This window comes from Notamacropus eugenii, chromosome 5 (assembly GCF_028372415.1).
Source record: "Notamacropus eugenii isolate mMacEug1 chromosome 5, mMacEug1.pri_v2, whole genome shotgun sequence".
NCBI lineage: Eukaryota > Metazoa > Chordata > Mammalia > Diprotodontia > Macropodidae > Notamacropus > Notamacropus eugenii.
Window position 1 is genome coordinate 308989776 of NC_092876.1, and position 121630 is coordinate 309111405.

A 121630-nucleotide genomic window follows, 5' to 3' on the forward strand; every position below is an offset into this window, starting at 1 on the left:
ATAAAAAAGAGATTTTTGTCCAACCAAGTGTGTCCCTGGGTGGTTGCATAATTATATCCAGTAACAATTCCTCCATATTGCTGTTCAGTTCAGAAAATCTTTTTCAGACCTCCGGAGCTGGTCAATACTCAACAATATTCATAAAACATTTATTAAGCACCTGCAATGTGCAAGGCACTGGGCTATAAACTGGGGATACAAATAAGAAAAAAAAGTCAGTCACTGCCCTGAAGGAGCTTACAATCTAATGGGTGGAGACGAGGCACAAAAGGAAGCTGGGAAAGGGCAGGATGGGGTGGCGACCAGATTGTTCATGGCCCAGGGTCATGATGTTCCTAGAGTTGAAACCAAGGAGAGCAGCTGATGGGAAATGATGACCTTCTTATTGGAGGAATCACCCAACCAACCTGATTGTCAGTCATCTTTCTGTTTGGAGCTTCATGTTTGGGTAAGAAATGATAGACAAGGTAGTGTAATATAATGGAGAGAGCCCTGGACTTGGACTCAGAAGACCTTGGCTCAAGTCCCATCTTGGCCTCTGACAGCCTTTCTGGGCCTCAGTTTCCTCATCTGTAAAATGAGGTACTTGGACTAGATAGTTTCTGAGATCCGTTCTACTCTCTATCTGTGATCCTGTGATCTCCAAGGTTCTTTCCAGCTCTAAATGAGTAAGTCTATGAGCTCATCTTTTAGAATCAGAGTTCATATAGTCTATATATGCCAAGACTTCATAGGCCTTACTTTACTTCTCTATGGTTTTTTGACAGATGTATACATCCAGCATGGCCTAGGAGTATTGGACCAAGAATCAGGAGGATCTGGGTTTGAATCATGCCTCAGATGCCAAGGGCTGTGCCCAGAGGCAGGCTGACTAAAACCTTTATCAGTCTTAGTTGCCTTATTTATAAAATGGACCTAGGAATACCTGTAAGCTCCTCCCTAAGAGGAGACTCAGATAAGATGATGTAAGTAGAGTACTCCACAAACTGTAAGGCCTATATAAATGTTAGTTATTACTTTCCTGGTATTCTGGACCTCATCTCTAACTTTTGTAATTGGTGTGTTATGTATCTGTAGCTAGATGATGTCACTGATAGAATAATGGACCTGGAGTCAGGTAGTCCTCGATTTAAATCCAGCTGCAGACATTACTAGCTATGCTATCATAAGCAAATCACTTAGCCACCATCTGCCTCAGTTTCCCTATCTGTAAAATGAGGATAATAATAGCACCTATGACCCAGATTATTGTGAGGATAAAATATTTGTAAAGCACATTGCAAACCTTCAAGGTGCTGTATAAATGTTAACTATTATTTCTGTAAGTCCTTACAATCCATGTCATTATTTAAGTAGTTCAACCAACATCAACTCTTTTTAAAGTAAATTTTTACTGACTTTATTTTTGCTTTTCACCTACATTTCTCTGTCTTTCTTTCTGCTTTCCTTGCCAGAGAACAATCCCTTATAATAAAGAAAAAAAAGAGGGAAAATCAGTTTAGCACCTATAGTCCCCTCACTTCTGTAAAGAAGGATGGAGGAGGAGGAGAGGTTCTTGCTTATATCTCCAAGTGTGGTTATCCTACTTTCACAGAATTCAGTTTTGTGTGGTTGTGATGATTCTTTCCATTTACATTGTTTTGGTCATTAAGAGTAATTAGTTTCATAATTTTATATATTTTATTACTGGCTGTGTAATTTATCTAATTTACCAGTTCCAAGATAAGGATATAAGAGGAGAGGGCTAAGATTGTTTGAACCAATAGCCTCAGTACACTCTGGGACTGTGCCAGCCTATTCCAGTCATGCCCTGAGGATTTGAATCCTTCATCTGACTCCTCATGACTGTTTTTTTTCTATTGCCTCTCCACAGGCTCCCCTCCTCATACTGAGCCCTGCCCCCACCCAACATCTTTTGGCTAGGTTATCTGGGGCTCCATGTCCCTCCCACTTCCCCCAAGCCTTAAGTAGGCAGCCATTCTTCCTTTTCTGAATAGACTTTTAACATCTTCTACATCCTCAACACTGAAAGCACAGGTCATGGCTTGTCCTGTACTACCAGCACTGGGATGCCAGCCAGGTGGCTCTAAGCTACATGGATGGGCTCTGTCCCTGGCTGCTTTCCCCCCTTGTCCTGTGGGTCACATGCTCACCGTCTCCTCTGATGTTTTCATCTATCATTCAGCTGGAAGAGTTTGCCTATCAGATTTTTCATTCTGGAGATGGGGGTGATGCTGAGGGGAAAGGAGAGAAAATGTGTTCTTCAGGTGGTCTTTGAGTTCATCACTCAATTCCCAATCAAGATTGTCTCTTTCCATCCCCAAGTGGCTTTCAAATGTTCAAGTATCGCTTGCCAAGGGATTAGTCGTGTAAGAGATAGCATCCCTAGTCCCAGGAATATATACAAATATTTCCCAGTTTTTCTTCTATTGCTGCTGCTGCCGCTGCTAACATTCACATAGTGCTTACTATATGCCAGGCGCTGTGCTAAGCACTTCATGATCATTATATCATTTGATCCTCACAACAATCCTGGGAGGTAGGTACTATGATAATCCAAATTTAACAGATGAGGAAACTGAGGCAAATAGAGGTTAAGTGACTTGCCCAAGGTCACATAGCTAGTAAGTGTCAGAGGCCAGATTGAACTCAGGTCTTCCTGACTCCAGGCCTGGCACTCTATCCATTTCAACACCCTGTAGACTCAAAAGTCCATTAGTGTCCCCCTTTCCCCCCTGCCCCAAGCAATGGGATACACTGTTCCATCAAAGGAACAACTGAATCCTCCGTGGTGATCCTAGGTTTGTGGATCACATAGGATATCCAGACTCATGAAACTATCAATCACATTCACAAATGCCCCACCCATGCCTTAGGTGACCCTGTCTGCCACCCCACCAGGCATTATCTTCTTAAATCAGAACCAAAAGGAGTTCAGAAAGCAGGCCATTCAGATAAGATATATCTGAGGAAATCTGATTTCCTTCCTCTCATCTTTGCTCTCCTTATGCTGGTATAATATGATGTGTGTGTGTGTGTGTGTGTGTGTGTATTTGGAAATGAGTTTATCACCTGTTGAAGGTGGAACTGACTCAAACTAGCACCGTGTTCATTCAGGTTTCACGTTGAAACAAAATGAAGTACTCACACACAGTTAAACAGTTAACAAGAGAGGGTTAATTTAGCCTTGACACAGTAAGAACATTCAACAAGAATACAATAGTATTTAGCTCAGGTAAATAGCAACCCCTCACATCCACGTGGAAATTCATCTCTTCAACAAGATAAGGTGTGAGTGCTTGAGTTCAGTCTTCAGATGTTGGCCAGGTCTTAAGGGGGCCGACTTTGGTTGGGTGGGTCTTTTCATGCCTTAGATGACCAAGGCAACCATTTCAATCTGGCCAGAGAATACTAGAAACCTGCCCCAAAGAGATACGCCTATAACCTTATTCCCGAATCTGTAGTATTGCCCTAGCCAGAGATGAGACCTGAAGTTCCAGCGGCAGCACAGGATTTGGGCAGGGAATGGCAGGTGTTTTTAGCTTAATCAGCATAATGTCATTGCTAAGGTTGAGAGAATTGTAGTTAGGATGGTTAGCTGTATCAATGAACTGCTCATTGCCTTCAAGGATGTCAATGTTGTCCCCTTCCAATGTCACCTAGATCCTTTTTTTTAATTATTTAACACATTCTTTGGTTCAGTTTAAGCTCCCTTGATCAAACCTCTCAAATCTGATTATGTAATCTATTCATCACAGTTCACACCTGCCTGGTAGTGAAACTATGGAGGGGCCCTAAAACCTATTGATATTCATTCTCTCTCTCTCTCTCTCTCTCTCTCTCTCTCTCTCTCTCTCTCTCTCTCTCTCTCTCTCTCTCTCTCTCTCCCTCCCCCTCCCTCCCCCTCCCTCCTTCCCTCCCTCTCTCCCTCCCTCTCTCTCCCTCCCTCCCCCTCCCTCCTTCCCTCCCTCTCTCCCTCCCTCTCTCTCCCTCCCTCCTTACCTCCCTCTCTCCCTCCCTCTCTCTCCCTCCCTCCTTACCTCCCTCTCTCCCTCCCTCTCTCTCTCCCTCCCTTCCTCCCTCCCCAAGGCTCAGTGTCTATGTAACATCTCAGCCCACTCCACAAGCTACTCTCTGTAGCTTCAGGCTTGTCCTGGCACTCATTGACATTCTCAATCCCTCACTTTCCCACTCTTTCCAAGCTCCTGAAATTAACACACCACTATTCTGTACCATGTTCCTGCTTACTTTCCTCATACTACTGCTGTCTCTCTCGGTCCACAAACATTAGCTCTCCATCGATGCCCTTTCCTTCACTCTCTCCTGGCCAATCTCTCTCCATTCTGACTATATCCTAGCCTTGAAGCAACTTTTTGAGGACTCTTACACAGTAGAGTCCCCACACAATCTTGGTGATACAGCTATTTCTCCTTTTTGGATGATCTCAAAACCTCCTACCAGTGTGATAATTAGGGAGGCAGTAAGAACTGAGACTTGCATGGTGCAATTCACTTGGCTCCAGGAGATTATCACCAATAGATTCCAGGAGATCCGGTAAAGTCACTTTACAGTAATAGTACCTAGCATTTATATCTCATTTTAAGGCTTGCAAAGCAAGCACTTTACAAATATCTCATTTTGTCCTGGCAATATTTCTGGGAGGTAAGTGCTATGATTATTCCTATTTTACATAAGGATACTTGAGGCTGAGAGAGCTTAAATACTCACCCAGGGCCACACACCTAGAAAGTAAATGTTGGAGACTGGATTTGAACTCAGGTATTCCCAACTCCAAGGTCACTATCCAGTATTCATTGTGCTATCTAACAGTCTTTATCTCTGTGGATCTTATCTTCGTCATTTGTAAAATAAAGGAGTTGAACTACCCATGATTTCTAAGGTCTTCATAACCAGATCTTGTGAATCCCCCAACCCCTTCCCAAAGTCTAGTGCTTATTCTCCTATACATCGCCTCTTGCTGCTATTCCAAGAAAGCCATACTCTCTTGGAGCTGGGACTTTGAAAGTTCTTAGAACTTAATCTACAAAAATAAGATAAGACAGTCTTTGCCAGGATTCTTCAGACCATAACAAACCTAGAGAGCATGAGCAGAGGCTCCCGCTTCAGGGGCCAAAGGTTTGCACTTTATTGACTTCTTCAAGCTAAACTAGGCTCTTTTACAAGACTTTCAGGAAGTTCCTGTGGTTCTGCACGCAAGGTTGAACAGATTCAAAGCCAACCCAAACAGTCATAGTAAAATGAGGTTACCTTTCCTCTTAGCTCTTCCTTTTGAAATCATCAAATCATCCTACTTCCTTATCATTCTAAAAAAATTAAACACTTTAAAAAATTGAATGATTTAACTACTCCCAGCAATACAATGATCCAAGATAATTACAAAAGACTCATAATGAAAAATTCTATTCACCTCAGGAGAAATCATGGTGAAGTCTGGATGCAGATTGAGGCATACTATTTCTCACTTCATCTTTCTTATTTGGGGGGGGGGGGGGGGTTGGTCTGTTTTCTTTCACAACATGACTAATATAGAAATATGTATATAACCTATGTCAAACTGTTTGCTTTCTCAATGAGGGAGATGAGGAGAGAGGGAGAGAATTTGGAATTTAAAAAAAAAATAATGTTGAAAATTTTTACATGTAATTGGAAAAAATAAATTATTTTTTTCAAATGAAGAGTGGAATGGTTTCAGAAAAACTTGGGAAGACTTAAATGAAGTGATGCAAGGTGAAATGAGCAGAACCAGGAGAACATTGTACACAGTAACAGCAATATCGTACCACGATCTACCTCAGCAACACAATGATACAAGACAATTTCAGAAGATACATGATGAAAAAATACTATTCACCGCTAGAGAAAGAATTGATGGAGTCTGAATACAGATTGAAGCATATTTTTTTCTTTATTATTTTTGGAGTTTGGGGTCTGTGCTTTCTTTTGCAACATGGCTAATATAGAAATGTTTTGCATGACTGCACATGTGTACTCTATTATATTGTCTCCTCAAGGCAAGAAATAAAAGGAGGGAGACAATTTAGAACTCAAAAAAATTTTCTAAATGACTGTTAACATTTTTGGTTCACATGTAATTGAGAAAAAAGAAAATAAAAGTCTATCTGAGAAAAAAAAAAAACAACTTTTCCTGAACCATCTGTGACAGAACCAACATTTCCTTGTTGTTGTGTTCGTCCGTTTTCGAAGAGGATCATGACACCAGAGAAATGATGACGTGACTTACACTTGACTTTGACTTGAGTGAGGGAGAGCTGTGCAAGGTCACCAGCCTCACTTATTTCTCCTGAGATATCTGGGTCCAGTGACCAGATATTCTTCAGAATTACTGGAGATGGCCCAGGATGCAATGGGAGACCTTGGCATAAAGTTTTACCTAAAAGATGATTGAGCTGCCCTTGAGACTTGATTGACCTGCTGTGCTAAAAAGTTCCAGCCTCTGGGAATCTAGATCCCTCAGAAATGGTGGGTTTCTGAAGCCCATTGAGTAAGGAGGTAGGGTGGGGGAGGCAGCAGTCCTAGAGGAGCTAAAAGTCACTGTATCCTTGTTGTGTTAGAGCAACATAAACATCCTTTTGTTAAAGATTCAATGATTTAAGGGTGCCTCGTTTGTCCTAACATCGAACTTGACCTGAGATGTGCTGGTGTTAAAGTCATGCCTCCTACACCATCCTGTCTCCTTATTTCTCCAAATGATATAATACCCTAAGCTAGATTGTGTTTCCAGATTCTTCTAAGGACTATGACAACATCTCATATTTATGTAGCACCTTCCTCACTATAACCATGTGAGACAGGTGGTAAAATATTCTTATCACAGATTTACAGATGAGGCAACTGAGGCTCAAAGAAATAAAATGACTTGCTTAAAATCACACTGTTACCAAGTAGGGGAATCAAATTCAAACTCATTTCTTCTGATTGGAAGGCCAGTATTCTTTCCACTTGCTGTGTCTATACCATTTCCAAATTCCTCTAAGGGAAAGTTAACAGACTATCTCATTTCCTTATTCCTCCAGAGGAAGCACTCAATGAAATATTTCTTTATTTCTTTTTTTAAGTTTTATTGACATCTTCATGTTCTTTACATCACAGCCATTCCTCAATATATTCTTCCCACCTACCAAACTTCGTAATATGCCCTCATAATATTAAAAACCAGCCAATACAGAAACTGTTTTTGTCTGCACCCGCCACATTTAATTTCTGTAGTCTCCTACTTTATTTTTAGCAAGAGAATGGAAATGTGAGTCATCGTTTGCTTTTTGAAATTGGTATCGGTAATTACCTTTAATCTGAGGTCAGCAGTGTTTTAGTGTTATTTTTATTTGCATTATTATAGTCATGGAATATGTTATCTGGACTTTTACTTCACTTTGTATCCATTTCCTATGAATGGGGGAGAGATAGCATCATGTAGCTCATAAGCTAAGGGGAGGGGGGGGGGCATTAATCCATACATAAAAATCCCTGAGGCCTGAAGATTGCCTTACTTTTAAAATGTGATATTATCTCTTTTATTGTATTCTTCTTTATATTGTTCTATTTTAGTCTGGTTCTGGCCAACCTAGGGAGTGTTAGGGGCCATGTGGGTAAGCGTTGGAGGCCACATGTAGCCCACAGGTTGTATGTTTCACAGCTCTGATGTGATGGATAAGGCACTGGATTTGAAGTAAGAAAGAACTGAGTTCAAATCTTGCCTGAAATACTAACTAGATGTATGACCCTAAGCAAGTCACTTTACCTCCACTGCTCAGTTTCCCTAATCTACAAAATGAGATTAGAATCAATGGCCTTTTTTCCTGCTGTAAATCTGTGATAGTGTAATCTTTGCATGTTTCTCTGGATTCTTCGTTTTCATCATTTCTTGCTAGGTAATAATATTTGATAACATGCAGATACCACTATTTGTTTAATTTGCCCAATGGGTAGGCACTGACTTTGTTTCGAAGTTGTTGGGGGTTTTTTGCTACCACAAAAATGGCTACTCTAGTAGACCTTTCTTTTTGTTTTTTTACTTCATTGTGGTACATTCCCAATAATGGACCCATTTGGTTAAGGGCTTAATATAGGTGATTTCTCAGGCCTGTAAGAAACTAAGAAAGTAACTTTGTCAAATGTCATCGGTCATCATTAGAAATAATTGAAGATGGTCATGATTCAGTATATAGATCAGATGATCTACATAGAATATAGGATTAGAGAACCTATCACAAAAAGGTGACTTAAATGTTAGTTACCTACTATTTATATCATTATGCACAAACTAAATATACAATATCATTTTCTTTGTAATATTATCTTCTCCTTACAGCAGAACATAATCATTTTCATCTGATCTCCCTAAATTTTGCATCCAAAAATTACTTTTTAACCATGATATATTATTAATATTAGAAGAGGTTAGTTATTTTTCTTACACAATTCCAGTTTTTTAAAAAATCATACCAATTCACAGCTCCACCAAAAGTCTACTACAGTTCACATGGAAGAATGCTCCAAATTACTACTATTAATGAAAGAAATACAAATCAAAACAATTCTGAATCTCCATTTGACATCCAGCAAATTGGAAAAGAGACAAAAGATGGGAATAATCAGTGTTGGATGGGTTATGGAAAGACAGGAACACTAAATACACAGTTGGTGGAATGATGGATTGGTCCAAACATTCTAAAAAGCAATTTGAAATTATTCTTAGAAAGTGACTAAAATGTTTATACCCTTGACGGAGAGATGCCAGTGCTAGAAATGTATCCGAAAGAGGTAAAAAATAGGAATGTTCCAAATACAATAAAATATTTATAGCAGCACTTTTTCTAATAACAAGTAAATAGGAAAAAAAATCAATGCTCATTAATTACAAAATGGCTAAGCAAATAGGTATATAAATGTAATGGAACATTTCTGTACCTGAAAAAATAATAAATATAAAAATAGAGGGAAGTACAGGAAAATTTTAGTTCTAATGCAGAGTAAATAGAAGTAGGAAAATCACACATACATCATAACTAGAAAGGCAAGTGAAAAGAACAAAAATATAAGTGAAAACGAACATCATCTAACTGTAATAACCAGGCTTAGACTTGAAGAAGAAATGAGAAAAATTATCCCCCACGTTTCATTTGAGAGATGGGAGACTATATGTGTAGAACATTACAAATGATGTCTGACTCCACTGATATGTTGGTTAATTTTGCCGAACTGCTTTTTTCCCTTTCTTCTTTATTATTAATTATATAGAATAGCTTTCTGGGAAGAGAAAGGGAGGGATATGTGGAGGTAATATAAAAACACAGGTAATATAAAGATGATATGAGGTAATATAAAAATAAAAACAAAATAAAAATTTTTAAAGAGTTCATTGGTGCGCCTTTCTTTTCATAGCCCCTCCAAACATTGACTATTTTCATAATTTACAATCTGCCAATTTGAAGAGTTTAAATGAAATCTCAGTTTAAAATACATTCATCATATTAGTTGAGGCATTTTTTCATATGGGTTAGGACAGTCTAAATTTTTTAAATTCACATTTATCTCTTTAATAAAAATAATAGCCAAGCCATCCTACTTTCCTATCCTCCTAATGAGGGGAAATCAATTTATCAATTATTCTACTTCCTTATCTTTTTCACCTTAAGCACTGTCAAACCAGCAGCTTGACTTCTTTGGCTAGAAATTGACACATATGTGATGCCAAGGTTTGGTTCTAGCTCCTGGAGACCATAACCAGGAGCAGTAAATGAAGGCGGGGTTGGGGGGCAGGGGGGGCGGGGAGGAGGGAAAGAGGGAGAGAGAGATTCAGTAATTGATGGATATATGGTTGCCACAGTAACTTTGACCAAGTCCTCTGATAAGGGGATAATACCAATATCAGAAGATTCACATAAAAGTCAAAAAGATAGCTCCTTCCTTGCCACCAGCTCAACCAAAAGCACAAAGAACGCTAGATTTGGAGATAGAGAAACTGGGTTAAAATCCTGTGTCAGACATTTATTATCCAGCCCTGGACAAGACACTTAAACTTTCTTGGCCTTAGTTCTTCACCTACATAACAAAAGGGATGGGCAAGAAGGTACCTTAAGTTACCTTCCAGTTCTAAATCTATGATCCTACGAAAGCACAGTGATCTGGGAAATATAACAGGAGTATTTTTAACGTTGGGGGTGGGAAGAGAGACACCTTAGTTGGAAGGTGCAGGAAGATACATGTGTGTGTGTATGCATACAGAAAAACATTAGTGTCACTCTGGGCACGTTGCCCTACCTCACCAGACTTAAGTTTTCTAATTCATAAAATAAAGGAATTGGACTAAATGATCTTTGAATTCCCCTTCAACTCTAGATTTTATGATGTGAGGGCAATTAATTTTCCTTTATTTTTTGAGTCATTTTCAGAGAAACCTCTCTTCTCCATTTCACACCAAGACTACTGAGCTTATTTTATCTTTAATTTATGTTGAATGTAATTACTACATGCATCAAGTTTGGTAGGCTGCATAATAGTTTTTTTAGTTCCCAACTATGTTCATAATTAATTATTCTAATGATTTAGATCAATAAGGACTATCAATAAGGACTCTAATGAGTCATTATTATGAGTCATTCATTCATAGTTCATAATTAAGAGGGTTTTTTTGTTCCCAACTGGGTTCAAACAGCTGAAGAATTCCAGGTTAGTGAGGAGTTAGTTTACATATGTATTAATGCTTATATTCACAAAGAATTCTTTCATACAGAGAGCCAACCTCCTCCCTACTAAAAAACAGTGATGACCAAACCCCCCATTGTTGGTACAATGGGAGATGGAGGGGTGGATGGCACACATGGGGAATGATCAGATTGTCTATAAAACCTATTGGTTCTGAAATGGAAGAAGGGAAAGGGCTGAAGAAAGCACAAACAGCTCTATGGTGACCAAAGAGGCAGATTCTTAGATCCAACCTGTCTTTGCAATAGCCACTCCACCCAAAACAGCCTCAATTATGCGCCGCCCCTTTCATTTTATTACTCTGCCTGAAGTTCCACTGATTAAAGGCTCATAGGTTTAACATGCTTCCTCTTTTAAAAATGCAAATACCTTTATGCGATCAATATGCCTCAAAGGGGTTACTCAACCATGTGTATTTTCACTGTTGCTAAATCATAGAACAAACTTCTTCATTTACCTGAAAATTCAGATTTAAGGAGGTATCTCACCTTAGTGACAATGCATTCAATCAGTCTGCTATTTTGAGTTCCAATAGATCAATTAATCAACAATAACCTCTAATCTAATATCTGATATCAACTTTTCTGGGAAAACAAAGACTTTAAGTCCAAAGTTGGAGGGGAAAAAAGGTAGGACACTTTAAAGTTGGGAGGTAGGAAATTACGCACTAGGAACATTTTTGATTAGGAGGGCAGGTTATGGAGAGGGCAGAACCAGATCAATGGGTACCTGGGGGCCTGTAGAAAGGGGATTCAAATGTGGGTGAAGAGTGAAGGAAACGAAGCTGAAGGGTGCTAAATATAAATTTTCTTTCAAAATTTTGCCAGGAATCAATCCAATGACCAGGAAAGAGACAGGAGAATAATCTTCTTTTTCTTGTTCTACTACAGGGCTCACCACTTCCAGGATGCATCACGGTTTAGAATTTTGTAACATTTTAGGTTAAAGAAACATTTGTGAGCTGGCTTGGGAACCAAAGCACCAATTATAACATTATTTCTATAGGAAAAGGTATTTTGAGTTCCAATAGATCGATTAATCAACAAGCATCTGTTCACTATTTCCTATGTGCCAGGCATTGTGCTAGATTCTAGGGATACTAAGAAAAAAGGGGAATGGTCCCTACCAAGTAGGATCTTAGAGCTGGGAAAGGATAGAGAAGACAGGCACTGACATCTAGGGGGGTCAGGAAGGCTTCATGCACATGTGATGCTTGAGTCTTGAAAGAAACCAAAGATCTATAAATCAGTGGTAAGGACAGAATATATTCCTGGTATACAGGACAGACTGCCCAAAGGCACCAGTAGGCAGCGATGGAGGGTCATATGTGAAGAACAGTAAGATCACTTTGGCAGAATTATAAAGGAGAGAAAGAGGAGTAATGTATGTACAATGTGGTTGGAAGGGTAGGTTGGGTCTAGAGGAATTTATGTTTGATCTTGAAGGAAGAGACATTTGATTTTGAGGACAATCACTCTGGTAGCTGTGTGGAAGATAAACATGAGTAGGAAGAGGCCTGAAACAAGGAGACCAATCACAAGTCAGGGGGAGCAGTGAGAAAGGCCTAAACTAGAGTAGCAGCTATAGGAGTAGAGAGAAGGGAATAGATACAAGAGATGTGATGTGGAAGTAGAAATGTCAAGATTTGGCAAATGATTGCATATGTGGGGTGAAAAAGGGTGAGAAGTCAGGATTGGTGGTATTTTAAAAAACAGGGAAGTTTAGAGGGGAATGGGGGGTGGGGAGATAATGAGTTCAGTTTTGGACCTATCAGGTTTGAGATGCCTATTAGGCATAGTTTGAAATTCATGATAGATACAGATGTGCTTCAGGAGTTCAGAAGAGAGAGTAGGGAAATAGATAGATAGATAGATAGATAGATAGATAGATAGATAGATAGATAGATAGATAGATAGATAGACAGATAGATAGATAGATAGATAGACAGACAGATATAGTTATATCTATCTGCATATGTATATATCTATCTACAGCTATCTATCTATATCTCTATACATATATACATATATGTATACATATATGTACATAAATATAACGTGTGTGTATATATATACATATATATGAAGAAAGAGAGAGATTTGGGAGTCATCTATATAGAGAAAATAACTAAATTTATGGGGGTTGTTGAAGTTACCAGACAAAAAACTATAGAAAGAAAGTAGAAGAGGACCCAGGAGAAAGCTGATCTAGCCAAGGTGATTGAGAAGGAATCACTCAGGTACAATAGGAAAACCAAAAACAATATAAGAAAAATTCAGAATGTATTACAAATATGAAGAGTGAATCTTTTGGTAGAGAAGGTTTCTGAGTGATTCCAAGAAGAATCTATACGTGGCCATAGGAAACAAGGACCATTTGGACTCCTTTCTAGGACCAGTATGTCAAACTCAGCTGACTGAAGCTGACCTAGTCTAGGTTCCCAAGTCAATGAATTGCCTGGGACTGACCAGACATAGTCACTCCCAGGCTCTAATTATTTTGTAAATCTCCCAAACTCTCTCCTCCTGAGATTCTCCAGCTTCTTCTATAAACTTTCACTTGTTATATAAAGCTGTGAGAAATCTCTAACATCTCCCACCTGCAGTTTGGCCATTCCCCCACCTTAGTACCCTATATAAACCCGGTTTCTAGTTCCCTCCTCTGGTACCCTAGCACTTGCTGTAGGGCATCCTGAATTGCAGCTCGATTAAAGACCTCAGTTTTGCTATACTGCCTGTTTTGTCTTGAATTCAGGTTGCGAAGTATATTCAGGGTATGAGTCGTTGATATAGAGAGTGGCTCTACAGAGGAAAAATTAAGGGAAATTTATTATATATGAAATAGGAGCTCAAGAGAGCACAGCATAAAAGGCAGACGGCTAGAATGGAAAACTACAGGGGTAGAGTTCTTGTGAACAGAAATGAAAGAATGAGAGAATCAGTTAATCAATCAGTCAACATTTATTAAATGTCTCTTATTTTTTAAAATAAATTTATCATTTATTTTTAACATTCTTTTTTTTTTTATTTGAGTTCCAAATTCTCTCCCTCTCTCTAGTCCCTCTCCCACCCCTTGAGAAGGCAAGCAACATGGTATCAATTACACATGTGAAATCATGCATAATGTATTTCCATATTAGCTATGTCACCAAAAAAAAAAAAACTCAAGAAAAATAAAGGTGAAAAAATTATACTTCAGTCTGCACTCAGAAGTCATCAATTCTTTCTCTGAAGGTGGAAAGCATTTTTCATTTTGAGTCCTTTCAAACTGAATTGGATCAATGCACTGATCAGGGTAGCTACATCTTTCATTGCTGATAATTATAATATTGTTTACAATAATTTGATAATAAATTGATAATTACAAAATTGTTAGTATGTACAATGTTCTCCTGGTTCTGCTCATTAAATACTTCTTGTGTGCCAAATGCTGCATACCTACACACAATAAATTTATGCATAATACATGTATACCATGTGCATAGCGTATCATATACCTACACATGTACAAATATACATGTGTATGTTTATAGACATATGTATAGGTACTGTGAGGGTGTTGTGTGAAATACAGACACATGATATTTTATATCCATACACATACATCTATATATGTTTATAAATAACCAAACACCATATATTGACTAAAGAGGTGGCCTCAGAGTCAGGAAGACTTGACTGGTTCAGGTCCTGCCCCAAACAAATGCTGGTTATATGACCCTGGCCACGTCACTTAACCTCTTATTGATGCCCCAAGGCAAATGTCTAATACTCTTAAGTTGTGGAAAAGATTGTGCTCTCAACTGAGAGGGCAAGTTTCTCATCAGGAAATCTCTACATTAATAAAATCACAGATCTAATCACTTTACAATTATTAGCTCATTAGATCCTCACAACAACCCGGGAGGTGGGTACTACTACTATTCCCTCCATTTCACAGTTAAGGATATTGAGGCAGACAGAGATTAAGTGATTTGCCCAGGGTCACATAGCTAGTATCTGAGACTGGATTTGAACTCAGCGCTTTCTATCTACTTCACCACCTGGCAGCTTAAGATAAATAAATGGATAGATGGTTGATAGATAACAAAGAGACATGCATAGAGACAGAGAGAGACAGATCCAACAAACTCTGATTATTTTTATTGGCCTTGTAATAGGGAATATATTGATTAGGAAACCAACTCCTCTCACTAATACGGATCAGCAAGCCTTAGTCTTTGGGAGCTTACTAGAATATTACAAAAGTTAAGTGACTTGTCTTTGGTCACATAGCCAATATGTGTCATGGGCAAGACTCAGTGCCAGGTCTTCTTGTCCCCAAGGCCAGCTTTTTATTTATTTGCCCATACTGCTTTCTCTGCAAATCATTTTGACAGTAAGAAAGTCTTTAAGGGATAACGTGGCTGAAAAATTCAACATCCTAAAGCCAATTTGATTCTGAGTCTCTCTGAAAATTGGACCTGTTTCCACATTGACTGTCACTAGGCTATAGTGAAAGCCTGCCCAGTTTGATAGACCCTGACAGAGTTAGAGGCAGCTGATGGCACAGTGGATATAGTGCTAGGCTTGGAGGAAGACCTGTGTTCAAATTTGACCTCAGATACTATCTGTGTGACCCTGGGCAAGTCACTTGTTTGCTTCAAATTCCTCAACTATAAAATAGGGATAATAATAGCACCTACCTCCCAGAGTTGTTGTGAAAATTAAATAGGATAACATTTGTAAAGCACTTAGCACAGTGTCTACCACGTAATAGGTGTTTAATAAATGCCTATTTCTTTCCTCTTCCCTGTTTCCCTTTTACACCATTACCATAGCCTTTGAGAACTCCAGAACTGATCTCCTAGTCTGACAAGAAGATATCTGAATAAGGTCTTAGCAGAGGATAATAAACATAATAGTATGGGATCATGGATAGAGCCAGCCTCTAAGTGAGGAAGACCTATACTTAAGCCTTTATTTCTGACACATACTAGTCATATGACCTTGCAAGTCAAAATTCCACCCTGCACTGGTAGAGAAAGTTTCTCATCTGAGGATCCCAACACCAATGAAATGACAAGTCTAGTTTTCTTAAATACATGCATGTGTGTGTGCATGTGTACATATACATACTATATATGTTGCATGATATATACATGCACAGAGACCTGCATGTGTGTATAGCTACTGTGGGGAGTATTTGTGAGATATAGAAACATGTGTACATTACATATTTACATGTATTTTTATATATACATATAGTATATGTATACATACACACACATAAGTGTGCACACATGTGTGTGTGTATATGTGCATTTTGCAGAGAATCTGCATTGGTAAGATCTTTTAACTGGAAGTTCCCTACAGCAGTGAAATTATTAGTTCATACTCCCTCATCCCTTCTGTCCACAATGTTTATGTGTGTATACACACAAATACACATATACACACATATTTGTGTAGACATACACAACTGTGTGTTGTGCTGTATACATTTTATATTTTTATACACACACACTGCAGAGGGAGGGAATAAATCTACCAGTGCAAACTGGCAGGTTGTCCGCAATTTATAATCTTAGAGAGTTGCCTAGGGCACTGAGAGGCACAGTAATTCGTCAATACAAGATGGAGGTTGTACTTAAACATAGGTCTTCCTAATTTCTATCCACTAGGCTGGTGATCTACAAACTTTTTAAACCACGAACCTTTATCATTTAATAATTTTTGAGGATTCACACCTAGAATACGCAAATTGAAATCACATATAAATTACAATGCATATACACATATGTACATACATATACACATCTATGCACATGTATACTCACACATGCCTATATGTGTATCCATATCACAACACATGTTTATGTATACATGTGTATATCTGCATACATATGTGTGTGTGCATATACATATGTATATCATATAAATTACCATCTCTTTTCCTTCCTCTTGGTGTTGTAAGCCTCTAGATGAGGAGAGACCTTGAGTCTTCCCCACTCAAGGCTGCCAAGTTGCCATGAATACAACCCTTCATTCTTTGCCTCTTTGCATTTGATCTTTCCTATCTTAGATGAAGGAAATTGGGAATGTCTATGGTCTTGTGATATTAAAGGGGACTCAGTCACCAGAAGTCTGGGAATTGGTGTCCATGCCTTAATTTGCTGCAAGTCTAACAGGGAAGAACAAAGACCCAAGCAACTTGCTGGACTCAGTAATACCAGAATGCAGATTCATCCATGCCACATTTGTAAGGGAACCTGCATAGCAGAAGGGGAGCCTCGAGGCAGACTGTTGCATTAGTCCAGATGAGAGGTAGTTTGAACAATGATGCTACCTTTTTGAGTACGGTGAAGGAAACCCATAAGAGATGTGGAAGCAAAACTGATATGATTTGACAACTAACTGGAAAGAGAATGTGAGGAATCAAAGATGGCACTAAGACTTAAAAAATTCGAGTGAGTAGAAGGACAGTGATGGCCTCTTCGGTAACAGAGAAGGTTGGAAAAGGAGTGGGTTTGGAGAGGATCTGTAATAACATCTTTGTTCCAGATCACAACAAATCCTGAGTATCCTGTGCAACTTGCTCTGTTCTGCATACAATTAAACAGGGAAGGTAGGACTCTTATTCACCTGTAGCTTACCCTAAACCCAGTGCCCACTTCCTGATCTGGTCTGGAAGCAGGAATTAGAGGCGGAATTTTGCCAATGACATCTGCACAGCTGCTATGGGTAGTAAATAGTTTGGGTTATAACAGACCCATGGAGCCAGCACCTGGCTTGGCATAAGAGAAGTTGAGAAGCATGGGTGTGGATGTGTTGGCCTCATCACTGACTCTCACAGTGAGAGTGGGATGAAACCTGTCTTCCCACTTTTTAAATTGGTTGATGACACAACTACCCCAGCCCCTATTTTGGAGACCATTACAGTAGGCCACATTTATCCTCATGCATACATATAATCATGTGTGCATACACACATATGTATTTGAACACATACATATACATATATTCAGGTAAATGTTTAACAAAGGCAGCACTAGGTGGCACAATGGATAGAGTGCCAGGCCTGAAGAGCTTCCTGAGTTCAAATCTGGCCTCAGATACTTAGTAGCTGTGTAACCTGGGGGAATCACTGAACTCTGTTTGCCTCAATTTCCTCATCTGTAAAATGATCTGGAGAAAGAAATGGCAAGCTACTCCAGCATCTTTGCCAAGAAAACCCCAAAGGAGGTCACAAAGAATCAGACCCAATGGAAATGGCTGAACAGCAACATATGTTTAACAACCAGCTCTCCAAAGAAAGTTTATGAAGGATACTGTTTTAAGTTTAATTTGCATTATTAGCATTTTCTCCATCACTTAAGTCTAGACAATTACCAAAACAATAAATCAAGACTTGCAGTGTTTGCCAATTTCCAAGGTATAAATGCTCACATTAAAAATTTAACAGTCAGCTCATGAGCCCCTTTGAGGGGACTCCAACACACTTATGCATATAATACACCTATTTATCTCATCTAAGATAGAGAATGCCTATTAAATTTATAGTGTAAAAGGAATGGTTATCCCTTCTACATCATGACTTTCCCTATTGTGATTTCAATATACTGTGGGTAGGCATAAGTAATTGGGTATTTTGGGGGAGTTTTGCAGAAGCCACAGAGTACACAGAAAAAGTTTAGAATCAGAGATGCACAAAATAAATGTATTGTACTGTATAATATCAACATATTTTATCAATAATTTAGACTTCTCTGGTATGAGGGGAGGGCCAAAAATTTTTACACAGATTTCCAGGCCTCTAACCACTGTAATGTGGAAGGGAAAATAGTACTATTAATCATAATGTATACATTGCTATTCTGTGTGAGTATATGTGTGTTAGATGATTAAGGGTAGTAGGTGTAGATGAACAAATGGTTGGACTAACAGATGCCTAAAGTATAGAGTGGTAGAAGAAGAGTGGAGTAGTACCCTCTCCCTGACCCTACTGACCCATTCCTATCCAGTCCCAACAAATTCAATTCAATACAACACATTTATTAAGTGTATATCCTTTATTGGGTATTCCCCAAGGCTCTGTTCTCAGCCATTTTCCCTTCTCTGTCTACCATTTCTTGGTCACGTCACCAGCTCCCCTGGGTTCTAATTATCAGATGATTCACAGATCTGTACATTTAGTCCCAGGCTCTCCCTCTCCCTTCAACTTAGGTCCAACTATCTATTGGAATCACTTAAACTCTGTCTGCTTCAGTTTACTCAAATTTAAAATGGAAACAGTAATATCATTTCCTTTACAGAGTCATTGTGATGATCCAAAGAAATAATATTTGCAAAGTGCTTAGCACATAGTAAGTGCTTAATAAATGCTTGTTTCCTTCCAATCACCTAATGGATACAGTAAACTGGATGTCTGAGACAACTGAGAAGCATTTATTAAGTGATGCCTAAATACTAGACTCTGTGCTCAGTGCTGGGAATACAAAGAAAGATAAAGACAAAAATACAAAAAAGGTAAAAAAAAAAAAAAAAAGGCTTCCTACCTTCAGGGAGCTCATATTCTAATGGGGGAGACAATATGTAAATAATATGTAAATATACATGGTACATGACAGGTAATCTCAGAGAGAACTGTATTAGCAGTTGGAAAACCAAAAAAGGCCTTCTGCAGAAGGTGGGATCTGAGCTGAAATTTGAAGGAAGCCAAGTGAAGCTAAAGTGAAGGTGAAAGAGCTAAGCATCCCAGGGGTAGAGATGGAGGATTACCTTTAAGGAACAGTAAGTAATCGAGCAAGGCTAGATCACTGAGGGAAGTAAAGTATAAGAAAGGTAGGAAGGGCCAGGTTATGAAGAATTTTATTTTATGTAAGTAAATAGGGTTAAGTGACTTGCTCAGGATCACACACACAGCTTGTGTCTGAGGCTGGATTTAAACTCAGGTCCTTTGAGTCATGTCCTGTGCTCTATCTACTACTACTCCACCTAGCTGCCCCCTATGAAAAGTTTTAAATGACAAAAAAAGGATTCAGTATTTGATCCTACCGGTCAAACAAACCCTAGAATCTGAAATAGTTTTAGAAAGGAATTTATTAGGTCAGAGGGAGGAAGAGAGGGTTTTGAGGGAAAGAGAATCAGTTCTGTTTTGGATATGTTGGATTTGAGATGCCTATGAGATAATTCAAAATGCATAAAAGGCAGTTGGACAGCACTAGGTGGTAAAATAGATAGAGCATTGGCCCTGGAGTCATAAGGACCTGAGTTCAAATCCAGTCTCAGAGACATATTAGCTGCATGCCCTTGGGCAAGTCACTTAACCCCAATTGCCTCAACGACAAAAAAAAAACAAAAAACTGATGACAGACTGGAACTTGGAAAACGAGTCAAATATATAGATCTTGGGAATCACCTTTATGGGGATAATAAATAGAATCTATTGAACAGTAGATAATTGTGATAACACTAGATTACAAATGTTTTGCACAAACAAAACCAATGCAGCCAAGATCAGAAGAAAAGCAGAAAACTAGGGGGAATTTTTTTTAGCAAGTTTCTCTGATAAATGCCTCATCTCTCAAATACTGAGTCAAATATATGAGTCATTCTTCAATTGATAAATGGTCAAGGGATATGAACAGACAGTTTTTAGATAAAGAAATCACAACTATCTATAGTCATATGAAAAATGCTCTCAGTGACTATTGATTAGAGAAGTGTACATTAAAACAACTCTGAGGTACCACATCACACTCATCAAATTGGCTAATATGACAGAAAAGGAAAATGACAAATGTTGGAGGGGATATGGGAAAATTGGGACACTAGTGCACCGTTGGAGTTATGAACTGATCCATCCATTCTGGAAAGCAATTTGGAAGTATGCACAAAGGGCTATAAAACTGTGCATACACTTTGGCCCAACAATACAGCTACTACATCTGTATCCCAAAGAGATTTTTTTTAAAAAGGAAAAGGACCTATATGTAAAAAACCTGTTTATAGCAGCTCTTTTTGTGGTGGTAAAGAATTTGACATTGAGAGGACATTCATCAATTGGGGAATGGCTGAACAAGCTGTGGTATATACTGTGATAGAATACTATTGTGCTATAAGAAATGATGAGCAGGATGATCTCAGAAAAATCTGGAAAGACTTATATGAACTGATGCAAAGTGAAGTGAACAGAACTAGGAGAACACAGTACACAGTAATAGCAATATTGTAAGATGATCAACTATGAAGGACTTATCTATCCTCGGCAATACTATGATCCAAGATAATTCTGAAGGACTTACGATGTAAAATGCTGTCTATCTCCAGAGAAAGTACTAATGGAATTTGAATGCAGATTGAAGTATACTTTTTTTACTTTTCTTTTCTTGGGGATTTTTGTCTGTTTTCTTTCAAAATGTAACTAATATTAGAAATATGTTTTTCATGATTGCACATATATAAATGATATTAAATTACTTGCCTTTTAATGAGAGGCTTTGGGAAGGAGGGTGGGAAAAAATTTGGAAGGCAAAATTGTTTTACAAAAGAAAGTTCAAAATGTTTTCATATATAATAAGGAAAAATAAAATACTAACATTTAAAAAAATAAATCTTATTGGCAATAAATAAATAAAAGGATGAAGGTAGTAAATAAATAGAATTCACAGAAGCAAATGAAAATACCAAATGAGATAGTAAAAGTAAAAAAGAGAAGAAGGCCCAGGTAAGAGCCTTGGGGGATACCTACAGTGAGTAAGTTTGACAAGGATGAAGATCCAGCAAAAGAGTCTGAGGAGTGCTCTGACAGGAAGGAGAACCATGAGAAAGCAATGTCAAAAAGGTAGAGAAAGGAGAGAGTATCCAGGAGGAGAGCATGATCAGCAATGTCAAACACTGCTGAGATCATGAAGGATTAGGACCACAAATAATGGTCTCATTTGAGATGACTCATAATTTTGGAGAGAACAATTTCAGTTAAATGATGAGTTTGGAAGCCAGATTTCAGAGAGTTTAGAAAAAGAGAGAGAAAAAAAAACAATGTCATCTGAGAGGGGGTTGAGAGGTTCAGGGACACCTAGAGAATTGAAGAAAAGGAGAGGGTCATCTGGAATGAATTCACAGATTCAAGGATTTTTTAAGTCAAGTTGGCTGTTGTTTTATCCTTCATTTTTGAAGAGGACCATGACATCAGGGAAATGATGACATGACTTGCAGTTGACTTCTATTTGAGTGAGGGAGGACTGTTCAAGGTCACCAGCCTCACTTTCTTCTCTAGAGTCATCTGGATCCAGTGACCAGATATTCACCAGGATGACTAGAGGTGACCCACAATGCAATGGGAGACCCCGGTCCTTTTAGGCTAAGACCTTTTAAGGTACTCACAAATCAAGGTGGAAGGGGAAGACCCTCAGGGTTGTTGTTCCAAAGAGAAACAGTTACCATTGACATTAATTCTAAGCCAGGAGGGCCCAAAATACAATCATTAAGTGGAGCTTGGGCAGGGACCTATTATGGTCCAATGTATGGGTTTCAGAGGAAGGAAGGAAGGAAGGAAGGAAGGAAGGAAGGAAGGAAGGAAGGAAGGAAGGAAGGAAGGAAGGAAGGAAGGAAGGAAGGAAGGAAGGAAGGAAAGGAAGGAAGGAAGAAGACTAGGTGGTAAAGGTTTATTGTGATGCAAACATAGCAGGCAGAGCTCCTTAAAGAACTTACAACCTAACACGAATGATGCTCAAGCTTATATAAGAAAAGTAGTGGATTATCTGGCACATACGCTAATTAGGTGAAGACTTACAACCTTGGTCACAGATGTCACTCACTACTGGAAACCAGAGGAAGGGGTATCTCAGGGGTGTAATTTTGGTCTGTTAAGTCTGTAGAAAGATAGCTTTGAGAGATGATGTCTATAGCTTGACCTCTGGATTGAATATGATAATTCTGGGAATCAATACAGGATAATTCTGTGGTTATAAGAGAGTCCTGTTTTTACAAGAGAATTTCTTCAGAGGTCAACTTGTTCTTGTGATGGGAAAAGGTAGTTTGTCTTACTGGAGCCCACTCATGAGTTATTACTAGGCATAGTGTCCTTGGGCTAAAGAGAAGACTGTCAGGGATAGTGTTTTGAAGCCAGGGAGAAATGTGATTTTTAAAACTGGGGTCCAAGCACAGGCACCCAAACAACCCATCAGAAGACCTGAGTATGTAGTCAGATTTTTGAAGGAGTTGAGAAGAGGAAAAGAGGCATAGGATGACAGTTAGCAAGGATGATGGGATGGGTTAGTGGAGATATGGCTGTGTTTGTAGGCAGCAGAGGAGCCAGTGAGTAGGGACTAAAGAAAGGAAAGAGGACAGAGATGGTGGAAGGTGGTGAGAGGCATTCTGTTGGAAAAAAAGAGAGAGGATAAGATTTAGGATATGTAGAGGGGTTGGCCTTGACAAGGTGAAGAACCCTCTTTTCAGCTAAAACCAGAGTGAAGGATTTAGTAGTGGGGGAAACTGTCTGAAGGGATGAAATGAAGAACATAGCCCATAAAGAGAGGAGGGCCTAGGAAACAGCTGATGGAGACATCTCAGACTCAGCCCATCTAAAACAGAACACATTATCTTCCATGAAGAAACAAGTTCTCTTCCAAACTTTTTCTGTTTCTGTAAAAGGCACCACAAGTCAACCAGGCTTGCAAACCCTGTGTAATCTTTGATTCTTCCCTCTCCAAACATGCTTCTACCTGCACATCTCAAATATCCATCCCTTTTTCACTATTTACACCAACCCTACCCTAGTTCTGGCTGTCCCTACTTCCTGCTTGGCCTAGTGGCTTCTAATGGCTCTCTCTGCTTCAAATCCCTCCCCACTGCAGTCCATTCTCCACACAGCAGCCAAAATGATTTTCCTTAATCTGACCATATCAGGCTCCTACTCACTAAATGCTAGCTGGAGGCTCTCTAGGGTTGAATATAATGTAAATAATAAATATAGTCATGTTTTAGTTCCAAATCTCTTTACAACTGGCCCAGACCTATCTTTCAAGTTTCACTGTACATCACTTACCCTGGAGCACTCTTTGATCCTGACAAACTTGTCTTTCCTTCCCCTTCCCACTCTGCCTTTCATTCCCCATGCCTAGAATTCATCACCTCTTCCTCACTGAATCCTTCTTTTCCTTCAAGAGGCAGGTCAAGCTTATGTCACCTTGGACACAAGGCCTTTCCAGATTTCTCCTAACTTCTATTGTCCTCAGCTCCCTAACTATCTTGTACTTATCCTGGAGATACTGTCTGTTTCCATTAAAATGTAACTCCTAGGGAATAGGGAGTTTCTGATACAGTAGGTGCTTAATAAATACTAGTTCATTGATAGATATTACGTGCAAAGAATTGGGTTAAATTTACTTTCACAGCCTGCAAAGAATGAAAAACAAACATTGTAATTTAAAAAAAGACTCAAGAGGAAAAACAGAATTTAGTTTAGAGAATTTAGCTTTTTAAGTTTTGGAGAACACATTGAATTCTCTTTCCCATCAGTCCTCATTAAGGCTTCCTCAAAAGCTGAACCATGGCCACACCCTCGGCTGAGTTATCAGAAGCCAACTCAAACTGGCAGAATCTGGCTCATTCACTCAGATCATTTTTGCAACTCACAGCAGAAATGTCACCTTGTGACCCCAGTGACCAAGGGAAATAATGAGAAAGAAAAGCCTGGGGTTAGGAGAGAGAAAACGGTGTCCAGAAGAGGTATAGTAAACAAGTGCCTCTTGGCAATCCCCCAAGCAAGACTACATGGCAGAAAGATTCAGGTAGAAAGGAAGTAAGAGTTTCTGACGGCAAGAGAAAAGAAGACAGAAGGGGAAATAAAATTGGCAAGAAATTGAGAAAGAGGTAGAAGTGGGGGAAGGTGGAGGCAGTTGGAGGAAAGGCAAGTCAATGATTGGCTCTGTGGATTTGGCACTGAAAGAGGCAGGTATTGGGGCTGGTGCAGCTGCTTTTACTCGAAAGACACAAGGTAAGATATAAAGGAGGTAAGTAGAACAAGGCACCAGTTATTCACCCAAACACCAAGCTGATTGAGAACAGCCCTTACCAACAATCTATAAATTCTTATATCCCTCCTGTACCTCCAGTATGTGGCTTACCACAACTGGATTGGTGTGCCACAGTTTCCAGGCCTCTGGTGTCTATGTATGTTTTGTATTCTATTTATCCTGAGCTGCCTGAAACTATTTCCCCCATAAGACTATAACCCACACCAATGCAAGGCCATCTCATATTATGAATCCCTTTGGGGCTGGGGCTGTCATGTTTTATCTGTAGTACTCATAGCACCTATTACAGTCATAGGCGCTCCATAGATATTTGTTGGTATTTTGTGAGGTCTGTAATAAATGATGAACTAATTTGAAAATGTTTCTTCTATTAGAGCAAGAGTTCCTCAAAGAAAGTGATGGTGTCCTTCTCCATCAGAATGTAAGATCTTTGAAAAAATCATGATTTCTTCTCCACTACCACCTGCATTCTGGCCCAAAACTGGGATTTAGAGAATCAGGAATGCTCAACCCTGTAAGATATAAGCCCCTTGAGGACATGGACTGTTTTTTCATCTTTCAAATCCCAGTGCCTATACACAGCATATACCTACTACACAGTAGGTATTTGAGAAATGCTTGTTGAATAATGAAACCTACTATTCAGACTGCTTAACACCTTTCCTAAGGTTCACAAACCACAGCCTACACAAAGTAGACATTATGTTCCCTAGGGCAGCAGGTAATATATACAACTTTAAGTTTTTCCCGGCCCTTCCCTCACAAGAACCCTGGGAGGTTAGCAGCCAGGAGAGTTATTGTCCCTTTTTGTAGGGGGTGGGGAGAGGCTTGAATGAAGTGGCTGGCTTAGGGACACAAAACTGGTGTCAGAACCAGAATTTAATCCAGATGCAGTGTCTCTTTCTATCATACTACCAGGGTGAATGATACCCACAAGAAAAGTCCCCAGTCCACCTTTCTAGCAATGGTTGCATGCTCTCTAGCAGCAATATAGGCAGAGAATGGAAATGTTTTTACTTCACCAAGAAGTGAGCGTGGGGGAATCTAGAAGCCTGGCTAACAATACCCCCAGAATAATCCAGAGTGAGTGTTACCATCCCTCCCCCAGGGTACCCTGAGTTCACAGAGAAGCACACTGGCACAGAAAAGATAGATAAATAAGATAGATATATAAAAGTTATTCTGATTAGATTTGGACCTGTTTGGGGCGCTTAAGTCACCAAAGGCCCTGGGAGTGGAATTTCTTCCTAGCTCCCAAAGAAAGCTAAGGAAGTAGTGACTATAGGATGGAGTTTTGGGGTTTTTGTTTTTCAATGAGAGACAGAGACAAAAAAGGCACACAGAGGAATGAGTGGGAGACTTCAAGAGCTGAGTTGGAAATAATCAGCAGCCAAGGGGCAGCAGAGGAAAGAGAAAGGGGGAAAACAAAAGAAAAAGAAAGCTGTTCGGACAAAGAAGGAAGAATTCTGAGAGGGCCGTTGGCCTTACAGGCATCACAAAACCAAAGATTCAAGCTCAAGTTGCCCTTGTACCCATTATTCAAGGACAGAGGGAGGTTCTAAGAAAAGGTCTGTGCTTTCCCAATTGCCCTTTCCCATACCTGTCTAACAACAAAAATCAACAAGCAGTACACTCTGTTCACTTCTTTATCCAGACTGGCAACCTGAATTTTGCTTGAATCATAAAGACACCAGGGGTTAGCTGGAGATAAACAAAATAAATTAAGGCAGAGAGCCAAGCCTCTGCCTAAATGTTAGGAATTTTCCTAACTGGAACCTTTGGTGTGTATGTATATGATTGTGCCTGTATGCCTAACTTTTTCATTTAACATACTTCCTAAGACGGCAGAGTAAGTTACCAGGTGGACCTGAAGGGTATGATCTAAGTGCTGTAGTGTGGGACAGTTGATTAAATCTCCTGAGATAAAGAGGGAATGGAGAATGGTGGCATCTATATCCCATCAAAAAGGCAGGGGGAAGGGAGAAGGGAGAAGGTGGGCAGACAGAGAGACTGAGGACAGTCAGACACACACCCATGGACACATAGAGAAAATCACAGACATACATGGAGACAGACACACAGAATTTATTTATTGCATTATGCTAATTGCAAGGATGCAAATATCAGCAAGAAAGACATCCCTGTCCTCAAGGAATTTACATTATAATGGCGGAAGATAACCTGTTAAGGGGGCAGGTGGATAGAGCAGTGGGCTTGAAATCAGGAAGACTCATCTTCATGAGTTGAAATCATGGTCTAGCTGTGCAGCCCTGGGCAAGTCACTTAACTCTGCTTTTGTTTCCTCATCTGTAAAATGGCCTGAAGAAGGAAATGGCAAACCACAATGACAAGGTTGGGGATTGCTGGGATCCCAAAATATAAGGGTAGAAGGACAAGTCCTCAAACTTTCTTCCCTTCAGGAGACAAATTCTATTATAATGCCAATAGAAGGGGGCAGGGTTCCTAGTGAACCTGTTGAGGTCAGGGAACCATATGTTGAAGTTTGGGGTGTTTGGGACCCCAAAATACAGACACACCAGGTCCTGCCCAAATGAATTTGACTCAAGCTTTCTTTTAGCCAAAGAAAAAGTTTATTAAAGATCTGCCATATAATAATGAAAGGCTTATGGCCTCAGGTAAAAGTCAGATGAGGTGCGAAGATTCGAGGAGAGTCCAAGGGGGTTCCCAGAGTCTGTACCCCATTAAACGTGCAATTTAATGGCAGTGAGATTGTTGTTTATATACAAAAGGGACAGAGATTAAGCATTGTTTAATATAGTAAGTGGTCTGGGGTGAGCCAGGCACAACAGTGAAAGGAATATCAAGTAGGCTAATTAGAGGATCTAAGTGAGATTGAGGAGTGGTAGGTACAAGTAAGAAGTGGACCAGGGATCTGGGCTGCTGGAATGTGTGGGAAAATTCGGGACGTGAGTTGTTCTAGAGATATGGTCCTTTCCTACAAAGGGGTCCAGGTCCCAAAACCCCATCAATTCTAGTATCTTTGCCAAGAATAGCCCAGATGGGGGTCACAAGGAGCCCAACTACTCAAAGACAAACCATTAAAGAGGGATAGAAAGAAGGCTGGAAGAGAAAGCTGAGAGGTGGGGTGCAGGCATGGTTAGAGTAAGGTGAGCCAAGAGCTCACCTATCTTTCTGACAGGGTACAAGCCCAAGCCTAGACCTTTACTTCTTACCCCAAAAGAATGAGTCTCATTTGTCCATAGGCCCTGGAAAATCCCACCTTGAACTCTCCTTGAATCTTCCCACTTGATTTGGCTTTTCATGCCTAAAACTGTTACCTTTAACCTATCCTAGCCCTCCACTGTCTATTACCTCTGCGTACTTCCCCCTCTTTGATCCCATCGCAATCCAATTTTCTTGGTTCCTGGTGTCTGACCTCTAGTCACCCCAGTTTACAGACCACTCCCAGCAAGCCCCTCTTTGGACCCTTCCAGTTACTACTTGACCACCCCCAGATCCCTCCCTCTCCGGTCTTTCTGTATATAAGATCCGTCTTGCCTCCATGAAGAAGCTCAGATTCAATCAAGCTCGGATTCAATCTGGCCTGTTTGTACAAGAGTTACAAATGCTCAGATTCCTTAAGAGTCTACCCAATATAGCAGATCTTAAATAAACTTTCTCTTTGGCTGAAAGAAGGTTTGAGTCATGCATGTCAGCATGCCAGCATGTCAGTATGTTGGGGTCTGGAGCACCCCTAAACCTCAACATTTCCACTGAGTCTCAAAACTTACTTGGGATCATCAGTGGTTCTCCCTACTTCCTCACTCAAACATAACAAAGTCCTTTCTACCTCTGCCATATCTTTTGACAACCTGTACCTCTCTCTCAGTCTGTCTTTACTCTATCCCCTACAATACTTAGCCAGAGTAATCGATGCACCACTCTGATCTTGTCACTTTTACATTCAAAGCTCCAGTGTGAATCCCCATTGCCTATCAAATCCTGATAGCTGAATCCTAGGGCCCCTTAAAATGTTTAACCTTATATTAATACCATTTCTCTTTACATTTCCCTTTGGAGCCAGACAGGATTACCCTCTGTCCCTCCTTTTTATCTTCCATTCTCTTGTTTCTTTTTTACCTTTGTCACACAATCTTCCACCCTTGGAATGGTCTGCTTCCTCCACCTTCCTATATTTATCTGTTGATATGTCTCCAGTCATTCCAGGCCCAACTCATATGCTACCTCTGACCCCTGCCCCTCAGCCAAAGATGAAAATGACCTTTCATCTCAAATTCCTCACAGCACTTTGCCTGGACACCTCATTTGCTCTTCCTCCTTTTCTTCTAACAAAGTTATCTGTATTCTTGTATTTTGGAATTAGATCCTGGATCGCAGAGATTGTATCCTGTCTTTGTATCCCAGCACCTACCACACAGTAACTGCTTAAACAGACTGAATGGGACTGACCTTTTAAAGAAGCACTCTCCTATCTACTGTATTTTATCTCCAATGCAAATTCGTGAAGGACATTAAGGGTTATTTTTCTCTTCGCTACCCACCCCGCCTCCAACTACAACACCCCCTTTCAAGAAAGAGAACACTAAAGCAGGGAGAAGTGAAATTACTTGCTCAAGGTCACCGGTACGTGACATCAACCATCGGCTGCGCTGGCCCAGCCTCACTCGCCCCAGAGCCTTCTCCCCCGGTTCCCCACCGGTCCCCCTCGCAGCTCCAGCTCCCCCCTTCTTAGCCCGAGGATGCACTTCCCCCAAAACTCCTCGACCTCAGTGCGCCTTCCCCCACATCTCTCGGGACTCCTCTGGACCGCACTAGCTGACTCAGCGTAAGGGGAGCAGCCTAGGGTAGCCCGGGGCGGGGCGGTGCAACCAGCCTGGGGTTAATTGCTCTGTTTTTAACCACCTCCCCTCCCCCTTGCCCCTTCGCTCCCCAGTCTTGGCCCGCCCCCTTCTCACCCGATGTGCAGTTGCCACTGGTCAGCCAGCAGCTGGAGGCATTTCGGCCTGTGCGGAGGAGTCGAGGCTGCTTCGTCCATCAGCTGAGTTCGCTCTCCTGCTGGCGGCATGACGGCCATCGTGATTCAGGTATGCGGGAGGGGACCCCGAGGAGGGAGATGCCCCGAGAAACTTCGGCCCGGGCCCTGGATGTCTCCTGCTGGGCAGCCCATGCGAGCTCTGGCTTGGAAAGTCTTCTGTGCGCTCCGGGATCGCGGAGGCTGGCCAGAGAGGCGAGCTCTCCTTCACCCCCGCCACCCTGTAGCAGACGAATTTGGCTTGTCCCGGTCCCCGAGTTGGCCTGGAGAGACTTCCTCCGCTGGCTTTAGCTGGAGACAGCCCGGACTGCCCCGGCTTGCAGTATCTACTCCCGGGTATCAGCCTTTGGTTCCCATTCTGAGTTAATTTCTGTTCTAGGGCTGCATGGAGAGGTCCGAGAGAAAGCTCGGAGCTGCAGATTCGGAAGATGGACACTTGTCTCTTTTGCTCTCTGCCTGCCCTCCTCCTCCCCGCCGCAGAGATTCCATCGGAACTCTGGCTCCGAGTTCTAGGGGTAGCTCTAGCCATTGAGAGGGTTTCCCCAGAAAAAGGAAGCGTAAAATGGGATGTGTTAGAATAAGGTCAAAGGGAGATCAAGTTGGAAAACCTGCGTTAAATTTCGGCCATAGACTCCGAGGATGACTTGACGCTTCCCTCCTGTGCAACAGCTGGGGTAGGATTCCCTGCAAAGTTTTTGCTTGTGACTTAAAAAGAAAAAAAAAGCAACAACCAACTCTCCTGCTGCTTGCTTGCTTTCCTCCCAGATCTTTTCAGAGTTTTTCTACATTTCAGAATATTATCTGATTGCTGGGGGCTCCTAATACAAATTTGGGTGTTATTTTTTTAATCGTGCTTTTCTTAACGCCTCCCACTTTCCCCTCTCACAGTCAAACATATTTGCCTTTCCCACTTTGGTCAATTTGTTCAGTAAACGAATTTGTAAAAGTACCCGAGGCTCGGATGCAGAGGGATTCATTAGTAAAATAAGAACGTATCCGGAATTGCTAGTTAAGGGCCCTGAACTTGGAGAGAGAAAGCTTCTCTTCCCTGTTGTTATATCCAGGTATCCCCACTTTCCCAATCCCGCCTTTATCTACCTCTCCAAACATTAGTTTCTTCATCTGTAAAATCAAAACAATTATTACCTGCCTTGCCTATTTCATAATATTTCTATGGAGCAAATAAGATAATGCAAGTGTTTTGAAAATTGTAAAGTTTTCAAATCTTTTGGGATATATGAGTAATCAATCTGATTTGTAAAGTGATAGGTCTGTCAAATCAAATCCCTTAAGGTTTTTGGTTTCTTTTTTGATTTGTAAGAGATTATGGAATAACTACTGCAGAAAGAGCAAGGATAACCCAGAAAACACAAGATCTAGTGCCTGCAGTAGGGATTGGGATAGTTGAGCAACTCAGGATTCGGGCAATGGGGAAGTGATCATGCTATGTGAGCAGTTTTCCTTCTCTCTTGCAGCCTTAATTGCTGTTTCAAAAAAAATGTGTTTCTTACAGATCATGAGATTTGCTCTGCTATTATGTTTACTAAGAGAACACACAGGTTTGCTTTTCTAGCCCACTTCCTTCCTTGCTGCCATTTAACTGTTACCTCTTTAAAAGAAAATCAGATGTCGGCAAATTCTAGCAATTCCACGATGTTACCATTACTAAGACTCAGAGAAACTATAGCCATGGATGGGTAGAAGTAATTCCCACTCTCTCATTTTAGCTTTTATAGTAGAACCACGAATATTAGAGTCATAAGGGATCTTGGGAAGGAGCTTCAGGAGGGAAAGGGAGGGGGAGGGGGAGAGGGAGAGACAGAGAGAATTAGTCTAGAAATTTAAGGATACTATTTGTGTGTGTGTGTGAAGAGTTTTGAATGTAGCCCAGCTGAGAGGTAAGGTTAATTTCCATGCTAATTTACCAATTCAATGATTCTTTAAAAACAAACAAAACACTTCCACCGCTGAATATCTCTTTCTGATCTTGGATAACCCTGAAGAGTAAAGTCCTTTCTCTACCTGAGTCAGGTGGAGCAGTATGTACCTGTTTTGCTGATGGAGCTGTCTTTAAAGGTGAAAGGTTTCTCTATCCATAGCTGCAGTTGACTTGAGGATCAATCAATCAGTAAACATTTGTGTGACCAGCACTGTGCTAAGTGCTTGGGCATACAAATAGAGGCAAAAAACAATCCCTGCCTTCATGGAGTTTATAATCTAATGGAAGAGAATCTTAGTATTTAGAGCTGAAAGAGATCTCAGAGATCATCAACTTCATCTTAGGGTGATAATAACTTCATGTTGGGTGCTTTTTCTTGGGTTGCAGAAATAAAATGCTTTTAGTTCAAAATCTATTTATCCCCATGAAATAGATAGTACGGATGTCATCATTCTAATTCTTCCTATCAAGACGCTTAACCCAATTTAAGTGAATTGTCCAAGGTTACATAGCTGATACAGTTGTTGGGTGTATCAACTCGTAGCTACTTCCATAGCAACTGGGTTTCAGGCACGTGACAGTCCCTCTATGATTCAGTTTCTCCAGATGATGCTGGCTGTAATGATACCTACCCTGTTTATTTCACAATATTAGAAAGAGTTTAAAGTACAATCGTAGATGCTTTGAAAGCAAAAGATTTTATTTAATTGAACTCTGAGAGTGAATAAGTGGAAAGGGAAGGTAGGAGTGATCCCCTTATACTGGGCATCCTAATCTCCCCACCCATCTCACCAGGTTTACAGTCAGCACCATTCCCTCCCCCCAACCCCAGTCATCCTTGCTGCCAGTTCTGTTTTAGCAGGTTTTATCAAGAAGCCAACAGTGCTGCGTTATTTTTTTTAAAACAACAACAACAAGCTTTCTGCTCAGTTCACTCTTGAGAAACCATTTTACAGTTGAAACTCAGGTCCAGAAGACGTAGCCTTGTACAGATATGAAGTCAGAAGATCCAAGTCCAAACACTGCTTACCTCTGCTTCTGACCACTTGTGTGATTTTGGGCATGTTGCTTAGTCTCTCTAGACTTCAGTTTTTCTAAGCTGTAAAATAAGGAGCTTGGGCTAGGTGATGGTTACAATCTTTTCCAATACTGCACTATAAATCCTACTATCCTGTAAGTGACTTGTCCAAGGTGACCTAACATGTTAGTGGCAGTTCTGGAAATAGACTAGGGTCTGATTCTCCATCCAGCTTTCTTTCCATTAGACCTCATTAGATAGGGATATGTTCTAGAGGGACAAAAAGGACATTCTAAGGAGAAGGGACGGCAGGAGCAAAGATTTGGAGCTACAAAAGCACAGGGCAGGTTTGGGAGACAGGGTAGCTCAAGTAGAAAGGAGTCTTTTATATGGATTTATTGATAATAGCAGCAACAATAATATTAATAGAAAGCATTGTGCTTTAAGATTTGCAGGGCATTTTACCTATGCTAACTCATGCTCACAGTAGACATTGATGCTAGACTGTAGAACCTCTAATTTCATGTGGTATGCTGTCTTCTAGGCCCAGAAGCTATTGGCTCAGAAGAGACCAACCAAGTCCTTCTTCGAATCATGCATCCGAACCCTGATCATTCTGTGTGCTGCCATTGCTGTGGTCCTGTCTTCCATCTCTCTATGCGATGGCCACTGGCTCCTGGTGAAGGATCAGCTGTTTGGTCTGTGGCACTTCTGTGCTTTCACCAATAATAGTGAACTGAATTGCTTCACAGACTTGCACCTTGCCCAGGTGGATGGACTGGCAGTGGGTATGGTCCTGGCCAGAAGTATGGGGGCTCTGGCTGTGGTGGTGGCCATTTTTGGCCTGGAGCTCCTGATGGTCTCCCAGGTGTGTGAAGATGCCCACTCTAGGAGGAAATGGGCCATGGGCTCCATCTTCATCCTCATCTCGTTTGGCTTGTCTTCTTTGGGGCTCTTCAGTTTTGTGATCCTCTTCAAGGACCAGGTGACCTTCACAGGTTTCACATTGATGTTCTGGTGTGAATTCACCTCTTCCTTCCTTTTCTTCTTAAATGGGATCAGTGGCCTTCACATCAATAGTATCACACATCAGTGGAATGGACCAGAGAATTTTTAGAAAATGAGAGATCTCAGTCCTTCCTGAGAATGAGCTACTCGATGCCTGAGAGAAACAGACTCTGTAAAGCCACTGATTTCTTTAAAGTCATGTACCATTTCTTTGTGAAGTTTTTGATTATTTTAAAAAACAAAACTCCTTGTTCTCATTCATCTGGAGGTCTTAAGAAAAAGGGTTGGAGTCAAGGCTTGGATGCCAGTAATTCTGCAGAGAAGTGAAGTTTAAGTCAAATAGGCTGGGGCCATGGGAACACTTTAAGGGAGGGATCTTCAGGCTGCCAAATAAGTACCTGCTGACAGTATTCCAAAGCTTTGTTTCTAGGGTAGAAAGATGCCCTTTGAAAGATTGCCAGGCTGTGACCTGTGGGGTCTCCAGTCAAGGAAATCCCAGGTGACAGCTCAGTAGCAGAGTAAAAAGAGGGAGAGTCCGTTCTAATTCAAGAAATGGGGAGCCCAAGACAACGGATTCCTTTATCAACTGTACTTTTTTTTTCAAATTAAAGAAATTTAAGGTAGCTTTCTGTGCCTATCCTCAACAGCATTTGAATAGTGTTGAATCCATGCAGGGTTTCTAACAGGAAATTTACACTTAACTTTCTCTGTATTAACATAAGGTCCACTGAGTTGCTAAAAAATAACTTAAGCTTAGATTATTCTTGAGGAATTCCTCCATCCTCAGTCCACCCCTTCAAGGATTCATTCCTGACCTCAAAAAGCTTCTTCGGGGTTATCTGTAGCAGTTGGCTTTGTCCCATTAAAAGAGGACAACACATATATTGGAGGAGTTTCTAAGGACTGGTGCTTAAACTTATTTGGTTTCAACTATACCCTATCTTCTCCTTCCCCCTGCTGTATTTCCTCCCTTCTTATCTTTCTCCATCTCCTTTCCTATCCCTCTCCCTTTTTTTCTTTCCCATAATTCAGACCTAAAACCAAGTTTTGTCCTGAAATACCCAGAAAAATGAAAGTCAAAGTACTTGGCTCAAACTTTCAGTGTTTTTACTTACTCTCCTGACCCACCCCCATTTATAAGATAAGATTCCACTCTTTAAAAAGATAAATACTTCCCTCAGAGGCATCACTTCCATTCAAACTGGAATAATAAGCAACCATTTTATTGTTGAAAGGAGAAAAGGCTTGAGGGAATTTCATTCCATATACATTTCATAAGATTTCTTAGAACTTTATTATATTTTTTTTATTGAAGAATTTTTAAATCTTTGTTGTTCATCTGCCCCGATAGGAGGGTTACCCACCTAACAGTCTTCTGAGGTGTGTGGCTGATCTGGAGCTCAAGATGTCTTTAGAATTCCTTGAAGGAATTAAAACTTTATCAGGTTTAATTGGATCCCTGATTTTGGGGGTGGAGCCCCTGTGGGGCCTCTGGCAATGTGGATACATCTGGGAGAGAAGAGCTCAGGTGTAGGGTTACAGCTTTCCACCTGCTGGCCAGGTGATTTTCCTTTTCTGGTCCAAGCTCAAGAGTGTTTGTTTCATTGTTGTTTGTGTTCGCTAAGTTGGCTTTACTGACTTCTAACATCAGGGACGTGTGTGTGTGTGTGTGTCTGTCTGTCTGTCTGTGTCTGTGTGTGTGTGTCTGTGTGTGTATTCATGCTTGCTTGCTTAAGCAGGCACCACTAACAGTTTAAATGGAAGAGTAAATTAATTCAGTGTTTTCCATTCCCAGAACACAGCTTGTTTAAAAGCAAGAAGTTTTCATTAATCCACATACCTTGACCTGCTGGACTTTGCCAATTGCTATGTGTCAGATCTTGGATGATGATTAATATCCATCATTAAGTTTCTCTGTGTGTGTTTCTGAGGAGGAGGGTTTCTTCTTAGGTAGGGAAGTATAGATTACCATCTTTGCCAGCTGGAATTTATCTGCATACTTTAGTTTTGCATTGTCTCTCTCCCTTTTAGGTTTACCCAGGCCAGTCTGGGGTGGAGGGTTTCCCTCAGTCCATTATTTCCTATCTGTTGACATTCTTTTCATTTTTATAACTCTACCCCTCACGTCTTCCCTCTCCTCCTGTCCATCTGGTCTGCACTGGTTAATCTCAGCCTCTTCCCCTGTGCTCAGACTTTTGCTCAAACATCTCTTTTCTCCCTTTGCAAGCCCCTACCCAGTGACTTGCTTGATACAACTGACCAATGTTCTCCCTATTGGGTTCTCTGGATGTTCCATTCTAATCGCTCATAGGGCCACTCTGTGCATACATCTCTTGGAAATGGTGGCCTGCTCTATGCTAGGCTAAGTTTTTTACCTACCAGGACAATAATTACTTCATTTTAACATTTATTTGGGAAACCCTCTAGGAAAGGTGTCCATGCTTTGGTCTATTTTAGGCACGTATAAATAAATATATTGCTGCATTTTAAAGAAAGCATGCCTCTGAGCATTAAAAAAAAGAGATTTTTTTTTTCTGGGAGAAGGTTCCAGGGACCAAGGGATAGTAAATATCAATAACCTTATAGCATTCTGGGAGAGACAAACTGAAATTAGCTACAACCAGATTGTTAAATACCATTCAGACTCTTGCTAGATTGGGACCTTTGAGAAATTGAGTAGGGATTTACAAGGATTAGGGATCTAGGGGCAGTTTTTCTAACCATCAGCTAATGATTGGGGATTAGTGAAATTCTGAATGACAAAGGCAAGCATTAGGGTAAAGCTGCAGAAAAACTGGGATGGGGATCTAAGTTCTTTTGGATGTTTCAGAAAGGTGTAAGAGTAAATACTAAAATTCTAACTGAGGAAAGATGACTATGAGGATTGTGGGTGTGGGGTGGAATGGAATAGAGGGAATTGGAAAGGAATAACTAAACTCCTGGAATTTCCAGGAACTCTGTTGACATTAAATCAAAAGCCCCTTTCCCTGTGATGAAATCTGTGACTGGCCCCAAGGAAACCTAAAAAAAACCCCAGTCATTTAGGCTAGCCTTGGCTTTACTTACCCATGGCACTGAGGCTGAGTGGCCTGGGAGCTCATTGTTTTTCTGGAAAGAAACTCCAGGGCCTCAAGAAGACTTAGAAGCTTACTCTTCTCTGGCCACTGTGGGAATCCCAGCTGCATCAGCACAGGGACTTTTACCCCTCTTTATTCAGTCTGTCTCCAGCAAGAGAGACTAGACATTGTACTAGGACATTTTCTATGTTCTAAATACGAGACATACTTATTTGTACTTAGACATTTTCTATCTGTATCCTAATTGCAAAAGGCAAATGTATACACCTTTTCCAATGTTAAGCCTCAGTGGGTTTCTTTGTGGACTGGTGTTTGTTCTTTAAATGAAGAGTCAGCCTTCAAGGACTAAGTAATGTTCAATAAAGTAATTGAGATCATACATGTTCTAGGTGTATATCTGCCAAAAGGCCACTTTGAATTGAGGAAGGAACGTAGGACTATTGGCATCAACTAAATCCCTTCCCACTTAATGGTAGCAGTAGTCAGAGAAAAGGTCTAAAGTATCAACAGGGAACTCTACTTGTCTCAAACCAAAATGGAATGAAGCTCACCTTTTATTGATTATATTTTATTTGTATTTATTGATTGGATTATATTGATTATATATTGATCATATTTATATTGATTGATTGATTTTATTTTTTAAAATCAAATGCTCTCTGATCCTCACAACTTCTCTGGGAGGGAAAGAAAGAAGCTACTTTCCCAATTTGACCAATGAAATCGAAACCCAGAGTGTTGAAGCAATTTGTTCAAAGTCACACAGCAAATTGGTGTCAGCTAAAAATCCAGGCCCCCACTTGCCAGTCAGATTAGTGACCCTCCCAAATAGTCCTCTTTTACCAAAATTTTCCTTCTGTGCTTCTCCTCACCTCCTTTCAATCCCTAACCTTGAACTTGAGAGACATCCCATGAAGAGACCAGGAGAGCTGAGCTATCCTCAGTAGAGAATTTGGAAAATGTTAATAGCCAGCAGTATTGTTTAGGTTGTAAAACCCTGTAAAAGACCACAATGTCTAATAATTCATTTCACACATACTGAAGCAAAAAGGGTTGGAGCGACTCAAAGAGATCTGTGTTCAAATTCTGGTTCTACTTCTTATGTCATTGGACCTTGTAGGGAGATGAACTTTTCCCTCCTGTTTCTAATAAATTTGCTGAGTAGGACTTTGACAAGGTGAAAGGAAGATTGAGAGTTTTTGTTTCACTTTTATGGGCTACAGTGCAGTCAGGATACAGTCTCTAAGAAGGAAAGAGGGAAACACAAGTTAGAGCACCTGAGCTAACATAAGATGCCTTCAGAGACAATGTGGCCAGTAATGCTTTGATCAAGGTTGACAAGATGAAGAATGAGAATTTGGTTGAAGATTCTCTCTAAAACACACTAAAACATAGACACTGACAAAAGATTTGGGACTTTAATGCTATTTCCTTGATGGGGTGTAAAGAGTACCTATGCCCCTCAGTACTTGTTGGGCCATTTATACCACACTGAGGAAAACTGAACCATGACTCATGTAAGTCAGAGCTTATACTCTTGGATGTGGGCTCTAAAAGACAATAGAAATACATCTGGATAAATGGACAGGGACCATATCTGGGAGACACAGAGGAAAGAGGAGTAATACAAAGTGAACTTGTGTGCCTCGGGAACATGTGTATAGGAACCCCTGTCCTTGACAAGGTTGAAGGTGGTCCATGTAAACTTAGAGCTTTGGTTTGGGAGAAGCGGTTATATCTCTGGGGGGTCCAGTGGGGTCACATCCCGCATGCCTATGGGCTGCAAGTGTGGAGGAAGAAGGTGACTTGACTGGAGCAACATCAAACATTTTTCTGTGTGTGTGTGTGTGTGTGTGTGTGTGTGTGTGTGTGTGTGTGTGATTGCCCTTTTTCCTTTATTTTGAAATTGTTAGTTTTGTTGTTTTCTGACTGGCTATTATCTTGCCATCTCTAATCATGCATGCCTATGAGAACATTCTACAGTCATGTAATAAGAGTGTACATAATTTCTAAGGTCTTCGAATTATGGGAGTTCTAGACCTTTGGGAACAAATATTGATTTTGAAAACTCTGATGTAGATTGGGGAAGTGGGGAGCCCACTTATCCAAGCAGTTCCCCCAAAACCTCAGGGAACTTCATATTCAAATGGCAGCTGCAAAGGAGTTCCTGGAATGGAAAACAAATGGCTCCCAGAGCATGGCAGCAGATAGAGACAACAGGAAAGTAGCGAGTTCCTAAATCAGTATTCCTGGAGAGAGGATAAAGAGTTCCTGATCCAAAAAGGACTCAAAGTCAAGGGGCAGCAAGGGACAGAGCCATAACATGAAGGAGCAAACCTGTTCCTTGCCTTCATTTATGTCAGGTGAAATAAAATTTGCCCTGTCATTGATGCTTCCCTAGCCTGAATGCTTATATAAAAATTGAGGACACTTCTACCTTTTGCAGTAAAGACAAAGACGTGTTGTAATGTTCTGGAGAGACCCTAGATAGGGTGGCAACAATGGAGCCAAATTCTGACATTTTCAGGGGAAATTGGATTGGGGCATGATCCAAAGAATGATTTGTGGGAAGGATCTTCCCCTCTACCCCCCAAGATTGAGTCTTGCAAACTGCGAGACCAGAACTTAGCTTCTGGGCAATGGGTTGCATCCCTTTACACCCATATTGTGTGTTTTAAGAAATAAGCCCTTCTTGTTCCCAAATCTCTCTCATCAGTCTTGGAACCACTCTCTTTTTATACCTAGCCTAAAATCCCCCTCTCCATTAAAGTCACTCCTCCAAGCTTAGACAAGAAATGTTGTCTCCCTCCTATAAACATGAATATATTTTTATATTTATGTGAGTATAAATACAGTGGAAAAACCTCTTTATCATAACTAATAATCTCTGAGTCATCAAATCTGATGGCTTCTTTCCAGCCCTTCTCCTCCATAACATTTGACCCATTGCCCATATCATCCTACTGTGTAGTCCCTAAAAATCTCACACATATATCTGGGGATAAAGGGAGGACAGAGGAATCTTCTCTCACCTTCTTCCCTAAGCACATGGCAGAGAAAGGGAGTCAGGATAAGATTTGGATCATAGGAATATAGAGCTGGAAAGAATCTTAGAAACCATTCTGGTTCAATTTTCACATTTTGTATATGTGAAACTGAGTACCAGAGAAGTTAAGTGACTCCCCAAGGTCATACAGAGAAGAAGTAACAGAGCAAGGATTTGAACCTGTCCTTTGAATCAAAATCCAGTTCTCTTTCCACTTCAGTATGTCTTTTATTAGATTACTACATTAGTTGTCACCTTGGACAGTTCAGGGAGAGTGAGGTATAGAATACAAAACATGTAAATTACAGTGATGGGGGTGGGTGACCATGATGACAGTAGGTGACTCTAGAGGGTAGCATACACTGAAAAAAGTGTATGAGAGGTGAAGAGAGGGGAGAGACAGAAGAGGGTTAGAGACCAAATTTATCGCTTTTCACTACTTTACAAGGGCTGAGAATAAATAGAAGAACCACATGATTCAAAAGGCTACTCTAAACCTTCTGCTACGTATATAGTGACAGAGAAAGATGAAGAGGTCCGTAAAAGTGAACTGGCCTTTCCATCATGTTCCAATTCCTAAGAGTAAGAAGAAACCTAGAATTCCCAATTCCTTCCTCCAAGTACCCCAAAATATCTTTTTTTTCCTATAAATAAAGAATGAATCACCACCACTGTTAAGATTTATTAACACATCCTTTTCTTCTCTTCCCCTTCAGTTGTAGAGCACTAAATAAAACCCCTGTTGTAACAGACTGCTGGTTTTCAAATTTTGAGATTTCAAATTTTCATTTCCAAATGTCTAAATATCCCAACTGGGACTTAGAGATAGCGACCCAGCTGTCCCTACTGAACTTACTCTCTCCCCTTGCCTCTGAACAAAATCACAGAATCCAGAGGGGAAGGAGTCTCAGAGGTCATTCAGTTCAACTTGATTCTGAGTGCATGAATCTCCACTACTCTAATCTCTGACTAGTGGTCATGTAGCTATCACTAGGCAACCCATTCTGTTATTGGATAGCTATCCTTGCCAAAAAGTTCTTACACTGAGCCACAATCTGTATATTTGTAACTTCCACCAGTTGGTTTCAGTTTTGCCTATGGAACCATATACATCAGTCAGACATACTTTCTCTTCCATGGGACAGCCCTTCAAATATTCAAAAATAGTTTTTTTCCTGAAAATACCCAGATCCTTCCATCATTCTTCCTATGACATATTCAAGTCTCTCCTCCATCCCAGCCATCTTGCGCTGCACATGCTCAACACAATTGTAATTTCTTTGCTTTGGGGATTCCTCTTCTTCTATCTCAGAGAGACCTGACCAAGAACTGAGGGAGGGAGGTAATCAAGTGAGATCAGGAGCTGGCATTCTAAAGAAAGGAAAAAGCAAAAGGAAGTATAACCAGGCTGGGAACATGGAAGTTGTCCCTGTAGCTGTGGAAGGTATTCTGCCATCTCGATGGTTCCCTAAAGTGTGATGACCTCTCAGAAAAACCTATCTCTACTGATGCCTATTGACACTTAGACATTTCTAGAGCAGTCCAGTGCTTGTCGGTGCTCCCAATCCCCTCACCAATACCTCCCCCATCCTCCTAGCCCCTGGTCCCTCAGATGACACTGGCTTTCCAAGCAGTTCCTCTGCCCTGCTCCAATGAGTTGGTTTTAGTCATGTGAGTGAGGCCACTGGCTCCACTGCTGAAAGAGGAAGTCAGCGATGGACGAGTCCAGAACCAATTATTCAAGTGCCGCTGCCGCCACTTTCTCTGGATTTCCAGTTGCACCTGCCCCCGGAGACAAGAAGAGCATCTTCTAACCAACATGATTTCATACTCATTCTCAGCTCTCCCTCTCTGCTCCTGCTGGGCCACAAACCTGCAACCCTCTTCTGTTCCTTCCTGGCTATTCACCCCTCAGGAGAATGTAAGCACTCAACCTTTTCTCTTTTGTTTTTGTGTTCCCAGTACTTAGAATAATGCCTCGAAAATAGCAGTGCTTAATACATGTCTGTTGATTGATTTCTATTTTTCATGGTCCAGCTCCAGTTCCACCTTGCCCAGAAAACCTTTAGCCCACAGCGATTTCCCTCTCTCTTCTGTACTTCTTTGGCATGTCTAGTCTGTGTCAGCCATTTAAGACTCAATCTCATACTGTCTTAGAACTAAATGCTATGTTAACTTAAGAGAGATGGATTTTTTTTTCTTAACAAATTCACCACAATTCATACTTTCAAATAAGTGTTGCTCCCAACAAACTAGTCACCTCTGGAGTAGATTTATTCCAATGATGCTGCTCATTTGGAATCACCTTATAGACATTCTTTCGACTCTCCTCCATGGTAGTGACACATCTCTCCCCTTTAAGGAAAACTCGACTTTTTGGAAATGGCTCAGAACATAAGTCTAATGAATAAAGTAAGCTAAGGAGGGCAGTTTTTGTTCAAGACTGAAGTAATGAGAACCTATCTTTCATGGTTCATAAATGAACTCTGAAGGTCATCTCAAAGAAGTTCCTGAACCATTTTAAACCAACTTAATGTTGGAATAAGAATTAAGCCTCCTTGAACCCAAGGGTATGCAGGTAAATGTTGAACAACCAGCTTTTTTAGGAGAAAAAAATGTACATGTGACACACTTTAAAGTTTAATGTTGATTATTAACATTTTCTTTGTCACTTTCTTTAGTTTAGATGATCCCCAAAACTAAGCACTGATTTGCACTGTTTGCTGATTTTTAGATGCAAATAATTACACTGAAAATTTAACAATCAACTCTCACCAGTCCCCACAAGCTGGCTCCATCACACCCCTCCCTCCATATCTAAAAATGGACTATTTTGAAGAGGAAAATAGAAAATTTTGATTATTCATTCTCTTTCCTCTGTCCAACTAAACTACCAGCTCATTGAAAGCAAGGACCACATCTTACAAAGGCAAGAGCCCAAATAAAGTTGCCCTAATATTATTTCATGGTAATATCATATAAATAAATCCCCAAAATGGAGTAGAAAACACCTCTGTACCATAATTTATAACAGTTTTTGCTGTCTCTAATATGCTGTCTCCTATGCAGCACCCAATACAAAGTGTGGGACAGAGCAAGAACTTACCAAGTAATTGGTGACTTATTGGTACACCCTCCTAACCATCTCTCCATTCCAGGGGATCAGTGAAGGGATGGGAAAAATTGCATTTATTACTGATTCTGTAATCAGTACATGGGGAGATGAGGAGAAGACTCTGAAAATGAGGAGTCTCTGAAGACTGATATATCCTGGAATAGGGCAGTCAGCATAGAAGCAGGGGGCTATCCAACATGACCAACCCCTCTAATGCCTCAGGGGATTTAAAGGAATCTTATATTTTCTTCTCATGATTTCTTTCTTCCTAGGTTCTCAAATGCCATCTTCAACAGGAGCCAAATGACATGACCAGAGGCATCCAAAAGAAGTCAAAGCAGCTATAAACTATGTGTCACTCAAAGTCTAGAACCAGGCTGGCAGTTGACCTGAAACTGGGTGTCTGTTCCTCTGGGTTTGTCCCAAGATCTCCTGCCCCCTGGCACCCACCCATTCTAGACATTCCTCCAAGGTACCTTTTCTTCCCTGTACCATAAATCTTTGACTCTTCTAAAGTAGTCTATGAATACCTACCTCCCCATTGAGGAAGCAGTAAAGGATAGCCACCACCAAGCCCTGCCAAGGGAAAAAGCCGCAATGTTAGAATGTTAAAAAGGCAATCTAACTGGCCCAATCTAGAACTCTCTGACAAATGTGTCTTAGGGCAAGAAAAGCAGATTTCTCCATGGAAAGCATCATGGTACAATGGAAAGAACACTGGTTCTGCAAAGGACCTGGGTCCAAATTCTAGGTCTGATGATTACTACCTGTGATTCAGGCAAGTCAGTCGCCCCAGGCCTCAGTTTCCACATCTGTAAAATGAAAGGGTTGGAGTAGGATGGCCTCTTTAGTCCATGGCAGCTCTAGATCTAAGATCCCATGATCTGCTATGCCCTCTAACCTTCCATTTCCACCCACAGGATATGAGACTGCTCCAGCCACCAAAACAACCTAGTACATCAGATTTCTTCTAAAGACAACATGATTGGTATCATGCATGGAGTGCCATACTTGGAAGATCTGGGTTCAAATCTTGCCTCCAATACCTACTAGCTGTAGGACCCCTGGGTAAGTCACTTAACCTTTTAGAGTTTCAGTTTCCTCTTTTTTAAAGTGGGGATGATAATATGTGGAAGTTAGGGTTAGTACGAGGCTCAAATGAGCTAATGAACCAGATAGAATTTAAATTATCATAATTTTACAAAACTGTTGGAACTCAGGGTACATTTCTCAGTGCTACTCCCTACTCAGTGCACTTTTACATCCACTTGCCCAAGCACCTGAAATACAAAGTATTCCCCCGTGCTTCTCTTCTTCATTAATCCATGTCCTGTCCTCTCCTTCAAATCCTCATTCCAGATTCAGCTTTCTCTCCAAAGCCTTTCACTGATTTATTACACCCCACAGTGTCCCCTCCTTCCTCATTTGTGTCCACACTTCCATCTTCTTTTTATATATTAATTAGTCCCTTGTAAGCAGCCTTTTTACTACTGAGACTGTGAGAGCTGAAGAATATTTATTCAGTCTCTTTTACTGCATTTAGTTCTCTCTACAATATCTTCCCTCAGTGACTACCCACTGTGGAGTACAGAAGTCAAACACACCCCAAAGAGTGAGTGTAAATTCCATGCTTTGGCTTGACTCTGTGCTGGGATTCCCAGGGCCAGCCTGTGGCAGAGATTTCCTCTACAACCTCTATTTCCAGGTTTGGTGATTCTGGCCCTTTAACAGCAGGTGCACAATGCCCTCTTATTGCTCCCTGGCTGCCCTTTTTCCCGTTAACCATTATAACCTGTCTTGGACACATAAAAACTCTGCTCAGCACTTCCCAGTTAGGGCCAGAGTCTTAAAGCCAATTTACAACTCTCAGTAAGCATGAGTCACGAAAATCTGCCAACACCCAAGCATTACCAACAATCTTTGAAAAATGTCAAATTTTATGAAGATTACAATATTGCATTCAGAAACAGATACGACAAAAGGAATAAATGTAGGCACAGTATTTAGACACATTTATCCTCTGGCCAACAGGCTTTTTGGAAGATCCCTCGCACTAAGTTTATTTAGGAGTACACTGGCTTATCTAAACAGATAACAAAGGCCAATAAAGAAGACTGTATTTCCTTTACTTTACAAAAATAGTCGATCTCTTTTAGCTCCTGAGTAAAGCTCAGATCTCTTTGACTAGCATTCAAGGCCCTTCACAATCTGGCACCAACTTATCTTTTCAACTTTATCTCCTATTATTCCATTCCACCCATTATATGTTCCTGTCAAACTGAACTCTTCCCTGCACCTGAAAATACACTGTGTTCCCCCACCTCCATACCTTTGCTCATGTTATTCTCTATGCCTAGAATGCTCTCTTTTCCCTTTGCCTATTGAATTCCTACTCAGACTTTAAAAGTCCAACCCAAATCTCACCTTGTCTCAGAAACCTTCCCCAATTTTCCCTGTCTGTAACAACCTTTCCTCTGAGATTTGCATAGCATATTGTTTTCTCTCTGTTTAATGCATTTATCATGGAATTGTGTGTTTTATAATGTTCAGTACTGGTGCAATCCTCCTATTAGACTACATGCTCCATGAGGGTAGGGATCTTATATTTTGAAACTCTGTATCTTCCTTTGCACAGTTCTCTGCAACCGTAGGGACTTAATGAATGTGTATTATTGTTGGGCAGAGGTACCATGTTTTATATCTCTCTATTCTTTCTGTCCTTCCTCCCCTACTCTCTTCTCTCAATCTATCACAAAGGAAGAAAAGATTTTGTAAATTAATTCACACTAAGGCATTAATATAATTTTTTAAACTACCCAATTACATTAGAATTTGTATTTTACTTTCTCATGGCTCTTCCCATTCATTCGAATTCTTCTATACAACATGACTAATGTGAAAATATGTTTAATAGGAATGTATATGTAGAGCCTATATCAGATTGCATGCTGTCTTGGGGAGAGGGGAGGGGAGGGAGGCAGAAAAAATGTAAAACTTATGGAAGTGAATGTTAATAAATAATAAATAAACTTAATAAAAAATAAAATGATATAATAAATTTTGCACATCATCAATAAAAAAAGAATTTGTATTTTAACAAGAGATGAAGTTATGACCAAAGAAATGACTGTTCAGTAGAAATTCAAACATCAGCAACAAGTCAACAGTGAAGATATTTGGGGCAAAAAGTCTTGCTGGTGATCCTTAAATCACGCTTAGTGAAAGTCACTCCCTAGTTCAAATATGTGTAAGGCTAGACCTGCCAACTAATTCATGCACCATCCCTCCAACAGTGAGTGGCTCATCCTGGCCAGGAGAGAGTAGGAAGCCAGAGCCAGTGAAAAAGCAGCCTGCTTACTTAGTTTTTTCCTAGTTGTACAGTCATTATCCTCAGAAAGAACTGACTTTATATAAGCAAATTTGAAAGTTCATTTTTTTCTCATGTGAGTTGTCAGTAAAAAAAAAAAAAGTCTTATGAAAAATTCATAAAGTATTTTTTTTTTGCCTTTGACAAGTCACACAGATGAAAAGTAGCTGAGTGGACTCAACTTGGGTGTTCAGAAGGACTGACCACAAACCACTACTTCAGGAAAACAGAAAGTCTCAGTCCACGAGGAAATGTGGTGGAATAGGCTCTGAGCTTGAAGTTGAGAAACATGAGGTCTCATCCTGCTTCTTATACTGGCTAGCTCTAGCTGTGTGACCCCAGGCCCATCATTCCAGCTCTCCTGGCCTTTTTCTCAGTGGCCAGTGAAGTTAATGCCACCTGCCCTACCTACTTCTACTCAGGAATATTACAAGGATTCAATTAGACAATCAGATGTAGCACTTTGAATAGAAGCACTTGGGAACATTAAAAAGTAGCAGGCAATGTAAATTATTTCTTTTCATGATACAAAATTCTCAGGGAATTCCATGACTCCTATAATGGGACATCATGGAAGCACAGTCATCTAAGCTCTCTTATTTGTCTTTGCAAACAGGAGTATGAGGATCTTAACAAACAGGAGTATGGAATCTTAACAAAGATAGGGTAGGCCCTAGGGCCACTAAAATTGGTGGGGAGACCCTAATGAGGCTTATACTCCAGCATCTAGAAACTACTGAGTTTCACACCTAATAAAAGACCAATAACTTTAAAATAGTGGTCCTTTTGATGAAAAATGCTATCCACCGCCAAAGAAAGAGCTGATGGGGTCTGACTGCAGAATGAAGGGTACTATTTTTCACTTACTTTATTTTTTTCTTGGGTTTTTTGTTTTTAATTTGTGTCTTCTTTTACAACATGACTAATATGGAAATGCTTTGCATGATTGTACATGTGTAACATATTAAATTGCTTACTCTCTCAGGAGGGGAGAGGAGGGAATTTGGAACTCAGAATTTTTCAAAATGAATGTTAAAAATAGTTTTGATGTAATTGGGAAAAATTAAAATTTATTAAAGCAAAAAATGCTAGATCTGATCATAATAAATAAATGATGAAAGAATTATTTTTACATCTAATTAGAAAAAAAATAAATTTTCTAAAAGGGAAAAAATAGTGGTTCTTTCTCTCTAACTCCTAACCTGCTACCTAGGCAACTCTAAAGTAGCTTTTAAACAGTAGGGACATCTCATCTTGTCCTAAAGTCTCTGTTTCCCCAATACCCCGTCCCTATGGGGATGTGCGTCCCATGGTCTCTTCTTTACCTTCAATACTGAATTTGTTATTAAAAGTTGATGTAAAGGGTATATTTTATTCTACTTGCCCTGGAGGCCAACAGTCCTAGTCAGGACTCTGGGAAGGTGCTTTTGGCATACATCTGTTTGAGTGATTTAAAGAAAGCCGATTTAAAGAAGGGAGAAATCTGTCCTTCCAACCCAAAGATACTCTCAAGGATACTTAGGATCATGTAATCCTAGATCTAGAGCTGAAAGAGATCATAAAGGTTTTCTAGTTCACATCTTATTTCATAGATGACGAAACTGAGGCTCAAAATCATATAGGTAGTGAATGGCAAAGTCACAACTGGAACTCATGCCCTTTGACTACAAATCTAGCAGTCTTTCCACTGTACCATGATTACTTCCCACTAGGAGCTAGGACATGTCAAAATCTGGATTTCAGCATTATGATTCTGACATTAATAAGCCTCTCCAGAATTCTAGGTTGTCTGCCAAGTATGTCAGCACCAACCCCTATCGTTGTACTTGTCCCACGCACTGGGACAGCAGACATGGAGAGTATCCGGTGCATCCTTGCTCTGTAGGACTCAGTTACAGGATATTATAAAGTACATAAAAAATAACTGTGTTCTATCTATAGAAAGAATTTTACATACATTCTCTTTCTGATCCTTACAACATCCCCCTGAAGTAGGGGATTCTGTGCCCTTACTTTGTAGGTGGGAAGGTAGATGGATAAATTACCCACAGTCACACAGTACATCCAAGATTCAGTTCCATCTCTTATAGCTCACAGCTCAGCACGCTACTTAGTGAGCTAGACACCAAACCAAGCCACATTCTGGGAATTCTTATGAAGGCTCTTGCAGGTCACTGTGGGGTTCTTAAACTGGGGGGTCTTTGAACTTGTTTTTTTTTAAAAAAAAAATTTTGATAAGAGAATCTTTGATAAAAGAATTTTAAAAAAGTATTTTGATAACTGTTTCAATATAATTGGTTTCCTTTGTAAGTCTATGGATTTCACTTTGTGCATTTAAGAAAAGGTCCACCAGATTGCCAAAGGGGTCCATCACACACACACACACACACACACACACACACACACACACACACACACACAAGTTAAGAGCCCCTGTTCTAAGAGGAAATAGGTCTTTTTCTTACAGCTTAAGATTTATATTCTCTGAAAATTACCTGAAATGAGCCAAGTGCCAACTCAAAAACCAGCTTTATCTCGATGGTATCTTCAGGGTAGAGAGCAAAGACAATATAGTGTATACCAAAAAGGGGGATCAGCAGAAGGGTGGACTTGGCCAACCGCCTGTGGATGGATATTAAAGGACATGAGAACAAGATGTGAGCTCCAGTCTGACCCCTTCAAGGCCCAGATCAAACTCACCTCCTCCAGGAGGCCTTCCTTGAATGGGTACAATGTGAGAGTGTGAATGTGTGTGTTTGTGGGTGAGTGAGTGTTTGTGAGAATGTGTGTGTGTGTATGAAATAAGAGGTGGTAGTAATGATAAAATAGCCTGTAAGCTTTTCTTTTAAAGACTATAAGCTTTTTGAGGGTTGGGATGTTGACCTTTATTTCCCTTTCATTCCTCACAGCACAAATTAGAGTGGATGTGTATCAATTACCATTAAGTCTTTGACCACAAGAACTCTACTTACTTGTAATGGTTCATGTCATTTCCTCTCATTTCTGGGGTTTTGAGCTTTTTCATTAGAATCCTTAGAATATTCACAAAAAGGATGAAGTTAACCTGTAAAAGCAAAGGAAGAAAAGTGGCAAAGGTCAGCAAGGACACTCAGATGTTGGTCCTCCGCTACCTCTCATATGCTAGTCTCCCCTTTTTACCATTGCCAAGGCAGTGTAGGATGATAGGCTGAATTTCATAAAGACCTGAGTTGAAATCCTGGCTCTGATGTTTATGAACCTGCCGAATGACCACAGGCAAGTCAAGAGATCATAGATTTACAGCTGGAAGAAAATTTAGAGGCCATCAAGTACAGTTCTTAATTTTACAGATGTAGAGACTGGAGCACGACTTTTTTTTAAGTACCTTGCACAGAGTATCCGAGGCAGGATCTAAATTCAGGTCTTCCCATCTCTAAGTCTAGCACTCTATCCCACTACATCACCCAGCCTAAGTTGTTACAATTTGTAAAACTTTCCTGTCTTTTTCTCTACAATTACCAGCAAGAAAACCTCAAAGAAAATTGTGGGTTTGTTATTAAAACAGCATGGCATATTAGGGATGGGTGGAACAGTAGAAAAAATACTAGATTTGCAGTCAAGGAGACCTGCATTCAAATCTTGACTTTGTCACTTACGATTTATGTGGCCTTGGACAATGTACCTGAGACTTAATTTCCTCACCTGTAAAATGAGCAGGTTGGATGAGATACTAAGGTTCATCTCTAAACTCTAGCACCAGAGCTAAATCTATGGGATGAAATGCTGGAAACCTGTGCCCTCTTTCTCCAGAAATAGCTGAGTGAGGGGAATTTGGGGGAAAGAATGGGTGGTAATGGTCCTCTGAAGACAGTGCCTGAGAATCCTTCACTGGGATGTGAGAGATAGCAGGCTGGGGAACTGATCAGGAGTCTAGGCATGTCTGTCTCAAGGTTCTGCCTCCTTACTTCATGGTGGGCCTAATGATTCCATACCTTACCACAAATTAACCTGATTTTGATTTTATGTACCTGCTGAATGACCACGGACAAGTGAAGAGATCAGAGACTTAGAGCCGGAAGAAAATTTAGAGGCCATCAAGTCCAATTCTTAACTTTACAGATATGGAAACTGGGGCATAACTTGCTGATACAAATTATTAATAAGTGCCAATAAAATGCAGGGTGTTCCGAAAGTCTTAGTGCAGCTTTAAGCTTTCAAAGCTTAAGCTATTTAAAAATAGCTTAAACACTTAAATCTTAAACTATTTAAACATCTATAGTAAGTTATGAAAGCTTAGAACTGCACTAAGACTTTTAGGACACCCTGTAAAGCGATAATTACTAACATTTATACAGGAAGGAAAGAAAGAAGTATTTATTTGGCATGTACTATGTGCTAAGCACTTTACAAATATTAACTCATATGATCCTCATGATAATGCTGTGAAGTAGGTACTATTATTATCCCCGTTTTACAATAGAGGAAAGTGAGGTAGAGAGAAGTTTAAGTGACTTACCCAAGGTCACATAGCTTGTCTGAGGCAAGATTTCAATTCAGGTGTCCTTGACTTCAGGCCCAGCTCTCTATCTAACTATTTAGCTAACAGTACCTACTATAGGGGGCAGCTAGGTGGTACAGTGGATAGAGCACCAGTACAGAAGTCAGGAGAACCTGAGTTCAAGTCTCGCCTCAGACACTTGACACTCACTAGCTGTGTGACCTTGGGCAAGTCACTTAGCCCCAATTGCTTCATCCTGGGTCATCTCCAGTCATCCTGATGAATATCTGGTCACTGGATTCAGATGGCTCTGGAGGAAAAGTGAGGCTGGTGACCTGCACAGCCCTCCCTCACTCAAAACAAAGTCAAGTGCAAGTCATGTCATTATTTCTCTGATGGCACGGTCTTCTTCATCAACGAAGGACGAACGAACATACACACCTGCTATGTAGCAGGCATTATGTTAATTATTATCTCAAATTACAATGATTATCTCAATTGATCCTTACAACAACTCTGGGAGGTATGTGCAATTTTTATCATCCCACTGTACAGATGAGGAAGCTGAAGCAAGCAGTGGTTGTGTCTTGCCCAGCATCTCATAGCTAGGAGGTGTCTGAGGCTGAATTTGATCTCAGGTCTTCCTGAGTCCAGGTCCAGCGCTCTATCCACTGTTCTACTTAGTTGCCTCTAAATATGGAGATGATATAGTATAAGGCAACTAGATGTTGCAGTGGATGGGGGACCTGGACAGGAGTCGGGAGGACCTGAGTTCAGATCTGGCCTCAGCTCTGTGACTTGGGCAAGTCATTTCACTCTGACTCAGTTTCCTCATCTGTAAAACTCTTTGCCAAGAACACCCCAAATGGGGTCATGAAGAGTTGGACACAACTGAAATGACTGGACAACAGCAACAATATAGCATATTAAGGTTTACGTGGCACTCTACTATAAGAACATTGGTACATAGGCACAAGAAAATCAAGGTGACTCAGGAGACAGAGCACCAAGGTCTAGAGTCAGGGAGATAGCAGTTCAACTTCTCCATCAGGTAATTATGACATGTGTGACCACAGGCAAATCATCTAACCTCTCAGTGCCTCAGTTTCTTCATCTGTAAAATGGAGATGCTAATAGCATTCACCCTACAGTATTGTTGTGAGATCACATCAGATATTGTATGTAAGATGCTCCATGAGGTTTAAAGTGATATATGAATAAGAATAATTATTATTATTTATATTATCCCCATTTATAGATGAAAAGTCTGAAGCTTTTATAGGTTCATACAATGAAAAGGTCATCCCATACCTATTATTAGAGCTAATTAGGATTAGGATTCAGAATGGGGTCTTTCTACATTAGGTCTTTCCACTTCACCAGCCTTTAAGGGCTAAAGAGACCTAAGTAAAGAAGTAGAATTCAGCAGGGCAGCCCTCTAACTCCAAGTGCAGTGGTCTTTTTCTTGTCCCACCCATATCTACCCTACCCCACCATCTTAAGGATGATAAGACCTTGTATTTATACAACAGTTTAAGGTTTACTAATTGCTTAAATATTTATCCGTCTCTGGAATGAACACACAATCCTCTTGTAGGTTTTCTAAAGGGATTTCTTGCTGGTAGTTGTAGAGGAAAAGAAAAGGGAAAGTTACAAAATTACAAGATATCTTTTAAAAGATAACCCAGATCTTCCATGAGAAAACCAGATGGAACTAGTCTTGGCTTCCTGAAGACATTCACTGACCTCTTTAATCTCAGTTCTCCCATGACTCAGCCTAGCCAAGGCTTTTCACTGGATCCTTTTGAGGACGGAGGGGCCCCCTTCACGGGTTTTCAGAAGGAATTTTTTCCTCCTGAATCAAGTTTCCTCCATGTGTCTTTGTCCAGGAAGTCATTTCCAACAAAGAAACACATGAAAACTCAGGCATCAATGTTCCTCTCAATATCAAAAGTAAATGGCAGGCTGGCCACAGTCAATTCTCTTTCTAAATACTCATGAAGTACATTTAGTCAAATGTGTTCTGTCTCCAGGAACTACAAAGATTATATCTATTCCTTCTTCCACATGAAAACTCTTTAAATATCTAATGAGTATTATGGCTCTAAGTCTTCTCTGTTCCAGGCTAAACATCCTCTGGTCCTTTATGACATGGTTTTCAGACCCCTCACTATTCCTAGGATCCTTCCTCCAGGTAGATGCTAGGTCATCAATGATCCTCTTAAGATGTCGGGTCAAGCACTGAATGTAACACTATTGTGAAGGCTAATTCTGTTATACCTCCACCAGACCACCAATTCAAACCCTTCTTTTGTTCCTTTAGGTCCCCTGACCCTTGTAAGTTTCACAACACTTAACATGTGTCTTGCTTAGACTGGAACCAACCCGAGTAAGAATAATCCCTCTTCCACGTAACAGTTCTTCAAACACTGGTCCCTATTTCAGTCAGCCTAGGCAACCTGGTGGATTTACTCCAGTATGCTGCCTGGGTCACCTCATCTCAGAGTCAGCCTCCAGAGAGGAAAGCAACTCACCAGAATGGAGACACTTATCGGTCCCCGAATGATCCACCAGATGGATGGCTTGTCATTAATGTCCCAGCACCTAAAGGAAGCACACAGTGTAGGTTGTTGTTACTATATTCATTGTCAGGATAAGACAGATGCCAAAAGAACAGGTTTCATAGAATCATAGACCTAAAATTGGAAGGCATCTGAATATGGCTCAGAAGGATCATTGTACAGCTGAGGCAAAATGAGAATTACGGAAGCTGAATGATTTGCCCTAGTGATGAGGGCTAGGATTCAGACTTAGTCTCTGGGACAGGAAGGGAGTAATTGTTAAGCACTTTACAAATATCATCTCATTTGATCTTCACAACAACCCTGAGGAAGATACTATTATATGCCCACTTTACAGTAGAGGAAACTGAGGCAGATAGCAGTTAAGTATTTTGTTCAGGGTCACCCAGCTGGTAAGTATCTGAGGCTGGATTTGAATTCAGGTCTTCCTGACTCCAGGCCCAATATTCTAGTCATTGTGTTAGCTAGCTACAACTTCATCAGTCTTTCCTTTACACCATGATATTTCCCCCAAGTTACTCCTCAATAGCAAATGTGGAACATTTCTGTGGTCCTGACGCTTTGTGAAGCTGTGTGAGCTGGCAGCTGTAGAATCAGCCTGGCAGTGCCCCAAATGCTGAGCTACTCAGCTCTTTCTTGTGGGCACCGGAAACTTTCCAGCTGAAGAAACTAGAAGTTAGGGCTGAAAGGCAGTCAGCATTGCTGAGGGGATGAAATGCTGGATTCTGAGTCAGGAAGATCTGGGTTCAAGTCTCATCTCTGACATAAGCAATCATTTAATTTTTCTCAGCTTCTCTTTCCTTATCTGTAAAATGGGGACAATAATTACACCTACCTCCTGGGGCTATTGGGAAGATCCATTAAGATCCACAATCATCTTTTTTATTATTTTACTCCATTATGGACTTTAGTTCATAAACTTAAAAATAAATAAATAAATGAAGAACAAAACAGAGCAAAACAAAAGATATGTCAGGGGCCTTGACCTTGGTCCATCTGACCTCAGCTGGTGCGGAACTTCTCAGCTGTAACTTTCCCCTGATCCCTGAACCAGGGAAGACTCTGTCAGGCCCCAAAAACCTGGCTCAGTCACAGCCCTTGGTGGGGCCCAGAGAACTTACTCATAGCTAACTGCATTTCAGTGATGGGGACGGAGTTAAGATTTCTCCACAGCAGGTATCCTCAAACTTTCTGATCATACGACCCCCTCCACTCTCATCTCCCCTTTGCTTGCCACCTAGATTGCCCCACATTTCCACCCCTTCACCCTTGCCACCACTCTGACATCCCCAGAAGAGTCCAAGGTTGGTCATTCAGTCACTGCCACTAACAAATAACTGTGCCAACTGCGATCTCTCTCATGGCATCACAGGAATCTTAAAAGCTTGGATTGGGAGGGAGGGGTGCAGAGGGAGGACTCAGTAGGAGATGGAGAAAACTAGCCTTTAGTTTATTAAAACCAGAGTCAATTAAAATATTTGCTATGAGAGGTTTTTCTTTTTCCTTCTTCCAGTGGGTAGGAGGGAGAAAAAATAAATGTTGGTTCATTGAACAGTAAAATAGGATTAAGAAAAGAAAACCACTGAATGACTATTTGAAGTTCTGAAACCTGGTTTCCCTCTGGTATTGCAGCCTGTTGTAAAGATCAAGCTAAGAAGGGAGAATGAGAAGAGAGCCCAGAAATGGAAGGAAGGTGGTCCAGCTCATTCATAGAACTCTGTCAACACTGCCCAACAAGTATTTGGAGTGTCACAGCTCAGGTTTCCAAGGACATATCAGAGCCCTCCTATCTCCTAACATCCTCCTCCCTCATCCCTCCACCCCAGTTTGAGAAATATGACTCTCCTTGGAAGTACCCATAAGCCTCCTTTCTAAATGCCAAAGTACTGAGTTGTAGCATGACCCCTTCATCTCTTTTCACAAACATGGCTGATAACTTACCCATCATTTTCCAGAAGGTGTCGAGCGATTGCCCATGGTATAACACAAGCTGCTGGGGAACCTGGGAGTTTAACAAAAAAAAAAGCACAACTCATTTCTCCATGTGCCTATAGTGAACAGATCAATCAGTTCCCCATGTGCATCTGTGATTTTGTTTGTGTCTCCATAGTAAATCCCTTAGCATCTTCTGCTGATCTCAAATTAAACTGCTTCATAGATTATTGGACTGTTCTAACAGCTTGGCTGGAGGGTTTGAGGGATCTACCCTCCCATTATAGCCTGTATAGGGCCAGGAGTTAGTTCTTTGAGAACCTGGGCCAGTCCTAGGAGGATCCCTAGTGCCTGCATACAGTAAGCACTTAATAAATGCTATTGATTGGTTGATAGATGTTTGATGAAGGGAGAGGTTTGGGGCTCCTTGGACAATGAGGATTTCTCCACTAGGGTGGATGGAGCAGAGTGTTAAACAATGTAAAGAGCTAAGCTAAGACTGAGTCAGTCTGGCTCTATCAAGGCCAAAATTACTGATACGTATATATATGATACATACATACATACATATATATATATATATATGTATATATACATACACACACACACACATACATACATACATATATACATATGCACACATATACACATACACACATACACACATATATACATGCATATACACACATATATGTGTACATGTATATATAATATCATTTATAATTTTTATAACATATGATTTGTAAATATTGTAATAGAACATGAAGCTGTAAGAAATCTTAGGACTCTAGTCCAATGCCCTCACTTTATAACTAAGTAAAACTGAGGTCAGACCTGTTAAGTGATTTTCCCAAGGTCACATGGGGAGTAAATAGCAGAGCCAGGATTTAGACCCAGATCTTTGGGATCCAAATACAGCCTTCTTCCCACTATCCAAAACTAACTCCCTTGGGTTTTATCCCCATAGGGACCACAAAACTTTGGAGGGATCATAGGTCCTGAGTTAGAAGGGATCAGAGGCCATGTGGTTCAATCTCTTTAAATGAGGAAACTGAGGCCAGGAAGGATATAACTTGCTCAAGTTCACCATGGTAATAAGTCTCAAAGATGGCATTTAAACCAAAGGCCTCTGACTCCAGAGCTAGCTCTTTCTACCACAACAGGCTACTTTTCTGTGATCACAGTTGAATTATGCTCTCTGTATCCCTTTTCCTACCCCCATAAACTCCCACCCCCAGTCCTGGACAGCTATTCTGAATAGGAATCCAAAGATTTGAGGAAAGATAATTGCATAGTTTGGTACAACTTCTTTCCCGTGCATAAAAAAACAGTTCAATATCAGAACTAATAACTCTGAGTCATTGTTTTTACAGTAGGACAAACTTCAGACTTCTCTGAGTAACTTCTCCACCATGCCCAAGCTGGTAAACTTCTCTACCCCACCCCCCTTTCAGCTTCCTATTATATTTTGTTTTCCCTCATTAGATTGTAAACTTCTTCAGGGTTCAGACTGTCTTTTTTCTTTTGATATTTGTACCACTAGGGTTTTTCCCAGTGCCTGGCACGTAACAGGTGCTTAATAATTATTTATTGAATTGAATTTATCATAACAATATTAATCCCTTGGATTAGGATGGCATTTTATAATTTTTTAAAGCATATTTTGCATTTCATGTACATAATTTTATTGTTGTTCAGTCGTGTCTTACTCTTTATGACCCCATTTGAGGTTCCCTTGGCAAAGATACTTGAGTGGTTTGCCATTTCTTTCTTCAGCTCATTTTACAGATGAGAAAACTGAGGCAAAGAGGGTTAAGCGACTTGTCCAAGGATAAGTGCCAGAAGTCAGATTTGAACTCAGGAAGATAAGTGCTTTTACCTCCAGGCCAGGCACTCTATCCACTGTGCCACCTAGCTGCCCACAATTTTACATGCTCCTTTAAGAACAATGTGAGGCAAGTAAAGCCTCAGTTTTTCCATGTTATCTCTCCCAATGAGAATTTGAACTCCTTGAGGACAGAGACTATCTCATGCCTTTGTCTGTATCCTCAGTGCTAAGCTTGGTGCCTGGCACGTACTAGGCACTTAAATGCTTGTTGGTTGACTGGTTATATCATTCCTCCACATACTCTATAGTCCAAATAAACTAGATTCCTTGCCATCCTCATACATGTCTCACATTTTTCTGCCTGCAAATCTTTGCTTGCATGATTTCATGTTTCTTGAAATGCTTTCTCCCCTCTTTGATCCTTTAAAGTTCAATTCAAGTGCCACCTCTTCCAAGAAGCCTTCCCTGACCTTTCTAAGTCAGTAAATCTCACAGAGCACTTTGTCCCTCCCTATTAATTTATAATGCATTATTTTGTATTGTAGTTATTTGTGAGTATTTCCCTCCTCAAGTATAATTCCATGAAGGAAGTGTTCATGTCCTAGCTAAACTTTGCATCTCTCCCAGCATCTAGTAAAGTGTTTACCCACAGGAGATATTAATAAACATTCACTGAATTTAGGATTTCATGAGAATTTAGATGAGAATTTTACATGGAAGAACAGTGAGAACATGGTGGATGAGGTCAATTGAAACTAGTTTTGAATGTCAGGAGAAAGAGTTATAGAATCTCTGAGCTATTACAGGCCTTAGAGATCACCAACGCCAATCCCCTACTTTTACAGATAGGGAAAATGAAACTCACAGACAATAAGTGACTATCCAAGGTCATGTAGGTAGTTAACATCAGAACTGAGACTAGAACCAATATCTCCTAACTTCTAGTCCGGTGCTGTTTTCATTCAACCACCTAGCTGACATGTTATTGTTGAAGAGGAACATACCCCATCCAAAGATGATAAAGTATTGGAGAACTTTTTTTTCTGAGAAGAAGGAGATGACCAGAAGGGTATGCAGATAGAGGCCTTCTACCAGCAGCCAGCTGTAGTTGGTCAAGATACAGTACTGAAAGAAGATCATGAAGGTTTTACAGCCAGCCTGAGGAGATAAAAAGACAAACTGAGCCACTGCCAAGTGAAGGAATCATGGAGGGGAGGCTGGTACAGAGATGGGGGGCAGGGGAGGGAGGGTCTGAGGCATAGCTCTGGATGGGAGGCTGGGTCTCTTCTGGACTGTATCTACTCTTTGGTCAAATTCTCACTGATGGAAAGACCAGTGTAGAAAAGAATTCTGGGGTGCAGACTTCCCTAGGAAACAAAATTCAGACTCCAATAAACTCAACAACACCCCTGTCAGACTAAGAACTGTATGGAGAAGCCCATTAGCTACAAAGAGAGAAGACAAAGAATCACAGTCACAGAATGAGAAAGCTAGAAGGGAAATCGAAGAAAGATTAAAGGAAAGACTGATTTGGTTAGGGATGATCAATCACCTCCAACTTAGACACAATACAAGAAAATTCAGGGTTCCCCTGGGGTAGGAAAATGATGCAGAAGTAGGGAACCTGTGGCCTCAAGGGCACATGTGGCCCTCTAGGTCCTCAAGCGCGGCCCTTTGACAGAATCCAAACTTCACAGAACAAATCCCCTTAATAAAAGGATTTGTTGTATAAAACTTGGACTCAGTGAAAAGGTCACACCCAAAGACTAAGAAGGCTACATATGGCCTTGAGGCCACAGGCTCCCCACCCCCAACCAATGTCTCACAGGTATGGGCAGAGCTAGGTCTGGAATACAAATCAGTTCAGTGCTTTTTCCTCTACAATTCTGAGTGACTTTTGCACAGACAACTGTCTAGGTAGGGACAACACAGTCCTGACCCTACGGAAGTCCCCAGTTGATAAGAGAGGCCAATCTTTGTCCCCAAGGAACTTCTGGTCTCGTAGAGGCCTCAGGACAAGACACATGAAAAGGATGACAATATGAAGGAAAAATAAAGAGATCGGTGCAGATTCATATATCTGTTAGGTACTTTATACAATAAACCATATGGGCATATGATCAGTGTAGGTGGGGGAAAGAGTGAGGGGTGAGAGCAGGAGTACTTTTGAACAGTTTCTCAAAAACAAACAAAAAACTTGAAGCAAATCAGTATTTTCTTTCATCTTTTCTCAGAAAATTATATTAGTAATAAACTTTGGAATGTCTGTGTTGGAGTTCAAACCTCTAGATTTGTCTTTGTAAATCTGAGAATCATCATTTATATTTAAGTACCACTTAAAAGTTTGCAAAGGACTTTAAATACATGATCTCATTTTATAAAGGAAAATAAGCAAAGGACCAAGAAAATCTGCCTTGAAATGGAAAGAAAGGTTGGATCTCATGGACTTGAACTTGAGTCAGAGGATTTGAAAGCCAGAGAACTAATAGTTATTCCATGTGCCCCTAGGCAACTATTTAGTTTAGTGGGGAGGGAACAGAATATTCCTTGGTAAGTAGATTTGAATAGTAAAATATAGAATTTGAGAATTTGGCAACATAGCCATTTAGATACAATAAGATTTCAAAAAAAAAATTAGGGTTCAGGAAGACAAGAGTTGAACTGAAGAAGAAGGATTAGCAGTTGATGAAATTATCTTTGCTTCTATTCCATATTTTGGTCTTGCAAGTGAGAAGTGTCAAACATACCATTCTCAGGTCACATCCAACACTCCTGAGTAGAGCCCAAACCAGATTAAAATATTACTAGAAAATATTTGACAAAATAAAAATATAATAAAACATAGATAATATTAATATGCAGTTTTCTATGTCAATGTACAGCCTGCAGGGATCTTTAGATGTGGCTTAGTAGCCCCCATTTCTATTTAAGTGTGACACATTGATTATGCTATTGTCCCTTTCAGGGACAGCATTATGAGAACAGCTCAGCCCTTCCTTCAGATACAAACCAGAACTCCATTGGTTTACCGTATAGCCATCACAGTGGGCAACATCATTGGAGGAGTACAGTACTACATCCTTGATGAGATTAGACAAGGCCCTCAGGATGAAGGATACAAACAGGTGCATGTGGATGTAGTTCCGAGTACAGTGAAGTTTCCTGTGATAGAAGAAATCATCCCTTAGAGCTAGAAGGAAACATAGAGGCTACCAAGTCCAACCTTCTCATTTTACAGAGGAGGAAAATGAGGCCCAAAGAGGGGAAATGACTTGTCTAAGGTCAAGGAGCTACTGAGTAGAAGAACCAAGGACACCCAGCTCCCAGTACTATGCTTTTTCCTCTATCTCCATGTTGTTCCCATTAAAAAGATCCTAGTAAGTTTCATCTAGCAAATCCTGGCTTACTCCAAAGGTACTATAACTCCTAATTTATATATCATTTCTCCTCCTTAAAAGTTTAAAGTGCTTTGACATCCCTTATCTTCTGTCTAATTGGGAGAGGACAAAGATTATTCTCCCAATTTGACAGGTGGCAAAACTGTGGCCCAAATGACCTTTCAGAGTCATACAACGAGTCAGTTGGAGCTGGGGCTAAAACCCAAGTATCCTGTTTCCCAAGGCCAAGGTTCTGCACCAAACTGCCCTGGTCTGAATCTGGAGACAGGGAAGAAATAAGAAGGAAAGAGAACCTCAAGGAGAAAGGTGGTATTCCTAGGGATTGATATTATGAAGTATGTGACTCTCATTGGCTCTGAAGCCCTTCACAATGCCCAGGATCTCCCACCCATCTACCCCCAGAATCACTGTTCCTACCCAGACTATAAAAAAGAGGATTACAAAGTGACTGAATAAAGAAATTATTCCCTAGATTGATCAAGGAGGAGGATCTCTTCCTGAATGTTCCTTAAAAGAAAGGCCTTCTGAGCTCTAGAGATCTTTCACAACCAAGGCAAATTTATTCTGATTTCTCCATTTTCTGATTATCATTACAAAATGAGGAGAGAAAGAAGACATTCTTAACATGACTAATATAAAACAGGAGGAAAATTCCATTCAGATTTAGACAGAAGCCATTAAATAATTGTTGGAGATAAAGCAGATTTTCTTTCCTGATTTAAGTTAGCTTCCTTCGATATTCAAGTGAGTAGGTGGCTGGAAGAAGCCAATTTGTAATTAAACATTTGTTAAAGATATCCCATAAAGCTCCATATGGGCAATTAAGAGACAACTATGTTGCCCAACCAGTCTCTGTCTCTGTCTCTGTCTCTCTCTCTCTTCCCTTCTTCTCTCCCCTCCCCCTGACACACCCCCACCATTTAAGTCACAAGAGAGACACACGAATGCATGTTGATGGAGCTAAGAATGAGCCCACCCATTCCAGAAAACAATTTAGAATTACATGAGGTAAGTTACTAAACTGTTCTTATCCTTTGACTCGACAATCCTGCTGAGGGGAGAATGTACCACTAATGTTATTCAAGGTATGTCTGATGATACATACCAAAGTATTTATAGTAGCGCTTTTTGTAGTAGCAAAAACTTGGAATTAACAGTCGGGATACGTCTGAACAAATTAAAGCGAATGTAATGGAGTTCTACTGAGCTGTAAGAAACAATGACTATGAGGAATTCAGAAAAACATGAGGAGACAGTGTGAGATAAGCAGAACTAGGAAAACAACGTAAACAGAAATTATAATGATCGAAAACAACAAACACCAAGGTAGCTGAACTCAGATTAAGAGGAATAACTAATAGTGATTGCATAGGATAGGCCATGAGACATACTTCCCTCCTCTTAACAGAGAGATGGGAGAATTACCTCTGTTGAATGAAATCAATGTTTTGGTTTGTTTTCATAGTTTTAGAAAGGACCTTAGAAATCATCTAGCCCAACCCTTTCATTTTACAAATGGGGAAACTCAGATCAGGGAAGGTAAAGTGACTTTGCCAAGGTCACAGAAATATAAGCAGCAGAGCCAGGACTTGCAATGTCCTCTGACCCTAAATCCCGGACTGTTCCACTGTACCAACAGGCTTTGCTTTTCTTTGTGACAAAGGAGAGTTCTATGTGGTAGCAGTAGGAGGGATATTGGGATGTATTAGTGATATGAAAGGAAAAAGACACCAAGAAAAATATATTTCTTTAATCAGTCCAAGGTCAGTGCCCACCGAAGTCTGCCAGAAATTGAAGACTGGCAGCGTCTCCTCACCGGAAGGCAATGAGAATGCCCAGAGCAATCAAGAGCATCACCAAGGAGGTGCTGTAGCCCACAGTATACACGACTTTCAGCTTCAATAAGGAGGAGTGCTGAAAGGAGAAAGAAGCAGAAGTGAGTCCTACTCCTATTACCTAAAACCACACCTTCCTGCCTGTTTTTCCAACCCATACTCATTCCATTCCTTCAAAACCACCTTTTCCAGGAAGGCTTCCTGTTCCAACCCAGCCCTCCCTGACCACTCTTTTCCCTTCCTAGACTCCAAGTCACAGAATCACAGAATTCTTAGAAGGAACTTCAGAAGGCAAGATGTCTAATCTCCCACATAATCAGGAACCCACTGCCCCCTACTACTACATCCCTAACAGACGGGATTCATCCTCAGCTTGAATATTTCCAGTGATGGGGAGTTCATGGCTCCACAAGGAAGTCTTTTGTTTATCGTTCAGTCATTTCAGTCGTATCTGACTCTTTGTGATCCCATTTTGGAGTTTGCTTGACAAAGATACTGGAGTGGTTTGCCATTTCCTTCCCCAGACATTTTACAAATGAGGAAACTAAGGCAAACTGGGCTAAGTGACCTGCCCAGGGTTGACAGCTAATAAGTATCTGAGGCCAGATTTGAACTCATGAATCAGTCTTTCTGATTCCAAACCCAGTGTTCTATCCAAGGCACCACCTAACTGTCCATTGTTGGTTTTAGCCCACCTGAAAAAAGTTCTCCAAGATAAATCAACTGTACATTTGATAAGCACTCCTTCTACCTCTTCATTTAAGTCATTGATAATATGTTGAACAGAAAAAGATCCTTCTATGATATCTCCCTTGCAGGATTAAGCTGCTGAGGATGAGATGGCTCCTCCATGGGATGAGGGTATACTTGGAAGCAGGCCTCTTGTCTCATCTCCAGTAATACTTTCTTTAACAAGGAAGGATCTAAATTTTCTCATGGTCCTAGGCAGCAGCAGGTTTAATAACTAGTGTCTGAACAACTTCATTAACGCCTACCAAATGACAGGCTGCTACGATGTAGCACTGTTTCTAATAGCTAACACAATACAATCAACATCCTCATCAGACTAGAATAAGTAATTCATAGCCATCAAAAGGGCACACAGTGCCATGTAAAGCATTATCTCTACTAGGTGGGACCCCCAAAACCATCAGTCTTAGATGACAGCCAATCTCTACCACAGAGTATCAGTTCTCTAACCACGGAACACTCACCCAGGCAAAAATTTAAATATGAATAAACAGCATTTTTGCAATGCCACACCACCCATAAATAAGAAAATTACAGTGAAACTTTGATACTTTGTTTAGTAAAAGTTTAGTGAAACTGATACCAATGGTATCAATGATTAAATTGATTAGCTGATCTCTTGAAGTTAAATTGGAAAACCTTACTGTCCAATCAAAGCTTAGGAAAGAATTTAAGTAAGAAAGGAGAATCTTTCCTGGGTCTTGGAATTGCAAGGGCACCTCTCCAAAATAGAAAAGCTTCCAATGAGGTAGCTCTTGGAACCCCTCAACTGTGAGCCCCTGAAAACTATTTTAGATTCATGCTAAGGTAAACAGAACCCACAGGTTTGAGACCCTACCAGTGCGTCTCCTTGATAAAGCAGTAAGTATTGACCACCTGATCTCAAATTGTAGTGAGGACAGAACAACTTTCTTGTAATAGAAAACACTGGGGATCAAGAAGTAGCAAGTGAAAATTGCATCAAGTTCATCAAAGGCAATCACCTCCCATGAGTCCCACGACTTCCATGATTCCACTACTAGTCTGGTCAACTAGGTGCCCAAGGCTATGGGCCTCTGGTCCAGTGGCTCTACTAAAGCCACGGACATTCTATGGGAATAGGGGTGAGTGTAGAAGGACTTGCCACAAATAAACCCAAAAAGAATTGTTTATCAGTGTCTGTATTGCCAATGTTGGTTTCCACTAAGACTCTGAGATAAATATTAGGACTGACTCTGCTGCCACCATGCCCATGCAGATGGGTACTGTCACCCAGGACTTTAATCTCATTGAATCCCAAGATAAGCATTAGCAGGATATATCTGTGAAATCTCCCTAAAATGCATTAGCGCTGCTTCTTCAGGGGAAATCTGAAAGTCCAAGAAATCTTTGAAGGGACATCATGCTATTTTCTCTAACTGTTTCTTCACAATATTTTTTGAAGCTTCTTTCCAGAGAAGAGTTATATCTGTACCACTAGCAGTCTACCTAGGGCTAGGGGCAGGAAGGGTCTGAGACCACCAAAGGCATTGAGCTCCTTTTCAGTCTCCAAGAGTTGTATTGGACTAGAATTCTATCTACCTCCTAGCCAACCTTCAGATATCTCTAGTCTAAAGATACCTTCCTGATTTCTCTCAATGCGGAGGGTAGAGTTTAGCTTAAACTCATCAGCCTAATCCCTTCCCACCAAATGGTGGTAATGAGAGAGGCAGAGACAGAGAAACATAGAGAGATAGAGTGAAAAAGAGAGAAAAAGGAAAAGAGGTGGAATATGGGGGAGGGAAGAAGAGAGAGAAAAAGGAAGGAAGGAAGGGAAGGAGGGAAGTAAAGAAGGAAGGAAGAAGAAGGAAGGAGGGATGGGAGGAAGGAAAGAAAAAAGAAAGGAAGGAAGAAAGGAGGGAAGGAACTTCCAGAAACATCCCATATTATATAGTCTTCTATGACTGTGGCAGGCCTCTGAGAAGCTCCTTGCATGGTCATATTTCTTTCCTCATTTATGAACTGTTTCTTGTTTTTAACAGCTACTTTTACATCTATTATATCATCTAGTCCCAAGAATAACCCTAGGGTGAGAGATAGGTAAAGTTAATATTGTTATTCTCATCTTTAGATGTGGGCAAATTGAAGCCAGAGAGATTAAGTTACTCAATCAGTCAGTAAACAAGTATTTATTATATAGAGATGTATTTCACAGTTCCAGGGACTATGAGGTACAAAGACAAATTAAAGCAATTTCCACCCTCAAGGAACTTACCCATAACTAACTAGTTAATGGAGGAAATGGAAGTAGGATCCAGGGATTCTGATTTCTATCCCACTGGTAGTTCCATCTTCCTGCTCTGTCTCTCCCCATTACTGGCCTTACCCTAGACAGCAGATCCTTAGTCCATGGTGCTGAGTCCATGGTGCCTCACTTACCCACTCATCATTGGTGGAGTCATTCACATCATACCCACAGGCAGTATCAGTTCTCTGGAAGGTTTCAGACCAGCCATCTTGAGTACAATTTCGAAGTACATAACCTACAGGTATAAAATATCCCATGGGGATCAGGAGTTAGGACTTCTGGGTTTCTCCTTGACAGTTACCTTATGGTGAGCACTAGTGCACTTTGCTTTGATCATTATTTCCTTTGTTTCTTATTTTTAACAATACAATCGACTCCCAGTTATTACCAGTGATGATACACAGTAGAACCTGGCCAAAGACTAGGCCCTCCCCTAAACCATGAAGTCACCAAGGCTAGTGTTCACCTCTGTTCTATCAGTGACTCTAACCCTTCTGAGAACTATATCCTTCCCTGGACCTCCTCCACAATTACCCCATCCCTGACTCTCATGTCCTCTTCCCAAAGGGCCTTGGTCTCAGCAGTCACTGTTGCAAAGCAATTTAATATATCTCAGTCTTGTCATCTGTAAAATGAGGATTAGATTAAATGATTTCTAAGACTTTTTCAGCTCTAACTTATGATGTTTAAGTCACCTGTCTAAATTCACATGAGTAGTTAGTGGCAGAGACAAGGCAAGTCCCAGATCTCATGATTCCTAGACCAAGAAGTTCATGAAATACGTTGTGCTATATGTGGAAAGAGCACTGGACTAGGAGTCCCAAGACCTGGGTCTAGTCTTGGCTGTGCCATTAACTAGCTTTAAGGGCCATTCCATTCCTGAAATTTGAGAATCTGGGGAAAGAGAAAGCTGGGGAGACAGAAACACAATCTGATAAGGAGACAATCTGGATGGAAACCCAACTAGGCTCTCCCTTTCTCTCTTTGGATTCCTATCTGCTGCCTAAAGGGTTTTTTATCTCTTGTCTTATCAGCTGTTGCCATGGTTGCCAGAGAACAAAAGTTCTTTCCCTTAGTAGACCTCTAGGAGGTTGGAAAGAAGTGTTCCTTGGATTAGGAGTCAAATAGATTCCTATCAGTTGTCTTGTATCTACTCTGTCCTGAGGACTACAGAGTGCCAAGAATGTTTTCCATGGCACTCTCAGCCATATCTGACTTTTGGCCTAGGCAGGTGCTAGGGTATCCCTGCCTTTGTGGTCTGGACACCTCTCTCTTGGAGAGGTGATCTGGGTCTACTACTATTGTAGGGAGATGCTCTAGGCCAGCTAAATAGAAATAGATCCCTGCAGGCTGCATATTGATTTAGAAAATCCTAAATTAACGTTATTTATGTTTTGTCATATTTTTGTTTATTTTGTTACACATTTCCTGATTACATCTGAATCTGGTTCAGACAGCTCTCAGGAGTTTTTGCCTTGCTCTAGGCCTAGCAGGGTCTGGGACTCCATCCCTAACAAAGCACCAGAACAAAATTTGGACTACTAAATGGCATTAGTAGTTCCAAAATAGATGGGAAAACAAGCTTTGGGGCAAAGAGTTCTGGAGGCAGTGTCAGAAAAGGTCTGAGAGATCAACGCATTTCCATAAGTCTTTTTGATGATAGAATAAAAGACTGAAAAAAACAGAGGCCAAAATTAGAAGGGAATGATAGAAAAGAGTTAGGGCAAGTACATATATATAATCATCTGTGTGTGTGCCTGCACCTAAAGGAAATCAGACAGTGGATCAAAAGAGGATTTTTTTTAGGCTGGGGATAAATTCTTCAGACCTGAGGATTGTCCAACATAGTTTCCTGCTTTGACCTAGCAACATTCAGAAAGACTGACTGGGTTTGTGATTTGGGCCAGAAACCCAGTTCCTTTTTTCTAATGAGGAGCTCCTTCTAATGAGCAAGTCATGAGACTGAAATGACCCAGTTTCAATAAACAGGATGTGGGTTTAAGATAGGATGGGCCCCCAGCAAAATTGCAAAGATGAAGTTTGTCTTTGCAGTTCTCCCTCATCCCCTTTCAGAATCCTCTCCACTTCCTGGCAGACCCCTTCTCTTCCCTTGTTCCTTCCCCTCACTGCCCTTTAATCCCATTAAGATTTAAGTAATAAACTTAGAATATGCCACATTCCTCCTTCCCAAGAGTATTTGGATTTCTTAAAGGATCCTGGGAGAACAAAAAGTTTTCATAAGCCAAAGGAACATATATCTCCAAAGAGAAGATTTCAAGTAGGGGTTCCAGAGGGAATGGGCTCCCTGCCAGGTGCTTCTCTGCCTACATAGCTGTGTCCTCTACCTATAAATAGGGTGAGTCCCAGGAAGATGATTTGTTTGTCCAGTTTGATAATGGCATCTCCCCCAATGAATCAAATTTGCTTTAATTTAATATGTTTAGAGTGTCTCTTGTTTACAGAACACTGCAAGATCAGTACTCTAACCCTCCAAAAGGTGAAAGAATATGTAGAGCAGAATATCCAGGGAATGAGATTATAGAAAGTTTGGGTGAGGATGGCCAGAAGGGAAGTGGGTAGATGGGTAGGCAGAAGGTTGGTAGAAATCTAAGTTCACTTCTATCTCAGCCCCTAACTCTATATAACTCTGGGTAAATCAGTCCCCCTCTCTGAGTCCTGGTTTCCTTGTCTGTAAAATGAGGCTACTTAATTGAAAGAGCATGAAATCTAACTGAAGCTGGAAGGGACCTTGGAGATCATCATTTCTAACCTCTCCACATTTTCAACAACTGGTCATTTACTTTGAAGACCTCCAGTGATGGGAAGACGACTGGAAGAAGAAAAAACATACTTTCCCTGTGAGATAGCTCTCATTGTGCAGAAGTATCTTCTTATACTTATACAGCCAGGAGGATAGAGGATGGGACATGGGACTTGGAATCAGGAATTGTTTGGAGTTGTTTGGACAATGGAGATCTGAGGTGAAGAATGACTTTTCAGCCATCCAATAAATAGTTTCATGTTTCAGTGTTTTAAATAATGACCTCCTGGAAGAGTGTAATAGGATTTGTGGGTTACTGTTTCATGTTTCATTTAACTCTGCAATTTAAGCACTTCTTTTGTGTGGGGGAAATTAATAGCTATCTTCTATCTATATTACTTTATATATTAAGTATCTTTAAATTCCCTATTGAGTACAAAAATATTTGTAGCAGCTCTTTTTGTGATGGCAAAGAATTGGAAACGGAAGGGATGCCCGTCTGTTGGAGAATGGCTGAACAAGTTGTGGTATATGAATGTAATAGAATACTATGGTGCTATAAGAAATGATGAGCAGGCAGACTTCAGAAAAACCTCAAAAGACTTAAATGAACTGATGCTGAGTGAAGTGAGCAGAACCAGAACACTGTACACAGTAACAACCACAATATGTGATGACTAACTTTGATAGACAACTCTTCTTAGCAACTCAAGGATCTAAGACAGCTCCAAAGGATTCATGATGGAAAATGCTGTCCACATCCAGAAAAAGAACTATGCAGTCTGAATGCAGATCGAGGCATATCATCTGCTTTCTCTCTCTTTATTTTTCCTTTTTTGTTTGTTTCTTCTTTCTCCCATTGGTTTTAATTCTTCTTTACAACACGACTAATGTGAAAAAAATACACTCAATATGAATGTATATGTAGAGTCTATATCAAATTACATGCCATATTGGGGTAGGGATAGGGGAGAGATGGGGAGAAAATTGAAACTCAAAACCTTATGGAAGTGAATGTTGAAAATTAAAAATAAATAAATTTTTAAAAATTTTAATTCCCTATTGGGAAGGTCTTAGACATGAGCTAAACATAAGCTTGAAGTATTTTTTCTCATGACTCTGGGATATAGTCTGAGCCCTCTCTTTAGAGGCCAGGGTCTCCCAGGACTGTACATGATACCTGTGTGACCCCAGAGCAAAAAGATCCCTTACTGGAAAAAGTATCCCCTCAGCTAGGCCCAGGAGTATCTGTTGGTAAATCTGTCTTGATTTCCTTAGTTATTAATGATACCTCTACTCTCAGTCACTCAGTATTTATTGTGTATATATCCTATATTTGCTTGTTTGTATGAGAAAATCATGTTAATTCCTTGATGGCAGGGAATAGTCTCATTTTTGTGTTTGTATTTCCTGAATCTAGTATCAATTTCCAGCATCTGGCACATATCTGTTGACAGATTGATTCTTTTCTGTCTGAAGATTGCTTTTGTCAAGATATTAGGAGACACCCTGTTTTCCAGAGCTAAGACTCAGCAAGTGAGCTGTGCCATGAGCTTGGCATACCAATGCTTTGTGCTCACCCTCTGGATGATCTCAGCCACAGCAAAATCCCAGAATTGCTTCATACAATTATTGTATGGCTTTGACCAGCACCATGTGTTCTCTGAGCTTAGATAAGTGCCTGGTGTATCCATGTTCTGGTCATAAAGACCTGCTACGAATCAAACTTGGCACACTGTTGCTGGTACGCTTCATTGTCATAGCTATAGCTCACTGAGTAGCTGTAGGCATAAGTGTTAAGATCTCCCCACACTGCCTAGGGTCCCCCCACTAGGGGCGGGGCTCTAGCACATGTGTCTTTACAAGTTAGTTCCCTCACTATGAAATTAAACTACTGTTTGATTCCTGACTCTCTTGTCTCTGGCCTGCTCTGTTCAGCCCTGGTCTCCACAGGTTGTGGTCTGTCCGACTGACATTTTCCTTGGAGGAGAAAATAGAAGCAAAATTAAGGGTGATTATTTGTGCCTTTTCTCCATCCATTATCATCATCCTATCCATACTGAACTATGATCCCCTCCTTTCTTAGATGCTCCTTCCCTGCTGCCAACATAGATGTAACAGTGCTATTTCTTATTTCATTTATGACTACCCTCAGCTCATTCTGAGCTCCAAAACTCTGAATCCTAGTATTAGAGGATCATTTCACCTTTTCATTCAATCTAAACTATCTATCCTTGTTTCCATCTTCTGAATATGTATTTTAAAATTTTTAGTTGGTTCATCAGGGTCCTCTGTATTCATATTTATCTCATTCTGCTGCTCTTCTCCTCATAGAGATGATCTTCTTTAAATTACTGCTGGTCAGATACTCTCAGAAAAACCTGCAAAGCCTTACATGAACTGAAGCAAAGTGAAAGGAGCAGAACCAGGAGAATATTATACACTGTAACGGCAATATTTTGTGATGATCCACTATGAATGACTTAGCTATTCTCAGCAATACAATGATCTAAGACAACTCCGAAGGACTTTTGATGAACAATGCTATCCATCCCCAGAGGAGTCTGAATGTAAATCAATGCATACTTTTTTTAAACTTTATTTTTCTTGGATTTTCTTTTGCTTATGTTTCCTTTCATAACACAATTAATATGGAAATACAGGACTCCACTTGTATTACTCATTTCAAATTACTTGAATTGTCAGTTTGGGGGTGGAGGGAGGAAGGGAGAAAGAGAATTCTGAACTAAAAATTTTAAAATATAATGTTAAAAATTTGTTTTTACAAGTACTTGGGGGAAAAAATTCTAAATAATAAACATAAAATAAAATAAATCATTACTGGTCCTCTCCACTTCTTCTTATGGCGTAATTGCTATTCTCTGTGGTATCTGGTTTGGTAGATAGATGTTGAGAGTATTCTTCCTCCTCTTCCTTGTTCAATTTAAAGTATTTTTGATCAGATTCACAATTTTCCAGCCCTATATATTTTTTACCAACCATTATTAGCTTTATTTCAACCCTGATTGAGTCATCATTCCTACATCTTAAATAGATAACATCTCTTCCTAACTTCTAACTTGAGGCTAACATCTTTGGTAAAATGATTGTTGCACTTGTTTAATGTGGGAAAGCTTTGTTCTTTTTTTGTATTTCTTTTTCTTCTTATTTTACCCCAAATTTATTAATTTATTTGTTTTCAATTTTCAACAACCCCATAAGTTTTAAATTTTCTCCCCTCCCTTCCTCCCCAAGACAGCATGCAATCTTATATGGGCTCTACACATACATTGTTATTAAATACATTTTCACATTAGTCATGTTGTATAGAAGAATTAAAACTAATGGTAGAAAAATGAGAAAAACAAAACAAAAGAGAAAATAGTCTGCTTTACAAATTTTTTTATTAATTAATTTATTTAACTTTTAACATTCATTTCCACAATATTTTGGGTTCCAAAATTTCTCCCCATTTCTCCCCTCCCCCCACCCCAAAATGCAGAGCATTCTAATTGCCACTATCATCAATCTGCCCTCTCTTCTATCATCCCTCCCTTCCTTTATCCCCATCTTCTCTTCATCCCTCCCTCCCCACCCATTCCTTTTGGAAGGCAAGCAATTCAATATAGACCATATCTGTATAATTTTGCAAATGACTTCCATGATAGTCATGTTGTGTAGGACTAATTATATTTCCCTCCATCTTATTCTGCCCCCCATTGCTTCTATTCTTTCTTTTGATCCTGTCCCTCCCCAAGAGTGTTGACTTCAAATTGCTCCCTACTCCCATTGCCCTCCCTTCCATCATCCTTCCCACCCTGCTTATCCCCTTCTCCCCCACTTTCCTGTATTGTAAGATAGGTTTTCATACCAAAATGAGTGCATTTTATTTCTTCCTTTAGTTGAATGTGATGAGAGTAAACTTCATGTTTTTCTCTCACCTCCCCTCTTTTTCCCTCCACTGAAAAGTCTTTTGCCTGCCTCTTTTATGAGAGATAATTTGCCCCATTCCATTTCTCCCTTTCTCCTCCCAATATATTTCTCTCACTGCTTAATTTCATTTTTTTAAAGATATGATCCCATCCTATTCCATTCACTCTGTGCTCTCTGTCTCTCTCTGTGTGTGTATGTGTATGTAATCCCACCTACTACCCAGATACTGAAAAGTTTCAAGAGTTACAAATATTGTCTTTCCATGTAGGAATGTAAACAGTTCAACTTTAGTAAAGTCCCTTATGACTTCTCTTTGCTGTTTACCTTTTCATGCTTCTCTTCATTCTTGTGTTTGAAAGTCAAATTTTCTTTTCAGCTCTGGTCTTTTCATCAAGAATGCTTGAAAGTCCTCTATTTCATTGAAAGACCAATTTTTCCCCTGAAGTATTATGCTCAGTTTTGCTGGGTAGGTGATTCTTGGTTTTAGTCCTAGTTCCTTTGACTTCTGGAATATCCTATTCCATGCCCTTTGATCCCTTAATGTAGAAGCTGCTAGATCTTGTGTTATCCTGATTGTATTTCCATAATACTTGAATTGTTTCTTTCTAGCTGCTTGCAATATTTTCTCCTTGACCAGGGAACTCTGGAATTTGGCCACAATGTTCCTAAGAGTTTCTCTTTTTGGATCTCTTTCAGGAGGTGATCAGTGGATTCCCTGAACACTTATTTTGCCCTCTGGTTCTAGAATATCAGGGCAGTTTTCCTCGATAATTTCATGGAAGATGATGTCTAGGCTCTTCTTTTGATCATGGCTTTCAGGTAGTCCCATAATTTTTAAATTGTCTCTCCTGGATCTATTTTCCAGGTCAGTTGTTTTTCCAATGAGATATTTCCCATTATCTTCCATTTTTTCATTCTTTTGGTTTTGTTTTGTGATTTCTTGGTTTCTCATAAAGTCATTATCCTCCATCTGTTCTATTCTAATTTTGAAAGAACTATTTTCTTCAATGAGCTTTTGAACCTCCTTTTCCATTTGGCTAATTCTGCTTTTGAAAGCATTCTTCTCCTCATTGACTTTTTGAACCTCTTTTGCCAATTGAGTTAGGCTAGTTTTCAAGGTGTTAATTTCTTCAACATTTTTTTGGGTCTCCTTTAGCAGGGAGCTGATCTGCTTTTCATGCTTTTCTTGCATCTCTCTCATTTCTCTTCCCAGGTTTTCCTCCACCTCTCTAACTTGATTTTCAAAATCCTTTTTGAGCTCTTCCATGGCCTGAGCCCATTGAATATTTATTTTGAATGTTTGGGATACAGAAGCCTTGAATTCTATGTCTTTCCCTGATGGTAAGCCTTGTTCTTCCTCATCTGAAAGGAAGGGAGGAGATATCTGTTCACCCAGAAAGTAACCTTCTATGGTCTTATTTTTTTTCCCTTTTCTGGGCATTTTTCCAGCCAGTTACTTGACTTCTGAGTGTCCTCTCCACACCCACCTGGCCTCCAGATCCTCCCAGCCAGTGCTTTGGGGCTGAGATTCAAATGCTTCTTCCCAGCCTCAGGGCTTTGGGTGGGGGCAGGGTGGCTATTCAGTGTGAGATTAAGTTCAGGTGTTCAGTTGGGGGCAGGGCCACCATGCTGGCTCAGTTCCCTCTGGGGGTTTATGCAGAGACCTTCAACAATGGATAAGATCTCCTGCCTGCTTTGGGAGCCCTGGTCTGCTGCTGCCTCCACTGCTGCCTCCTGAGGGGGCCTGAGTTATGGAGACACCCTGCTCCCCTCTCGGCGAGCTAAAAAGACTCTCTCACTGACCTTTGCGCCTGTGGGTGGAGGGACCTGCGAGGCTGCTGGAGATTCTATCCCTGAAGCCTGTTCAGATCTGGTCCTCTCGGTGCAGCGCAGCCGAGGCAGGGCTAGGCTCCGCTCCAGGTCTGGTGCGTGATGGACCTTTCTCATCAGTTTTTCAGGTCTCTCTGGAACAGAAATCTCCTCTGCTCTGTTGTTCTGTGGCTTCTGCTGCTCCACATTGTGTTGGGAGTTCTTCTTTACAGGTATTTTATGGGCTGTGGGTTTGGAGCTAGCATATGTGTATCTTTCTATTCCACCATCTTGGCTCCTCCCCAAAAATAGTCTGCTTTATTCTGCGTTCTCACTCCATGGTTATTTCTCTGGATGTGGATGGCATTTTGCACCATGAGTCCTTTGGAAATGTTTTAGGTTCTTGCATTGATGTGAAGTGCTAAGTCTATCAAAAACAGTCCTCACACACTGTGGCTGTTCCTGTGTATAATGTTCTCCTGGTTCTGTTCCTTTCACACAGCATCAGTTCATATAAGTTCTTCCAGGCCTCTGTGAAGTCTTCCTGGTCATCATTTCTTACAGCACCATAGTATTCCTTTATATTCATATACCACAACTTGTTCAGTCATTCCCCAATTGATGGGCATCCCCTCCATTTCCAGTTCACCACAAAAAGGGCTGCTATAAATATTTTTGTGTGTATGGATCCTTTTCCCATTTTTATGATCTTTTGGGGATAAAGCCCAAAAATGATATTGCTGGGTCAAAGAGTATGCCCATTTTTGTAGCCCTTTGGGCATAGTTCCAAATTGCTCTCCAGAATGGTTGGATCAGCTCACAGCTCCACCAACAATGAATTAGTGTTCCAACTCTCCCACATCTTCTCCAACATTTATCATCTTCCTGTTTTGTCATGTTAGCCATATTGCTCTCCAGAATTGTAGGCTTTGTTCTTGTAAGACAAACTCTGTCCATGACCAAGAACCCTATATTAATCCATGGTCTGAAAATCTCAATCCATGTCAAATAACAGCTTCTCAAATGGTTTTTTGCTTTACAAATTCATGTTTTCCTGATAAAACCCTTTGCAGGGAGAATCAAGAAGGACAATAATAACAGCTAGAATTTATATAGTACCCACTATGGGCCAGGTACTGTGCCACTTTACAGATATTATCTTATTTGATTTTTACAACAACCGTGGAAGATAGGTGTATTACTATTCTCATTTTACTGAAAAGGAAATTGAGGCAAACAGAGGTTGAATGACTTGCTTGAGGTCATATAGTATCTGAGACCAGATCTGAACTCACATCTTCATGAAACCAAGCCCAGTGCTCTATCCACTGTACCAGCTACTTGCCTAAGCATTCTTAGGAAACAAGCTTCCTCTTGAGATTGTCCCTACCTATGCTTTGAGAATCAGAATTTAGATCTGGAAAGCACAGATTACCTAGTCAATTTTCTCTTCCCCCTATTTTATAGATAAAAAAATGAGATTGTGAGACCCCAAGAGATGAAATGATGTGCAAGCAGAAGAGCTGGGATTTGAACCCATATTCTCTGACTCCAAACCCAGTATTCTTTCCATTATGACATACTGTCTACTCCACTAGAACCATAAAATACTGGATGCAGAAGTGACTTCAAGCAGCTAGGTGGCACAGTGGATAGGGTGCTGGGCTTGGAGTCAAAAAAGACTTGAGTTCAAATCTAGTCTCAGAAAACTCCTAGCTGTGTGACTGTGTGGGCAAGTCACTTAACCTCCATTTGCCACAGGGGAAGGAAATGGCAAAGCACTCTAGTATCTTTATCAAGAAAACCTTACATTCAGAGGTTCACGGAGTCTCAAAGAGTGGAACATAACTGAACAACAAAGAAATTATTTTAGGCATCAGGCTGATAAGTTATATTTTATCATTTGGTACTCCATTGATGTCAAATGTATCTGAGGAGAGAGAGGAGAGGAGAGGGTGGGGAAGAGAGGGGATACTAGAAAGAGGTGACTTTGGGTGGAGAAGGCAGTCTGCATAGAGACCAAATGTAAATAACTCTCTTTACTATGGTCTAGGCTTTTAACAGAGTTTAAGTTGTATCTATCTGTCTTTAGAGATCTTCCTCACTTTTCCTCATATCTCCAACAGGTAATTGAGGTTAAATGTAAGTATGCTAAGGAGGAGGTGGAGGGATAGGGGAGGAAAACACTGAAGGGAAGCCATTAGAACCTCAGCTGGAACCAGCATATCAAATCAGGGCCTGGGATCCAGGTTGGGGAAGTTTCCCTGCTAGGGAGGATGGATTCGAGGAAAGACTGCTTCCTTTCTGACATCCCTGATAAAAGTATCCTCCCTCCCAGTCCCAGAGGAGTCACCTAGTTAGGAATGAGTTTTCTAGTTACCGTTTTTGCCAGTGAGAATTTGGAGGAATTTTGGGCACTCAACCTTCACCGTCTGTCCTGTGGAAGAGTAAGGCCAGCAGATCATGTTGTCCCATAGTTCTGAGCAGCCTGGAAAAGAGTAATAATAACAGAAAACATCTGCTAAGAGCTTGGGATCATTCATTTAGGGTCTGGAAAAGGCTTTCGAGGGGCAGCTAGGTAGTGCAGTCTATAGAGTCAGGAAGACTTGAGTTCAAATTCAGCCTCAGAAACTGACTAGCTATGCCACCCCGGGCAAGTCACTTAACCCTGTTTATCTCAATTTCCTCATCTGTAAAATGAACTGGAGAAAGAAATGGCAAAGCACTCCAGTATCTTTGCTAAGAAAAGCCCAAAAGGGATCAATAAGGATTAGACACAACTCAGAGACTAAACAATCACAAAAGGACTTTAGAAAAAAATCTAGTCCTGGGGTTTAGCAAACTAAGGCTGAAGGCCCACCCTGTCACCTGTTTTGGTACCAACTTGTAAACTAAGAATAGTTTTTGCATTTTAAATTACAATCACATTTCATTTTAAAATGTAAACACCATTCTTCTCAGAGGCAGTACAAAAAAATGGTGGTGGTAGATTTGGTCAGCAGGCCAATTTGGGGGGAATTAGCTGGCCCATGATTAGTCTAACCTGTGTATTTTACATATAAGGAAACTGAAGATCAGAAATAAGTGACTTGCTTAAGGTCATACTGTAAGTTTAACAGCTGGCCCCAGAACCCAGATCTCCTGACACACAGACCAAAATTCTTTCCAGCAAAGGGCCTAATTAAAATAAACAGGGAGAAACAAATTTTCCTCTTCTCTTCCCAGCAGGGATTACTTCCTCTAGTCAGCTCTTCCGTCATAGCCAGTGATGATTCTATAGAAGGGAAAATACCAACTCCTGGGCTTTTATGAAGGGATTTAAGAGAAGAGCATGATTGTAACCAAATTTAAGGGTAAACTTTATATCTTTTTGTCCATCCGTAGCTGAACAAACGGAGCTAGAGTATCTAAAGTTGGAATCATTTCTGTGAATTTTCAGGATGTCAGGGGATTAGGTAGAATTTCTAGATTCAGGGCTTCTAGGATTGGTGCATCTCCTAACAAATCATTAGAGGACAGGCGTGGGATGGCACAGAAGGAAGGAAAAAAACAATTTATTTAGTGCCTGTTGTTTTTGAGTCATTCCAGTCATGTCTGATTCTTTGTGATGGGGTGCTTGGGTGCCTGAAGTCAGGAAAACTCATCATGGGTTCAAGTCTGGCCTCCGTCACTTGATAGCTATTGTGACATTGGGCAAGTCACTTAACCCTGTTTGCCTCAGTTTCCTCATCTGTCACATTAACATGGAAATGGCAAACCACTCCAGTATGTTTGCCAAGAATACTCCAAATGGAGTTATAAATAATGAGGGCAGGAAGGATAGAGGAGATATAGAGGAACCCCAAGACCGAAGAATATGCTAGACTCTTTTTGCCCCCCATTTACCCACCTACTTTACAAAAATAGATAGGATATTTGACAGTCTAATTAAAGATGCTTACACAGGTAAAGAGAAACCTTTCTATAAAAATGAGCAGTTTCCACAGACAAAGACTTTGCAATTTCACTAAATGCTTAAGAGTTACAACTGGAAGTGGGGGGTAGGTGGGGGGGGGGATAAAATCTCAATTGTATGGCAGTGATTGTTAAACATTAAAAAATAAAAATAAAATTTAAAAAAAAAAGGTACAACTGGAATTGAAATTTCTATTAAAAAAAAGTCATTACAGCATTCAAATGTCTGTTTGATTGGCAACTTGAATGTCAGGCATGTTTCTAAACCAAAAACTTTAAAAAGCAAGATATCCTAGGTAAGATAGTAGTTTTCTGCATCGTACATGCTTTTGGAACTGAACTTACTTGCACGTAATAAAAAAGACAACTCACTAAAAATCCCTAAGGTGGTAAATACCACCTACTATTTTGATGAACTGTGATTAGATGAACTGATCAATCTCAGTTGATGACATCCCTTTTTTCCTGAGTGAGAGCTTAAAATATTCTAGTATAGAAGCTTTATACTAGGTCTTGCACTGAAGATTTCTTTCCCAATGTCTCTTGAGAGGCACATACCATATGCAAACATCCATCTTCATCCTTCTCACTTTCATACACTTCAGAAATAGCTGTTGAAATGCTCACCGTGTTGTACTCATTCCCCAATAAGGAAGATAGTTTAATTAGCATTCAGCTGTAGGCATCTTCTACTTATTTTGATTAGCTCAGTCATGTTGACATGATCTGATATAAGGAATCTGGTTTATCCAGCACAGGAAGTTGTTTCTTGTCCTTGTACATTTCTATTATCACAGATATCTTGGAAGGATACTGTTCTCGAATATGAACATATTGAATATGAACATTCATCTTCTACTTTTTGTTCAAAGGTGGGAGCTGCTTGAAGGTGTTCTCCAACGCATCATGTGGAGAAGGAGGGACAGAGAGGAGGAGCAGGCTGGTGGGCATGGTGGGAGCAGACACAGGGGAGGTAATGGTGGCAGCTGAGACAAAGGCTTCTGAGGTGCCCCTCCACTCACAATGACTTCCTTTCTCTTCTAAGCACTTACTTTGTGCCAGGCACTGTACTAAATCCTTTAAAAATATTATTTCATTCTCACAGCAACCCTGAGAGACAGATGCTATTACTATCCTCATTTTATAGTTGGGGAAACTGAGGCAGACAGAGGTTAAGTGATTTGCCCAGAGTCACACAGCTGGTCAGTGTCTGAGGCCATTTTTGAATTCAGATATTTTTCTGAGTCTAGGCCCAGGGCTCTATTCATTACTCCACAAAGCAACTGAGAGTGGGCTGAGAGAAGCCAGATAGCTCTTCTTTATATAGTACATTGAGGCTTACAAATCACTTTCCTTCCATCAATCGGTATGAGAATTTTAGTACTTTTGTCCATGGTTATACTAGGTGGCAAAGTGGATAGAGTACCACACCTGGAATCAGAAAACCTCATCTTCCTGAGTTCAAATCCAGCCTCAGGCACTTAACAGCTGTGTGACTGTAAGTCACTAAATCCTGTTTGCCTCAGTTTCCTTATCTGTAAAATGAACTGGAGAAGGAAATGGCAAACCCCTAAAAGGGGTCATGAAGTCAAATGTGACTGAACAACAACCACCATGATTACACAGTGTATAAATGTTGAATCTGGGAATGGAATTTTGCTCTGCTGACCACAAGTCAGGCTCATCATCTAAAGATCTAGAGCACCATTGCTTCCCATTATGGAGAAGTAGGGGCGGAGGGAGAGGGAGGGAATATATTTTGGTCATCCCATGACTCTCCAGGCACACAACTGCTCTCATCTAGAAGTCAAGCCAAGATGCAGCATTTAGGTCCCATATCAAGGTCAAAAGTTGTCTTTTCTATGTATCACTATCCCCTCAAGGTTTTGAGTCTTCGCTGGAACACACACAACTTCATTTATCACAATATAATCCTTGCAGTTAACCACATATGTCTATTTTTTAAATTAAAAAGTTACTTTGAATGCTCCTCTACATATTGTCTCTTAGGTCACTTTGTCTACCCCTAAGCCCAAAGGGAGGAGATTTGGCCAATATAGATTTGTGATACCATTTCTTTGGGTTTCTAAGTTTACTAGACTATTCCAGAGTCTATAATCATTAAGAACCATAAGGTCGTGGATTCAGAGTTGGAAGGGACATTAGAGATTATCTAGTACCCCCTCCTCCAAGTTTGTAGTTGAAGAAATTGAGGCATAGGGAGTGTCAATCACTGGCCTAAGATCACACAGGTAGTGAGCAGCATGGAAAGATTTGAACCCAGGTCCTCTGAATATAGTATGTCCAGAATCAATTCTACTGAAAGTCTTGTTGACTAATTCTAAATTCAGGCTAGATCCTTACAGTTTCTATTTTCAGTCCTCTCAGTTCTTGATAGTGGGCCAGGCTGAGTCTCAGGAAGTGCCAAGGTTGTTTTTAGCTGTAGGGTTTGTCTGAATATTTTTATTTCCTATCAATGGCACTACCATGTTTCTAGTTAGCCAGGCATAAGCCATCTTTGACCCCTCTCTTTCCTTCCTTCCCTACATCCAATCTATGAGCAAAACTTTTCATCTCTCCCTTCAAAATGTCTTCTTACTTCGGAGTCTTAATAGCTGATGGCTGCCTGCAGACATGGCAAGGTTGTAAATAATCTCCCTTTTGGCACAACAAGGGCCATTCCTACGGATCAGCCACAGAACTTCCCCAGATTCAGGAGGTTGATGTTATGTAAACCAGCACCAGTGACCTTCTGATGCTAACGATTGCCACTGACCCTGTTTCATCCTTGTTTTGGAGTTCCTGCAATGTCACGATTATGTGTATGTAGAGAGTTCCAGGGAGCTTGAGTCCGACCAGGTACCCTGAAGAACTCCATCTCTGAAGTATCTAGTCAGTCCCACCCTACCCTTGTGCTTGAGTATGTGCCCTCATCTGCAAAAAGGAGAGGATTGAATCAGATGACCTCTGAGGTCCCTTCTAGTTAAATCTGTCTGTGAGCCCATGAGTCATCTGAATTAATGAGATGGCTCTGTGACTTCTAGGGGTGCGGTGGGGGGGCTTTCTAGGGATCTGGCTACTGTTGACAGAAAGGAGTCAAGGGGCTGATCTGAGCTGATCAACTCAATGAGGGTGGCCGGTGACAAGAAGAACTGGCCCCAGATTACTCTGACTAAACTAGTATCTGAGAGTGTTAGGCACTGTACTAAGCACTGAATATAATCAGTATTCTCCTCTTGTAATCCCGACAAGCACAGAGCTAATCATGTTGTAGGTGCTTAAAAAGTACATATTGAGTAAATAAATCTGTACATGTGCACATTGTATTTTTGACTATTTTTAATCCCAGAAATGACTGCTAGAACACAGAGGGGAAAAAAAACTGCATCCTTGTGACCTGAGAAGGACACTGAAATAGCTGATGTTGCCCCTGAAGCCAGCATCCAGGGAATTAAAGACGCCAGTCATTCCCACCAACTACTGACCAATTGCCACCTAAGTGTGTTTATCCTCCGTTGTCGAAGAAGACCATGCCATCAGAGAAATGATGACATGACTTGCACTTGACTTTTGTTTTGACTGAGGGAGGGCTGACCAACTACAAGTAAGGCAAATCAACCTACCTGAAACAGTAAGGAGCTCAGAGGAAGAGACCAGAGGCAATGGGTACCAGCCAAGTCAAACCACTATTACTATCTTTCCCCAGACCTCAGTAGAACTAGCTCTGGACACTGAATTTAAGAGCCTTGGGAATAACAGCACCCCCAAAACCTCTGATTCTGCTTCCAGCCCAACTTCTTCAACCATCACTGAAGTGAATGATTACTATAGATGGGTCATCTACCTACCTTCCCACCAATACTACCAACTGGCAGATAAAGACAAGAGTCCCAGAAATGGCAACACCACTTCCCCATCCCCTCTCTCCATTCCTGACCACTGGTCCTACTACCAGCCCAGTCCCCTCCCCCCATTCAGCCATCATCCTCAGAAGTAACCATTATGAAGATGCAGTCCTGCAACCTCTTCCATAGCTACTTTAAAAAAAAAAAAAAGCTTTACTATCAAAGTCCTTGGCATTGTCATATGGTTGGATATCAGAAACTGATATAGTTTTATTAGTAAAAATGACATTTAAAAAGATGTGTGACTCCCTGCTTTGCCACTGCACTACACCCTAAGCTCCAGGAGACCACTCTATCTGATTTGCCGCTGAAACCTTCTCTATGTGTTGTGTCCCAAACTAGAAAGTGAGTTCCTTGAGATCAGTCTGTCTTATTTTTGTTTAGGTATCTCTGATGGTTACCACAGGGCTTTGCACATAGCAAGCACTTCACAAATACTTTTTCATTCATTTGTTTATAACCAATCTGAGTTACTGATAAGCAAGAATTATGGAATATTTTAAAATAAATGTCCTTTGATGACTTTTAGTTTTATATAAAATCTTTACTTGGGAAATAATAAGGAACCCACAAAGTTTTTTGAGTAGAGAAGTAATATAATCAGTTCTTTGCATAAGGGGGTGTGAAGTAAGAGCAGAATGGGAAAGAGGGCAGAGTTGAGAAAAACTACACAAAGGCTACTGCTATGATTCTTCTATGTGGTAATAAAGGCCTCTACTGGAATGGTGGCAATGAAAATATAGAAAAGGAGATGTGAGAGATACAAAGAAGAGAAATTAATAGCTTGGTATAGTGGGAAAAGCCTTAGCTCTGAAGACCTGAGTTCAAATCCCACTTCTGATGCTTACTAGATATGTTACCTTAGGCAAATCACTTAGCTTCACTGGACCTCAGTTTCCTCATCTGTAAAATTAAGGGCCTGGACTACACAGCCACTGAGCTCCCCTTCAGATTTAGTCCTATAATCCTGTGGCAACTGACTACATATGCAAGGTGAGGGGGAAGAAAGAATTTTTGAAATCTCAAGAATATTAAATATGAGAGTCCAGGTAACTGGTGGTACCACACAGAGAAATATTAGAGTCAGAAGTAAGAATGGAGAGAGCGGGAAAGATTTTGGGTTTTGGACATATTGCATTTCAAGTGATGGCAGAAAATTCACCATGTCCTGTAGTCACTGAAGACACAGATTAGGAGCTCAGAAAAGAAGTCAAAACTTAAGATATAAATTTGGGAGTCATCTTCAGCAAAATGGGAGTTAAGTGGTTGAAATGAATGAGAATGTCAAAGAATTGAGTGTATATAGCCAAGACAAAAAGGAGTCAAGGTCAGGAAGAACATGAAGAAGTCAAAAAAGGACTTAGAAGTAGAAAAGGAACCAGAGAAGTGTTATGTCTCTGAAGCCCAGGGAGGAGAGAATATTCACTAGATGTAGTTAAACGTCAACATCTGCAGAGAGGCTGAGGAAGTTAAGAATTAGAAAATCTCATTGGATTTAGCAATTAGGAGACCATTGCTTACCTTAGAATAATGAAGTAGAGTACTGAAGAGCATTATTACAATGAGCTGAGGAAAAAGTGGATAGTGAGGAAATAGAGGACTTGGATATAGACAACTTCTTCAAGAAGTTTAGTAGAGAATAGGAGGAGAGGGGTGGAATGGATGCTGGATGGAATGAAAAGATAAAGGAAGTATTTTTTAGAATTGAAGAATCCTAAGCACATTTGTGGGATGGCTAAGTGGTGCAGTGGATAGAGAACTCAGCCTAGAGTCGACAAGACTTATCTACCTGAGTTCCAATCTGGTCTCAGACACCTAGCAGCTGTGGGATGAGCAAGTCATTTAACCCTGTTGACCTCAGTTCTGTAGTTGCAAAATGAGCTGGAGAAGAAAATAGTAAATCACTCCAATATTTTTGCTAAGAAAGTCCCCAAATGTGGTCACAAAAAGTCAGGCATGACTGAAAACAAAAGAACAACAAAGCATGTACATTGAACGGATGCAAAATGAACTAAGAAAAACCAGGAAAGTGATTTATAAAATTGCCACAACAGCGTCAAATTAGAATGACCAAGCATCAGCCTGGAGGAGAGTTAAGAAAATGCATCTGCCTCCTTTCTTTGCAGACATGAGGAATAATGGTAGAATACTGCGTATAGTTTTGATGAAATATTTTTCTCTCTTTTTTTTATCCTTTGTTACAAGTAGTGTTTCAACAGGTAGGGGAAGTCAGAAGGATATATTCAGAAATTGAGGATATAAAAATATGTAAATAAAATATTTAAAGAATGCATGAAAGAGAGGGAATGAGGGAAAATCTTTGTATAAAATACCTCTGACAAGAGTCTGATAGTCAGGATATAACGATAATGAAAAGAGATATACAAGAACAAGAGTCGTTCCTCAAAGGTCAACTATTATGAACAATTGTCAAAAGAATTTGCAGACTATTAACAACAATACAGAAGAATGCTCCAGATCAATAAAAATAAAAATTATGCAAGTCAAAACAACTCTGAGTCACCACTCCACTTCCAACAAGTTGGAAAAAGTGACAAAATATGGGAACAGTTAATGTCAGTTGTGGAAAGATGGGCGCACTAATGCAATGTTGATGTGTCTGTGGATTGGTCCAATCATTCTGAGAAAGCATGTGAATAAAATTCATGGAATTTTAAAATTAAAATTTAATTTTAAATTAATTAACAAAGAATTAATTAAATTTAATTTAAAATTAAGATCTTAAAATTCAAAGAAAGTGAGCAAAATCTTCATAACTCTTGAACTAGAGATTCCATTTATTAGGCATAGCCCCTAAGACGGTCAATAACAAAAAGAAAGGCTGCAGATGAGCAAAAGTAGGAGATAGAGCAGAGGACTTGGATGAAAGATGATCTGAGTTCAAATGTTGCCTTCAGACACTTCCTAGATGTGTGATCCTGGACAAGTACTTTAATCTCTTCAGTCTGTTTTCTCTCCTGTAAAATGGGGATAATAATAGCACCTATGTCACAGATTTGTGAGGATCAAATGAGTGAAGGAATTAGTATAAATTTTGCCAACCTTAAATCATTATGTAAACGTTAGCTGTTCTAATTTTGGTGGCAAAGAATTGAAAATAAACTAAATGTCCATCATCTAGGGAATGGAAAAAATTGTGCTGTATTAATATAATAGAATATTACTGTGCTGTAAGAAATTATAAATATGATGAGTAAAGAAAAGAATGAAAAAGCATATGAACTAATTCAAAGTGAAGTAAGTGGACTCGCAAACATTATATGGACAATGACCACAACAATTTAAATGGAAAGAAAAACAGCAAAGCGATACACCCAAGCTTGACCTCAAGAAAGAGATAGGAGGAAACTCCTCCCTCTCTTCTTGCCAAGGTGAGTGACTATGGGTGTGGAGCACTGCATTTCATATTAGATGATTCTGATGTATTGGTTAGTTTAACTGAGGACTGCACAACCTGCAGCTCACGGGCCACTTACAGCCTGCTGACATGCAACAGGATTTTGGGCGGCCCACGAAAAATGTAGAGGATGTTTTCCTTTACATTTTTTTGCAGGCTGCCTGAAATCCTTTGATGGGCAGAAGGTTGTGCAGACCTGGTTTAACTGAACTTTCTTCCCCCTCTCTTTTTACCCTTCCTTATAAGGAATGTTATTTGATTTAATTCAATAAATATTTATTAAATGCCTACTATGTGCCAGGCATTGGACTAAGAGCAGGGGATTCAAAGAAAGGGAAAAGACAGTTCCAGCTCAAGGAGCTTACAATCTAATGGGGAAAACAATATTCAAACAAATGTATACAAATCAAGTTACGAATATATGTATATATGTACATATATATATATATATATACATACATATGATAAATAGGAAATAATTAACAGAAGGAGGATGCTAGAAGTAAGAGGGTTTGAGGGAAGGCTTCCTATAAGAGGTAGGATTTTCAATGAGACTTAAAGGAAGCCAGGGAGGTCTATAGTCAGAGTAGTCACTCTGAGAAGGGGTGGGGAGGTCTATATTGGAAAATGGAGGTGACATAAAAACAAATGACATGAATACAAATTTACTTTAAAAAAGAAAAAGAAGTTGAGTATAGGAGCAAGGTCCTAGAAGGCCACTTTTTGATAAGGGTAAAGAGTGCGTTTAGCAAAGAATTTGGGGGGAGGGTTTCTCCTCCAGGTGGGACTTCTTCATTACTTCCACCCAAGTCTATTTACTCCTCTATTCTTTCTCCTTTCAGTCCTGATGCTCTGTTTGCCCTGGTCCTTTGTTTCTGTGCCAGTTATCTCTTTGAACAGAGCATGGTGCCAGGAAGGCCAAGGAGACAGTTTCTATTCTTGTACATGGCAGTTAGTACCACACAGAAAAAACTCTGATCTATAATCATAAACTGTCCCCCAAGACCTTAACTAGTCATCTCAAAAACATGCATTATCTGTCTCAGACGTGGTCATGCAAGAGATTGTGAGTGACCAAGTGAATATCCTGGGAAATCTCCTTTTGTGGTGTAGGGGAGATTACGGGGGGTAGTCTTAGCTTCATAAAGGGAGCAGAGAGTTCATTTCACTAATTTGTTCTGTTTTTGTGATTCCCCTTTCTTAAAAAAAAACAAAACCCACCACCAACAAAAATGTTGTTAGACATCTTAAGGTTTACATGCATTCTATCATTTCAGCAATTAAAAAGCTCACATTTCTGTATATATTTCGATAACATTTAAGTTTGTGAGTGCTTTCCTTACAATCCACTGAACTATGTAGTACAATTAACTGTTATCCCTGTTTCCAGATGAGGCTCTAGATGGTTAAGTGAATTGTTAATGGTCACATATTAACAATTTAGTCTACATAGGGGGGGAATTTGTGATTCAGAATTACCCAATGTTAAAGCAGGAGGCAACCTCGAGAGATCATTGAGTCTAGCTCCTTTATTTTCCAGGACCAAAGGAAAAAAAGTGACTTTCTTTCCAAAGGTAGAGAAAGCAGCAAGAGATCAGCAGAGACAAAATTCAAACACAAATGACAAAACAAAAGATACAATGTAACATGATATAATGTAATGCAATGCATTCTGATTTCAAGATTTTGCAGAAGGGATGTTTGTTCAGGTATGAGTTGGACTTGATAGCCTTTGAGGTCCCTTCCAGCTTTGACATTCTGTTAACTCCATGGTTTCAAAGCGTGGATGATCAACGAATGTCAGTATGAGCAGTGAAAACTGGGGGGTCAAGAAGTGAAGCAGGTTTTGGAAGGAAGATGGATGAGGTTTTGGAAATGCAGAGATGGAAGTGTCATTGAACTATCCAGGTTGAACTGTTCAGCAGGCAGCTAGAGATAAAGGACTGGATCTCTATTTTTGAAATGCAAAAATGACATAGTCCCTTACATTCCACTGAGGGGATGCATAAATAAATATGTGGGAAAAAGCAACAACTGGGGAAGTCAGGAAAGGCCTCATGTAGGAGATGCCGTGGGAGCTGAGCCTTGAAGGCACCTAGGGATTCTAAGAGGGAGATGTGAGGAGGATGAGCATTCTAGGCATGTGGAACAGCCTATTCAAAGACAAGGTGTTGGATACAAAATGCTAGTGATCAAGCTTGGCCCCAAAGAGGAGACAGAAGAAGACATTTCCCCTTGCTTCTTTGCAAAGGTGGGGGACTATGGATATGGAATACTACATATAATATCAGTCTTTTTCTTCCATGTGTTTGTTGGCTTTGCTGAACTAATTTTTTTCTCCTTTTAAATTCTTCAATATGGGGGGTTGCTCTCTGAGAGGGGAAATAAAGGTCAGCCAATCAGTCTCTCTGCTAAATTTTGAGAATACAAAGAAAGGTATAAGACAGTTCCTGCCCTCAAGGAGTTCACAATCTAAGGGGGACCACAACATGCAAATAACTACATGCAAACAAGCTATATAGAGGATCAATAAAAAATACTTCATAGAAGGAAGGCACTGGAATTAAGAGGGTCTGAGGAAGGATTCCTGAAGAAGGCAGGATTTTTACTGGGCCTTGAAGGAAGCCAGGGAGGTGGAAGTGAAGAGGGAGAGCATTCTAGGTATGAGGAGGAAGCCAGTGATAATGCCTGGAGCTGAGCAATGGAGTGCTGCTGGAAGGAAGAGGATGTGAGGGAGGGTGAGGTGTAAGAAGACTGGAGAGCCAGGAAGGAGGGGTAGATTAGGAATGTCAGACAGAGGGGTTTGCATTTTATCCTGGAGATGACAAGCAGCCAGTGTAGCTTATTGATTGGAGCAGTGATAAAACAAAAAGATGTCAATAAATTTTTTAAGGAAAATCACAGCCATAAAATGACAAGTAAACAGGAGATGGAAAGACAAGTAGGTAGTTTAACTGGAATGTCAAGTCTGTTGGGACAAGAGGAGAAGGGAGAATAATATGAATTAAACTGAAAAAACAGACTGGATCCAGGTTGTGAAGGGTTTTAAATGTCAAACAAAGGACTCTGTATTTTATTCTATAGATAAGAGGGACTTACTGAGGCTTCCCGAGCAGAAGTGACAGTCAGATCTGTGCTTTAGAATCTGGCAATTATATGGAATCAATCTGGCAGTTATATGGAAGGTAGACTGAAGTCATTTAATTCTGTTTGACTCAGTTTCCTCATCTGTAAAATGAACTGGAGAAAAAAATGGCTAACTACTTCAGTATCTTTGACAAGAAAACCCCACGGGGTCACAAAGAGTTAGACATGACTGAAAAATGACTGCACAGCAAAGTTATATAGAGGGTAGATTGGAGAGGGAAGAGACACATGTAGGGAGACCAAATAGGAAGCTATTGCAACAATCCAGGAGAGAGCTGGGGGTATCAACTAGGCTGATGGCTTCGACAGCATATGCTGTGTTGTTTTTCCATCTTTATATTTCCAATACCTAGCATGGTATAAACGTTTAACAAATGACTGTTAATGACCTCCTAACCTACAGAATGAGAAGGATTCAGCATGATGGCATTTCATATGAAAATAACTTTGGAAGTTTAAGCACAAGCCCTGTGGGAGATAACAGTGTGATGTGATTGCTAGAGAAAAAGAAAAGGCAAATGTGACCAAAGACTGTGGTACAGAAACAATGTCCAGATCAAGGAAACGTTAGCTCTACTCACTAATGCTATCCACTGGGCCACTAAGTGAATTGCTAATTGAGTCTTAAGATTCCATGACTTGCCCAAGATGACACAGTGAGGTAGTAGCAGAGCTAGCACAAAAGTCAAGATCTCTTCATTCTTCTTCTTTTACTATATTGATGTTCCTTTCCTATGAATTCCTTAAGGGCTGAGATAATATCCTCTATTTCTTTGGCATGCTCCCCTACCCCCCCAATCACCCCCTCCCTTCCCCCACCTCCCCATAGGGTGCTGTGGTCATTATTTATATATATCCATACAGAGGATGCAAGATGGGAAAAGCTCTCTTGTCGGTCTGAACTATTCTCTCTTAAAGTTATTTTCTCCCTGGCAAGATGAAAGTGTGAGTCAGTTTCCTCAGCTAGCTCAGGGGGTTATGCAGAGACTGCTTGCAATGGGAGATCTCTGCTTTGAGATGTCCCCCTTAATAGGGAGACTGTTGGATAGGAATGGAATTACTCCCATGTCTGAGATCACTGAACGATAATACCAACTTCCATTTCCTCTTTCCCTAAACATAGGGCTTTTGCGTGTCAGTAACAAGCTTTATTTATAATGCAGCTTACATTTCAGCCTAGAATAGATTCTGGGCTGAGTTTCTTAGACTTTTCTGGGCCTTGAAAGAAAGCTAAGAAACAAATACTCCTGTTCATGAGAAAATGCAAAGACCCTGTGCAACCTACATTATTACAGTGCTGGAGTTCAGGGACTGAGGCCATCCAACTATGGGACAATGTCCTCCAGTAGCCCAGCTGCTGTGCCGTTGGGCCAGGCTCTAAACCAGATTAGTGACATACTGCTAGGTTGAGGTGAGAAGCAGAAGAGGGACACTTTGTAGACAAATAATCATGGATATGCTCTGTATATTAGTCACAGAATCATCCAGACTTGAACACATGAAGTCACATGGTTCCAACAAAATCACTGTTGTATCCTTTCATGATATGAAATAATGGGTAAGTAGAAAGGACTCTGAACTGGGGAGTCAAGAGACCTAGGTTCTAGTTCTAACTACTGACAAATTTTGTGGAAATTAAATGATCAGATAAAGCTGTCCCATGAACATTTTCAGACTGAAAAGGATGTACACAGTCCATGCTCTTTTTTTTTTTTTAAATAAAATGTGTTTTTATTTTGATGTCTGAATGAGTGCTGACTACTTAGGACACTTTGGCATCTTCCAGCTTTATTCATCAGCATGTTGCACTGTGCCTTTCCCAGAAACACAGATGCCATCCAAAAATTTTCTGATAGCCTTGTTGGGTTTTTTTTTGTATTTGTTTTTACTGTGGTGGCCCATTTCCTTCAAGAATTAACTCATCTTTTGGGGCTTGTGAAATAACATAAGCAACATTTGGTCTCATTCCCACTCTTCAGAAACATTTTTCCCCAAAGAAATTTCTGATTTTGAAAAGTGAGTCATTCTCTTGGATAACAACGTTGATGGGGAAGTGAGCATAAGACCTCATCTTGTAATGGAAACCCCAGGGTTAACACCTTTAATCATGTTTTGGACATGACCACAGATTATGCAGATGATCTCAGGTTCTTTTCAATTTCCCTACCACTTGTCCATCCAGAGCCTTTTCCCCCGTTCTTTCCAAGAACTACTGAGCTCAATAGTGATATGGCTGAAACCCTTTTGGAGGATTCCTCTGGGGTCTTTCACAATAACAACTCTTAAGAAAGATGTCAACATTTTCTGGGATGTCAACAGCATGGTTGCTTAAAATGGTCTTTGTTCAAGTTGTGTAAGGGTCAAAGAGAATCTCTGCTCTTATAAATTTGAGCAAGTTCTTTGACTTCTCCAGGCCTCAATTTTTTTAATCTATAAAAAGAGTTAAAGAGGCAGACTGGCATAATGGAAGGATAACTGGCCTTGGAATGGAAAAGACTTGGGTTCAAGGTTGGGCTCTGACATTTTCCACGACCATTATCTTGATAGCCCATGCCAGATGCCTTCTCACCAGGACCAGACATCATACCCTGGAGGTTTTGGCCCTTTCTTCTCCAGAATTTGTACCCTAGGGTCAAGCTGTCCTGATTGGTGACCCAATTGGGTAGACTCAATTCCCATATCTTGGACCTGCACTTGCCAGAAATTTTGCTACCAGTCTCTCCCATCCATTTCTGTGGTTCCAGTTCCGGAATGACAATCAAATATAGCACCAATCACCCCCGTTACATTCTGGACCAAAGTGTGCCATGCCACCCTATGCATGTTGTTTCCATCTATTAGAATGTAAGCTAGGGACTACCTTTGCTTTTTTATTTGTATCATCAGAGATTGACACATAGTAAGTGCTTAATAAAAGCTCTTTTCCTTTTCTTTCCTTTCCCTTTTTCTTTCCTTTCCTTTCTTTCTCAACTTCCTTTCTTTCCTTCTTTTCTTTCTTCTGTTTCTTTGATTCTGAGCAAATTAGTACCCTCTCAGTGCCTAAGTAAGTCTCTGATAGAGTGAGTTACCCAGAAAATACCCATCTTCTTTGGTGATTTCATGAGGAATTCCCTATTCCAATGAAATTACCAATTTGATAACAAAAGAAAAAGAGGAGAGTGAACTTATAACTTCATCTTCCTTCCAACTCTGACATCCTCTTAATCTAATAGGTTTCTTTGGGCAGCTAAGTGGTACAGTGATAGAGTGCCAGGCTTAGAGTCAGGAAGATTCACCTTCCTGAGTTCAAATCTGACCTCAAACACTTAATAGCTGTGTGATCCTGGGCAAGTCACCTAGCCCTGTTTGCCTCACCTTCCTGAGGTGGAGAAGGAAATCTCAAACTACTTCAATATCTTTGCAAAGAAAACCCCAATGGGGTCATGAAAATTTAGATAACAACTGAACAATGACAAATAGGTTTCCAGGGAAAGTTGTCTTTAATACCCTCTTCCCTCCTCTTAGATCCTTCTCTCTCCTTTTGTTACTCTCTAACTTTGAGGTACTTAAACTAATCCTATAGGTCTTAACCAGTAAAAACAACATTTCCCCCACTCTCCCCTTTTTACTTCAATATTTCTATCTGGGATCCTTCTGTGTGGGTTCCCTGAGTCCCTGTGGGTCCTCATTCTACCTGCAGGTGGCAGCATCTCCCCATCTTACTGAGTTACAGCTAAAAAGACACCACATAGTAGTCAACCTGCTGTCAAAAAACCTCTTCAAATTCAGAGGCTAGGCTGGTCCTCACTTCGGCCACACTGCACACCTTTTAACTTGCAAAGACCTGCTGAAGCATTTCCTTTGAAAACCCAAATATCTCTCAGGGCGTTTTCACTTTAAAGGGTTATTCTAGAAGAATAAAAAACCTTCAAGACTCAAAAAAATGAATATTTATTTACTGGTGGAATTCCAAGTACTAATGATATGTCAAAGGAGTTATATTTTGCTGTTTGATGGAAGGATTGAAAAGATGGGCCTTGGGATCATAGATTTAGACTTTAGAAGAATCTAATCCAACTCCTTCATGTTGATTAAAAAAAATTTATTTTGACCTTGACAAACATGAACATTTATATACATTATACACATAAAACAGAAATATGTTATATACATAACTGCATGTTTCTATTACATGCATTTTTAAAGTACCTAACAAATTCAACCCTCTCTTTTCAGAGTTGTCCTATTTGTTTCCTTGGAACCTCGTTCTCTCCGGCTCATGTTTAAATGCTTCAATGATGCTCTTTTGTGCATTTTTCTTTTTTGGTCAGCACTATCATTAGCCCATCTGTATTTTTACAGATAAGGGAACAGAGGCCCTGAGAAATAAAGTGATTGCTAAAGACCACACAAATAGTGATGACAGTCAGGATTCAAACCCAGGATCTTTGACTAAATTCTGCCTTCTTTCCAGTTCCCGACTCTGGGTTTTTTAATCTACATCACAATGTTGTTCACCTAATTCATTTGGTGGGACTAGCCTGAGGCCTGGAGGCTGGAGGGTAGGAGGAAGCTTCATTAGTATTAGCTTTATCACCTCATTATATCACATTACATCACTTCATTATCAATCCTCTTTCAATTAGGAAAGACATGACCGTGGCCCCACTACTAAGTCAACCCATGAACTCTCAGCACAGCTTCACCCCATCAGCCCACTGACTTGATTGGTCTGAGAGAATGTGTCTATGCTTCTCATACTGGCATTGGATATGCCACAAACAGTAAACTGATATCAGATTCTGCATTCTCTCTCTTCCCTTCTCCCTGTCCCCCAGCCCACTGATGAATCTGTGACTGCTCTAGAGAGGTTGCCAGCCAGACTCTCCTTCCTATAATTTCTTCTTCTTCCTAGACTAGGGGTTCTTAACCTTCTTTATTTCATGAACTTCTTTGTTAGTCTGCTGAAGCAATAAACCCCTTCTGAGATTATTTTTAAGTGCATAAAATAAAATATATACAGGATGACAAAGAGAATCAATTATGTTGATATATAGGCAGCAAATCCCCATTTGGCAGCAGGTGGTAGAGGGTAAAGTGCCAGTCCTGGAATCAGAAAAACTCATCTTTTTGAGTCCAAATCTGGCTTCAGACACTTACTAGCTGGTGACCTTGGGCAAATCACTTAACCCTGTTTGCCTCAGTCTCTTCCTCTATAAAATGAACTGGAAAAGGATATGACAAACCACTCCAGTATCTTTGCCAAGAAAACCCCAAGTGGGGTTTTCTGAAATTCAGCTGAACAACAAGAGGCAGCAAATAGAATATATTAATAATTATAATACATTTACATGTGCATATTATTATTGTTATTATTTAACTTCACAGACTGCAGGTAGAAACTCCTGCCCTGGTGATAGTGAGATCTTGACCTGCCTCTGATTGGGAATGGGGGGGGGGGGGGGCAGGGTGGGAAGGGGGTAGGAAGAGAAGAAAAGGAATTTAGCTAAGCAGACAACAACACATCTTGGAGGCAGAACTTTACCAGAGACAAGATAGGAAGGCGTTTTTCTCTAAACTATTGCTGGTGTTCATTTGTTTCAGTAGAATTTGACTCTTCACGATCCTATTTGGGGGTTTCTTGGCAAAGATACTGGAGTGGTTTGCATTTCCTTCTGCAACTCATTTTATAGATGAGGAAACTGAGGCAAACGGGGTTAAGTGATTTGCCCAAGGTCACACAGCTACTAAGTGTCTGCAGTTAGGTTTGAACTCAGGTCTTCCTGACTCCAGGACCAGCACTCTATCCATTGCACCATCTTTAATGGGGAAGCAATAATCACTGACCTTCGAGAGTTCCTTGTCAGATAAAGGTCAAACAACAAAGGCAGGAGCATTGTTTCCAGAAATTCACGTGAAAGTCTTAACAAAGTTTACTTATATGGGAAAAGGCTGGGTTTGGGTGACACTTCTCTTTTTATCTCATGAACACAATTGATCTCTTTGAAGGCACAGAAAATTTGGCCATGAAAGGGCAAGATACCAGATGTGAGAGTTTCTAGGAAGTAGGGAAAATAAATAAGGAGGACAGAGAGAGCTACTGGGCGAGTAGACTCCCAGTTGCATCTTGCCAGGCTTGAATGGCCACTCCTAAAGCAATGAGAGAGTGAGTCAAGCATTGTAGGAGACAGTGTGGGAGCAAACTTGAGATGGATGGGATTTTCTTGGTCACCATTCTTCTTGACTTCCTGGTTGCTTCTGAAACTATTAACCTCCTCCTGAACACTCTATTTCTTTAGCTTTGGTGATGCTGCTCTCTCCTGACTATCCTTCTGCTTATCTGATAAAACCTTCTCAGTATCCATCCCAGATCATCATCCATGTACTACCTCACCCCCCCAGTCATGGCTCATCTTCTCATCCAATATATACCTAATAAGCAGCTCCCATGAGTTCAACTGTCAATTGCTTCCCAAATTCCCTAATCAGATGATTCCCAAATCTACATATCCAGTTCTATTTCTATGCTAAACTCCAGTCCTGTAGGACATATATCCATTTGGATGTTCAGTTGGTATCTCAAGCTCAACATGTTGAGAGAAATGATTATTTATCTCTTCTATTAATAACCAATTATTAACTGAGATTAAGGTTTTCCCTTTCTCTTTCCTCATTCAGAAATCAGTTCTTACTCAGCCTGTCTCTGAAGAACATTGCTGATAGATGAGATTGCCCAAATCTCTGAGGTACATGCTTTTTGATCTTGAGTGGGACCCCACCTAATGAAAAAACCTTACAAACAGAATCCAGTCTAAGTGAAATTTTGCCCTTAGGAAATAAGCCTTCCTTGCAGCCTTCCATTAGAATTTAGGGTGACTCAACTTATGAAGAGGAAAACCAGCCAGCATAGCCTGGGTAAAGATGGATTCTTGTGTTTAGATTACTGGAGGTGGCTGTCTCATGATTGGGTCACTGTTCATCAGGAGGACCTAAAGATTTTTTGGCCACGTCTTCATTAATATATCTACACCTTCACTGATTGTTAACCAATGAGAGTTGATTTCCACTCCACCCCCTTGTTCAAATCTATCCACTCATTCAATATTCTGGATGGAAGGGGAGATTCTTTGGTTTACAAGACGAAGCCAAATGACCATCATTTTATTAATTATCTGCTAGCCACAACTAATAAAATTGATTATAAAATAAACAAAAACTATGTTTCTCGAACTTTTTCATATGTCACAATGTCCAAAATAGAATAAATATTTTCCCCTTAACCCTTACCTCCTACCTTTCCTAATTCTGTTAGTGGTACCATCATCCTTCCAGTTATTTAGATTCACAATTCTCTTACACACACAGAATTCCCATTCAGTCATTTAAGTCTTGTTGATTTTTACCTCCAAAACATATCTCAAATCTGTCCCTTCTCTACATTCATACAGGGACCACTCTATTTCAGGCCTTCATCACTTCTTGCCTAACGAAGCAGCCTCTGTATTGGTCTCTCTCTCTCTCTCCCCCCTTCTCTCTGTCTCTCTCTGTCTCTGTCTCTCTCTCCGTCTCTCTCTGTCTCTCTCTCTCTCTCTCCATTCTCACCTATTTGCAGTCCACATTCTACTCAGCTACTAAAATGATGTTCCTAATCACAAGTCTGATAAAATACCATTCCCCTGCTCAAGAAAATCACTATGTTTTAGGATAAAATATAAATTCCTGCTTGGCATTTAAAACTCTTCACAATCTAGCACCTATCTCCCTTCCCAAATTTCATTCACATTATTCTCCTTAGTCAAAATGACCCAGGAAGGAAGGAAATAAGCATTTATTAAGTGCCTACTTTGTGTTAGGCATTTTACAGATACTATCTCATTTGATCAGCATAACAAATCTGGGAGATAGGGGCTACTATTATCTCCATTTCACAGTTGAAGAAACTGAGGCAGACTTTCCAAGGGTCACACAGCTAGGAAGTATCTGAAGCTGAATTTGAATTCGTCTTCCTGACTCCAAAGAAAGTATTCTATCCATTGTACCACCTCGCTGCCGCTAAAAATCTACTCACTGTTTCCTCTATAAGATATCACATCTCCCATCTCCATGCTTTTGCATAGGTGTCTCCCATGCATGAAATGCATTCCCTCCTCACCTCTGCTCCTTAGAATCCCTAGCTTTTTTATAGCTTCAGTTCAGATACCACATCCTCAATGAAACCTTTCCTAAAATCCTCAGCTGGGTGCCAGTTTTGGAGTCAAAGCCTGAATTCATATCCTGATTCCTAAACGTCCTGCCTGCGTGACCTTAGTCAACCTCTTTGGTCCTCACTGATCTCATGAAAAAAATAAAAAAGATGGGATAGTTGACCTCCAAGATCCCTTCTACCTCAAAATCTATGAGCCCATGATTCTTTCTTGAGATAATAGGCATTGCCTAAGAGAAACTGAGGTCTGGGAAAGACCTTAATTTAGAAAGACCATCCACCGCCAGTCAAAACCAGTTGCCTTGACCTATCTATGTACTGCCACTGGACTTTGATGACTGGAGGAGAGAGTGAGGCTGAAGACTGTTCAAAGCCCTGCCTCACTTAAATCCAGTTCAAAGGCATGTCCGGATGTCATTGGTCCTCTTCCAGAACAACAATTTGTATATTTTTTGTATTTACTCATCTATGATATCCTCCACCCCTCCACTTCCCATAAAATAGGATATGCCCTCCTTGAGGGCAGAGAACATTTCAGTTTGTCACGTGAATTAAATGAAGTAACATAGGAGAATCATTTGGCAAGTCTTAAAGCTCTATATAAATCCATTTATTATTATTATCATCATCATTATTAATCTTTTCAGGGGGCGGAGCCAAGATGGCAAAGTAGAAAGACACACATACACATAGCTCCGAACCCACAAACAACAGAACGGCAGAGGGGACTAACCAAGGGCAAGTTCTGCACCCAGAGACCACAGAATATTGGAGCGAGGGAGATTTCTGTTCCGGAGAGACCTGCAAACCTCTCACGGGGGGTCCTTCGCGCCGGGGCGGGAAGAGGAGAGCAGCCCTGCCACGGCAGCGACACCGTGGGAAAGAGATCCAGCGGCCACGTGGGTCCCCCCACCCACAGAGGGACCTGCAAACCTCTCGCAAAAGGTCCGTTGCGCTGCAGACACGGTGCCCAGCCCGGACCTGCGGCGGCGACAGCGGCCGCAGCTCCCAGAGACAAAGGGCTCCGGAGGCGGGATCTTCAGCAGCTGCACGGCCCCCCACCAACAGGTGACTGAGGGGGGTAGGTGAGAGAGTCTCTTTGGCGGGTTGAGAGGGGAGCGTGGTGCCCCCATAGCTCAGGCCCCCCCCCCCCCCCCCCGCCCCGGGAGGTGGGGGCTGAGAGGCGGCTGCGGAAGGGGGCTCCCCAAACGAGCGGGAGCCTGGATCCATTGTGGAAGGTCTGTGTATAAACCCCCTGAGGGAATTGAGCCAGAGAGGTGACCCTGCCCCTGACCTCAGCGCCTGAACTTAATTCTCACACTGAATAACAGCCCTGCCCCCGCCAAAAACCCTAAGGCGGGAAGCAGCATTTGAATCTCAGTCCCCAAACGCTGGCTGGGAGGACCAGGAGGCGAGGTGGGTGTGAGGAGAACATTCAGAGGTCAGGCCACTAGGGGGAGACAATGCCAAGAAAAGGGAAAAGAAATAAAACTATTGAAGGGTACTTTATCGGAGAAAAAACACTTCCTTCCTTTCTGATGGGGAGGAACAGGGCTTGCCATCAGGCAAAGACACAGAAATCGAGGACTCTGTGCCCCAGCCCACCCAATGGGCTCGGGCCATGGAAGAGCTCAAGAGGAATTTTGAAAATCAAGTTAGAGAGGTGGAGGAAAGACTGGGAAGGGAAATGAGAGGGATAAGGGAGAAGCATGAAAAACAGATCAGCTCCCTGCTAAAGAAGAACCAAAAAAATCTTGAAGAAATTGGCACCTTGAGAACTAGCCTAACTCAGCTGGCAAGGGAGGTGCAAGGGGCCAATGAGGAGAAGAATGCTTTCAAAAGCAGAATTAACCAAATGGAAAAGGAGATTCAAAAGCTTACTGAAGAAAATAGATCTCTCAAATCTGGAATGGTACAGATGGAAGCTTTGGACTTTTTGAGAAAGACAGATATCTCAGAACATACCGCGCAGATTTGAAAAATGGAAGATAATGTGAAATATCTTATTGGAAAAGCAACTGACCTGGAAAATAGAATCAGGAGAGACAATGTAAAAATTCTGGGTCTACCTGAAAACCATGATCAAAAGAAGAGCCTAGACATCATCCTCCACGAAATTATCAAGGAAAACTTCCCTGAGATTCTAGAACCAGAAGGCAAAATAAATATTCAAGGAATCCGCAGAACACCGCATGAAAGAGGTCCAAAAAGAGAAACTCCTAGGAGCATTGTGGCCAAATTCCAGAGTTCCCAGGTGAAGGAGAAGATATTGCAAGCAGCTAGAAAGAAACAATTCAAGTATTGTGGAAATACAATCAGGATAGTACAGGATCTGGCACCTTCTACATTGAGGGATAGAAGGGAATGGAATAGGATATTCCGGAGGTCAAAGGAACTAGGACTGAAGCCAAGAATCACCTACCCAGCAAAACTGAGTATAATACTTCAGGAGAAAAAATGGTCCTTCAATGAAATAGAAGACTTTCAAATTTTCCTGATGAAAAGACCAGAGCTGGAAAGAAAATTTGACTTTCTAACACAAGAATGAAGAGAACCATAGGAAGGCGAACAGCAGAGAGAAATCATAAGGGACTTACTAAAGTTGAACTGTTTACATTCCTACATGGAAAGACAATATTTATAACTCTTGAAACATTTCAGTATCTGAGCACTGGGTGGGAGTATACACACACACACATGCACACACGTACACATACATAGAGACAGAGTGCACAGAGTGAATTGAAGAGGATGGGATCATATACTAAAAAAAAAAAAAATGAAATCAAGCAGTGAGAGAGAAATATTGGGAGGAGAAAGGGAGAAGTTATATGGGGCAAATTATCTCTCATAAAAAAGGCAAGCAAATGACTTATTAGTAGTGGGATAAAGAGGGGAGGCAAGAGAAAAACATGAGATCTACTCTCATCACATTCCACTAAAGGAAAGAATATAATGCACACTCATTCTGATAGGAAAACCTATCTCATAATACAGGAGAGTGGGGGACAGGGGCACAAGCAGGAAGGGGGGGAGGATAGAGGGGAGGGCATGGGGAGGAGAATGCAATTCGAGGTCGACACTCACGGGGAGGGAAAGGACCATAAGAAAATAGAAGTAATGGGGGACAGGACAGGATGGAGGGAAATATAGTTAGTCTTATACAACACAACTAGTATGGAAATCATTTGCAAAACTAAACAGATATGGCCTATATTGAACTGCCTGTCTTCTAAGGGGAAGGGGTAGAGAGGGAGGGAGCTAAAGAAGTTGGAACTCAAAGTGTTAGGACCAAATGTAATGTTCTTACCACTAGGAAATAAGAAATACAGGTTGGGGGGTAGAGAGAGCTATCTGGCCCTACAGGACAAAAGAGAAGACGGAGACAAGGGCAGGGAGGGAGGATAGAGGAGAGAGCAGATAGGTCACAGGGGCAATTAGAAAACTTGGGTCTGGGGGGGGGGGAGGGGGAAAAAAGGGGAGAAAATTTGTAACCCAAAATTAAAAATTTAATTAAAAAAAAAAATCTTTTCACCCCAAGCACTAGTCATACTAGGTGCTTAATCACTGCTAATTAGATTGAATTGAATTGAATTTGCTGAATTTGAGGAGTGATGACAGGAAGGAGAAGGGCCATAGTCTGTCCTATTATCCAATTTTATGCCATTTTCAACTTTCGTCATCCTAGTTATTTATAAAATGAAATCAGGAATCAGTGGGTGCCGAACCTGGAATATTTGTGGAGAAATATATCAAGCCTAAGTGACATCTGGAGCAGGAAAGGGTGAAGCATGAGCTGTCCTGGGAGGTTATGCCAACATGATAAATCACTTCCCACCCCAATCTCTAGCAGGGTGCCCAGGGCCTGCCTTATCTTTCCATCTTATTCCTTATCTTTCCCAGAGGGAAAGGTTCCAGTTTGCCTAGGCTGCACACCGTCCCCCCCTCCCCCCCAACTCCCACCTTGCTTATCAGCCATCCAGCTCTTTGTAAGCATTAACTCTTTCCTTCCCTGCTTGGAGCAATAGTGAGCCGGGCCACCAAAAACAAAAGAAACAAAACTTCTAGAACAACATTGCCTTTCCCTCCACTCTGGAGGTGGGAGTGCTGCTCCCCGCTCCACCTCCAGGGTGCTGTTGCAGCTAGCAAGACTTTCCTACAACTCGCAGAGGGACTCAGGGTTCTGGGTCTAGAGTTAGAGGATATGGGATTAAATTCTGGTTCTCTTACTGGAAACCTGTGTGATCTTGAACAAGCCTCAGCCTCTTGGGCTTGTTTTCTCATCTATAAAAAGAATTGTACTAGATGGCTTCTAAGCTCCGTGCAAGCTCCACATCTATGATCTTGTGGTCCTCCCTTTGGTTCACAGCAACCTGTTTACCTGCCTCCTTTGCCACCAATCAGTCAAATACCTTTACCTGACCTTTCAGGTCATATACCCAGGAACCACCCTGGGCACAAGAGGTAGATTCTCTAGGGGGAGTGGGGCTACTTAGGCTCATCCTTCCTCTAGGTCCTGCCCAGCAAGGTCCATCAGCCTTATCCATTAGGGCTAACAAGGTGAGGAAGACAAAAGTTCAAGTACAGACTCAGTTGCTTATCAGTAACCTAAACTAGGTCAAGTCACTTAATCTCATCAAGTCTCAGCTTCCTCCCCTCAACAGTAATAGGGAAGTTGGAAGCAGGGGAGTGTTTAGGGGAGTTCTGTTCTAAACATGTTGAGTTTAAGATGTCTACTAGATATCCATTTAGGGATATCTGAAAGGAAGTTGGAGACATAAGACCGGAGGTCAGCAGAAAGGTTAGGGCACAATAAGTAGATTTGAGAATCATCAACATAGAGATAGTAATTAAATCCATTCGAGAAGTAGTATAAAGGAAGAAGAGAAGAGGGCCCAAGACAGACCCTGTGGGAAACCTTGTGGGCATGATGACCTAGATGAGGATCTGGCAAAGGAGGCTGAGGACTGGTCAGATAGGTAGGGGGAGAGCCTCAGAGACAGTGGTGTCCCAAAAACCTGGAGAGAAGCCACTATCAAGAAAAGGATGATCCATGGTGGCAAAGGCTGCAAGTAGGTCAAGAAGAACAAGGACTGAGAAAAGACCATTGGACTTAGCAATTAGGATATTATTGGTAACTTTGGAGAGGGCAATTTCCATGGAAAGATAATAGAAGCAGGATTTTAGAGGGCTAAAAAAGTGAGAGGAGAGGAAGGGAGGGCAACTCTTGTAGTCTGCCTTCTCGAGGAGTTCAGCCACAAAAGGAGGAAGAGATATAAAGGGAAGGAGGATGGAAAGATCAAATTAAGGTTGTTTTGAGGACAGGGGAGCTATGGGCATGTTTGTAGGCAATAGACAGGAAGAAACTGAAGTGATAGAATGATGGCAGAAGGGATAGAAGGGGATAGCTTGTACAGGTAAAGGTAAGCAGGAAGGTCACCTCTTCGTGTGAGCCAAAGATGAAGGAGGAGAGAGTGGCAGAAGGTATCTGAGTGATATGAGATGAGGAAGAGGGAAAAAGAGAGAACTCACAGCAAATTGCCTGCTTGGTTTTTTTTCTCCTCTAAAATAGAAGGAGAGTATCTCAACTGAAAAGATAGGTGTGGGGGATCCAGGGGAGGCTTAAGAAGAGATGAAAAGGTTTGAAAGGACTGCAATAAAAAAGAAAAGATTCCCAATTTTACCGGTTTCTAGCTGTACCTCTGAGAGAGTCCTGTCCTGCCATCTCTGGATTAGAGGGAAGGGAAGACATTCTCTTCCAAAGAGAAATCCAAAGGCAGGTAGTTTGCCTGTCCTACCTCTGCCAATCCCTCCTTCCTGTAGAACCTGCTCTTTTCTCTCACTATGATCTTGAGTCTTTTGATCATCCCCTATTTTCCTAGTTTATCCATCACCCCTGTTCTGGTTCTATATTCTTCCCTACCAAAATTTGAACCAAATGAGCACCTACTTTAGCATCTCCAGAATTCTTTCCTTTTTCTTCCTTAGGCATTCTGTCCTGTGAATCCCCAAGCCTAGGTAACCTCTACTATCTTACTCTGTGTTCTCATCCTTGCACTTTTTAAAAAAGATGAAGGCCATCTGATATGACCTCCCTTAACTCCACTCTCCACACTTTGAACCCTCTAAATATCTCTTCCCTTTCTTTCCTCTTTCTCAAGGTCTCAGAGGATAAGGCTGGCCCTCCTTCTGGCCAAAACTAATTTATTCATCTATGCCTTTGATCCTATCCCTTCCTGTTCCTTGTCCCATTCATCATCCCTTTCTCTTCTTGCCTGTTCAATTTGTCTCTCTTCTAGTTTCTTCCACTTTACCTACAAAGGTATTCCATCCTTTTGAAGAAGTTTTTCTTTGACTTTTTTACCCTCTCAAGGCATCATCCAATATTTTTCTTCCCTTTCATTGCCAAATTTTTTTTTTTTAAGTATTCTAGAGTCACTGCATCCGTTTTCTCACCATCTACTCATTCCTCATCTTCTACAGCCTGCCTTTGGTCAAGACCACACTCTCTATAGGGTTAGATGAACAACCACTCTCTTATTGGGACTTTCTTCAGTTTTCATCCTCCTTGACCTTTCTGATGCATTGAACACTGTTGCCCAGTCATTTCTTCTTAAAGCTCCCCTCTTTCATTCTTGTGACACTGGACTTTGCTGATTCTCCTCTTACCCTTCCGATGATTGCCCCCTTTCAGTCTCCTTTACTGACTCTCCCCTGCCTCCCACACATAAATGGGGATATCTCCCAAGGCTTTATTCTTTGGCTGCTTTTTCTTCTCTTTGTTCTTTATACTAGTTCCCCTATTGATCTTACCCATTACCATGACCCTCTATATTGACTACTCCCAAATCTGCATTTGTAGCCCTGTCGGCCAAACTGAACCACAGTTCCACATTTCCACCGGCCTGAATTCTCTCTCTCTCTCTCTGTCTCTCTCTCTCTCTCTCTCTCTCTTATGAGGGCATGTTTGCCCAAACATACACATACCTGCATAGATATATATGGAAAAAAATTTAAAATAGCTATCTCTAGGGTGAGGGTAAGGAAGAAAAAAAGGAAAAAGAAATTTATATAATAACTTCATTATATATTCAAAAAGAATAGTGAGTTGTACATAATTTGAAGTTTCATATGCAATCATTTTTTAAAAAAAATTCTATTACGTCAGAGAAACGCTTGTTTTATTTCATAAATTAAAAATAAATAAAATTTTAAAAAGAAGTCTATATGGAAATACATATGCATATATATGTAATTCTAGATTATGAAACTAGAATAATTACTTTTCCCCTAAGAAATCTGCTCCCTCCTAACTTCCTGTTTTTATTCATTTTCCCAGTAACCCTTACCGCATGTACTTTCAAAAAACCTTTCTCTCTTTCACTTCCTATATCCAATAATTTACTAACTTATACCCATTTCTACCACTGTACCATCTCCTCTCTACTCCCTCTTCAGTCACTCACCCATTATTTCTCATTTTAATCTTCCTGAAATGCAAGTCTGATATATCATACCTTCCCTTCCCTCCCCATTCAGTAAATTCCAGTGGCTCCCTATTATTCTTCAGAATCAAATATAAAAATGTCCTCTTTGGCACTGAAAGGCCTTCATAATCATGCCTCTCCCTACCTTTCCAGTCTTGTAGTTTACTCACCTCTACCCACTATTCAATCCACTGACATTGGCCTCCTTGCTTTTCTTCTAACAAAATGCTCCATTGCCTGAGCTACTGTAGGCTTTTTCTTTGACTGTCCTCCATGCCTGGAAAGCTCTCTCTCATTTTTCTTCAAGTCCCAATTAAAACCCCCACCTTCTTCAAGAAGCCTCTCTTGGTCCCTCATAATACTAATACTTTTTTTCTGAGATTACCTCCAATTTATTATGTATATGTCTCTTCCATTAAACTGTGAGCTCCTTCAGGGCAGAAATTTTCTTTCTTTTTTGCCTTTCTTTGTACCCTCAGAACTTAGCACAATTCCTGGCACACAGTAAGTGCCTAAGAAATGCTAGTTGACTTCCTGATTTGGATTAATATCTTAGCTTCCTGATTGGCCTCCCTGATTCCATTCTATCTCATCCATTCAACAAATACTGGAGTCACCTTCCATTGCACATGTTATCAAAAACCTTTGATGACTGACTCCCTATTGCCTACCATAACATTAATCTGACATTGAAGGCCTTCCATAGTCTGCCTCCAACTTACCTGTTCTTCATCTCATTCTATGGCCTTTTATAGACTTTACTTTCTTGTCAAAAAGGTATTATTTTTCCATTCTCCATTCCCATCCTGTCTTCTCCTGATCCTGATTACTTCCCTTTAAGTGAGTACCTGAAAAGGCCAGCCTAAAAAGGGCAAGGTCTCTCACTGCATCCTGGGCCATCTCCAGTCATCCTGATGAATATCTGGTCACTGGACCCAGATGGCTCAGGAGGAAAAAGTGAGGCTGATGACCTGCACAGCCCTCCCTCACTCAAAACAAAGTCAAGTGCAAGTCATGTCATCATTTCTCTGATGTCATGGTCTTCTTCAAAAGCGAAGGACAAACACAAAATCTCCTGATTCCATGTGTTTATTCTTGATAATCCCTTCGTGCTTGAAACCACTTAATCTTTACAACTAACCATTAACCTTGAACTTGTTGAAATCCTTCCCTTCTTTCAAAGCCCAGCTCCGATGCTATACACCATTCCGTTTAGACCTCTTCAGTGTACTGATTATACTCTAACTTGTATTTTTTGTATACTTCCCATCTCTCTTGTTAGATGCAAGGATAACAGTGTAAGACTTGGGACCAGGAGAGGCATGGATTCAAATCTTATCTCCATCCTTTAGCAACACTTAGTACGCGACCAGGAACAAAAGTCTTAACATCCTTCAGCCTTAGTTCCCTCATTTGTAAAATAAAGATAATAGTCCCTATATTGTATCTTCTTCACAAGGCAACTGGGGGACACAAATGAGTCAATGTGTGCAATCTCTAATAATATTAATATAATTATAATTATGTAGTATAAATAGCTAGCTCTTATATAACGCTTTAAGGTTTGATTTAAATATGTTATCTCATTTGATGCGAACAACAGCTTGGGATTATTATTCTCATTTTAGAGATGTGGAAACTGAGGCTGAGCAAGTTTAAGTGAGTTGCCCAACATGAAGCAGCTAATGAGAGTCTGAGGCAGGTTTGCCTGACTTCTGGGCCACCTAGCTGCTTTTGTTGATACCAGTGTTAGCTACTGTAAGATTCTTGAAGGCAGGAACTATGTTGTCTTCTATTTTGGGGTTCCCCACACCGAGGACAGTGCATTACTATGCACATAAAAGGTGTCTGTTGACCTGAATTGAGTTGAATTATGACCCCCTGCACGGAAGAGGGTAGAAGAAAAGAGATGGGGTCCTGTGTGTGCTGCAGGGCACAGTTATAAATTGCCCAGCACAGCCGGCCAAGTAATTATTAGGGTGACCCTGAGAAGTTCACACACATACAAAAAAACCAAACAAATCAGAAAGGCCTTGGGCAAAACTAAACAACCTAGAATAGAAAAAGAGTTAATTTTTTATTTGTGATAAGTGTGCCTGGACTCAGCGACAGCTCCACAGTTGGACTTCCTGTGAATTTTCTGGAGTTCAAACATTAACCTGCCACCCTCAGTCGTCCCCAATAGCATCCCCCTTTCCCTAAGCTGCCCTTTCCAAATGGCCTAGTTCTGAACAACTTAGTCATTTTTTCTGCATCCACAGAAGGAAACTCAAACTGCCAACCCCTTTGGGTGAGAGTGGACACTCAACTCAGATGGTGCTCTCTTGCCATGTCACACCTGGACAGCAAGAAAAATAATTGGATTTTTATCTTAATCACTTCCTCAGGTTACCCTTTTTCTGGGAAGGTCTGGGACTCAGGTAGGTTTAATAAATTTGGAGATCTCTTGAGGATAGGGCAACTAAGTCTGGCAGTGAACAGAACATGGCTAAAAGGTCCATTTTTTTTCCATTTCAGGCTTATGCTTAACTTTGCTGGTTATAAAATGCTTTAAAATTTCCAAAGCCCTTTACATACATTAACTCATTTGAGCTTTGTAACATCTTTATAAAGTAGGGGCAGATATTCTTGATATTCTTATCTTCATTTTGCAGATGAGAAAAATGATACTCAGAGTGATGAAGAGACTTACCCATTGTCACTCAGCTAGCAAGCGTCAAAGGCAGGCTTATTCTTGAATTATCAGTAGACTTCAATATATCCCTTTGTTAGTGGAAGTAATAACAGTAGCCAATTTTTATGTTAGTTATTAAGTACCCACTACACACTACACTCCGTGATGGGTTCTGGGGAAACGAAGACAAATAAGAAAGTGCTTGACCTAGAAGAGCTTACCTTTGTAAGGGAAACAATCTATTCGGATATAAATAAATAAAAAAACAAGTATCAAGGAACTGGGGTGGGAGACACCAGCAGTTTCAAGTTTATAGCTTATCTTATATAGATTCTGCTTGAGCTTCACAATAACACTCCGAGGTAAGTGTTACAGATGAAGAAACTAATGGTCAGAGAAATTAAACGGCTTGCCCGGGTCACACAGCTAGTATCAGAAGTGGTATCTGAATCTGAAACTTCCTGACTACAAGTCCAGAACTCTATCCAATTCTCTATACCACCTCTACCTCCCATGACTACCCAAGCCAACTCTTGCTCTATCAGTGTATTTTGCATACATTTCAGTGGGGGCAGGCATTAAGACCTCTTATTTTTAGAAATTGTTCTTTTTATATGTAACTTCAGCGAAAAGCTTCTCTGTCCAGACTTTGACTGGAATGGCAATGGTATTGTGACAGGGAAGTAGATATGGTAGATGGCAGATCTATCACCTTTCTCTTTTTTCTTTTCTGAAATCATTAACTTAATGGGAATACTTTCACAGAATTGTATTATGAGAAAAAACTGAGGCTGCTCCTACACAGGCTATATAAACAGAGAATTTGGCATAGATTATCCATTTATTGTCCTTTAAGATGACAAGGTGGATTACTTTATCAGAAGGACGTCCATTTGGGTAAATTATCTACATGGAGTCAATGAACTGGCTAAATGCAAAAGAAAAATGTGACAGTGGTTTAGCCTGTACCTGATGTGGGCTGCTCATTTTCAGAGTTGTTCCTCCCTTCTTTTGACAGTTCCTGAAGGCATTGTTCTTTGGCCCTTGACAGCTCTCTGAGTGCTTCACAGACAGATGGGGAAGCACCAACCTGTAATTCCAAAGCCAAATATACTGATTATTATCTTTATATCACACAACCAGTTTACTATCCCCCATTATGTAGTTAACATTCCTGGGAAGGACTCCATTATCGAAACTGGCATTTGAAAGTCAAGTCAACAGGCATTTATTAAGGACTTAGTATGTGCCTTAGTATAGTGGCAGCTAGATGGCAGTGGAAGACCTGGAATCAGAAAGAACTGAGTCCAAATCTGACCTAGACACTTACTAGTTGTGTGATCCTGGGCAAGTCACTTAACCCTCTTTGTCTCAGTTTCCTCATCTGTAAAATAAGCTAGAGAAGGAAATGGCAAGCCATTCCAGGATCTTTGTCAAGAAAACCCCAGTTGGGGTCACAAAGAGTGACTAAACCACAAAAACAAACGTATCAGACACTGTGCTAAGCACACTGAGGATACAAGGAAATACAAAAAATAATCCCTGTCCTCAAGGAGCTTACAATCTAATGGGTGAGACAACATGAAAATATGTACAAACAACATCCTAGATACAGGATAAATTGAAGATAGTGAACAGAAGGAAGGCATTAGCATGAACAGGGATGATGAGAGGCTACTTGCAGTAGGTGGGATTTTAGCTAGGACGTGAAGGGAGCCAGAGAAAATGCCCAAGAATTAAAAGATGGAATGTCTTGTTCAATAAACAGCACGCAGTCCATTGTCATGAGGTGGAAGAGTGCCTGGAGGAAAGTAAGGTGTAAATAGACCTGTCCAGAGCAAATCTTATTTTTAAGTGGGTGGGTGGCACCTACTCCAATTAAGTACTTATTTTGTCGCCATCTCTACAAACACTCAATGCTAACTTTTAGCACTTAGTCTTTTCCATTTCAGCTTTGTTGACATCTCAACTTCCTTTGTTTACTCTGTATGTAGACAAACTCTAGGAAACTTAAACACTTAAACCACTTCTCCTGTTCCACGACAATCTGAGAGAAAATTGAATGTACCCTACATAGATTAAGCTTTAGGAAGAAGTTCTGCAAGATTGGGAATGGGGGGAGGGGAAGGGTAAGAAAGGATGGGAAACAAAAGGACAACTTCCTGACTCTTCTTGACTTAGGTTTTCACTGGAGGACTCCATCATTTTGCTAGATGTGAATTCCCTAGCTTTCTAATTCTCCCTAGAAATCACATTTATTCATACTCAAATGTAAGTACAGTATAACCCTATAAGTGAATTGTTTGAGATCAGGCACAATCCAGATTATGTTCAAACACTACCTACGTAATGTGTACAAAAAGAGTTTGTGTGGCATAATGGGAAAAACATGGAATTAGAAGTTAGAAAACCTGGGTTCAAGATCTGTTTCTGATGCTTGCTAGCAATGTGATTCTAAGAAAATCAAACCCCATCTCTGATGCTGACCTAGAGGGTCTCTAAGGTCTCTTCCAGTCCCCGTTCCTATGACTGTTTTCTTGCATAGGAGAGGGCCTGGATTAAGTCCACCCTGTCTACCTTCTACCATACAGCTTATAAATGATCAGAAGTGGTATTTGAACCTAGGACTTTTCAACTCTTGGTCTTAATTCTCCATATTCCCCATCTCCCAAGACCATCCAAGCTGACTTTTTCTCTATCAGTGTATTTCTCGTATTTCCAATGGGGTAGGCCCAAGCAGAACATTAATACTTCTTCTTTAGGCCTGTTTCTTTTTTTATGTGTAGTTGCAGGGGAAAGAATTTCTACTGAGACTTTGGCTGGCATAGCGGTAGTGGTGGGAATGGTTGTGAGGGAGTAGGCCATGGGATAGGTGAGAGATCGTCAATATCTTGGTGTGTGATTGTAATGGAATATTACTGTACTATAAGAAAAGATGATGAAAGGGATGGTTAGAAATTGGAAGATTTACATGAACTGATGCAAAATGAAGTAAGCAGAACCAGGGAATATTTGTATACAACAACAACAATCAATATTGTACCATAATCAACTGTGAATGACTTCACTATTCTCAGCAACACAATCATTCAAGACCATCCCAAAGGACTTACGAAAGAACTGACAGAGTCCAAATGCAGACTGAAGCATACCTTTTTAATTTTGGTGGGGAGGAAAGGGTGTTTTCTTTTGCAACATGACCAATATAGAAATGCTTTTCATGACTCTGCTTGCCTTCTCAAGAAGGGAGGAGAGAGGGAGAGAATTTGGAACTCAAAATTTAAAAAAAAAATGAAGGTTAAAACTTTTTAACATGTAATTGAGAAATATTTAGAAATAAAATATATTTAAAAATATTGAAACATATTACAACAGTCAAAAATATGCTTCAATATACACTCAGAGTTCTCTTTCTGGAGGTATATAGTATTTTTTCATGAGTCCTGGATCTTAATTGATTAAAGTAGGTAAGTTTCACAGGGAATTTTTGTTACAATATTGCTCTTACTGGTGAAGGACCTTTATAGATCTTGAACAGTCCTCAGCATGACTACCTTTAAGAGTCCCTTCTCCTCCTTATCCTGATCCTTCTCCCTTAAACCTCCTCTGCCTACACAGACGACACTGATCTTTTTCTTCTCTGTACTCCCCATAGCAACTGTCTGCAGCCTCATCTCTACACTCAATAATCTTGCATTGTAATACGTAATAGTTTTGTCTCAACAAAATTTTATGTTCCTTCTGGGCAGCAACTTTGTCTTCACCTTCTTTTTAGCTTTCACGGTACTTAGTACCACGTTCAGAATATAGTCAAATGCAATACTTCTTGAACTGATGAAAATCTAGGTAAAATACTTTAGTGGATGCAGACAATATGTTATCATGGTCCCTATTTGAGAATTCAATTTAGTGCCAGGCTAAACAGAGCTCGATATGTTTTAACAGCTGATTAGTTTTCACTTATAGCTGTTCTTCATCTATGACAACATGAGCGTTTAAGAAATACTTTGGCGGTTTTGTCCAGATGATTAGGTAACCTCTAAATTCCTTGTGGTTCTAAATCTATGACTGGCTAAGTATTAAAGAAGTTATTATCCCCATTTTACATGAAGAAATGAGGCTTAAATAGAGTTACTTCACAAACGTAACAGTTATTAAGGATCATAGACAGAATTCACATTGATGTCCCTTCTGATTCTAAGCAAAGCATTTTTAAAAAATTCATTATACTAACTCTGTTTTCCTCTTGTTTTTTTGAGGAATTTTATTTCCCTTATCGTTGAGACTTAAATTCATTCATTATCTGGAAAAGGAAGTTTCTTTAAAGTTGAAGGATTGGGAAGGAGATGACTAAAGTCTTCAAAATCATGAAAATTAGTGAACCAGATTTGATTTACCAAATCTTAAAATATCAAAATGATGGGGCTTCCCTTGACACTTAAAACATGGTGGTTTTACGATAAATCAAAAGATAATACTAATTTGTACAATATAAAATGAATTTATAGGACTCATTCTATAAAATTTTAGTGGTTAAAAAGATAAAGAGTCTAGAAAAAGTTAGCCAAATACACAAACACTGGAACAATTTAGTGAAAGTAGAGATGTTTCAAGTATGCTCTTATTAACTTCTCACACTTAATTATTAAATAAGCTAGCAATTAATGGTGGGATGAAGACAATAAAATATTTCCTAGAATGTCTTGTGAGACAGAAACGTGGACTGCAGGTATGACCTCGAAGAGTAATTTGAAGTTCTTATGGTCTTGGTCACAGCCAACCTTTTGTTTGTCGTGTAATCATCAGACTGATAGGATCTAATTGTTATGGGTTTTTCCATGGGTTATGTGCTTCTCCTGGTGAGCTTGAGTGAAAGCCTGTGGAATGTAATCTTAAATTGTTAAAGTGCAGTAACAAACATTTAAATTAGGTGATAGGGAGAAGAAAAGGGAAGAGAAAGTGGTTCTAATCCAGAATACTTGATTTGGTTTTTGGTTTTTTTGGCAGGGTCATCTGTGAGATGCCAATAGGAGATGAACCCTCCACTGGGACAGAGAATGGAATTTTGATTATTTTGTCCTTGGAGGGTCTATCCCTGTGGAAATGCCAACAAATAATATTAGAAACTAGGAATTTTCTAGAGCAGTGACTGCTTTAAATAGGAGCAATTTTGGTACCTTTTTTGGTATGCTAAAAACTACACTTCTTTTCCTCTCTTCCCCTGCTAATAATATTATTTGTCATATTTCTTTCTTCTAATTGAGCCATTTAGTATTTCCTTGCAACAAAGGACCTTGATTTAAATGGCCTAGGTACACTCTAATCTGGATGAAAATTTCTATCCCACTTCTTACATTCTCCTCAATATTTTACAAATGAGTTCCACATTAACCTCAGTGGCCATAAAATGTTTTCATCAACGCACCATCTGGTGGCTAGTCTTCTGCCGATGAGCATTTAGAAACTTAACCCTGTTGGTCCCAGGATGACAGACATACAACTGCTCCAAACGTACTAAAAACTGTCTTGATGGGGCCTGCCAAAGCTTGCATTCTAATGGCAAAATCTGTAAGAAGCCAAGGTCACCTCCATCTAATGATTAAGTATGAGAGTAGGTCTTCAGTGGAAGTAAAGAGATTATATTTAAAATAAATTTGAATGGGGAGACGGAGTAGAGTTTTGGGTTGTTTTTTTTTGCAACAACCCATGAAATGACTAGATTTCCCATGATTTCACATAGACTAAAATCAAAACCTTTAGGCAGTTCAAGGGCATAGTAAACAGAGTGCTGGACTTAGAGTCAGAAAGACCTGACTTGGACAAAATCTGTATGACCCTGGGCAAGTCATGTAATCTCACTCTGACTCAATTTTCCTACCTTTCTCTTTTTTTCTTTAATATTTTTTCTTTTTTTAAATTTTATTTTATTATTATTGTTTTTTAATGTTTTACAATCACTGCCATAAAATTAAGATTTTATTCCCCCCCCCCACCTACCCTGCACTACCCCCCTCCCTCCCCATGACAGCATACAATTCTGTATAGGTTCTACATATACTTTCCTATTGAGTACATTTTCACTATAGTCATGCTATGTAGTTGAACTAAAATAAATGGAAGAAATCATATAACAAATCAAAAATGATACACAAAAACACACACACACACAAGCATGATCTGCTACGTTCTGTGAATAACTTCCATATTTCTTTCTCTGAGTGTGGAAGGCGTTTTGCCTTAGAAAACCACCACTGGGATTTTTTTTTTAAATAAGTTCTTTTGTTATTACGGAATTCCAAGTCTACCAGAAAAAACTCTTGCACACTGTGGTCATTGCTGTGCACAAAGTTCTCCTGGTTCTGCTCCTTTCACTCAGCATCAGATCATATCAGTCCTTCCAGGCCTTTCTGGAGTCTTCTTGTTCATCATTTCTTATGGCACAATAGTATTCCATTACATTCATATACCATAATTTATTCAGCCATTCCTCAATTGATGGGCATCCCCTTGACTTCCAGTTTTTGGCAACTACAAAGAGTGCTGCTGTAAATATTTTTGTACATGTGGGACCTTTTCCCATTTTTATGATCTCTTGGGGATACAGCCCTAGAAGGGATATTGCTGGGTCAAAGGATATGCACATTTTTGTGGCCCTTTGGGCATAGTTCCAAATTGCTCTCCAGAATGGTTGGATGAGCTCACAGCTCCACCAACAATGAATTAGTGTTCCAACTCTCTCACATCCTCTCCAGCATTTATCATTTTCTTGTTCCGTCATGTTTCCCAATCTGATAGGTGTAATGTTGTACCTCAGAGTTGTTTTGATTTGCATCTCTCTAATCAAAAGTGATTTAGAGCATTTTTTCATATGATTATAGATATCTTTAATTTCTTCCTCTGAAAATTGCCTGTTCATATCCTTTGACCATTTATCAATTGGAGAATGACTTGTATTGTTATACATTTGAGTCAGTTCTCTACATATTCTAGAAATGAGGCCTTTAATTTTCCTACCTTTCAGGATTGTTGTGGACCTCAACCAAGATAGTGCTTTGAAAACCTTAAAATGCTATGTAAATGACAGCTATTATTATTGTTATGATTATTAATTATCATAGACAATTGGTTATTTGAAAAGGCAGGTTGTGGTTAAACTTTAAAAAGAAGGATAAGATGAAAATCTGCAAACCCTTTTCAGAAAACAAAAGTAGCAGAGTTTTCAAAGGCAATTAAAGATAAATTGATATATTGATCGATAGACAAGCAATAAATAGGGACCAAACCCATGATTTCAGGGAGCTTGAGTTGATAATTAATTTGTGAAATGGGGCAAGCATGCCTGGTTCTTTGGATATTTGCAGGAAAGCCCACAATGACAGTGGGAAATGAGGCTGCAATAGAACTTTAGAGGGTACAGAGACAAGTGGCAAAAGAGAAACAGAGGAAGATGGCACAGGTGTCATGGGGTAAAGTAGGGGGAGAGGGAGAGGCAGAGATTCTGACTCATGTGACCCTGCATTGGAGTGAAGACACTAGTATGGTATAGACCCGATGGACATAGGGATGTGTTCAGAGGCAGGAGCTCAAGATCTCATTTTAACAGGGTCTTTTAGGAGAACAAACTAATTCCTATCTGTGCCACCTTGAGGTTAGTTCATTAACACATTCACATAATTTCAAAATTGTCAGTAAAACTTTAAAGTTAATGTGCTCACAGCATTTCAAAATTATCCACACCATATGGTGATCTGCTGGTCTTTACCATCAAGGTTTGGAATTTTTCTGAGATTTACATATAATAGAACCAGACGGCCCTGCCTCAATGGCTTCTGCTGATTCAGCACATATTACCAGAATATAGGAATTTTGGTAAATATGTGATGCAATTTGTAAATTGATCTTTGGGACAATTTGTATGTGATTTCCAGCTTCCCCTTTGCCATCTTATTTCCTTCAATTGCCCTTTTGTATTGCCTACCTATAAACTTATTTACTCTACTGGCTAGAAGGGCAGTGATGGTCAGGGGGACCAGAAGAGATACAGTTTTAACACAGACCTCCCAAATGGAGAAACTCTCTCAGTCAATGTACATTGACACTTTCCCTGGAATGTCCTGAAATCATGGATTCCTAGCTGAATCTAATGTGTTGATGTGTTAATAAATACATATAGATACATATTATGCATATGTAGATAGATAGATAGATAGATAGATAGATAGATAGATAGATAGATAGATAGATGGATAGATGGATAAAAAATCATGTGGTTTTTCTAAGTCAATATGTGGCCCACAGGGATCCCTATGAATAGTCTGGTGGCCCCTATTTCTATTTGAGTCTGATATCACTAATTTAGAGCCCTGAGAGCTCAAGGGACTTGCCCAGGGTTACACTCGTGGTAGTTCATTCAGTCATATCTGATTCTTTATGACCCCATGGACTTGAATTTTCTTGGTAAAGATACTAGAGTGGTTTACCATTTCCTTCTTCAGTATGTCCCCATTTTACAGATGAGGAACCACGACAAATAAGGCTTAAGTAATTTGCCCAGGGTCACATAGCTAGTAAGTGTCTGAGGCTAGATTTGAACTCAGATTTTTCTGACTCCAGGCCTAGTACTCTTTCCACTGCACCACCCAGCTGCCCCATTCAGGGTCACACAGACAATATGTATCAGAGATAGAATTTGAATCCATGTTTTGCTAGCTTTGAGGCCCCTATCTCTTAGATCGCAAGGTGATACAATGTTTAAAGCACTAAGTCTAGAGGCAGGAAGGTATAAGTTCAAATCTGACCTCAGACATTTACTGTGTGACCCTGAGCAAGTCATTTCACCTCTGTCTACCTCATTTTCCACATCTGTAAGATAAGGAGAATAAATAGTACCGCCCTTCCAGGGTTTTGTTGGGGGGATCAAATAAGATAATAATTATAAAGCACTTAGCACAGTTCCTGGAAGATAATATAAATGTTGACTGTTTTTACACAATATTATCTCGCTCCCTTTCTCTAAATGTAAGCCCAAGAGCTACAGGAGTGACAGCACCCTCAAGGACACTTGTTCTACTTCCAGCCTAGCCCTGGTTACTGTCATCCCAGAAAGCAGCCCCTGTGGATATGCAACCTGGCAACTACCTCTGTGGCCACTGCCACAGTCACAGTTACTTAAGACCCAGAAAAGAAAGTTTTTACCATCAACGCCTTGTCACTATCAAGTGAGTCAATATTAAAAAACAAAAACCTGATATGATTTTATCAGTGGAAATTACATTAGGAAAGATACATTATCATCTGCTTTGCTGCCACACCCTAAAAACCATGGAATCTTTCCATTTGACTTGCAAATTAAACATATAGCACCACCACCATTGGAATATGAGCTCCTAGTGAGCAGAGACTGTCTTAATATTCTATTTTTACTCCTACCACTCTTTAGTATGTAGTAAAAACTAAGCAACTGTTTATTCTTTCATTCATTCATGTCAGGCATTTTTTAGTAGCTTAATGAATCAAAGCATTTTAAGTACACCTGCAAACAGAAAGAGAATGTATTATGCTGAAGAGAGCTCCAGATAATGACGAGATTCAGATTTTTCCACGGTATCTAGGCATCCAGCTATAAAACACAAGCAGTTACTTGGACAAGGACATGAACTTAAAGGTTATATCAGTGTCACTTAGAGTAGGCAGACTCCAACAGCTGGACATCATCTTCCAGGGCACAGGAATATATGCTTTGTGGGAAAAGGGAAGAAAGAGCAAGAGTACTGAAATACATGCTTGCTTCAAGAAGTAGGAAAAAAGGCAATTTAAAAATAAAAGTAGCTAAGCTGGCTTCTCTAATATCTATTTCACAAGGTTGTGGTGAAGCAAATGCTCTTGAAAGCTTATATCAATTGAATTATTATGAGTTATTTTGTTATCTGTTCCCCAAACCGCAAATACTGAAGTCCTTCAATTACTTTATGTTCTTCCCAAATCATATTATCAATATTACAGTAGGATCCTATAACAACACAGGATTGTTATAGGAAAGATATGTCACATATCAAATTAAAGCATGTAAGATAAGCCCAACAAAACCCAATTTAAAGCAGGTGCTAGATCTGTGATGGAAAGAAGGAAAGAGGGAGAGAGGAAGAAAGAGAGAAAGGAAGGAAGAAAGAAAAGGAGGAATGAAGAAAGAAAGGGAGGAAAGGAGTGAAGAGGGGAAAGAGGAAGGAAAGAAATAAGGGAGGGATGAAGAAAAGGAAGGAGAGAGGGAGAAGGAGATGAAGGAAAGAAGAAAGGAGGAAGGAAAGAAGAAAAGGAGGGAGGGAGGAAAGAAGGAAGGAAGGGAAGAAGGGAAAAAACTAAGAAGGGAAGAAGAAAAAAGGAAGGGAGGGAGGAAGGATGCACACTTATGTGTGCTTTCTAATTGAAGACATATTTCACATGCAAATCATATAGAAAGGCTGGGTGGTCCTTGAGGTACAGCAGTAAGGCATCTGGTAATGCATCTTTTTTAATGTCATTTCCATTAAGAAAGCTTTCTTGGGCTTCTGACATTGAGCCATTTGACAGTACTAAGAATTTTGATTGGTAAGAACTTTGTTTTCCAGATCTTCAGTGGCTATGGTCGCAACTGGTATGCCTCTGGCTGCTGCACCTGGTAGAATTAGCTAGATCCAATTGCTAGAAAGGTTCTTTCCCTGGATGACCAATGCAAGCAAGACTGGAAGCAAGGGCAGGGATCTTAGGGGAGAGGGGGCAGGGAAGCTGCTGCTGTTCCCAAGGTTCTTGGACTTAACCACCCATTGGCAGCAGTTAGTCATTATATCAGTGTTTATAAGTAGTTTTCCTGTATTAATTACTTCTATGTATTTTTTCATAACTTGATAAGCACTGGCTATTCCCACCCCCACCCCTATAAAAAACTCAAACAACTCTCATTATTTTTTTACCCAATGAACAGCTGCAGTTTGGAAATGACAAAATTATAGAGCTTTAGAATTGGATAGGACCTGAGCAGTCTTCTAGTCCAATACCTACCCAAACAAAATAAGGAGGACATTTTCAGCTATTCTCATCCTGAATATCTCCATTACATTCTAACTTCACTTTGCCCTTTTCTTCTTCCTTGGGAAGTGAGTTACTATAATTGTCTCCTCTTGAAAAAAGAGATCTAGTTTGACTAAGGAAACTTTGCCTCTGGTGCCCTGTGGGAAAGGATTCTCAGCCCCAGTTTGTTGTTGGAGGTGGAGGGAAGTGAGCAATCACTCTGCATGGATCCCCAATTCCCAAAGTATTCTAAAGATTCAACTTATTTAAATTCACTTTGGTTTAAAAAAAACCTATTGCTCCATTTTTTTTTTTGTTCAGTCATTTTAGACTCTTTGTGACCTCATTTTGGGGTTTTGCCATTTCCTTATCCAGCTCATCTTACAGATGAAGAAACTGAGGCAAACAGAGTTGTGACTTGTCCATGTCTGAGGCCGGATTTGAACTCAGGAAGAGGAGTCTTCCTGATTCCAGGCCCGGTGCTCTATCTACTGCACCACCTACCTACTCTGTTGTCCCATATGAGAAAGAAAAAAAAAGTAAGTAAACACGATAGGGGAGCTCCCTAAACTACTATATGATGGCAAAGGCTAAGAAATTTTCTGGGGCACCCAGGTAGTTCAGAGAATAGAGAGCCAGCCCTGGAGTGAGGAAGGACCTGAGTTAAAATTTAGCCTCTGACACTTACTAGCTGTGTGCCCCTGGGCAAGTCACTTAACCCTACTTGCCTCAGTTTCTTCATTTATAAAATGAGCTGGAGAAGGAAATGACAAACCTTTGCTAAGTACCTAAGTACAGTACCTTTGCTAAGTAAACCCCAAATGGGGATGCAGAGACTCTGAAACAACTCAACAACAATGGAATTTTCCATTCAATTCAGCCGTTCTTTATTAAGTATGATCTCTGTGATAGGAGAAGTGAGAAATAAGTATAAAGCACTGTCCCTGTGGTGGAGGAGCTCACAAATTAGTTGGGGAAATGACTGAATACATATGAAAGCATTAAATAACAATAAAATGATATATGAATAAATGCAAAATTTCCCCCATAGAATTAGATAAATTGCTATAATAAAATATGTGGCATGGTGGAATAAGCACTGGACTGGCAGCAGAAGATCTGGGTACTAATTCTGGTTAGAAGGATCCTTGGGTATAATTTAATCTAAACACTCTCATTTTACAGACATGAAAATAGAAGCTCAATGGAATGAAATAGTGTTTGGGCACTTGCCCAATGTCACAACTAGAGGCTGAGAACTTCAGCTTCCTGGGCAATGGTTTTTTCACATATAAAATGTTTGTAGGTGGGTGTTTAGATGATTACGAATGTGTCTTACGCCTCTGATTTCCTATGAAGATAAAGGCATCACCTTATTACTCGGTCTGGAGATTACTTCTGACATAATAGAGAAGATTTGTTTTTCCTACCCTGGGATAAAACTAAAATTGTGCCTTAGTCTCATATCTTATTTATCTCATCTGTATTGAATGAAAAGGTATGATTATTGTTCCTTTTTATTGATACAATCCCCAATGTTCTTTCAATAACATCTCTCATAATGTACAATTGCCCAAAAGTTCTAAAAGGGGGATTATAATAGGGAATAATACAGCCCTACACCTTAGTAATTCATTGTTTGTTAAAAGGAAGAGTGCCTACTTTCTAAATTACTACCAATGTCATCGGATGTGTATGTGTGAGTTTTAAATTTAGCTGAGATTTGTTTCTGTTTAAAATGGTCTTCATTTATCTAGCACTAGTGTCTGGATGTGATTTGGCTTTCTTTAGTGTTATCATTTCAGATATATTTTTCCTTATTCTTTGGATTCTTCATATTCATAGATCCCTCTAATCCTGAATTCCTAAACCTGATTGCTTAGAGATAGCTAACTATTCTCCAGTGATAGGAAACCTGCTACAAATAGGCAGGAACAAAACATGGAAGCACAAGGTTAAAGATGGTTCCTTACCAAATATCACACTGATTGGGACAAAATTGTTCAGTTTTAATTTCCCAATTGAGTTTGCCATGTTGAATCACCCCAAATCATCCACGGGAGTATTTTGTTGTTGGTGGCAGTTTTGTGGTTGTTGTTGTTTTGCTTATTTGTGCTTCTGAGTGTGTGTGTGTGTGTGTAAAAGTGTTGTGGTTACCTCTTTCCATTTCCAAGGAGGAGTGGGAATGGGAGGTGGTGGGCATTTGACAATGAGCTTAATCAAGGCCGCAGGTGAGCTAAAAACATTAACCAGAACAGCTTTGCATGACTGGCTTCTGCAAGAATGTCACAGACATGCCAGCTTAAAAAAAAATAAAAAAAAAACTTTCCTGGCTTTGAAATTTACACTGTAGTTCTTGATTGAGTTGGCCCTGTGGGGGTTCTCTCATATTCATCTATACCATAGGCAAGGTTATAATTCACATCAAGAGGACTATCAGTGAAACATCAAGAAAAACCTTTCTGGGTGTCAGGGTTCTGAGCTACGAAAAATGGATTCTTCTACCTTAGGGACTTTTCTGAATAGAAAGCAATCGTCGTTCTGAAAATGATTTGGATTTCAGCGCTAATCAGAGTTAGAAGGATAGGTGTCGAAGCTGGGAGCCAGTGAATGGAGAACTATAGGTTAGCCTTCCCTGACACTGATGAATCACTTTGGCTAACAAAATACACAATGGTAAAGCAGGTAAACTCATCTCTGAAAAAATAAGCATCCATCCCCTTTACCTTGGGCTTTCTCATCCTTTCTTGATGCTTTCCTTGGACCAGATTTGTAGAGGCTGAATGTTACCCTGACAGAACATCAGGGTGAGTCAGTCTGACAGAAGGATTTAGTGAAAATGAGGGGAGGGAGAGAGAGCAAAGAGAGATAAAGAGAAATAGGAAAAAGGGAGAGATTAGAAAAGGGAGAGAATTAGGAAGGAGGGGATACAACAGAGGAAGAAAAGAGGTGGAGAGAAAGAAAGGACAACGGGGAGAAAAAAAAGGAGAAATGGAGGGGGAGGAAGTGAATGGGGCATGACAAAACGTAGTCTGGTAGCTTTTGGTCAAACCGCACTAGTTTCAAACTACTAAGACCTAGAAAGCTTTTCTTTTTATCCAAATTCAAAACTACTCTGAGTGCTAAAAGTTTCAATTTCCGAGCTTTACCAGCCAGGTGCTTCCTGTCCGGTCCGCAGGACTGAAATTTCCCCAACAGAAGTTTGGATGGATTAATTACGTATTCTCCAAAGACCCCATCTTACCGTGTGTCTGGGAGGGGGTACGGGGAGTGGGGCGTCATCTTTGACTGAAGAAAGAGATGAAGATACTCACGGTTAGCGCAGCCCACGAGAAGAGAATCACCCACAGGCTGCAGGTCTGCATGGTGGTGACCACAGACTTTCACACGCAGCCAGTCTCATCCCCGGGGGGAGGTCACGGACAGCGGCTATCTGATCCCCACATGAGTTCACTTTCCCCACGTATTGTTCTCCGGCTGAGAGAGGACAACTCTGTTCTAAGCCGCATGCCTGAGCTCCCGGCTGAGCCTGCCTCAGCCCCAGCAGGGTCTCAGCTGCAGAATGGGACTTTGGGACTCTGCGGCTACGCGGGTTCCTACTGCGCTGTTTCTCCTTTTGGCTCATTGATAAGGAACGCCGCCAGGAGACGTCAGAGGCCAGTCATTGCAGCGGGCTCAACTATCAACAAGTAAGGACTGCCTAGAGCGTAGGAGGGTGGGAGCGCCGAGGGCAAAGTGATGGGGCCCTTTCCTTCAGGACAATCAATCTCCCAGGGGAATGGAGCTGTTACAGGCACAAACTGTCCCAGCCTATCTCTCTCCAAGTCTTGAAGGAAATACAGTGCATAAGATTTAGAGCCAGAAGAGATCTTGGAGCTCAGTCTAGTCTGAAACCTTTC

General features: G+C 40.4%; 2 protein-coding genes across 5 annotated transcripts; one reads left to right on the forward strand and one right to left on the reverse strand.

Annotated features, from left to right (window-relative positions):
* The first annotated feature begins 29111 nt into the window (after positions 1–29111).
* On the forward strand, positions 29112–39208 carry TMEM37 (transmembrane protein 37). 3 transcript variants are annotated; one of them, XM_072613335.1, is made up of 3 exons: positions 29112–29371; positions 29682–29832; positions 33282–39208. In XM_072613335.1, the coding sequence occupies exons 2-3, from the start codon at positions 29812–29814 to the stop codon at positions 33852–33854; spliced, it is 594 nt and encodes a 197-aa protein (XP_072469436.1). In that variant the 5' UTR covers positions 29112–29371; positions 29682–29811; the 3' UTR covers positions 33855–39208. The 3 variants fall into 3 exon arrangements, with proteins under 3 accessions (XP_072469436.1, XP_072469437.1, XP_072469435.1); XM_072613336.1 differs by having other exon boundaries at positions 29353–29573; XM_072613334.1 differs by lacking the exons at positions 29112–29371; positions 29682–29832 and adding an exon at positions 29857–30295 and having other exon boundaries at positions 33282–33955.
* Positions 39209–40537: 1329 nt separating this feature from the next.
* Positions 40538–121358, reverse strand: SCTR (secretin receptor). Of its 2 annotated transcripts, XM_072613332.1 has the most exons (13): positions 121046–121358; positions 107658–107778; positions 76302–76409; positions 65550–65653; positions 62384–62481; positions 60199–60331; positions 58174–58327; positions 55351–55411; positions 53362–53431; positions 49323–49414; positions 48846–48972; positions 43518–43559; positions 40538–41650 (listed from the first exon to the last, which is right to left on the reverse strand). In XM_072613332.1, exons 1-13 carry the CDS (start codon positions 121094–121096, stop codon positions 41477–41479), a joined length of 1335 nt encoding a protein of 444 aa, XP_072469433.1. In that variant the 5' UTR covers positions 121097–121358; the 3' UTR covers positions 40538–41476. The 2 variants fall into 2 exon arrangements, with proteins under 2 accessions (XP_072469433.1, XP_072469434.1); XM_072613333.1 differs by lacking the exon at positions 76302–76409.
* Positions 121359–121630: the final 272 nt, after the last annotated feature.

Excerpts from the sequence above, each read along its gene's own strand:
- TMEM37 (XM_072613334.1), top strand. The coding sequence starts at position 30,209 with ATGGACACTTGTCTCTTTTGCTCTCTGCCTGCCCTCCTCCTCCCCGCC. Across the intron at positions 30,296-33,281 it reads TCTGGCTCCGAGTTCTAGGG|GCCCAGAAGCTATTGGCTCA; the intron begins GTAGCTCTAGCC and ends GCTGTCTTCTAG.
- SCTR (XM_072613332.1), bottom strand. The coding sequence starts at position 121,096 with ATGCAGACCTGCAGCCTGTGGGTGATTCTCTTCTCGTGGGCTGCGCTA. Across the intron at positions 53,432-55,350 it reads CACCTTCTGGAAAATGATGG|GTGCTGGGACATTAATGACA; the intron begins GTAAGTTATCAG and ends TGCTTCCTTTAG. Across the intron at positions 41,651-43,517 it reads ACTGCTTCCTCAATGGGGAG|GTGCAACTGGAAATCCAGAG; the intron begins GTAGGTATTCAT and ends CTCCGGGGGCAG.